General features: G+C 32.3%; 20 protein-coding genes, 2 long non-coding RNA genes, 5 other non-coding genes and 2 pseudogenes across 33 annotated transcripts in view; 12 read left to right on the top strand and 17 right to left on the bottom strand.

Moving 5' to 3' along the window:
- Positions 1 to 1874, bottom strand: part of LOC11423279 (putative FBD-associated F-box protein At5g56560) — a 3069-nt gene extending 1195 nt beyond the window's left edge. Inside the window, exons 1-2 of the mRNA XM_003597602.4 lie at positions 1722 to 1874; positions 1 to 1265 (exon numbers count right to left, since the gene is read on the bottom strand). The exon at positions 1 to 1265 is cut by the window's left edge and continues 194 nt beyond it. Of these exons, the coding sequence (XP_003597650.1) occupies positions 1 to 1189 (1189 nt within the window). The 5' untranslated portion in view covers positions 1190 to 1265; positions 1722 to 1874. The remainder of the gene's footprint in view (positions 1266 to 1721) is intronic.
- A 4048-nt stretch (positions 1875 to 5922) lies between these two features.
- Positions 5923 to 9191, top strand: LOC11427153 (IAA-amino acid hydrolase ILR1-like 4). Its single transcript, XM_003597601.4, has 5 exons — positions 5923 to 6444; positions 6824 to 6949; positions 7865 to 8179; positions 8367 to 8495; positions 8672 to 9191. The coding sequence occupies exons 1-5, from the start codon at positions 6064 to 6066 to the stop codon at positions 9077 to 9079; spliced, it is 1359 nt and encodes a 452-aa protein (XP_003597649.2). The 5' UTR covers positions 5923 to 6063; the 3' UTR covers positions 9080 to 9191.
- A 902-nt stretch (positions 9192 to 10093) lies between these two features.
- Positions 10094 to 14441, top strand: LOC112416102 (probable LRR receptor-like serine/threonine-protein kinase At1g05700). Of its 2 annotated transcripts, XM_039830893.1 has the most exons (11): positions 10094 to 10245; positions 10357 to 10479; positions 11084 to 11158; positions 11272 to 11343; positions 12062 to 12142; positions 12323 to 12477; positions 12730 to 12958; positions 13074 to 13083; positions 13124 to 13203; positions 13507 to 13569; positions 13685 to 14441. In XM_039830893.1, the coding sequence occupies exons 1-9, from the start codon at positions 10229 to 10231 to the stop codon at positions 13130 to 13132; spliced, it is 771 nt and encodes a 256-aa protein (XP_039686827.1). In that variant the 5' UTR covers positions 10094 to 10228; the 3' UTR covers positions 13133 to 13203; positions 13507 to 13569; positions 13685 to 14441. The 2 variants fall into 2 exon arrangements, with proteins under 2 accessions (XP_039686827.1, XP_024631465.2); XM_024775697.2 differs by having other exon boundaries at positions 13074 to 13203.
- A 923-nt stretch (positions 14442 to 15364) lies between these two features.
- On the bottom strand, positions 15365 to 16648 carry LOC11436347 (cell division cycle 20.1, cofactor of APC complex-like; annotated as a pseudogene).
- A 3856-nt stretch (positions 16649 to 20504) lies between these two features.
- Positions 20505 to 23967, top strand: LOC11441986 (IAA-amino acid hydrolase ILR1-like 4). The gene is made up of 5 exons (XM_003597597.3): positions 20505 to 20980; positions 21221 to 21346; positions 22550 to 22864; positions 23001 to 23129; positions 23302 to 23967. Exons 1-5 carry the CDS (start codon positions 20603 to 20605, stop codon positions 23707 to 23709), a joined length of 1356 nt encoding a protein of 451 aa, XP_003597645.2. The 5' UTR covers positions 20505 to 20602; the 3' UTR covers positions 23710 to 23967.
- A 3548-nt stretch (positions 23968 to 27515) lies between these two features.
- Positions 27516 to 32074, top strand: LOC11441985 (IAA-amino acid hydrolase ILR1-like 4). The gene is made up of 5 exons (XM_003597596.4): positions 27516 to 27954; positions 28156 to 28281; positions 29573 to 29887; positions 30296 to 30424; positions 31389 to 32074. Exons 1-5 carry the CDS (start codon positions 27589 to 27591, stop codon positions 31794 to 31796), a joined length of 1344 nt encoding a protein of 447 aa, XP_003597644.1. The 5' UTR covers positions 27516 to 27588; the 3' UTR covers positions 31797 to 32074.
- Positions 32075 to 33755: 1681 nt separating this feature from the next.
- On the top strand, positions 33756 to 40461 carry LOC11441984 (uncharacterized RNA methyltransferase PG_1095). The gene is made up of 12 exons (XM_003597595.4): positions 33756 to 34325; positions 35208 to 35318; positions 35425 to 35592; positions 35735 to 35844; positions 36501 to 36609; positions 37501 to 37656; positions 37773 to 37888; positions 37976 to 38142; positions 38821 to 38951; positions 39026 to 39164; positions 39731 to 39815; positions 39958 to 40461. The coding sequence occupies exons 1-10, from the start codon at positions 33819 to 33821 to the stop codon at positions 39131 to 39133; spliced, it is 1683 nt and encodes a 560-aa protein (XP_003597643.1). The 5' UTR covers positions 33756 to 33818; the 3' UTR covers positions 39134 to 39164; positions 39731 to 39815; positions 39958 to 40461.
- A 4796-nt stretch (positions 40462 to 45257) lies between these two features.
- On the top strand, positions 45258 to 47875 carry LOC11427152 (transcription factor bHLH87). Its single transcript, XM_003597594.4, has 3 exons — positions 45258 to 45630; positions 45838 to 45923; positions 46245 to 47875. Exon 3 carries the CDS (start codon positions 46322 to 46324, stop codon positions 47498 to 47500), a length of 1179 nt encoding a protein of 392 aa, XP_003597642.1. The 5' UTR covers positions 45258 to 45630; positions 45838 to 45923; positions 46245 to 46321; the 3' UTR covers positions 47501 to 47875.
- Positions 47876 to 52142: 4267 nt separating this feature from the next.
- Positions 52143 to 54573, bottom strand: LOC120578100 (uncharacterized). Its single transcript, XR_005644031.1, has 2 exons — positions 53959 to 54573; positions 52143 to 52406 (listed from the first exon to the last, which is right to left on the bottom strand). It is a non-coding gene; the product is annotated as an uncharacterized lncRNA (long non-coding RNA).
- A 2927-nt stretch (positions 54574 to 57500) lies between these two features.
- LOC11427151 (probable LRR receptor-like protein kinase At1g51890) lies at positions 57501 to 59428 on the bottom strand. Its single transcript, XM_039831137.1, has 6 exons — positions 59310 to 59428; positions 58758 to 58977; positions 58521 to 58647; positions 58241 to 58303; positions 57933 to 58122; positions 57501 to 57847 (listed from the first exon to the last, which is right to left on the bottom strand). Exons 1-6 carry the CDS (start codon positions 59426 to 59428, stop codon positions 57820 to 57822), a joined length of 747 nt encoding a protein of 248 aa, XP_039687071.1. The 3' UTR covers positions 57501 to 57819.
- On the bottom strand, positions 59404 to 62235 carry LOC112416101 (putative leucine-rich repeat receptor-like protein kinase At2g19210). 3 transcript variants are annotated; one of them, XM_024776075.2, is made up of 8 exons: positions 61953 to 62235; positions 61254 to 61791; positions 60504 to 60985; positions 60186 to 60324; positions 59980 to 60090; positions 59842 to 59881; positions 59618 to 59698; positions 59404 to 59464 (listed from the first exon to the last, which is right to left on the bottom strand). In XM_024776075.2, exons 1-5 carry the CDS (start codon positions 62032 to 62034, stop codon positions 60015 to 60017), a joined length of 1317 nt encoding a protein of 438 aa, XP_024631843.1. In that variant the 5' UTR covers positions 62035 to 62235; the 3' UTR covers positions 59404 to 59464; positions 59618 to 59698; positions 59842 to 59881; positions 59980 to 60014. The 3 variants fall into 3 exon arrangements, with proteins under 3 accessions (XP_024631843.1, XP_039686825.1, XP_039686826.1); XM_039830891.1 differs by having other exon boundaries at positions 59842 to 60090; XM_039830892.1 differs by having other exon boundaries at positions 59426 to 59455; positions 59842 to 60090.
- A 1435-nt stretch (positions 62236 to 63670) lies between these two features.
- Positions 63671 to 64869, top strand: LOC11432944 (cell division cycle 20.1, cofactor of APC complex-like; annotated as a pseudogene).
- Positions 64870 to 65943: 1074 nt separating this feature from the next.
- LOC11433438 (probable LRR receptor-like serine/threonine-protein kinase At1g05700) lies at positions 65944 to 71929 on the bottom strand. Of its 2 annotated transcripts, XM_003597590.4 has the most exons (13): positions 71714 to 71929; positions 70992 to 71532; positions 70182 to 70657; positions 69913 to 70051; positions 69724 to 69795; positions 69548 to 69619; positions 68762 to 68842; positions 68450 to 68604; positions 67743 to 67978; positions 67509 to 67635; positions 67157 to 67219; positions 66852 to 67041; positions 65944 to 66555 (listed from the first exon to the last, which is right to left on the bottom strand). In XM_003597590.4, exons 1-13 carry the CDS (start codon positions 71793 to 71795, stop codon positions 66138 to 66140), a joined length of 2652 nt encoding a protein of 883 aa, XP_003597638.2. In that variant the 5' UTR covers positions 71796 to 71929; the 3' UTR covers positions 65944 to 66137. The 2 variants fall into 2 exon arrangements, with proteins under 2 accessions (XP_003597638.2, XP_024633099.1); XM_024777331.2 differs by lacking the exon at positions 71714 to 71929 and having other exon boundaries at positions 70182 to 70649; positions 70992 to 71153.
- Positions 71930 to 72905: 976 nt separating this feature from the next.
- LOC11433437 (uncharacterized) lies at positions 72906 to 73550 on the top strand. Its single transcript, XR_003009195.2, has 2 exons — positions 72906 to 73049; positions 73185 to 73550. It is a non-coding gene; the product is annotated as an uncharacterized lncRNA (long non-coding RNA).
- Positions 73551 to 77254: 3704 nt separating this feature from the next.
- LOC112419203 (uncharacterized) lies at positions 77255 to 78058 on the bottom strand. Its single transcript, XM_039830175.1, has 2 exons — positions 77533 to 78058; positions 77255 to 77427 (listed from the first exon to the last, which is right to left on the bottom strand). The coding sequence occupies exons 1-2, from the start codon at positions 77842 to 77844 to the stop codon at positions 77317 to 77319; spliced, it is 423 nt and encodes a 140-aa protein (XP_039686109.1). The 5' UTR covers positions 77845 to 78058; the 3' UTR covers positions 77255 to 77316.
- Positions 78059 to 78063: 5 nt separating this feature from the next.
- Positions 78064 to 79613, bottom strand: LOC112419462 (protein FAR1-RELATED SEQUENCE 5-like). Its single transcript, XM_024777188.1, has 2 exons — positions 79521 to 79613; positions 78064 to 79437 (listed from the first exon to the last, which is right to left on the bottom strand). Exons 1-2 carry the CDS (start codon positions 79611 to 79613, stop codon positions 78064 to 78066), a joined length of 1467 nt encoding a protein of 488 aa, XP_024632956.1.
- Positions 79614 to 80816: 1203 nt separating this feature from the next.
- Positions 80817 to 81737, top strand: LOC11433436 (ESCRT-related protein CHMP1B). The gene has a single exon (XM_003597588.4). It carries the CDS (start codon positions 80911 to 80913, stop codon positions 81526 to 81528), a length of 618 nt encoding a protein of 205 aa, XP_003597636.1. The 5' UTR covers positions 80817 to 80910; the 3' UTR covers positions 81529 to 81737.
- Positions 81738 to 84171: 2434 nt separating this feature from the next.
- LOC11433435 (60S ribosomal protein L28-2) lies at positions 84172 to 87466 on the bottom strand. The gene is made up of 4 exons (XM_003597587.4): positions 87318 to 87466; positions 87072 to 87238; positions 86331 to 86494; positions 84172 to 84493 (listed from the first exon to the last, which is right to left on the bottom strand). Exons 2-4 carry the CDS (start codon positions 87217 to 87219, stop codon positions 84365 to 84367), a joined length of 441 nt encoding a protein of 146 aa, XP_003597635.1. The 5' UTR covers positions 87220 to 87238; positions 87318 to 87466; the 3' UTR covers positions 84172 to 84364.
- On the bottom strand, positions 84782 to 84871 carry LOC112419602 (small nucleolar RNA R24). Its single transcript, XR_003009727.1, has one exon. It is a non-coding gene; the product is annotated as a small nucleolar RNA R24 (small nucleolar RNA).
- Positions 85049 to 85138, bottom strand: LOC112419601 (small nucleolar RNA R24). The gene has a single exon (XR_003009726.1). It is a non-coding gene; the product is annotated as a small nucleolar RNA R24 (small nucleolar RNA).
- Positions 85345 to 85434, bottom strand: LOC112419600 (small nucleolar RNA R24). Its single transcript, XR_003009725.1, has one exon. It is a non-coding gene; the product is annotated as a small nucleolar RNA R24 (small nucleolar RNA).
- Positions 85651 to 85738, bottom strand: LOC112419598 (small nucleolar RNA R24). The gene has a single exon (XR_003009723.1). It is a non-coding gene; the product is annotated as a small nucleolar RNA R24 (small nucleolar RNA).
- LOC112419597 (small nucleolar RNA R24) lies at positions 85904 to 85994 on the bottom strand. The gene has a single exon (XR_003009722.1). It is a non-coding gene; the product is annotated as a small nucleolar RNA R24 (small nucleolar RNA).
- Positions 87467 to 90484: 3018 nt separating the features above from the next.
- Positions 90485 to 93612, bottom strand: LOC11429901 (protein NUCLEAR FUSION DEFECTIVE 4). The gene is made up of 2 exons (XM_003597586.4): positions 92903 to 93612; positions 90485 to 92002 (listed from the first exon to the last, which is right to left on the bottom strand). The coding sequence occupies exons 1-2, from the start codon at positions 93386 to 93388 to the stop codon at positions 90863 to 90865; spliced, it is 1626 nt and encodes a 541-aa protein (XP_003597634.2). The 5' UTR covers positions 93389 to 93612; the 3' UTR covers positions 90485 to 90862.
- Positions 93613 to 102469: 8857 nt separating this feature from the next.
- Positions 102470 to 103881, bottom strand: LOC11423278 (uncharacterized). 2 transcript variants are annotated; one of them, XM_024775636.2, is made up of 7 exons: positions 103806 to 103881; positions 103651 to 103707; positions 103493 to 103549; positions 103336 to 103392; positions 103169 to 103225; positions 102891 to 103079; positions 102470 to 102805 (listed from the first exon to the last, which is right to left on the bottom strand). In XM_024775636.2, exons 1-7 carry the CDS (start codon positions 103853 to 103855, stop codon positions 102619 to 102621), a joined length of 654 nt encoding a protein of 217 aa, XP_024631404.2. In that variant the 5' UTR covers positions 103856 to 103881; the 3' UTR covers positions 102470 to 102618. The 2 variants fall into 2 exon arrangements, with proteins under 2 accessions (XP_024631404.2, XP_024631405.1); XM_024775637.2 differs by lacking the exons at positions 103651 to 103707; positions 103806 to 103881 and having other exon boundaries at positions 102471 to 102805; positions 103169 to 103220.
- Positions 103882 to 106152: 2271 nt separating this feature from the next.
- Positions 106153 to 114196, bottom strand: LOC11425778 (serine/threonine protein phosphatase 2A 55 kDa regulatory subunit B beta isoform). Of its 2 annotated transcripts, none has more exons than XM_013610040.3 (14): positions 113879 to 114196; positions 112700 to 112803; positions 112493 to 112591; positions 112290 to 112409; positions 111430 to 111642; positions 110735 to 110826; positions 110436 to 110554; positions 109110 to 109233; positions 108726 to 108849; positions 107819 to 107887; positions 107639 to 107730; positions 107469 to 107546; positions 106977 to 107047; positions 106153 to 106889 (listed from the first exon to the last, which is right to left on the bottom strand). In XM_013610040.3, exons 1-14 carry the CDS (start codon positions 113991 to 113993, stop codon positions 106753 to 106755), a joined length of 1557 nt encoding a protein of 518 aa, XP_013465494.1. In that variant the 5' UTR covers positions 113994 to 114196; the 3' UTR covers positions 106153 to 106752. The 2 variants fall into 2 exon arrangements, with proteins under 2 accessions (XP_013465494.1, XP_003597631.2); XM_003597583.4 differs by having other exon boundaries at positions 111427 to 111642; positions 113879 to 114195.
- A 6410-nt stretch (positions 114197 to 120606) lies between these two features.
- Positions 120607 to 121954, top strand: LOC11432943 (uncharacterized). Its single transcript, XM_003597582.4, has 4 exons — positions 120607 to 120745; positions 120825 to 120922; positions 121007 to 121441; positions 121536 to 121954. Exons 1-4 carry the CDS (start codon positions 120625 to 120627, stop codon positions 121776 to 121778), a joined length of 897 nt encoding a protein of 298 aa, XP_003597630.3. The 5' UTR covers positions 120607 to 120624; the 3' UTR covers positions 121779 to 121954.
- Positions 121955 to 123227: 1273 nt separating this feature from the next.
- LOC11430663 (inorganic pyrophosphatase 1) lies at positions 123228 to 125420 on the top strand. The gene is made up of 4 exons (XM_003597581.3): positions 123228 to 123485; positions 123655 to 123776; positions 123899 to 124097; positions 124859 to 125420. Exons 1-4 carry the CDS (start codon positions 123348 to 123350, stop codon positions 125213 to 125215), a joined length of 816 nt encoding a protein of 271 aa, XP_003597629.1. The 5' UTR covers positions 123228 to 123347; the 3' UTR covers positions 125216 to 125420.
- Positions 125421 to 128711: 3291 nt separating this feature from the next.
- Positions 128712 to 130769, top strand: LOC11431439 (inorganic pyrophosphatase 2). Its single transcript, XM_003597580.3, has 4 exons — positions 128712 to 128950; positions 129071 to 129192; positions 129443 to 129644; positions 130189 to 130769. The coding sequence occupies exons 1-4, from the start codon at positions 128813 to 128815 to the stop codon at positions 130555 to 130557; spliced, it is 831 nt and encodes a 276-aa protein (XP_003597628.2). The 5' UTR covers positions 128712 to 128812; the 3' UTR covers positions 130558 to 130769.
- The last annotated feature ends 7715 nt before the right edge of the window (positions 130770 to 138484 follow it).

Raw genomic sequence — 138484 nt, 5'->3', positions numbered from 1 at the left:
ACTCAAATGAAACAAGTTTAGGAGCATGTATTTGAGCATAAGTCAATTTCTTGCCTCCTTTTAAAGCAATTCTCTGAAGACTTCGGTTAAAAATTGTAAAAGATTTCGTCTTATCAAAAATACATAGATCCAATTTTTCAAGTAAGGAAAATCTACTGAACTGATTTTTACAAAAGTCACGGCTCACTAGTGGATGCTCTATTGTTAAATTTTTCAGAGAGTCGTTGCATCCCTGTAAACCTACTTTGCAAGGTGTTGATTTCTTGCCACAGAACCAAAATGTGTCAAGATTAGGAGCAATGATATCAACCTTCTTCAGTTGATTGCAGTTGTGGATGTCAACCCTACTGAGACTAGGATGCAAAATACACAAGAATTTCAAACCTGAGCACTGTATAAGTCTTAAATCCTCAATTGAAGGGCAGCGTGAGATCAGACTTAGAAGAATTAGCTCACTAAGGTGAATTTTCCGTAGATAAAGTTTCTGCAGTCGAGGCAGCATTATATTACTGAAACTTTGCAGTATGCAACCACTTAACCTTAGTCCGGTTAAAGTTTCGGATGACAGGACAACTTCTGGTAGAGTGTAGAGCTTGCTATCCTTGAAGCCAACCTGGAGATCTATTTCTTTAATGTCCTGTGAGACGGCAGAAGTTAGCCAGCTATCCACAAGTGGAGCATCCGTTAAGTCAAAGGATGTCATATGCAGCAAAAATTTATGTATCTGTGCATTGTTTGCAAGGTATGTATGCAGAGAGTCAGCTACATGTTGCCTAAACAAATTTTCCTTATTGCTTCCATCTTCAGGTCCAATTCCTGCAACAAACTTTTGTTCATAAAACATCAACGCCGCAAACGAAAACCACATCGTTCTCCATCTCTTGGAAAGACTTCTGGTTCGAATTGCATCCTTCACATTTCGAAGGAAGGAAAGAATGTGATGGATGACATGATTAGGCAACTCTGAGATACGATCCACCGATTCAACACTCTGTACCATTTGCCCCGCATCCTCTGCCATTTGAATTTCTTTTGGCCCATCACCCTCTACAACGGAGTTAGTGTTATCTTTCATCTTAAGTTTCCTTTTCTTTCCCGTACCCTCCACAACGGAGTTAGTGTTATCTTTGATCTTAAGTTTCCTTTTCTTTCCCAGAGACACGTGTTGAGGTTCAACACTAGAGACCATTTGAAAGGGCAGATATCTGCCAATACTCGACACACCGGAAAACAAATGCTGCTACTTAATCCCCACAAGCTTCAAACTTTACAAACCAAACATAAACAGATTAAACAATATGATTGAGGGACATTCAGATTAATATAATAATCGTAACAAGTAATCAAAACATAATCCAAAACATGATTATATATCAGAAAAACAGAGCATATTCGTTACGATTAAGATTATACATTAATCTATTTCTCAGTAACTCAAATAATGTGAAAGCAGTAACTAGTTATCATCAGAATCATTTCACATGTTATGAATTCAACTAGAAAATCAAAAAATCGACAACTTCAAGAATTAGGGTTAACGAATTGTTCAATGCAAAATATAAAAATAATTGAAACTATAAATAAATTAACATAAACGGTGCATACAAATTCATGATCGTGTGAATTACATGAATTTAGGGTTTGTTGGAAAAACAAAGAAATCGATAAAACATAAACGATGTGATGAAATTGAAAGCATCGATCGTTGAAGAATAACATACCTATAATCAATTGTGATCAGTGATGATCAAAGGCTCAGGTTTCCAACGACTTTGAACATGTAAACCTAAAAAACCAAAATTGGGGTTATTAGGGTTTTTTTCGACAAGAAATGGCATTTCACTAAATAAAAATAAATAAATAGAAAAATAAATAGCATTAAAATAACGGTGGGCTTTCTCGACCAACAAAAAAAAAAAAACTGGATTGGTGATCAACTTATTAAAGGTACTAAGTCACGACTTGATCTATTGAATCATTGGTTGAATTGCATGACTGAATCAGATTGAATCAATAATCTCGGTCATATAAATCGATCTATAAATAAAAATTATGTGTGTTGATCGAATCAAATAACTTTCAACTGACAAAAATTATTTTTTTTTATTACACTTAAACGGTTGTAATCAAGTAAAAAATGTTTATAAAAATATATGTGATGATATTTTCATTTTATTTTAAAATGTGTTTATTATATATAAATTATTAGAAGTAATTAATTCACAAAACATGTCCATGGTGCAATGGTCAAGAGAAAACATTTAAGATTGTGTCACAAGTTCCGAGCATGAGAAAAATAATTAGAGTGATGGATGTGTGGAGATTCCCCTCCATCTAGCGCCAATAATTTGGTGTATACTGGATCGAGGTATATTTAATCAACTTAAAGTATACAAATGATTTTTTGATCCAGCAGAGCTACTTTAGTTCACGACAGAGGTAGTTCTCCACGAAAATTACAGTGAGGTTAAATAAATATTATAGAGATCTTGGTAGAAGAATTAGTCAAAGTGGTAAAAAAAATGTGTAACTTGTCCCCGTCGTGGCACGTAGCCACCTTTATATAGGGGAGTCGTTTGTAATTGTCTCCATGAACGGTAAAACTGAACGACGAATGCGGGAGTTCATTAGAGATCACATCAACGATCCTGATCGGTGGAGATTTGCTTCTGTGCGGTATGGGAGTTCCTCTGTGGTCTCATACATCTTCAATGATTCCTTCAAATTCATAGTCTTTGAAATGTTATAAATTCATAAGGTCATTTCAAATCCTTTAAAATTTCATGATATAAATCCCTGAAAATATCCAATTTTTAAATCTTAATAGTCTTTCAAAATCTTAAAAGTTAATAAAATCCTGCAAAATCTTATAAAACCCACAAAGATTTTTTTAACATAAAGTTTGTCTTTTAAATTCCTAAACTAATACAAAGTGTTTCTTTTCCCACCCTCCATGTCAGCTTCAGATTACTAAATCCTAAAAATGGGACAACGTTGGAGGTTACTTTTAACGCGTTTTTAAGTTTTTTGAATGTATGATTCAAGATTCCTAGGACACTCAAGAAACGAATAGAGTAAAAAAAAAAAAAGAGACCGTTGACGTTTTATTTGGCTGATGAGATTTTTCATCATTGATGGTTCTCTACATGATCAACTTTTTTATATCCTAATTTTACCTATATTTTGAGTCTATTTGACAAGACCTCATCACAAACTTATAACGGATAACGATAAACTTGAATCATCAAAATAGAGTCGTTTAGTAACAATTTTTTTTACCTAATTTGAATATTTATTTACTACTAATGTTTTTTGTTACAATATTTTCTTTTGTACAAATTTGTTACGCTATTTTAAGTAGCGTATAAGTTCATAGTGTATATCTTTTCTCTCTCAACTATGCTATCATTATCTTAATTGAAGAGACTACAAAGCGGATCGGGCCGGCCGGTTCGACCGATTGAACTGTAAACCGAAGTCCTGTCTAACTTTCTAGTCCTTACAAAACCTATGCCGTCGATGAAAGGCTGCAGTGTCGATTCCAATTGGATTGCAATGTTACTCTTTGAACATGGTGAACTTTCATGTTTAAAGCAACACAGGATTGAACCACCACTACAAGTTTTCATTTTGATTTATGAAAGAATAGTAAATGATTAATTCCTAATCTTCTCATTTTCTTTCAACACAATTCTTATTTCTTTTGGGAAGAAAATAACATACTATTGCGTCTCCATCATCCATTTTCAAGAGAAGAGGTAATTAATAAACATAAAAATGGGTTGAAATAGTTATTAGAGAGAGAAAAAATGTGTTTAAATGACTCTTAAACTGTGCAACATTGTACATGTTAGAAAAATCATTTTTATTAAAGTACGTATGAACTCTTTAATTTATAAAATGATCATCCATTTTTTGTTTGTGAAGTACACTCTAGTTGTTGAAAATTTATCTCCTGAAGATAAATAAGTGGAGTGTCTAGTATTTGAACTTCATCATTTCTATATTATAATGTATTATTCATAGCAATTAAATTAAATTCACATGGACAAAATGATTATCAATTTGTTAATTAAAAGTGACGGTATGAAAAACCTTCAATAAAGAGTAGTATATAATTTATAAAGAAAAATCCTATAAACAGTACTCTGTGCAAAAAAGGCTTTCTAACCAATCCAAATTAAAGTAGGGAATAACTTATTTTTCGATAAAAACCAATTCAAATTAAAGTAGGGAATAAGTTGTAACCAAAAAAAAAAAAGTAGGGAATAAGTTATTTTTTGATAAAAACCAAATTGCTCAATTTAAATTATTTCCTAACACAATAGTGAAAAACAACCGACCAATACTTTTTTCCTTCAAAAAAACCGACCAATATTTTTTAAGTGTATTCTATATGATAAGTCAAACGTGGAGAAAAGGAAATACTCACATGCTGGTAATGGGTTGCGACTCGGACATTTTGATTTGACATAACACAACCAGCCGCACTTTCAAATGCACATGTTTTTTTTTTTTTGACGGGATCAAATGCACATGTTTATCATGTCACAAATTGCTATTTTTATTTTAGTGTGTCTTTATGGTAAAATCAATTTTTTTTTTTTTGAAAGAAGGTAAAATCAATTTATAGTATGTTTGTATATACACATGAAACAATAAACTTGATTGTACGGCCCTACAACAATAAATTTGATTGTGAAAATTATGTTTGAGACAAATACCAAATACCATTTCAAATGCTCTAAATTAGATGTTTATAATAAGTTAATTCTTAATTATTTTTGTTACAAATTAATTATTTATGTAATATATATATATATATATATATATATATATATTATATGATTCTTCTTTTATCAAACTCAGTTAAAAATGTTTATGTAGACATTTAATTAATGTTAAGTTAGTTTGTTTACATTCACCGTTTTCAAAATTAGAGTTTATTATACATTCTTGATTTAAAACAAAACTGATCAAATACTTGATTTATACAAATATTGTTAATAAAATATTTATTTGTAAAATTAAGTTTAAATTCAAAAACAAGAAGAAAGTGCGCGTCAGTAATCGTATTATGGGACCACAATTTGTCTAAGTGGTAAAAGACTTATGACTCCTTTACTAAGTGGTTAGAGATTAGGTTCATGACTCATGTGTATGGAAACATTCGATTGAAATTGAATAATTCACTATATGTCCCACATTCTCCTACAAAGATTAATTATTGGTAAGCTCTGGTTGAAACTTGATACAAATATCATGATAACAAATTTTCTTTTACCTTTTTTTTGAGATTATTTAAATGAAAATATTAGTTAAATGATAATTATAGAACATACAAATCTGGTCCCGAAATCAACAAAGAATTTTGTTAATGAGTTCCCATGTGACACTTTTTAAGGATCTAAAATTTAGCAATTATTCCTTTAAAAAGTTAATTATTATAATTTTTAATTCATTAAATATACAATTTTTTATAAAAAAAAGACTTAATATTTAAAATGTTTAAATAGTACTCCCTAAAACCTCTGGTTAAATAGAACACTCGTTAACATTTTCATAAATAAATGTAACCTGTTATCTAGTTTTTTTTTTTTTTTTTCTTTCTTTCAATACCACTCCCTTATATGTGAAATCAATGGACGGTACTCCCTAGAGCCTCTGTCTTTATTTACAAATAATTTGTTTTATTACAAAAACATTTAACATTTTTTAGAAACATTTAATTTTTTATATATTTATACGCAAAGTAACGTACACATTAATCCTTAAAAAAAATAAAAAATACATACACATTAATTATATAACCCCACCTATTCACCTACTATGTGAATTTTATGCATTGATCTACTAAAAAACAATATCTAAACTTCTAAAAAAAACTAAAATTTCTATCGTTTTCCGTATATATGATATGATATTCCACCAATCCTACCAGGCTACTACCACTTGCTACTGTCCACTGCATATATAGTAACAATCTAGTAGCAATGAACATGTGTTGTTCCATTAGATTTAACTTCTTTTCTTTCTTTTCCATTTCTCAGTTCAACACTTTGAATGCATGTATTCATGGATTTCTTCAAATGTTTCAACATGTTCATCATCATTTTCATTTTCTTTTTATCTGCAACATCAATCTTCTCAGATTCCTCCTCCTCCACCACTTCAAATGACCACTTATCAATCCCAAACTTTCTAGATTTAGCTAAAGAGCCTAAAGTTTTTGACTGGATGGTTTCTATAAGGAGAAAAATTCATGAGAATCCTGAACTGAGTTATCAAGAATTTGAGACTAGTAAGCTTATAAGAACAAAATTGGATGAGTTGGGTGTTCAATATAAACATCCAGTTGCAGTTACAGGTGTTATTGGTTACATAGGAACTGGTCTTCCTCCTTTTGTTGCTCTTAGAGCTGACATGGATGCTCTTCTCATGCAGGTCTGCATTTTTTTTTTCCTTGAGTGTTTTAGTTTTCAGTTGTGGATTTTATCTTGGTTTTCTATATCACATGTTTTAAATGAAGTTTTCAAGAGAATTTTCTAACAATTTTATCGAGGTTTATATTTCTCAATCATCAGATCATATACCACTATCACATAATTTAAATATATCACGTCACCAATTTTTTAGTTGAAAAATAAGACGGAGAGACCAAAACTGACATATTTTAAAATAGAAGGACTAAATCCGGAAAATGGTGAGACCAAAATTGCAATTAAGTTTTTTCTTTTTTGTTGCAATTTTTTGGTTTGTGTTGTATTTCTATTTCTACGAGGATAATATTTAATCTATATTTTATTGATTTTTTTAACATTAGGAATTGTTGGAATGGGAGCATAAAAGCAAAGTACCTGGAAAGATGCATGCATGTGGTCATGATGCTCATGTTGCTATGCTTCTTGGTGCTGCAAAGATCCTCAAGCAGCACGAAAAAGAGTTACAAGTATGGTTTTTCGCTTCTTTTTATTTTTTTATTTTTCATTTTTTTATGTTCATTCTCTTCAATGTATGAGATTTCTTCATGCTCTGCAATTATTTTTATGCTTTGTTTAATGTACTCTTTGGTTTGAGTAAAAAGTTTTCTATAAGCATTTTTCAGTTTTTATTTTCAATTGCAAAAATGTTATCTTTTTTTACTTTATTTTCAATTGAAAAATTAGTGTTATGTATTCAAACCAAGCATCATTAAAGTGCTGAAACTACAAACATTATGATCCTTGTGAATTGTGTTCTAGAAAATTCTGAATCTCTCAAGCTGATGTGAAATTGGGTTGCCATAGTGAATTGGTGAGCGTTAGTCCGTGCCTTGATGACCGTTAGATTCAGATCAAATAGTTCACAAAATATGTGGATTTTGTTCTCTTTTTTTTTAATCCAAATTACCGAGCCTGAAATTCGGTCCGATCTTGATCCAACGCTCAACAATGTGTTAACTGTGTACCCCTACTGTAGGGACTCTTATCCTTTAAAACACAACACTCCTCTCTGACGGTTATGCACTTCAACTGTTTAAGATATTTTTGTGTTTTTAATTCAATCATGCCAAAATCAAACATGAATTCTATTTTTTTACATTTGCATATTGGCACACTAATGCCAAATTTTAAGTGCTCATTATGCCAATTTTTTATGTAAAAGTTATTCTGTCATATGGCATACCACTTAACTTAAGCCTTTGAAGCATAACTCAATGCATCAATTATTGTTGTAATTGTAACAAACACAATCAAGAAGACTTGGAAAAAAAACTGAAAAAAGTGACTCCTGCATATCTTATTTTTATTTCTTTCCGAGTTATCTTGTTCTATTGTTTTTCATCCTTTTATGGATCCATGATATCATTCCTTATTTTGTATAGGGAACTGTTGTTCTTGTTTTTCAACCAGCAGAAGAAGGAGGTGCTGGGGCTAAGCAAATTTTAGACACTGGAGCCTTAGAAAATGTCTCTGCCATATTTGGATTGCATGTCCTAAGTAACTTACCTTTAGGTGAAGTGGCATCGAGGTCTGGTCCTATGGCTGCAGGATGTGGTTTCTTTGAAGCAGTAATAAGCGGCATGGGGGGTCATGGAGCCATTCCTCACCATGCTATCGACCCCATTTTGGCTGCTTCCAATGTAGTTGTTAGCTTACAACAAATCGTTTCTCGCGAGGTTGATCCCGTAGACTCCCAGGTAAAAGCTTACAACTCATGATTGTTTGCACCATTGTTTGATTCTGTCATTGCCAAAGAGTATTGCGGCTGTTTGAGGAAAACATTGTAGGGGACCATACCGTCACATTATTTGTTTACAATGATTTTTGAATATGATGAAAACCTGAGGTCTAAATGCCTTTCTAACATAAATAATATACTCATAGGTTGTGACTGTAGGAAAGTTTCAAGGAGGTGGTGCATTCAATGTTATTCCAGACTCCGTCACAATTGGTGGCACCTTCCGAGCTTTTTCGAGAGAAAGCTTCACGCATCTGAGACACCGTATTGAGCAGGTCTGTTACGACTTACAAAGAATAAGTTCATAATGAGCTCTATTTTTTCCACATCATAAATAGTGTGTCTTATTCTTATTTGTTGATATACAAATTGTCAGGATAAAAATTATATCTATCTTGTTTTAGTTATCACTGAGATCCTGCTAGGCTCTAAGGAAATTTCGGTTATGCAGGTTATCACTGGACAAGCTGCTGTGCATAGATGCAATGCAACAGTCAATTTCCTTGAAGAAGAGACGCCTTTCATCCCTCCAACGGTAAACAATGGTGGCTTGCATGACTATTTTGAAAGTGTAGCTGGGAGGTTACTTGGTGTTGATAAAATTAAAGACCAGCAGCCGACGGTGGGATCAGAAGACTTTGCATTCTATCAAGAGGCTATTCCTGGATACATCTTCCTCCTCGGAATGGAGGATGTCTCAGTTGAACGTCTTCCGTCGGGACACTCACCCTATTTCAAAGTCAACGAAGATGCACTTCCTTATGGTGCTGCGCTTCACGCCTCGTTAGCTTCTAGATATCTTGTCAAGCTTCATCAGGAGGTACCAGTAGTAAAGGGGAAAATTCATGATGAATTATAAGCAAATATTATTTAGAAACAGCCATATAATTGATGCCACGAGGTTGTGGGTTGGACACATCTGTTGTAGATGAATTGTCATTTAAATTATAGTAATAAATTATAATTCCTTAGCCCTTTGTGTTAGAATCTTTAAATGCAGTGATCTTTGTGTGGTGAATCTTTAGCTATAAGTCACTCATGTTATAAAACATAATAAGATTAATACTGAGTAGAACATAATACCGAATAATTGTCAAAAAGAAGAACATGATACCGATGATAAGATGAATGTCATAGATGCATGTATTTAGAACATCATTATGTAAAGTAAGTTGAATATGATAAAGAGAGCTGCTATATGCAGCGAATTCTTTTTTCCCGAAATTTCCACAAGGCGTTGTGTTAGCGTTAAATAGGAGTGCCATGGCAAAACAGATTGATTTATTCTAATTCTGGATTCACGGAATACATAATAATGGCAGTGGTCTTATGTTACAAAAACAATTGTTCGTGATCCTTCTTGAAAAAGATTTTCGCTATAACTAGCATTATTGTATGATAAATATCTATTGACCACATGGTTGTCTCTCAAAAGTCAATTCAAACATCCTCCAAGAAAAAAAGTCAATTCAAGCTTGCATTTATTTTTGTTCTAAATTATTATTACTATAAAATAATACTACTATTAATTTACCAAAAAATATTCCAACAGTACTACTGCTACCTAGTATTGTCCCACTGGATGTATAACATCTAGCGATTTGTGAGTATTTGTTGTTCCAAAATTTAGTTTAGCTTCTTTTTCATTCCTCCAACACTTTGAAAGCATTCATGGATTTCTTCAAATGTGTTAAGTTGTTCATCATCATGTTCATTTCCTTTTTATCTGCTACACCAATCTTCTCAGATTCTTCCTCCAGTTCAAACGCAATCCCCAATTTCCTGGAATTAGCCAAGGAACCTCAAGTTTTTGATTGGATGGTTGATATAAGGAGGAAGATTCATGAGAATCCTGAACTTGGTTATGAGGAATTTGAGACCAGTAAGCTTATAAGAACAGAATTGGATGAATTAGGTGTTCAATATAAACATCCAGTTGCAGTGACAGGTGTTATTGGTTACATAGGAACTGGTCTTCCTCCTTTTGTCGCTCTTAGAGCTGACATGGATGCTCTTCTCATGCAGGTCTACATTTTTTCTGAGTGTTTTGGTTTTCAACCATATATTATCTTGGATTTTTTATTAGGATACTGTTTCATCTATATTTCATTGATGATTTTTTTTGGTTAACCTTAGGAATTGGTGGAGTGGGAGCATAAGAGTAAAGTGCCTGGAAAGATGCATGCATGTGGCCATGATGCTCATGTTGCTATGCTTCTTGGTGCTGCTAAGATCCTCAAGGAACATGAAAAACAGTTATATGGTTTTTAAATTGTGCGTTAAAACTTAAAAGTGCATTGTTAGTGTTATTATGCTTTGTTGATGTACTGCATTTGAAATAAATTTGGAATCTAAGGAGGTAACATGTATGACACTTGAAGGTTTTAAGTTTTGACCGAGGTTTTTATGGTTTGAGACAAAATATTCTATCTGCATTTTCAGTTTTCATTCTAAATTGCAAAAATATTATCTTGCTTTTGCTTTATTTTATTATTTTCAATTACTTACTTGTGTAGAGAAAATAAAAACAGATAATAAAGTTAAAAAGGTGTGTGGTCTTCAAACCAAGAATGCCATTGAATTGCAGAAACTACAAACATTGTGATCCTTGTGAATTGTGATTGTAAAAAATTGCGAATGAATCCGGCTTACGTGCAATTGAGCTGCTATAGTTGCAGAAATTTTTGAAACCTTAACACTGCAGTCACAATAGTAGCTGTTGATCACAATTTAAAACACAAAAATGGATTCCTTACAATATATACTTGTAAGTTATGTGGCATGAAATAAAATGCATACGGTGATGATAATCCTTTAGTATAGCCTGGTCTTAAATGATACTAATGATTTCATAATCATGCTTTAGGAACTTAACTTCCAGCGGTTTAATTGGAACTATAGCTTCTGGGATATCCAATCTGAAGTCAATAGAATATTTGTAAGTTCTTGAATCTATTATGTACACAAAAAACAAATAGCAAGCTAATAAGTTGATCCCAAAAATGAAGCATACTCTTAAAGTTGAGTAAAAACATTTTGTTCCAATTTTAGGGATTTGTCAAATAACAATTTGACTGGAGCTGTGCCTGATTTCCTATCTCAGCCGCGCTTCTTGAGAGTTCTGTAAGTCAACTTTCTTCAAATTCTATAGAGCGGCAAAGCTTTCAAAGTCCTAGGTTTTCCTAGGTGGTCTTGAATTTTAAATTTGCTTGAGTTGTTTAAAACAATATCATGGTAAGAATGCCAATGTGAACCTTATAGTATAAACCTGAACCTCTGTAGCACGCCAAGGGAAGCTCTGAGATTAGGCGTGTGCAACACGCATCGGTGTCTGACACCCGTACGGCATGTGTCTGACATCTCAGACAAGTGCCCCGAAAAAAAACTATTTTTCTTTGATTTGACCCACCTAAGACACTCTTTGGAGTTGGACACTTCTCAAACACATCCACCGGAGTCAAAGATGTGTCAAAGTTGTGCTGATCAATGAAGGGCTTAAAGACATTAAATTTGATTACATCATTTTTAGCTTATCGGTATAGTAGATGGATGAATGAAGATGAAAAACTATAATATTTTGTTTAAGATTTGTTTTTTTTATTTTTAATAAAACAACTTGCTCAATTTAGATGCCACACAATCTCTGTGTGTGTGTTCGGTGTTGGTGTCATATTTTTTAAATTATCAGTGTTAACATGTCTGTGTCGTCTCAAGTGTCTGTGTTAGAGTTCGTGCTTCATAGATCTAAACATCTGGATAGAACTTTGTTGTATTGTATGTTTTTTTTACATATTTTTATGCAAGCATGTATAAAGGGTAATCTTGTATTTGTTTATGGAAGAAACCTTGAAGGAAATCAGTTATCAGGAGCAATTCCAATACAACTCCTTGTGCGTTCAGAGAATAGTACACTCCAATTCAAGTGCGTTCGATTTCAAGTTTCTTTTTTGAAGAAGTTCAAGTTTCACATTTAGTAATATTTATTCTGCTTTCATTTGCCATGTCATGAGCAAGTGATTTATATCATAATTATATTACAAAAATGTAAGGTATCAGACAATATCAAATAAATAACACGGTTATTTGTTACTGTAAATGCAAGTTTTGGTGGAAATCAAGATCTTTGCTCCTCAGGTTCATGCAACAAAAGGAATGGGAATAAGGTTGTAGTTCCATTGGTAACATCAATTGGTGGAGCTTTCCTGATATTAGCAGTAGCAGCGATTTCTTTTCGCATTTACAACAAGAGGCACCATGGTACGTTTTGTTTTCTTATCGGCCTTATTGGGAGCTAAACAACATGTATAAAAATATAGGATTTAATTGGTATGCGATGTAAATTTAAAAATCTCTTACACTGTCAAACTAATTATATACCATCTTAAATATGACAATTTCACATGAATGTGAAGATTAATGATTGGTTGACTGACACTCTCTGTGTCAGAATTAGACTCAAACACATATAATACTAATTCAAGAATAAAAACTGTGTTTGCTTCTTCCCAGTTTCCCATAAGGTGATCAAGCTGGGTGCTAATTCAAGAATAAAGCAGGAACTAGAGTCGAAGAAACAAGAATTCACCTATGAAGAAGTATTAAGAATTACCAGAAACTTTGAGAAGGTTATAGGGAAAGGAGCATCTGGAACAGTCTACCATGGCTGGATTGATCATAATACACTGTCAAAATGCTATCTTCCTTATCTGCTCAAGGATTTCTGCAATTTCAAGCAGAGGTTGTATCATTAATTCACTTGCCAATTTTAGTTAATGTGAATCCTAATCTGTGTGCGTGTGTATAGTTAATGAATTTAATGTTAACTAAATATGGTTTTTCTTTGTGATTCATAGGCCAAATTTTTTGCTACAGTTCATCATAAATACTTGACCAGTCTTATAGGTTACTGTGATGATGGTACCAACATGGCTCTCATCTATTATGAGTATATGGCTAATGGAGACTTAGCCAACCATTTATCAGGTAGTGTTTATGATCACATATCAGTCCATTAATTTTATTTCTCTCTAACATGTTATAATTCTAGTGACAGTTATGTTATATTTATTCAAGTAACTCCTAATTTTTGTGAACATCTCTCATCTGCATAAAACTTCTAAATAGTCAAAAAAATATAAACCAGGTAAATTAAGTCAAAGATTTTTTTTACTTGTATGAATAGGAAAACAATACTTCTCTGTTATTCTAAACCAAATTCCAAGATACATATGTCTGTTTTCCTGGTTATGAATTTCTTGGTTAAGATTGTTTTATGAATGAATGCAGATAAAAACGAAAATATATTGAATTGGAATCAAAGACTTCAAATTGCAGTGGATACTACAGTAGGTGAGTATGAATCCTTTTTCCCATTTGTTTCATGATTTTCATCAATCAAAATATATCTCATAAAGAGTTATACTTTAGGCAACTAACTTAACTTACTTTGAACTTTCAAATTTAGGATTGGAGTATCTGCATCATGGTTGCAATCCGCCAATTGTTCATAGAGATGTTAAGTCTAAAAACATCTTACTAAATGATAAATTACAAGGTAAATTAGCTGATTTTGGATTGTCCAAGATCTTTCCTAATGAAGGTGAAACTCATCTCTCCATAGTTATTGCTGGCACGCCAGGATACCTCGACCCTGAGCAAGTTAATACTACTCCGTCCTTAAAGATATGTTTCTCTTTTTCACTTTCGGTTTGTATATAGATTAAGTTTGCAGGTACAATAGATTAAGCAGGTTGAGAGAAAAAAGTGATGTATTCAGTTTTGGAGTAGTTTTGCTGGAGATAATTACAGGACAACCTGCCATAACCAAAACCGAAAACAAAATCCATATTGTTCAATTGGTTGGTGACATGCAGCTGGAAAGAGAGGTAAAAGATACTTTGATACTAACTATGCAACTAAAACTTTGGATACTGCAATGGCTTGTGTAGCACAATCTTCCATCAATAGACCAACCATGAGGCATGTAGTTATGGAACTGAAACAATGTTTGGAAAACAAGATCACTTATCCGTCTGACTCTAGATACACTTACGAGAGTTTTCCTGGTACATTATATTCTGTCTCCTTTGATAGAATTAGTGGTGAAAGCTCTATAGCGAGGTAGTAATTTTATTAAAACTAGAATGAGATTCGCGCGTTGCATGGGTGAAAGAATTTTTGTATGTTATTATATATTCAAAAGCGGTCTAATATGCACTGTAAATATAAGTCGCATATAATTTAAATCTATAGAGCCATGTAAATATAACTACTTTTAACCACATTTAAAATTCGTATACGTCTGTATTTTGCACTAAATGGCGTTCAAATTAGAGCAATGTACTCAAATCTACATCCACAACAGCCACAATTATCGATGATCAATATGTCTTTGGTGAGTACAATCTCTCTCAACTTAGTTACAGAATATCCTCACAATGAACACTAGATAATTACAATAGTTTCTGGAATAATGAATTGAAGGCTATGCATCAGCAACTACTTAAAACCTTAACAACCAACTAACAAACTGCTCACTGTTAACAGAAAAAGGTTGACAAACACTCTTGTTGACTAAACCAATTAGCCAATAACATCAAATTAAAATTAGGATGCATTCTTGTTTTGATAAAAACATGATAGTGATACTTAATTCTAAACACTAAAACACATAACGTCTTAAGGAAGGCTCGAGATGAATTGTTTACGCATCAAGTTAGTTGTTCAAGCCAAGCATTCTAGTACTCTATTGAGCAGTAGTTTTGATCTTCTACCCGTATACTTTGACTTTGAGCAATAGAATGTCTTACTATACCAGAGGGTATGCATTAATCCTACAGTAATCGATTATGGTTGAATTACTAATGTTTTGTGTGCGGTGATGTCTTTGCATTTAAATTGTTTAAGCTTAGTTTATATGCTATCATGGATTATAACCACAAAAATAAGCTTAGTTCATAGCTTGATGAGTAAGACAACTCTAGAAACACCTTGTGGGCAGAATGCCATCATAAGAACCAACCAATGTGTAGGCAGATTTCCTTCACAACAAAACAAAATGTCATCGATTTCATTCTATCTTAATAACCAAAAATGAAAGGAATATGGGTAAGAACATAAAATTTAGATTTGTAACACAAACTAATAATAATACATCTTATCAACTTTTTTGTATGATACAATGTTTGCAATCTTTACATGCCAGTGCTCATAAATACATCATATATTTAATACAAAACTAAGGGCGGGACTTAAACCTAAGGGCAAGACTACCATTTAGATATCAGTTACACACACAAGGCTTCATCTTCAACGAATACTGCTATGGTTGAAATTAGCAAAGGGCTGATTGTTTGTCTTTGGTGCTGCTGCTGCTGGGTTTCCAAAGATATTCCAAATTTTCACAGTCCCGTCGTTAGCTGCAGATGCCACTTTACACCCATCTGGACTCTGTCATGTGCAGCACCTTTGAGGTGTGACCATTAAGGTCGGCCTTCTTCAACATTGAAGGATACTTCCAAAGAGTGAGTTGGTTCTGAGGGAAACCATGTGAGCTAAGAAGCTCACACTCATTTTCGTTACAGAGCAAAGCGCCAACTTCTGATCCCGTGTCAACAGAGTTCAATCGTGCACCCGTGTGGGTGTTCCACATCTTAATACATTGATCACCTTCACCTGAAGCTAATAAATTACACTGAAACGGACACCAAGCCAACGCCTTGACAGGAGCTGTGTGTTCCTCAAACTTGTGAAGCCAACGTGTGGGCCGTGAATTTGAAGAAGCAGCAGACCTATCCCATATATGAACGACATTATCGCCTCCCCCACTAGCCAATTATTGGCCATCGAGAGACCACTTGAGCCCGCACACTTGTGTGTGTCCACTGTAAGTTGAAACTATGTGAGTTCTGACTCTAACATCGTTGTTCACTATTTTACCATCCAATGCTCCTGTTGTTAGAATATGACTGTTGTTCCAAGCCAATGAACTCACTGCAAATCTGTGTCCGACACTCCATGTACTAATCTGCAGCAGTGACCAAAATAAAACCACACAAACATGAGAATAGAGAACAATTTCAAGTTTAAAAACAATACAAAGAACACAAGCAGTTTACCCGTGTCATAGTAGATGTATCCCAGAGCTGGACAATGGAATTCATCAAACCAATGGCTAAAATGTGTCCATCTGGCTGCCAGCTAACACTTGTGATAGGACCATCTTCCAGCGTTGTAGGGAGAGCAACAGAATCATAGAAACCATCGGAATCACTACAAAGAACAACAATATCATTGAGTGCTATGGAAAGGACACCAGTTCTACCCCAATCTAATAAATTCAAGGGGAAACATTCCAAGATATCTGTGGCATTCAAAGTTATCTCACAACTCTGCAAAATCATTTTCACAAACACATCAAAAAACATGCAAAATTGAAATTAAAATAAAAAATTTGTATGTAGTACTTCAAATACACAACTTTTTGTTTAAGTCTCTAAAAATATTTGTTTTACTTTTCGTCCTTACAAATTTACCATGTTTTATGTTTGATCATGTTTTGATTTAAGACTTGCAAAAAAAATAAAATAAAATTAGTCCTTATTGTATGTAGAATGGACAAAATAAATATTACAACTACGACATGGACCGATTTCAACACGAACAAATTTTGTAGCGACCGTAAAACAAAAAAAATATTTTTATAGGGACTTAAAGCAAAAGGTGTTTATTTTACCGGAGACTAAATACTTATTTAAACTAAAAATATTATTGAGCATATAAAAAAGAGTTACATGAGGAATGTGTCTAGATTTTGAGGGATTGGATTGAGGAGGAGGAGGAGGAGGAGAAAGAGTATTTTTAGGGTTTGAGGGTTTGTTGCGGAAAGCCAATATTCGCGTTGGGAGGTTGGCGGCTTCCAAGAGTATTTTCTGGTAGAGTTCACTCCATGCTGACGATGAATCATTCTGTTTTCCCAATGTAGCATTCTTCGTTGTTAGCATATATTGAGCATAACCGAAATACATGGCTGATCTATTTGGTATAAACCTGTCATAGTTATTATCTGAATAGTGTTTGAATCCCATTAGAAAATCTGGAGAATTCAACAAAAACAGAGATAGTTGAATGCAAGTGTTTTTTTGCCTATCTCAGAAACAAAGTAAGTAAAGATTTGCTGTCTAATAAAGGCTTTATATAGAGAATTGTTTCCTAAATCTTAATCAATACAGCTTCCATTCGCATATTTTGTGAACTATTTGATCTGAATCTAACGGTCATCAAGGCACGGAAGATGTCTCTGTTGAACGTCTTAGGTCATGGCACTCACCCTATTTCAAAGTCAACGAAGATGTATTTCCTTATGGCGCTGCACTTCACATCTCATTAGCGACTAGGTATCTTGCCAAGTTAAATCAGGAGGTACCAGCAGAAGATGGAAAATATCATGACGAATTATAGAAAAGATTAAAAAAAAGCCATACCAGTGCTGCAACCACAAGGTTGTTGGTTGGGACATTGGATTGGTGTCACAGATATAATTTCAATTATGATAATTCCATAGCTCTGTGTTAGATCTTTAGCTTTGTTATCAACGTTTATCAATTCCAATAACAATGTCATTCAAATGTTAAAGATGACATAATACAATGACAGTTGAGTATTTCCTTAGAACTAACTTAAGGGTTATAGACATGATTGAGCATGCGTTTTCTCGATCTTTCTTGCGTTACAATAAGTGTCACCACCAAAGTATCAAAGCTCTAAATTGGAGATTTGATTAAACACACAATTACATGACTATTCAATGCAGAAATGCGACGTTGAACCAAAGTTTCAAGTTAAAATTTATTTCAGGCTTAATTACACTTTTAGTCCTTGCGTTTTGACCAACTCACGAAATTGGTCCTACCTCTTTTAAATCGAACAAAATCGTCCCTAAACTATATATTTTTTGCAGTTTTAGTCCTATCTCTCTATTTCCAACTCCAGAAATGCACAGAAATGACAATTTTAGTCCAACCACCTATGCTCAACCATGAAATAAACAAGAAATAAATCATGTGGGTACAAGGAATCTACTTTGTTCAGCACACAAACCAAGAAAAACCCTAATTTCTAAGACATGTTTCAGGTATTTAACATGTCTCGGAAATTAAGTTAGTGTGCTGAATAAAGTAGATTCTTTGTACCCGCATGTTTTATTCTTTGTTTATTTCATGGTTGAACATAGGTGGTTGGACTAAAACTGTCATTTCTATTCGTTTTTGGAGTTGAAAATAGGGAGATATGACTAAAACTGCAAAATTTTACTTAGTCAGTCAATATACTTAGTTTTTACGTAATTTTTTCTTTTCTTTTTTGAGATGTAGTTTGTTACATAGTTTTTTCTTTCTTAGATAATAAAATAATGAAAATTTTATGAATCAAATATTTATTTTGTGAGTCTAATTTGTCCATCTTCAATCTTAACTTCTTGTGATTAATAAAAATAACTTGATCATGCTTTCAAATATTTCATAAGCATGTCATCGTTATCATTATCAAATGAAGACACTTCTTCATATTTTTTTATAGGAAACAAAATCTATAAATTGAATAACAAGACTGGAGTTGTTGTTTGACAAGGCATGACTACCGTCTGGTCAAGACAAAACATCCTACCATAACTTATAAGACATAAGACAATAAAAAACAAATGTTTAGATGTTTCATTTATGATATATCATTCCATACACAAAGGATATATTATATTGTTGATTGCTATAAGAATCATATTATCAACCGTTAGAAGACGGTCATTAAAAAATCTCCAAACAAAGAACGCCACATTTGATGGAACTAAACTATTCTAAGAATCTTATACAAAGGAGAATCCGATATTAAATCAAACTTAGCGACTATGAAGCCCAAATATATGAAACAATATGGATACAATACAACACTGATACGTTGATATGGGAAAATTTTAAAATTTAAGATACGATATGGTTGGAATATTTCAATAAAAAAAATTAAATTTAAACTACATATTGAAACTCAAAATACAAAATATGGACTAAAACTCAAAAGAAAAAAATTGGAGCAAAACCTAAACCAAAAAGACATAGAAAAACGATAAGGCACAACAGTTAAATTGCCTTCGCACAACAATCAACAATAGCATCATTCTCAAACAAACAAAGAGACACAAAATAGACGCGGCAACAATAGAAATAGAAATGTAAGTAATATTGATAATAAAGAAAGCGACAATTAGTCAATTACATATATGATATATCCTAAATAGAAATCATCATTACTTTAGTCAATTACAGATATACCAAATATAATAGAAACATCAGATAGCGCGCACATATCAGTTTTCCACCGCCTATCTCTCGTATCCCAAATGTATCTGAAAAGTATTGAATAATTGTTTTAAATAAATTAATCTTCGGATACTCTCCTGATATATGTATCGGGAAGTATCGGTCAGATATCGATGCAGGATACACATGGGATACGATACGTCATCCATTTTGAAGTATCTGGACTTCAGAGCTTAGCGATGAACCCAAAAGTTTTTTTTAATTGTGTATATATAATATTATCCATTAGTAGTACTAAATTATATATTTGTTCTTTTTTTTTTTGTCTAGTAGCCTAGTGGTTAGAGCTCACACAATTAAACGTGGAGAAGTGAGGTGTCTGGTTCGAACCTCAGCCCCTACATAAATTATGCAATATCCCTACCAACTGAGTTAAGCTCACGGGGACTATATTTGTTCTATATAATGGTTTCCATTCTCAATAAAAAATATGTTCAAGGAAAAAGATTTCTAACCAATCCAAGTTATTTTTGGACAAAAATCAAATAGCCAAACACTTAAATAATTTCCTTACTCGGTAAAACCCAACCGATTAATTTATTTCTTTATTTGTTAAAAATCCAACCGACTAATTTGTTAATTCTCAATAAAGTACAACACATTTCAAAGGCACATGTTTATCATTTGTTAAATTGCTATTTTAATTGTAGGTGTGTTTTAGGTAAAATTGTTTTATTTTTGAATTCATTCAATTAAATGCAAATTTGATTGTGAGACAAATCCGATTCAAATTTTGAATTAGATACATAATTTTGTTTAATTTTTTGACTAATTATTAAAAAAAAATCTTATTACTACTATGTTGCCAATTATAAAATCCCTTTTCATATTCCGAATTAGTTAAATAATTAATTAATTATCTTTTGGTGATATTATTCAACTAAAATTTTAATTAAATGGTATATATTTTTAGATTAAATACATTGAATAAAGAAATATAATGCATTCCTAAGTAACCAAAGTGTTTGATAGTCGAGTTCTAAAACAAAGTAGTTGAGTTCTTAATACTTTGAATGCTTTCATTCATGGCTTTCTTCAAATGTGTCAACATGTTGATCATCATTTTCATTTTCTTTTTATGTGCAACACCTATTTTCTCAGATTCCTCCTCCACTAATTCAAAAGACCACTTAGCAATTCCAAAGCTTCTGGAATTAGCCAAAGAGCCTCAAGTTTTTGATTGGATGGTTGATATAAGGAGGAAGATTCATGAGAATCCTGAAGTTGGTTATGAAGAATTTGAAACCAGTAAGCTTATAAGAACAAAATTAGATGAATTAGGTGTCCCATATAAACATCCAGTTGTAGTGACAGGTGTTATTGGTTACATAGGAACTGGTCTTCCTCCTTTTGTCGCTCTTAGAGCTGAGATGGATGCTCTTCTTATGCAGGTACGTAAGTCCACATTTTTACTTTCTGAATGTTTTGGTTTTCAATTATTATTACTTTCCACATGCATGCAATTTTTTTTTTTTATTTTGATGAAAAAGAAAAATGAAAAATTTCTCACTCCAAGTTCAATCTTCTTGTTTTTATTTTTGCAACTTTTTGTATTGTGTTGTATTTATTTTAAGGATATATATTGTTTCACTCTAAATTCGTTGATGATTTTTTGTTGTTGTTAACTTCAGGAATTGGTGGAGTGGGAGCATAAGAGTAAAGTACCTGGAAAGATGCATGGATGTGGTCATGATGCTCATGTTGCTATGCTTCTAGGTGCTGCTAAGATTCTCAAGGAGCATGAAAAAGAGTTACAGGTATGGTTTTTATGTTCAATTCATCTTAATACATGAGATAACTTTATCCTTTGATATTTTTTTTTATGTACTAGTGGAAGAAAAATTGGAATCTACGGAGGTAACATGCATGACATTTGATGGTTTTAAGTTTTAACCGAAGTTCCTTGGTTTGAGAAAAAAAGTATTCTATCTGCATTTTCAATTACAAATTTATTTTCTTGTTTTTACTTAATTTTAATATTTTTAATTATTTGTGTAGAGAAAATGAAAACAAAAAATAAGATTAAAACGGTATGTTGTCTTGAAATCGAGCATCTATTAAATTGCAGAAACTACAAACATTATGTATGATCCTTGTGATTGTGGAAAATTGTGAATGAATCTGGCTGTTGTTGAAAATGAATTCCTTGCGGTTAGTGCATTGGTGACCGTTAGTCGGTGCACTGGGCACAATTTGATTTAGATATAACAGTTCATAAAATATGCGGATTTTTTTTTTCTTTGGGTTTTTCCATTATTCCGTTAATGGATAATCCGGACATCCATCCGATTCAATCTCATATCGCTTAAATAATTAATTATTATTTTAACAGAAACCTAAGAAGCCTTTTTCATTATAAGATCACTAATCAATTAAGGCTCTAAAAGATAAATAACTAATATAATTAAAATAGATATATACGCCCACATAATAATTATTGGAATATTATAATTAAATAAATTATAACTAAATATTACAACATCCAGACCATCCAATCTTGATTCAACGGTCACCTGTGTGTTAATGGCATGAACTTAGGGTATCCCTGATTGTAGGGAATCTTGATCCCTTAAAACACATGTCTGACGTTTAATTGCATAATAGGCAAAATGCCAAATTTTGAGGCTTCTGTTTCTTACATTTGCATAAATGTAAACTAATGCCAAATTTCGAGTTTTCACTATTTCAACTTTGCGTGTTACAGTCATTCTATCATATGGCATGCCACGAAATTCATTGAAACATAACTCAATGCATCAATTATTATTATTAATTGTAACAAACACATAATCAAGAAAATTTGAGGGAAAAAAGAAAAAAAAAAAACCTGGCCATTGTATTATCTACTATTCCAAGATGTCTCCTGCTTCTGCATATTATATTTTCTTTCTTGCTGAGTTTCTTGTTCTAAAGTATTCGTCCTTTTATGGATCCGTGACCTCATTCCTTATTTTGCACAGGGAACGATTGTTCTTGTTTTTCAACCAGCAGAAGAAGGAGGTGCCGGGGCTAAGAAAATTTTAGATGCTGGAGCCTTAGAAAATGTCTCTGCCATATTTGGATTGCATGTCGGACCTAACATACCTTTAGGTGAAGTGGCATCTAGGTCAGGTCCTATGCTTGCAGGAGGTGGCTTCTTTAAAGCAGTAATAAGAGGCAAGGGAGGCCATGCAGCCAATCCTCAACATGCTATTGACCCCATTTTGGCGGCTTCGAATGTGATTGTTAGCTTACAACATATTGTTTCACGCGAGGCTGATCCCCTTGAAACCCAGGTAAAAATTTGCAACTCATCATTGTTTGAGGAAAAAAATGTTGGAAACCGTAGTGCAACATTGTTTATTTACAACGATTTTTGAATATGACGAAAACATAAGATCTGAATGTCTTCCTAACCTAATATCCTCACAGGTTGTGACTGTAGGAAATATTCAAGGAGGTGGTGCAGTCAATGTTATTCCAGACTCCGTCACAATTGGTGGCACCTTCCGAGCATTTTTGAGAGAAAGCCTCACGCAACTAAGACACCGTATTGAGCAGGTCTGTTACAAAGAAGACCAAATTCACAATGATATCTATATTTTCCACATCGTGAATTATGTGTCTTATTCTTATTTGTTGATATTCGGATTGTTACGATACAAATTATATTTATCCTGCTTTAGTTTTCACTAAGATCTTGTTACGCGCTAAGGTTGTTTTGGTCTTGTAGGTGATCATTGGACAAGCTGCTGTGCACAGATGCAACGCAACAGTGAGCTTCCTTGATGACAAGATACCGTCTGTCCCTCCAACTATAAACAATGATAGCTTGCACGACTATTTTCAAAGTGTTGCTGGGAGTTTGCTCGGCATTGATAAAGTTAAAGGCCATCATCTATTGATGGGATCAGAAGACTTTGCATTCTATCAAGAGGCTATGCCTGGATACGTCTTCATCGTCGGAATGGAAGATGTCTCTGTTGAACGTCTTAGGTCATGGCACTCACCCTATTTCAAAGTCAACGAAGATGTATTTCCTTATGGCGCTGCACTTCACATCTCATTAGCGACTAGGTATCTTGCCAAGTTAAATCAGGAGGTACCAGCAGAAGATGGAAAATATCATGACGAATTATAGAAAAGATTAAAAAAAAGCCATACCAGTGCTGCAACCACAAGGTTGTTGGTTGGGACATTGGATTGGTGTCACAGATATAATTTCAATTATGATAATTCCATAGCTCTGTGTTAGATCTTTAGCTTTGTTATCAACGTTTATCAATTCCAATAACAATGTCATTCAAATGTTAAAGATGACATAATACAAATGACAGTTGAGTATTTCCTTAGAACTAACTTAAGGGTTGTAGACATGATTGAGCATGCGTTTTCTCGATCTTTCTTGCGTTACAATAAGTGTCACCACCAAAGTATCAAAGCTCTAAATTGAAGATTTGATTAAACACACATCAATTTTATTCTAAAATGACTATTCAATGCGTTACATGACTATTCAATGCAGAAATGCGACGTTGAATCAAAGTTTCAAGTTAAAATTTATTCTAAAAACAATCAATTTTATTTTAGAGATGACAAAGAATAAATAGATACACAGTCCTATTACAAAATAAGTTCCACAATTATTAATTATTTTACTTTTTTCAAATTTCTTTGTATCTCTTCAAATGAAATAAATGGAGAGAATCATAATTGGAGAGGGTCCTAACTCTCGTCATAGACATCAAATACGATACAAACACAACACATAAGATTAAAAAGAAAAAGTCAGGATTCAATGTAATTATGGATGTGTGCGACAATATCAAACACATATGTCGAACATCGAAACACCTGCCGTGTCAATAATACTTCATCTGTCCCACATCTAGTATCCTCTTTTTGAATTTTCCTTATCTCAAATCATTTATTCTTTTTACGACACCAATACAAAAATTACTATTTTTCCTTTATTTCATTTCAATAAGGGTTAATTAAGTTTTTAGTCCCTATAATATTCACAATTTTGTTTTTACTCTCTTCAAAATAAAATCACTCTTTTTAGTCCCTATAAAATTTTCCATCAACATTTTAGTCCCTATAAATTTTTCCATCAACACTTTTAGTCGCTGTCAAAAATTTCTATCAATAGTTTTGATCCCTAAAATGCTTAAGGAAAATGTCAAAGGGGACTAAAAAGTGTGATTTTATTTTGTAAGGAGTAAAAACAAAACTGTGAATATTTGTAGGGACTAAAAACTTAATTAATCCTTTCAATAATAATCTATAAATATTTCATGGGTTAATAATGTTTTTCACCCCTGAAATATATGTCATTTTCGGTTTTCACCCCTATAAAATTTTCGGTTTGATTTGCACCCTCGTAAAATTTTTATTTTCCGGAAAACAACACCCTTAATAGGCAATTCAAAAACCAAAATTTCTTGAAAAAAATTCTGAAAATGGCATATTAGGGGTGTTTTTTGGAAAATAAAAATTTTACGAGGGTGCAAATCAAACTGAAAATTTTATAGGGGCGAAAACCGAAAATGACATATATTACAGGGTGAAATACACTATTCACCCATATTTCATTAAATGAGTAAATAGTCAATTTCCCCCATGAAATTGTAAGTTTCATCAATTACCCCCTGAAATTAACAAAACTTCAATTACCCCCCTGAAATTGCATATCGTTAATCAATTTACCCCTCCGTCAAATTTTTCTGTTAACTATTTACGATTATGATCAAATACCCCCCCCCCCCCCCCCTGAAATTTTGCACTTATGTGCAAAATGCCCCCTAAACTTAAAAATTTAGATTTTTTTCTTACCAAAAATCATACATTTAGTTCTTCAAGTAGTATATTGTACCTATTGTCATAAAAATTCTATTCACAAGAAAATGGATGAATATATGCCAAAGAAATCATGGCTTTGTTATGTGCAGCTGATGACAGTCAGTCATTCGCTATTTTTAGAGTCTTTTTATATGTATTTTGATCACAAATTGGAGTTCACATGGCAACTTATGCAACAAAAGAGTAGAAAATTGAAGAAAATACAAAGAAGAGAATCGTGTCACGATTTGGTAAAAACGTGACATGATTTTAGAAGACCAAAATCAAGCTTCGACATTGAAGAAATCGTGTCACGATGGCATAATCGTGGCACGATATGAGGAAACCCTAATTCAGTGATTTGCGATTCAAGGAGAATCGTGCCACGATTTACTTAAATCGTGGCATGATTTTAGGCGGAATTCTGTGCCTATTTAAGCTGAAGTCTATTCCAAAGACAATGGTTACGAATTGGAGAGAGCAAAGTGCGATTTTGAGACCTAAAGACGGCTAGGAGGGCGATTTCTTCAACCTTCTATCAGTTCATGTATGTTTTGATTCCACTATTGATTATGCTATTTGTAAACTCAAATATGAGTAGCTAAATCTCTTAGAGATTAGGTCTGAGATGATTCTTTGTAACCCTTATTGAACCATGTTGCTGTGAAACTCTATTTATTGTGAATGACAATCTAGTTTTTATTCAATTCAATTGTTCTTAATACTTTTTATATCCTGATCAAATATAAACATGATTTAGTGAGAATGAATGACTACTGACCATAGCTTTCTACTTAGACATAATTGAATTGTTCTAATAAACAGGGTTAGTCTAGGAATGAATAATCGTTTGTTAGTGATATTAGGTTAACGTTCTTACAACCTTCAAAGACTATTAGACCACCTAAGGAATTAGGGGCTGTAGTTTGAGAAGAGGGTCCTACTCAAGGGATTGATTAGGACTATTTTGTTAACTATCGTGGAACTAGAAAATCATTCATAAGAATAGATGCAGTATACCAATTAGGGGAACATAGATGATTCGAAAGACCTGATCTCATCTCTCTTCATATTTCCTAACCAAATCTATATTTTTTTTAAATCAATCTTTATTTTATGTTATTTAATTTTATGCAATCAAATAAAATCTAAACAAAATAATTTATACATCCTAAATATTTACTTTATTTCTAAATTGAGATTAACTTGTGGGAACGATATTTTTTATTACTTCGATACGTTTTTAGTACACTTGCTAAAATATCTATCAGTAGCCTTTTCATTCATATTTCATATTTATCAACAAGGAGCAAGATAAATTTTTTACAAAGAAGGTAAAACTAAAAACCAAACATTAAAAGGATATCAAGTTGTTGAAATAAACCAAGACAAGAATGTCATAGCAACAAAAAATTGATATCTATCACATAACTTTGTAGTACAATGTGATATATCGGCTTCATGCAGAAGGTCTATGACATAATCTATTTAACATGCTGCAACTAATAGATATAACATTTCCTGCATTATAAATATTATATCATTAATTAAGTTGCAAATTCACAAACCTAAGCCTTGTTTCTTCTTCCTTCTCAGATATTAACCTATGAATTTTCTTTATGGACACACAATCATCAAAGACTTGTGTACTTTATGACTGCATACTCTAACATAATTACCAACTTGTGTAAAAAAAGTCTTCTATATATGTATATATTTAAAACACATGAGAGTAACATACCTTCCATAAAGATTTATAGGACCAATAGCTGCATAAACATATATTTCATAAAGATTTATATGATCAATAATTGTTAATTGTTTGCCTTTAATATCTTTTGAGTTAAAGATAAAAAAATAAATATAAATTTTCAAGTTTAGGGGACATTTTGCACATAAATGCAAAATTTCAGGGGGGTATTTGATCATAACCGTAAACAGTTAACATAAAAATTTGACGAAGAGGGCATATTGATTAACGTTATGCAATTTCAAGAGGTAATTGAAATTTTGTTAATTATTAACGAAGTCTACAATGTCAGAGGAAATTGAGTATTTACTCTTCATTAAATATTTCAATAATAATTTTCTTAAAGTGGGACGGCTAATATGACTAAGGGAGTTCCGAGCGTTTGTGTTCTTTCTTTTCCATTATTCAATACCTTGAGAGCATCCATCCATGGGTCTCTTCAAATGGGTCAACTTCTTCACCATCATCATTTTCATTTTCTTTTTCTCTGCAACACCAGTCTTCTCAGACTTCTCTTCCACTTCAAATGACCACTTATCAATCCCAAACTTTCTAGATTTAGCTAAAGAGCCTAAAGTTTTTGACTGGATGGTTTCTATAAGGAGAAAAATTCATGAGAATCCTGAACTGAGTTATCAAGAATTTGAGACTAGTAAGCTTATAAGAACAAAATTGGATGAGTTGGGTGTTCAATATAAACATCCAGTTGCAGTTACAGGTGTTATTGGTTACATAGGAACTGGTCTTCCTCCTTTTGTTGCTCTTAGAGCTGATATGGATGCTCTTCTTATTCAGGTCTACTTTTTGTTCTTCTTAAGATTTTGGTTTTCAATTATGATCATGGATTTTATCTGGGTTTGATGAAAAGGAAAAACAAACTGAAAAATGATTTTTTTTTTTTTGGCAATTTTTTTGGGTTGTGTTGTATTTCTACGAGGATGAGGATAGTGTTTCATATATATTTCATTGATGTTTTTTTGTTGTTTTTGATGTTAGGAAATGGTGGAGTGGGAGCATAAAAGTAAAGTACCTGGAAAGATGCATGCATGTGGTCATGATGCTCATGTTGCTATGCTTCTTGGTGCTGCTAAGATTCTCAAGGACCGTGAAAAACATTTACATGTATGGTTCATTCTAATTAATACATGATATAACTTCATGCTCTGCTATTTTTTAAGCTTTGTTAATGTTTTTGATGTGTTTCTATCTGCATTCAAGCCTTTGGTTTGAGAAAAAAGGTTTCTATCTGCATTTTTAGTTTACATTCTCAATTACAAAAATGTTATCTTGTTTTTTTACTTTTTTATTTTTTATTTTGAGATACTTGTGTTGAGAAATTAAAAACCAATTAACTAAAAATGGTGTGTTGTATTGAAACCGAGCATACCGATAAATTGCCGATCTACAAACATAATGATCTTTTTGAGTTGTTATAGTGGTTTATAGTAGAATGAATCTGGCTGATGTGCAGTTGGGTTGCTATAGTTGCGGCAATTTTTGAAACCTTTAACATCTCAGTTACAATAACAGTCTAAGACCACAAGTCCACAATTTAAAACATTCCTGTCTGGATGATAATGCACTTTTGGTGTTTAAGTTGTTTCTGTGTTTTTAATTCAATTAGGCGAAAGTCAAACATGAATTCTGTTTCTGCTGTCTGTATATTGGCAAACTGATGCCAAATTTTGAGTATTCATTATGCCAACTTTGGGCCTGATTAGACTTACTTGTCTAAGCTTATCTACTAGTATAAACACTTGTAAGATTGAGAGTGCTTATGGAAACAACATATAACATGTCCGCAAACTGTTTTCAACTTATTTCCATAAGCTCTCCGTGATAGCTTATGAAAACAGATTATATCTTATATGAAAACAGTTTGGCTTTATTATTTGAGTAATGTTATTTGAACAACTTTTTTGCTACAACTTTTGGGACAACTTTGTTGTGCTCTCTTTTCATTGGTCAAAAACAATGAAGAGAGAAAAAGGAAGAGAGAGAATAAGAAGATAATGTGAGTATGAGAGAGAATGTTGTACAAAAGTTGTACAAATATCATTTCTCTTATTATTTTTATCATAGAAATACCTTGCACAGAAGCACTTACGTGATAAGCGTATAAATGCTTAGTTAAGCTGTTTACCGATCCAAAGAATGCCTCATATTTTTATTTTTTTTTTAAAAACCAGGTCTTATAAACATTCGTCAATTAATGGATTATCGTTGTAATTCTAACAAACGCATATCAAGAAGATTGAAAAAAAAATGAAAAAGAAAAAAACTTGGCCATTGTATTATCTACAATCCGAAAATGTCTCCTGCCTATTATTACTTTTTCCTTTTCTGAGTTATCCTGTTCTACTGTTTTTGTCCTTCTATGTATCTGTGATATCATTCCTTATTTTTATTATAGGGAACAATAGTTCTTGTTTTTCAACCAGCAGAAGAAGGAGGTGGTGGGGCTAAAAAAATTTTAGATGCTGGTGCCTTGGAAAAAGTCTCTGCCATATTTGGATTGCATGTCCTAAATAACTTACCTCTAGGTGAAGTGGCTTCTAGGTCCGGTCCTATATTTGCAGGAAATGGCTTCTTTAAAGCAGTAATAAGCGGCAGGGGAGGCCATGCAGCCATTCCTCAACATTCTATAGACCCTATATTGGCAACTTCCAATGTGATTGTTAGCTTACAACAAATTGTTTCTCGCGAGATTGATCCCCTCGACTCTCAGGTAAACATCTTATTTCATTTATTACTTCCCTTTCCAACCACCCATTAGAACTTAGTTTGCAATGTTCCTTGAATCCGTCATTTCCAAAGCAATCACTCTGATTCTTGACTTCCCCTGTTTTTAGTTACTCTTTTTTGTTATCTACTTTTAGTTTTAGAAGTTTCACCTGCACCTTTTTGTCACTTTAATTAACTCGAGAACGTGTGCTTTTTACCAATTCATCATTGTTTGAAGCATTAAAAGCTTTGTTCTTTTGGGACTTTTGCTTGGAGGTACACTGTCTTGCGGAATGTTCTGGCTGTTTGAGGAAAAAAAATGTTGAAAACCATACTGGCACCGCAAAATTATTTGAATACGATGAAAACCTGAGGCCTCTATAGTTTCCTAACATAAATAATATCCTCATAGGTTTTGACTGTAGCAATGATTCAAGGAGGTGGTGCATTCAATGTTATTCCAGACTCTGTCACAATTGGTGGCACTTTCCGAGCTTTTTCAAACGAAAGCTTCACACAACTGAGACACCGCATTGAGCAGGTCTGTTATGAAGAAGAATAGATTTATTTTGTGCTTTAAATAGAAATAATGAGCTCTATTTTTTTATCTTCATTACTAGTGTGTTTTATTATTCTTATTTGTTTCTATACAAATTGTTAGATAACATGCATCAAGTAGATGTTACGGATTTGGATCGGAAAATCAATATTATTTCACTTGATAGTATCAGGGAAGAGAGATAGCCACGTTCACTTTGCATGACCAAATTTTAGAATTTGGGTTGGGTCGGTCTAACTCAACCCTACGAAACAAGTTTGTAAGGTGGAGATTGCAAAATTTTTAAACACTACTTAGGTCATATCTCTAGACAACGTGGGACTAAATCCAACCCTTCGGACCCAACACAAATTAAGGTGCTGGAGAATGCAATGAAGACAACCCAACTGCCACAATTAGTCGGCTAGGGATTGACCGCAATTATGACGGGATTTCCATCAACAAAATTTGTTGGGCCTTTTGTGAAACCTTTTTGTTTATATGTTTTTGTGACTTAAAAACTTGCATTGATTACAGAAATTTCGGGAACTAAATTCTTTTGGGGTGCAAATAGACGCATAAACTTTGGCCAGGGAAATGGGGTCAAATTCTATGAGACCTCTTTTCTCATTTTCTAAATCTTATCTTATTTTTCTCTCTAAGAGTCTGGCTGGATTGATTTATATGAGCTCATCTCTTGACATAAGCAGTTACGAAACTGTTTGGGATGGAAATAACTTATGAAATGTCTACAAGCTCTTCAAAATAGTTTATGAAAACCGTTTATAGTTTATACAATTTTGACTATTTTATTTTTTGTTATAAAAATAGTTTATGCATAATTATCTATGTGACAAGCGTTTATGCTATAAACACTTAATTAAGATATTTATCCAACCAAGGTGTGCTCTTCTTACAATTATCACTGCGATCCTATTTAGGTGCTAAGGTTGTTTCATTGATGTAGATTATCACTGGACAAGCTGCTGTGCAGAGATGCCATGCAACAGTCAGCTTCCTTGAAGAAGAGAAGCCTTTCTTCCCTCCAACTGTAAACGATGGTGGCTTGCATGACTATTTTCAAAGTGTCGCCGGGAGTTTGCTCGGTGCTGATAAAGTTAAAGGCATGCAACCAATGATGGGATCAGAAGACTTTGCATTCTATCAAGAGGCTATTCCTGGATACATCTTCCTCCTCGGAATGGAAGATGTCTCAGTTGAACGTCTTCCGTCGGGACACTCACCCTATTTCAAAGTCAACGAAGATGTACTTCCTTACGGCGCTGCACTTCATGCATCCTTGGCTTCTAGGTATTTGCTCAAATTGCGTCAGGAGGTACCAATAGTAGAGGGGAAATATCATGATGAATTATAGCAATGATTGTTATTAAAATAGTGTGATATCATTGCTGCAACCTGAAGCTAGCGGGGCATTTGGGTTGGACACATCTATTGTAGGTGAATTTGCCATTTAAATTCTGATAATTCCCTAGCCCTTTGTGTTGTAGTAATATTTAACTGCAGTTATCTAGTGTTGTAAATCTTTAGCCATAAGTCACTCAGCTGTTATGAGCGTGTATGAATTTCCACAACATTATCACTCCACTGTTATAAGATGAAATAGAGTAAAATGACATAAATCCTTAGCACTAAGCCACTAACTTAAGGGAAAATGATTTGTTATTGTAAAGACATTAGGTGCACTTTTCCTAGCAAATAGGAAACAAAGGAAAGATGGTTTGTTATTGAAAGACATGTAAGATCTTCCAAAATTTACTCGTTCATGTCATCTTTTTCAGAAGTAACCAGATGAATGCACCCGAGGCTCATATTTGTATAAAAGAGCATGAGTAATGTATAATATGAGTAGAACATAATACCAAATAATATAAAAAATTGTTACTAAAATAAGTTGAATATCGTGTTTATATTCAGATGATAAGATGATTAAAATACCTTAGTATAAGTACTACTAGTATATTTTTTTTTAGAGAAGTACTACTAGTATATGTTATGCATTGTAATGGGGTTTCACTTAAAATATCAGAGATTCAAATTGTAGAATTGGTAGAATGCACAATCATACATACGATCTGAGAAACAAAATCTCATATCCAACTTAGAATTAATTCATTATGACATCATACGTTATGTTTTTCTCCAGCTTCTATTGAAAATGTTTTTGTTCGAAAGCTAATAAAACAATTTTTTCCCCCCTCTTTTGTACCAAAAAAAAAAAAAAAAACTTTTTCCTTTTCAGCATAAAAATTAAAAACTATCCGTTGAAAAAGTAACTAAAAATTAAGAACTTCAGAAAAAGACAAATTTTTTGTTGATATTTTTGGGTTGAAAAACATATGGTGGAGTGAAAATCGAGTAAATAGTCAATTACCCCCTGATATTGTAACTTTTTTCAAAAACCCCTATGAATTTTGCAAAACGTCAAAAAACCTCCTGAAATTGTCAAGCGTCTGTCAATTACTCCTCTCCGTTAATTTCCTCCATCCAACATGTTGATGTGGCCGTTAACTGCCACGTGGCACTGACACATGGTCAGAAAAGTCATGCCACGTCATAGGGGGTAATTGACTATATATATATTATTTTATTTTTTTGAAAAAAATCTTTTTTTTTTTCTTTTCATAATTAACATTTGTGTCACCCACTGAACATGCAAATACCCCCCTGAAATTAAACATTTATGTGCAAATACCACCTTCAAATTTAAAATTTATGTAGCAAATATCCTCTCAAATTTATAACTTATATGTAAACATCCTCTCCAAATGTAAAACTTATATGCAAATTACACCTTGAACATAAAACTTTGATAGTAAAGTAAAACTTATTCTTAATCTATAATTTACTATATCTCTAATAACAATAAAAAAAAATCACATCTTTAAAATAAAACAAAGGGGGAGAGGTTATTGGTGCATGAATGGATGGTTGTGTGTAGGCTCAGGTAGCCTAGTGTCTAGAATTCGTGAATAAGTGGGGTGTTCGGGGTTCGAACTCCGGCCCCTGCATATAATAATATATTGTTCTACCAACTGAGCTATGTTCACTGGACTTTTTTTGAACTCTATGTATCTATATAAAATAGTAAAGTGGATAAATCTTCCTCATTTAGACGTAGATTATTATTGGACTTAATTGAGTGAACAATCCTTGTGTTTGTTTCTCTACTCTATGTATCTTTTGTGAATTTTTCTTTACACATCTAATTTTATTGATGCGAGTTTTGGTTTTGAATTCACACCATTGTCTTTTAACAAAAAAAGATTTTTGAAAATTGTTTAGAGACAAATATAATTAAAACATCAATTTAGGATTCTTATCATCACATTTCACCTTGCCGCCAGGAAACACTCGACACAGAGCTTCTGATTCGAAAATGACAACAACAATTTCAAACCTAACAAACACTCTTCCATTCCACATCCGAAAATTCAAATTCCCTTCACCATCTTCATCTTCATCATCTTCACCGTATCGTTTTCCTCTCTCTACTCTCTCATGCTCCCTCCCTGAATCACAACCAGAACCAACCACCACAACCTCAATTCCCAAAACTCCAAACCCTAACACCTCCACTTCCTATTTCCCTAAACGCGGCCAAACCCTTGAACTACTCTGCGAATCCCTCGCTTTCAAAGGCAAAGGTCTTTGCAAAGTTACTGATACCGGTTTTGTAGTCATGTGTGACCGTGCTCTTCCCGGTGAACGCTTCATTGGGAGGATTACTCGTAAAAAGGGGAATTACGCTGAAGCTACCAAGGTTGAGACTTTAACTCCTCCTTTTCATGTTGTTGATGCGCCTTGTGTTTATGTTCCGCATTGTGGTGGTTGTAAGACACAGAATTTGGCTTATCTTGCTCAGGTTAATGCCAAAGAAGAACAGGTCAGTGAATTATGATGTGTTTGGATTCATTTATTTGAACTTATCTACTCATATAAGCACTTGTGAGACTGTTTGGGTTGGTTTATTTTGCAACTTTTTGCATAAATGATAAAATAAAGTTAAATTGTTTTTGTATAAGCTATAAGTTGTTTACAAACTTTACATAAGCTATCTTGGAGGGCTTATGAAATTAAGCTGAAAACAACTTATAAACATGTCACAAGTTGTATTCGTAACTTCTCCCAAACAGTCTCACAAGTGTTTTATGACAGTGGATAAGCTCAAAAAAGCCAATCCAAATAGACCATATAAGCTGTTGTTTTTAGCTTATGAGATTGTTTGGGTTGTTTTACTTGAGGTTAAGTACGGGCATAAGCACTTGTGAGGTTATATGAGAGAGTTTATAAAATTGCTTATGACATGTCTATAAGCTGCTGTTTTCAGCTTATGAGTATGATTGGATTGATTTATTTAACCTTATTTATTGGATAAGTATTTGTTAGACTGTTTGGAAGAACTTACGAAAACAAGTTATGATGCGTTCGTTAGTTCCTTAAGCTGTCCAGGATAGTTTATGAAAACAACTTATAGCTTATACGAAGATAATTTAACTTTATTTTATCTTTTGTTGTAGAAATAACTTATACAGAAGCGCTTAACATGATACATAGTTATGCTATATAGACTGCAAATTAAGTTGTTTATCCAAATAAAGCCTATTTCTATAAGTTCTCCATGATAGTTTATGATAACATTTTATAGTTTATACAAAACCACTTTGACTTTATTTTATCTTTTGTTATATAAATAATTTAAACGTTAGCACTTATATGATAACTGCTAATGTTATAAGCATTTTAATTAAACTGTTTATACAAACAGGTCCGTGACTTAGTCATACATGTTGGAAGGTTTTCTCAAAAAGAATTGGAATTGCATGGTATTATGAAACCTATTGTTCCTTGTGATATCCAGTTTCATTATAGAAACAAGGTTAGTTAGTTTGTTTTTGTCATTTTCAAAAGTTGTATATCTGACGCAGATGCATCTTTTGGTTAATGACTAAGTTGTACGGTGTTTTATTTTCTTTCTTGTGTAGATGGAATTCTCATTTGGTCCTTATAAATGGTTGCCTAAAGAGTCGCTGCACGAAAGAAATGTTGATGCTGGGAGTGAAAATTATTCACTTGGATTGCATGTTCCTGGTTTTTTTGATAAAATTATAAATGTTGAAAAGTGCTTACTGCAAACTGATCCTGCTAATAAGGTATGCGATGTTGTTATTTTTCTGTGATTCAACTGTTGCATGTTTCTGTGACAGCGACAATAACCTACTCTTATTTGATTTCATTTTCACAACTGGGAGTTTATTACATTCTCCTCATGTTTTGTCTTGAACATCTGAATAGGTTCTTGCGGCTATCCAAGAATGCTGGAGAGATCCACAACTTGGTTTCTCGCCCTACAATGTTCATTCACACAAAGGATTTCTTAAGCATTTGATGCTCAGAAGTGGAAGGTATTTAAGTTATATTTTTTGTTCCTTGTCTTACTCTTTTTGGGTAGACATGGACATTATAGTTCTTGTATCTATATTCGTGGACCATAGAATATGGGTTGGGCCTAAATAAACTTAAAAAACCACCTTATAAGGTGAGAAATGCCTATCACTTATAACCAGTATTTAGACCATATCACTATCCAATGTTCGACACTCAATACACACCTCAGACTCAGGCAGGAATAGACATCTTGAGCGTGACCTAGGTGACTCAATAACGGGTGACCCAGCATATATATGATAGACTCTCTAACTTAGAATTAGAATTTGTGTTGAGCCTAGTGCCTAACTCAAACCATATCACTATGCAATGTGGGGTTCCGTACACCGGATAAAGCTCAAACTTGATTTTAAATTGTTATGGAGTTTATTTGAACTTGGGCAAAGGTGGGGGAGGATATGTCATATAGAAATATAAACAATAAAGTCATCAAATCATAAGATAAATACGATTTCAACAATGTTCAATTCCAAATTTCAACAAAACTTCGTAAAATATGTAATGTGAGCAATAATACCTGAAAAAACATCAAATTTAAAGGGGTGAAATAACAAGATTTCATTTGAAGGGTACCTTGTTTTCTATCAATATTAATATTTAATTTTTGTTCTAGGGATGTAATGACTGGTCTGCCTGAAGTAATGGTCAACTTTGTGACCTCTTCCTACAAGCCCGATTTGCTGAAGGTCCTAGTAGATAAAGTTTCTGCATTTCCTGAAGTGGTTGGTACTTACGTTTTTCAATTTTTCACTACGATTATACATCCTGCTTTAGCTTCTCCACATGTGCTTCTTCCTTAACTTTTGAAACCCCTAAAACCTGTTATGCTTTGAACTAAGTTCTGTTTCTGTTGAAGGTATTAAACATTTAAGTGCTTCTTTCGATTCATCAACTTAAGCATATATAAGAGTTGATCTTACATGGTAGTGGAGTTTCATTGATCAAGTGGTCAGGAGTTTTGAGCCTTGTTACACCCATTCTTTATGATTAGATTTAATTTCTAGACAAGGTTAAATGGGCTTGTGCATTCTCCGTGCTTCAAGCCAAAAAGGCTATAGCCCTTAGGGATGTCTAAATGACATGAAGGTATGTGGTGCTTCCTCATAACCCCTAGATTTCAAAGTATATCCTAGCAATGGATCATGTAACACCCCGCATCTGTTAGTTTGATTGACCCCTAGATATCAAATTTTAAGGTATACCAAGGAGATGGATTCTGTAAGATCCCACTGCTAAATAGGGAGGGGGTGGAACTGATGCTGAGCGAAATATTGTTTAGGTTGTCTAGAAGACGCTTGGCACTGAACTATGATTACTAAACCTTGTTATGTAAGAGATCTCATCCATGTAACTATTAACATTTTAGTTTTATGGATGGGTGAACTTCAGGATTTCTATGATAAGTGTTGATATTTTGAAAAATTGATGGAATTTTATTGAGTAAAATTTTCATTTTTAAAGTGTATTTCCTTCATACGTTGTCACTTTATTCAATATTTAACCCCAACTGTCTCATTTTTAAGGTGTAAAATTTTATTGACCTTTTTAACTTGTTTCCAAACTTTATGTAATTATTTTAATACCATTAATTTCATTCTCTGCATGAATGATAGGTAAGCATCATGAATAATGTAAATACTTCTGTTGGCAACACATCTGTCGGGGAGGAGGAATACACTTTGCATGGGAAATCTAGCATTACAGAGACCTTAAGAGGGCTTACGTTCCAAATATCAGCAAACTCTTTCTTTCAAACAAATACTCATCAGGTTTACAATATACCACATTTTTTTTGGCTCTCTCTTTAGATCCTGTCCCATATTATATTTCTTAAATTGAATAAAGACCATCAGAAAATAAATGTAAGCAAGATTTTCCCTATTAGGCAGAAGTTTTGTATAAACTCATAGAAGAATGTGCTGGCATCAGAGGAGATGGCTCAGAAGTTGTCCTTGACCTGTTTTGTGGAACAGGCACCATAGGTCTGACACTTGCAAGAAGGTATGCTTTTATCTTCATTTGGTTTTAGTATTGTAGGACAAAATGTCAAACAATTAAAGTAACGTCTTCTCTTCCAATTTTGAACAGTGTAAAGCATGTTTATGGCTATGAAGTTGTTCCTCAAGCCATCGCAGATGCCCGACTTAATGCCAAGATAAATGGCATACAAAATGCAACATTTATTGAGGGGGATCTCAATAAAATTGATGCGAATTTCGGGAAGAATTTTCCTAAACCTGACATTGTTATTTCAGGTTCGTTGCCCTACATTTCCATATTCCTACTTATTCTATTGCTATGTTATTTTATTCAATTAGTTTGACTTGTGAAATTTATTTGATCAGAAGTATATATGGATCTATCCTAATTGTTGAAATTGCCATTGTTGTTCACTTCTCTCCCCCCACCCTCACCCACACCCAACCCATTTATTTGAATGTTAGTTGAAGCAAATATCTATTCTGCATTTGTATACGTTTGAGCGGTACTTGCTTCATTATTTATTTCTTTAATGGAGGGAGATTTTCTGGTTTATGCGAGTTGTTGAAATTTGGGGCCTAACTCATCCTTACAAAACCGGCTTGTAAGGTGAGGAGTGCCTCCTCTTTATAAACTCTTCTCAAGAGTACTATCTATCTGATGTGGGACTAAATCTACCCCCTCAAAGCCAACACAATGAAGGTGTTGGAGGCTGCAATTAAGGCTAACCGAAGGTCGCAATTTAGGCGACTAGGGGCGGACCGCAATTAAGGCGGAATTTCCAACACGAGTTTTAATAAGTAATTGCTTCAAGTCATCAACAGATAATTTCCATGTAAAGAAAACCATATTTGCTCTATTTTAATTATCAACATGCTGATCATATATATTCTTCACATTCAGTGAAGATCACAATTAAACATGTTTGTTGTCATTTGGTGTGACCAATACAGATCCCAACCGCCCAGGAATGCACATGAAGCTGATCAAGTTCCTGTTAAATCTTAGGGCGCCTCGCATAGTGTATGTGTCATGCAATCCTGCTACATGTGCACGTGACCTTGATTATCTCTGTCATGGTGTGGTATGTGTCATTTTATTGTGTTTTTCCTTTATATTTTTGAGATTCCTATTTGAGTTGTTGAAGGTTTTCTGCAGGCAGAGCTGAATATAGAAGGATGTTATAAGCTAATAAGCCTACAGCCAGTTGACATGTTCCCACACACACCTCATATCGAGTGTGTTTGCCTTTTGGAGCTTTGTTGATCTGTGATCATTTAAACCTTCACATTTCAAGGTTGGGCACCATCTCATTTCTTTTGCTACATCTGGGATTACTTTGCAGTTTGGACCTTGGATGTCTGATGAATTTTGGGTGACTTTCAGATTTAGATTATATTTGGGAAAAGACCAATCAATTATCATAGCATTTCTACTTGAATTCTTGTCTAATCTGTATTTACAGTTTTTTTGTTGTTGATGAAAATGAATGTGAAGTGCAATACTCAATGGATAATTGCACTCTGGATTTATTCTTTTCAACAGGGTTAGCTATGACTTGCATTTCATGCCTATAAGAAATTTCAATAAAAATTATATACCCTCTTGCCCTTTGTTTCTATTCAGCATCCAGCATGATTATACAATTCTTTAGACTTTGATAAAGGGCTTCATGCAGCTAATATATTAATTTAATGATAATGACAACAGGTCACCTTTTAAAAATTACATAATGTTCAATCAATATGATACATTAGTGTCTATTACTACTACTGATAGATGTTTCTCCACAGTTGTATTGTTTGTCTGCTTATTTACCCACTTTTCTTTTCTTTATTTCTCTGTTTCTGCTATGTCTTTCAGGAGATAACAAGCTTGGTACTAGATATAGGTCAAAATTGGGTCTTCAAGTTGCTAAATGGGAAAGCACATGCTTTCACGCTGCAAGGTTTGACTAATTTTTTGCCCACCCAAAACTATTGCATCAGTGTACAAAATCCTTTTGAATGGTAGTAGCATTGGCAAAGCATGCATGGATGACTGCATTGTTGCCAATTTTCTAAGATTTCTACGATAATCTATTTATGCAGAGCTCCCAAGGGTTTGGATTAGTTCTTAACTTCCAAATGCGGATTACTATTCACTTCATGTGACTTGTCCATCATGAAGTAGATCATATCCTACTCTTGTCAGATTCTTGCTTAATCGAATAAGGTTGAGGTGCAAGTGCATGAAACTTCAGATGTTTGGCCATATGAGTGAACATTATTCATTGTGAATATATTCAGTATGAAATATCAAATTCTGTTCTTTGTGCCTCTTTTTTTAAATGTTTTCAAGATTAAGTGCTGCTGTCATGCCGGGGTTAGAAAATAAACAATATTGACTGGGGTAAGCTTTCAATTCATTTTGAATGTTGTATTGATGTGTTATTCAGGGCCAATTTTCACTGATAATGAGATCAAAGGGGTACTAGCTCAAACCAGAAGCAGACACGAATCTTACTGACAGATCCCTTAACTTGTATGCTAAACAAGACATGTATGATTCACATTTCTCAATTTAATATAGAATTTTGCATGTTTTTTTCCTCCCGGATATGTACATATTAAGTCATTAAGGGGGTTGGGATTTGGGAAAGTTTCTCTCTGTATAGATGGATCCATGCTTGGTAGAAGAGTCTGGAATAAAAGCTGCATCTATATTTGGGCTAGACTATTGTCACCCCCACTTATTGTATCTACCCCATTTTAAAAATTTCCCCAAAATGTCTCTGAAACTTTATATCTGGACGGCATCAACGCCAAAGTTGGGATTCTGTTTAAATAATTGTACATATAATAGTTAATTTTCAAACTCAGCTCGTGACATTCACAATCAATATCTTTATTTGTATTTATATGATCATTCATCCCAGTTTGGATCTAGCTGGGTTGATGTTGATTGTTGAAGCTATGAATGAAAATGGGAAATAAAATGATCATTCAACACCGACATTGAAGGAAATGAGATGGTTGGTACGTACATTAGTACTTTGTAATGTAATGAACAAACATCAATAAATTCTTAACAAAAGAAAACGACATAGATGATCGGGAGGGTCTGGTTTGTGTGTACGTGGAAGTCAGCATCATAATCAACCCCATAGTAGGGTCTTATATATTTGGTTGTTGAATGAATGTGACAAATAATGTACATGTACATGCATGCATGCATAGTGAGATAAATACTTGCTGGTCACTACCATGTAAAAGAGATCGAATTATCTAGAGGAAAACTTTTTTCATGACCACGACAAGTCATGTATGGATCGATATTTTCTTTTCTTATCTGATATTTGGTCGACATATTGGTTTCATATATGGAAAGAGCTGGCAAATGGGGCTCAGTGTTTAATTCACATTGAGAATTCTTTGAATGAAGGGTTTGAGAATAATTAAGAGTACTTAGATATGTTATGGGTTTGCATGAATAGGTTGGAACAAAGTCTATTACCTAATGGTCCATACATATTACATAAACTACGTGAGTAATACATTCAGTGTACTTGTCGTCTTTGTTGTCTATCCATTTCTTACCCAATTTGTTCCCGTCTTTGTCTGCAAAGGTTGTAGCAATTCATGTAACAAACCTTGTTTACTTTCACTACTCTCGCAAAAAAAATTATCAAGTCAATATTGTAGAATGAAGATTGACATTTGTTACGAAGAAAGGAAACAAAACTTGTGCCATTAGACATAAACTAACATAAGAACTTTATCTAAATATCATGATCCTGAATTATAACTAACCAATTTATCTAAAAAGTAAATAGAATCCTATCATAATTCACTTGGCATAAACGTTGTTATACGTAGAATCGTTGGTGCCGGAGTTTGAATCCAAATTTCACATTTTATTTTGATCAAATAATATAGTGGTTAGAAATTCATCCCAACTCTTATATATATAATGCAATGTCACGAAAATATGTTCATTGAGATTAATTCTCACTTATTTATCTTAAAAATGATTTTTTAGACATTAAACCATTTTTAAAAAGAAAAAAATAAAACAAAACATCCACATCAAATAAAGTTGAGAAGATCGAAAATGTGAGATAATGAGAAAGGATGGATGGATGAGATGGACCGGACCCAGTTAAGAATACACATCCAATGGTTTTTACTCTTTTGATTCGATATATAGGGCAGGGCATACACCTATCTCATCAATACTTTAACCAATGAGAAGTTGCCATGTCTACATAAGAACGTTAAGTTCACGTGTGCCTTGTTATAATTGAAGGTCGTCGCTCGTGGGGCTCTTTATACGTCTATCTTTTGGTCCACTATAAATTTATATGCGACACAATTGTGCTAGAAACAAACAAACAAATTGTTTTTTTTAACAATTTAGGTAATAGTCATGGGGGAGTAAAAATAATCCTGGAACGTATCAAAATTTTAAAATAGTTTTTTATTGTACATTTTATTAATCAAAATAATTTATCAATACTAAAATAATCCTTCAATATTCACAATAACTTTTTTTATATAGGGATTAAAATAACAATAAGTAAATATATTGGAGGACTAATATAACAATATTAACGAAATATTTTAATATTAAAAACTTTTTTGACTAACAAAGTATATAATCAAAAACTATTTTAAAATTTTGATACATCAATGATTATTCTGACTGCTCGTTACATGACTCAAATGATTATTAACCTTTAACAACCAGACACAAACAAATCGTTATTTCAATTGAACATATACAATTAAATAGTTTATTTACAATCGTTACGGAACATGTTTATAACTAGTCCTTCTATATTTTGAATGTCATATGCACACAATAAAGAAATCACTATTAAAATTAAGAAACTTTTAGGATACACCTTATAAATTGATAAGGAAGTTATTAAAGGTACCTTCTTCATACATTTGGATGCGGTGTTGTCATCAGATAACTATATTCCATAAAGGGTTGTACTGTTGTACATGTACTTGATATTAAAAGGGACCAAACCATTATTTAGAGGGGAAGAGAATATATTGGGTGATATATATAAATTTGAGGGCGGGCTTCTAGTTAATAATGTTATGTTATGGGTGTTAAAAGAGCTTGGTAGAATTCAATTCAATACTACTCCTCAACAAAATTTCCAAGTTGAATGAAGTCTAGAACATGGTCAAATTTTTATTGTTTATATCCCCACAAGGAAAACGGATTCAGAGTATGTGATAAGAAAAAGTATTACAAGCAACTTGCTTTCTCTATGCACAAATCTCACAAGTTTCATGGTCCAAATTCTCCATTAATGTTGTTAATACCCACAAGAAATAATCATATTTATCAATCTGTTTGAAGAAGTCTCTCCCAATAACAATTGACACATGACAAAATTTCTCACAAATATTTATCTTAATTTTTCTCTCATGTACATACAGATACATGTAATCTTGCATGAAATATTTATTAGTCAAAACATGTTTGTAATTCTGACCATTTCAATACTGTGCATTAGATGAAATTGAAGACTTATCCTAAATGGATAAAAATGTTTACCACCCAACTCAATTCTCGAACTCTACCAATCCTGAAACAATACCGTGTACCACCCATATTCTGATGTAACTTTATTTTTCTCTTTGTTTCTCTCTATCATTTCTTGTGCGGCCAAAGTAAAATCGTTTGGTTATATATAATTCTATTTTAGTTTCTTAAGACTTTATTTGCGAGTTTGGAGGGAAAGGGAATGGAAAGTTTGGAAAAAAAAGGAATCAGAAGTGGAAGAAATAGAGGAAAATGGGAGGGGAGGGTTTGAGGGGTTAACTTTTCTTCATAATACAAAACTCTCATCATTTGGAGGAAATCAAAAATTGTATTGAAGGAGGGTTTGGGGGAGTTTGTATGAATTCTTCAAATTTAATCTATGTTGTTATAATATTCTTAAAATTAAAAATAGACATTAATTTATCATTCTCTAGAAAACTACTCTTTTAAATTTTTTAAAAGATTTCTCTATTTTTCCTCATATTTTTCCACCCCTAAAGCCTTTTCTTCCCTTCACTTCCAAACTCCCAAACAAAGCCTCCAAACTCCCAAACAAAACCTAAAGAAATAAGTCTCAAACTCTACTTCTTCTTATCCAAATATCCAATTGACAAAATTGATAATTATATAAAAAGTTAAATTATATTTTTTTCAACATAAATAAGGACATTATATTATGGTCTTGTTAGTACTCAATTAGCATCACATTTGCAAAAAGAAATTATCTCGATGAATGTCATTTTCAACTGTCGATGTAATATTAATTATTATTTCCAACTGTACTAACTAATTAATATTATGTGGATGACTTTAAATCAATATTTTCTGTTTTATGTTTTTAGTAATGGTAAATTCAAAACACTTTCTAATGTTAATTTGCTAAAATTAAGTTTTTTTATTTATATATTTATAGTTTTTTTTGTCAAGTAATCTAGTGATCATAATTTCACACATTAAGGTGAATAAGGGGGGAATCACGAGTTCGAACCCTGATCCATGTATATTGCAATGTCCCTATCAACTAAGTTATGCTCATGAAGATTATTTGTAATTTCTCTTTAATATGTGTCATATAATCAAATATGACCTAAATAATACTTTTTATGTCCCATATTTAGTGATCTCGTTTGACATGTGCACTATTCAGATGTCATATTTTGACAAAATTTTTCTACTAATATATAAAGACAAACGATCACATATAAAATGTTGAATAATCTCGATGAATAGTTTTAAAATATTAACTTTTTTTTATAATTTTGGCTACTACTAGATAGCTAGAGACATTAAATGCCAAAATTGTGCATTGACATAGACTAAACAATCAATTATGTCATTTAACATTAGAATGAAGGAGTAGTTGACACAGTCCACAGAGGGAGGATAACAGAAGATAAAATTGTGGTTCCCTAACCTTAATACAACTGATAAAGCATTTATAAAAAGCAGAGCAAAGATGCAGAGACACTCTTATGAATACTAAAAAACATATTCACAAATTTGAGTCATCATCCATTCCACTCCATTAAACTTTGAATTTGGAGCAGTTTAAGATGTAAAAAGTTTACTCCTACATCAATAATACTATACTTCACATATAATTAATCAGTAGATTCCTCCAAGAATTTACCACAAAAGACTTAAACAAGTATTTCATTAGAAAGTGAAACCATCACTAGGCTATGATTAAAACCATGATTAACAAAAAAATCTTTGTAAAGAGAGTAATGATGCTGTTGATTAAAAGATGCTCATACTTTCACTGCAGTTTTCACTGCAACTTTACAGTGCGCATGGAATATACATAACCAAAAAGAAGTCAGAACTTTCCACTTAAAAAGAATACCAAAAAAAAAGTAGAAAAAAGATAATAAAATATTCAATGAATTCAGTTGAGAATTTAGATTCAAAACTGTTCTCTGAATTCTCAAGCTGACCCAAAAGCCTTATCTTTTCCAAAAAAAACCATATTGTAATGCTTAAAACTGTTGAACCATATACTATAATAATAAATACCCTTTCCTCCTACCTTTTTTTCTTGAATAATAAATGATGAAATGCCTATATATATTATACAAATTCATCACATAATTGTTCAAGTACCAATATTTGTTTTATTGCAAAAGTTTGTACTTTTTATTCTTTCTATCTATATAAGTTTCTCTTCAACAAACACACACTACATCATCATCAGTACTAGTCTTCCATGGCATATTAAGGTACATACAAACTTTATTCTCTCACTTTCTATTTCCTCTTCAATTATTTTTCAATGTATCTGGTCAAAGTTATAAACCACACAATTTAAAAAGTTCTAACTTTACAGTTGTTTCCAATAAAACAGTACATAGAATTCAGTTTCACAATCTGACATATTTTTCTTTCTCTTTCTGATTTATCACAATTTTCATCCTACTGAATTGTAGAAAACAGTCAATGCTACTAAGTAAGTTGATTCAATCAAACAAGGATTTATGTGTTAAGGTTTTGGAAGCAGCTGGATCTAGAATTGGTAAGTCCTTCAAAACTAAATTTGTGCATGTTCCGACCTCAAGTCAGTTGCACTACTTTTATCCTCAGATGAAATCAGTGTAGCAGACTTGAGGTTGGAACCATACATACACTTTGTACCTAAACATAATACATTAATTGGATATATAACACTTTAGAATGAAGGCAGGACATGACACCAACACATGTACAGTTTACACTCAATAATTCAATTTTCTCAAGTTATTATTGGTGTTGACGTGTCAGTGTCGTGTTTGATGTTTGTGTTAATGATTCAAAATGTATATTGATTTTATCTGATATATTGTCTTCAACATGATAGGAAAAGAAGGATCATTTTGGATTAAAAATTTCAATTAGGTCTCTATTGGAGATTGTTGTCAAGTAGTCATTATACACATGGATTGTCTTAGTTGGGATGATGATTCACAATTTGTTGCCAACATACCAATCTTGTGGAACACTCAACCACAAGACTTTGCAAGAGACTATTCAATGTGCAACCCAAGTTCAAGTGTTTTTAACAATCAGATGCAAGAAATGCAGAAGGTTGAATCAGGAGCTGGAAATAGTTGGGAAGAAACTTTAATATTCCAATCATACCCTTCACTTTCAGTCAATATCCATCCACCTAACAATTATGTGCCACTGCCTGATTTCAACATGGCCCACCAACCAATCAGCAAGAGTACTACTACATGCTCACTTGAATCATCTCTTGATTGTTTGCTTTCAGCTACTACTAACAGTAACACTGACACTAATTCTGTTCAAGATGATGGAATTTCCATGATTTTTTCTGACTGCAAAAACAGAAACTTATGGAACTTTAGTGCAGTTTCCTCTGCTGAATCTGAGAGTACTAATGCTAGAAACAAAGACATGCAGTATGGATTCAAGGAACTAGATCAGGAAACAGTATCTCCAGCTTCCTCAGATCAAGGTAAAATCATTGATAATTCCAAGGTTCATTCCACAAAAAGGACTAATATTGATCAATATGATCCTTGCTTCAGCATTACTGCTCAGAATTCTTCTTCTTCTACTGAATTTGGTTTCAAGCTTATCTCAGAGAAACCACCAAAGTCAAAGAAACCAAGATGGGATAATAAGTGTCCTGGTTCATCAAATATCAATTTCCAGCAACCAAATTCATCCTTTGAAGAGCCTGATCCAGAGGCAATAGCACAAATGAAGGAAATGATATATAGAGCTGCAGCATTTAGGCCGGTGACGAATTTGGGTTTGGAAGTGATGGAAAAGCCTAAAAGGAAGAATGTTAAGATATCAAAGGATCCACAAACTGTGGCGGCTAGGCAAAGAAGGGAAAGAATAAGTGAAAGGATTAGAGTCTTGCAGAAGATTGTTCCTGGTGGAACCAAGATGGACACTGCATCAATGCTTGATGAAGCTGCTAATTACCTCAAGTTTCTTAGAGCACAAGTCAAAGAACTGGAGAATATAGGAAACAAGATTGATACAGTGAATAATTGTCCTCCTACAAACATAGCCTTCTCCTTCAACCCATCAATTTCCATGCAAAACCCTAATGTCAACATCCAATATTCCCATGATTGAAATCATTATTATCAGAAATACTAGAAAAAGTTGAAATAGCGACGGAAATTCAGAGACAGAAAAATGCAAAATTCGTCTCTATTTTCATCACTAAGTGTTACAGACGCCAAGTATCGTGACCAATTTTAATTTTTTGTCTCTAAATTCCGTCGTTATTTCAACTTTATCTGGTATATGGAAAGAAAGATGTAAAAAGGGTCAAAGAACCCAATAACCTCTGACATTTCATCCAAGGATAGTGATTAACATATCCTAATGTTCTCTAGTTAAGGTTTCAATTTGTTCATTGTCTATGATCATGTAACTTTTATCTTCAATGATATTTGTTTGAAACTCATCAATATGAGAATGTTAATTTTCTAGTTACTATCGTAATTAAATAATTGTGCATTATGCATGCATGAGATCATAGGGTGCTTTTGGTTACATTAATATGCTTTTGATGCAGTGAAGTATAAAGATGGTTACTACATTGAAAGTAATCAAAGTAAAGGAAGTGAGATACACAACCTTTTGGCTTACAGAAAGGTGTAGCAATTATAACAGCCATGATTAAGATCAAGGGCTAGAAAGGAACTGTCACTTTAAGTTTGTTTTAAAATAGTTTAATGCAATCTATGTACTTGGTGTATTTTTTAATTAGTGATAATTTGTAATATTGGTTAGCTAAACAATGCAAAATACATTCTCTTATGACTAGTGTCAGTGGTCCTGTCTCCTTGATTCAACCCAAAGCGTGCTCTTGAAAATCTCACTTAACTGATTATGCTTAGCACGTGTTATTCTTCTTTTTTGGCAGAACTGTTTGTCTTAAGCAACACATACACATATAGGAGTATAACACTTTTGTGCTAATGTGAGTAACTTGATGATTCAGTTGGTAAAGATTCAACTTAGATCTTATAAGAAATTGGATTTCAATCCCGCTTCTGATATGATAATTTCGTTGGTGGTAATATGTGAAAAAATTATGTAAGCTTAGTCATGGATCTTAACCATGGCCATCTTGAAACCCAAGAATTCAAATCGTATGCGGTCAACAATTTTATGTGCATTCACGCAGTCAGTACATTTGTGATTGTGAGGTGGAGGATACAAATTTCAATGCATATTTTGTTTTAATTTAAAATACAAATTTTAAAACAAAACTGTCCAATCTTGATGATAGGAAGACTGATGTGTTGACCGTGTGAATGCGTGAAATCATGCAATCCAAATTCAAAACCGAAATATGGTACTTGAAATTTAGACTAACCGATCTCAATGATACAACAACTGATGTGTTAATTGCGTAAATACATGAAATTGCTGATTGATCTAAATTGGAGACACAATTTTTCATAAACTTTTATTTCAATAAAAACCTCTCTGCCTTATTAATATAATTAATTTAAAATTAAGCTCCATAGTTCTTAACTAATGATATTGATAATGATGACGACTATGATAACGACGGCTACAAAGAAATGTGATGTGAGAATAATTGTGCTATGATCATATACAATAGAAGAAGATGTATATACTATATAAGCATTATTTTAATTTGGCAAGCTCGAATATCTTCACTAAGCACATGCATCTGTGTTACTGTATCTGCATGTGCCATATATTTCAAGTACAAAAAAGTGAAACCCTTTCGGCCTTTCCTCTGTCATGCTTGAGAATTATTCCTACTTTTTGTTCACCATAGATCATCATCATCTATATAAAAGACTATATCTAATGCTACCACTGATTATAATTATATATCTTTTCTTTTTGGTCTCAAGTCCAAGTCTATCAAACTGGTTAGTCTTTTTTGTAAACAACTAAATTTAATGAACCCTCTAGTTCCCCGAGGAAAGAGACCATGGTAATTAAGAGTTTAACATGGTGATAAATATATAAAACCTAATTAATAATTATTTTTATTAGGAATCGAACTCGTGTTCTTTTGAACAATTAGTGATAGGGGTAGCTCATTGATCACTTGAATCCAATCACTTGATTACATCTAAATTTAATAAAAAAAAACTAAAGAATTAATACATGCATAACTAAGGCGGTCTTATCTAAGCAATAAGCTGCAGATGAAACAAAATAAAGATAGTAATTTCCTCAATTCTCGAATAACCATCAATTTTGAATCTAATTCAAAATTCACATTATATAAGTTGAGTTTCTACGTCCACTAGATAACCACCATAAGGGTGTATGCTTCTCTAATTCAAACTTAAAGAATTGGTTCACACCAAAGAGTTTTGGCGCACATGAAAATACCAAATTCATATGGAGACATATTTTGTGAGGTTTACACTATCTGCTATATAATGTCTTTATCAACTTCCTTCCTAATTAACATTTTGTGTATGATAATTAAGTCCAATAAACTATGTCATTTTTTTGCTTAAATTTGGAAAGAGTATTTTAGTTTAACATTGCAATATGAGTAATTTTATATACATACTATTTCACAATTAGAAGATTTTTGTTTTTAAGGAACACAATTACAAGAATTGTTGACCTCAAAGATGTTTTTTAAATATGATCTTGCTCCTGAAATTGCAGCTGGAATTGAAGGTTGACGGCTGGGAAAAAGAGAGGAAGAACCTTGATTGGACACAATTAATTGAAGAGGATAAGGGTGGTTGAGTTCCTTGCTAAATATAGAAATTTTTTGTGTGAAAAGGACCATCCAATTGGCATGTTGATTTGGATTTTTCTCCGTTGAATTTTGATTTCTTGATCAACAAACTTTGTCTTGAAAAATGTTTTTGTTAACTCATTGTCTTGTAGGCTTTCACAAGTGGGATTAAGATTCAGGAGAATAGATATATTTGACTTTTTTTTGTTTATGATGCTACTCGTATTATTTTTATAGGTTAAATTGCATTTTTGGTCCCTTAATTATTTAGGTAGTATCGCTTTGGTCCCTTAATTAAAATTTGATTTATTTTGGTCCCTTAACTTCTCTCCGTTACACATTTTGGTCATTTCCGTTAGATTTAATTCAAAAACGTTAGGTTTTCTTTATTTTCTTCTCCTCTTTTTCATCTTCATATCATCTCCATCACCCTTCAACAACAAGAATCCCAGAAAAATTCCTGAAGAAAATGAAGAAAATATAACGTTTTTGAATTAAAACTAACAGAAAGGACCAAAATGTGTAACAGAGAGATGTTATGGGACCAAAATAAATCTAATTTTAATTAAGGGACCAAAGCGATACTACCTAAATAGTTAAGGGACTAAAAATGTAATTTAGTCATTTTTATACGTTGAATTTTATTTGTATTCAAAAAATAAAAATCCAAATTATTGAACAAAAATCTAATAAAATATATATATATATATATATATATATATATATATATATCAAATAATAACAGATTTGTTGAAAAGATATTTAATCGTTTTATTGTGCCTTTGCTTAACCTCCCTCAAGGATAATGAATTTTCTCTCTTTCTGTTTATTCAAAAAACAAAAAGGATTTTCTTCAAACTTCTTCAACTTTCTTCTCGTGTGAAGTACCAATTTTACATTTTTTTTTAGAGAGAAGTATCATTTTTACTTATTCTCATTAATCAATATGTGATTCTTTTGTTGTTTCAAAAAAATAAAATAAGCAACACATAGCAACGCAATTTCTCTTTAAAATAAACAGATATTGAGAAATAAATTTCATGAATTTATTTCTCCTCAGTCCTCACACAACTGATATGATACATCTAACTATTGTAGAAATAACTATGTAAACATAATTATTAAAATTAAAAAAAATAAATACTTTAAAAGAAAAACTTATTCTACATAGAATATTACACTAATAAATGTACTAAAGTAAGAATTTGATAACTATAAAATTGAACTAAACCGGAGATAATTTTTTGGTCAACAAATGTTTGACCTTTTATTCTAATTGGTTTTAAGCTCAATTTTTTTTAAACAAGGTAAAATAAATTATATTAACAAAACCGCAGCAATCTGTTCAACACAAGGTGTGTCAAAATAGACTACTAAATATACAAACAATCAAATGAAAAACAACAAAATAAGGCTAGCCAATACCCAAACACATTAGTGGATTCGACCACCACATATGGGTACCATAAACAAAAATAGTAGTATTTCACTTTTTCAAGTAGCTGATAACTATTGCATTCGTGGTTTTTAAACATCCAATTATTTATTTCATTCCGCAAGATCTAAGAGGACAAAAGCCATAAGAGATGTAGAAAATATTAATCATATTTGTCAATTTATTCATTCATTAGGTTTATAATCATTCTACCTATTACACTAACAAATATTAAAATTCTTGCGGTGGTTTTTCACGGAATACAAATGTTCTTTTCTTGTTATTCTTCGATAATGGTCTTCATAATACTTCCTCCGTCCCAGTTTAACTGAGTCAGTTTTCCATTTCACACAGATTAAGAAAAATGTATAAAGGAAAGAGAGAAAAAAATAATTTTGAGTGTCTTTGTCAAATATTGGTGCATTCTTCTTTATTATAAATGTAGTATAATATATTGAATTGGAAGTGGTGAAAATAGTATTAATTAAAGTTATAATTGAAAAAAAGTAATTAATGTTGTATTGAAAATTGAAATGGATCAAGATTTTTGGGTCAATATTTTTTTACGAATGATTCAGTTATTATGAGACGGAGGGAATAACAAGTTTCTCTTATTAAAAATAGAACAAATTAGGATCAGCAAAATATTCTCTTAGCATTAATAACAAAGTATACATGTATTGACATTATTTTGTTAGATGTTGTTTGTTTAGAATGTTTTCGAGTTGAAATGAATAGCAGCAAAATCTTGACCATTGCTTTGAATATTGGACCTCTTTTGTGGTGTTAGGAAGATGAAAGGAAATTTGTTACAGCAACAGCAACATCTTTGTATAAACCATTCCAACCTGTTGTTATTCAAAGGAAGGGGAGGACAAAGAAAAGGTGGTTAGTGTGTTCTTGTGATTAGCATTAAGCTCATATATAAATAATGTTATGTTAACAAGTGTCATGGAACATTCATCAAGACGTTAAAAAAAAAAAGGGACAAATTTTACATTGAAAATAACTCATTTTCAATTTTTAAAAAGTATAGAATACACAATTTTTTCAACATGATATTTTCTTTTTTAATTTCTTAACTAATGGTCAATTTTTTTTAGCGGAACAAACGCCCCGCTTGTTAGCATTTTTTTTATATAACTAGAAGATTTGATTTGTTATCCCATTTGACTTGACGATGGGTACCTTCAAGTAAGAATGTTTTTGGAATGACATGAGTTAGATGTGGCAAAATGAATTGAATTTTGTAAATTAGGTTGTTAATTGATGTATAAAAACAATATATTAATCAATTAACAATTCATTAAAAAATTTGGGGAAAAAAATCAGATATCATCCATCTACTAAATATAAAAATAATCTAGTTCATCAATTATCATACTTTTAATAGACGGATATTTGACCAATCCGTTTATAATAGCATACTACAATGGATGAATATAATTATTTTTTAATGGATGAATACCTTTTAATTAAATTACATTTACAATGGATGAATATTTTTAAAAAATACTATTAAAACAGAAAACCGTCAAAAAAACAAAATACAAGTTTTTATTTAAAAAATAATCCATTTATTAAGAAAATATTTACATATTGTTTTTTAAATAAAAATATATTTATATATTATAAAATTACCATGAGATGGCAGTCAACTCTACATCACAATTTTGTCAAAAAAAATAAATCTAGAGCACAAGAGTCACCATGGTTGTCCACGGAAGAGCTCCAACAACCCACATTGCGGCGCTTCGGTGGTCTACAATGGAGCTTCAACATTGCCCATTACTACTATTTTTAATTTCTAGTTTTTAACATATTTTAATCAAAAAAATATTATAAACTAGTTTAACAATTAAAATTAATTTAAAAATATAAAAAAAAGTTTTTTTAATATATTATTAGCGTTTTTTTTTTATAAATCTATTTTACTCATAATAAAAAAAAAATCAAACAAACTTATCTTTTTAAATAGTGAAAATGATCCATCGATATTAAAAAAAATATGTTGTAAGGATTGAATCAAATTCATTGACAACTTTATTGTATAATGAATAAATTAGGAAATTATAGTTAGATGGATGGTGGATTAGTGGATTAAATTACTACCTCTAAAACGACCTAAACTTTAACAACCAGTCAAGAAACTTATTGAACTACTAGTCTAGTCTAGAACACAACAAAACATAGGGAGTTGAATCATATAGACATAGATGATTTTAATTTTTAAATTTATATATGAAATGTTTCGATCAAACTCCTACATGCATGCAATATAATGATCCAGTAACTTGAATAATACGTTATGTGTCAATTAAGTGTAAACTTGTCACCTAAGACTTCCCATGCCATGAAATGGAAGTAATTAAAGAAAAGAGATTGAGATTTGAGACTTACAAGTCTTTGAGGCATGTACTCTTGGATTCATATTCTGAAGGATCTTTGCGATCAACTGAAAATACTGCTGAATTAAATGTCTTGTGTAGATGCAGAAGGGGGAGATTTTCAGCAGAAGTTGGAGTGGAGAAAGGTGAAGATGAAGTTGAAGAAGATGAGAAAGAGTATCTACTATTTCCAGCTCCATAACTAATGGGGAGTGGAGAGGGAGGTGTAGGAGGTGATGATGTTGGAGACTCCCACTCTAACTCTAAACTCATATTATTATTAGTATTAAACAACAACATTATATTATTATTAATATTCATTCATAAGCTCTAAAATCATTCACTTTTACTAATTCTCCTTAATTTGCTTATGTTTCAAAAGTGATTCCTTATTCTTACTTTGAAAATAAATTCAGAGTTGAGTATATGTATAATCCAACTAACCGTCAAGCCAAATTACAATGTAAAGTACCAAACATCTGCTTATTATCACTCAGTCAAACCTTAGTTAGTTTGAGTTTGACTTTCAGCTTGAGAACACTAGCTATTTCTTTCAAAACCATTTTAGAGGTTAGTTGCTTAACACTGCATTGAACAAATCATATCCTCAAGTATGCATATGATATGACAGACCTACGCATCCTATTATTAATTAAATTTTGTAATAAAAAACCACTTATCAATTATCATATTTGCTTTGATAAAAAAAAATTATCATATTTTCCGAGTTATAAGAACTTAGGTGCAAAAAACCACTAAATATTTGTTTTTCCTTTCCATTATTATTTTTTTTGTTATGTGAATTGAATATTTTACATGCAACTGTAGATATTAATCCTTCGAACCACGTAAGATCTTAAGATATTTATGTTTTTTGAGTTTTTGACCTTTTAATACTAATTTCATTCTTTTGGTTTGTCACTTTTTGGAAAATCTTCCAATTTTGCATTTCACCAAGGTGTCGACAAAGCAAGAAAAACTTGGAGTGTGTTTTCGACTTGAATTTTGAAAGGATGTTTTTTAAAGACATACTAATATTTGCTTATTATTTAACATACCAATAAACATAACAAATGAGCTACTCATAACAAAAGGAAAAACCTTGAGATAACATGATACATGAAAAAAATAAAAAAATAATAACAAATGTTAGTATGTTAATTGCTATATTGCTATTAACTCTTTAACTTTTTTAATCCTTGAATTCAACCAAGTGAGCTACTCATTCTAAAAAATATCTATAATATCATGTTGTTCTTTTAATTTTCTAAAATATTAAATATATATCAAAATATACCACAAATTTTACCTTAAAAAGCTACAATTTTCACCTTTCAATATATATCAAAATATTGGCTTGAGACACTTCAAAATTGACCTCTCCAAATGAAAAATACATATGTATAATGAAAAATACCAACAATTTGACTCTTATCATAGAGCAACTAAGGAAAGATATAATAAGTTGTTGTCAAACAAGACTTTCTTTTTTTAAGGATGAAACTAGACTTCAATTATTCATTTCTACTCATAATTATATTAGTGAAGATGAAAGATTCAATTCGGTCGTTTACAATTTTCTTTGAAAATTTCAATTTCGACAAAAAATACATCCACATTAATTAATCCTTGTATTTTTCAATCCACTTGGTTGATCCGGTGGCGTTGGTTTGAAAACTTGGAGTGGAGTGTGCTCATCTCAAGATCTTCAATTCTCCTCATACCAATTTTGTGGGTTAGTTTCACTTTAAAAAAAAAAATCTTCTATTATTTCATGTTTTGATAGACATTTTTTTTAAAATTTTGTTTATAGACATTAATCCTTTTTTTTTTTCCTATAAAAAAAATAATAAATTAATCTTTCTATTTTTATAAAGGACGACAAATTAAGCCCAATGATAGGGATACTAATTTGTAGGGGTGGGCAAAAATAACCAAAAACCAATTCGAACCGGTTAACCGAACCGAACCGTATCAGAATTAACTGAACCATTTAACCAATTCTTGAACCGAACCATTATTTTGATAACAATTCATTAACCGAACTGAACCGTTAGTAACCACAATTATCCGAACCGAACCAAACCGAACCATTAGCCTTATCTATTTTAAAAACAACTTATTCAAAACAACTTATTTTAAAACAGCTTATTTTATGCAAAACAACTTATTTTAAAAAACAGATTATTTTAAAAAAAGCTTATTCAAAACAACTTATTATAAAAACAGCTTATTTTAAGCAAAACAACTTATTATAAAAAACAGCTTATATTTAAAACAGCTTATTATATAATGTTTCAAAACTTAATGATTATTATGAAATGTGTCATTTTGTATGTCAATTTGATTAGCATTATAATGTGCAGTAATTGTAGAATTTAATGATTATGTACCATAAGTGTTGCAAATAGGTCATTTAACCGTAAAAATATATCGTTGAACTAAAAAAATTATTCTTAGTAAAGTTACAAATACAAATTTTTTGTAATGATCATCGAATTATAAAATTCTTTCCGTGCATTAAAGCATTGCTCACGCCCGTTAAATTTATTTTGCTGCTTCACAAGCTAAACTTTGAGTATAAGCTAATTAGCTTTGTCATGATCTGCATCTGTAGTTTCCACTTTTTAGATAAGAAGCTGCTGCAAACATCACTAGTTAAAACCGTCAAAATATTTGTTATGAGTTTAAATTGCACCACTGTGCTAGATTCAACTAAATATTGTTCCAAACTAAGTAGTTTTTAAAATAAGTTGTTTTTTAAAATAAGCTGTTTTCACAAAATAAGTTGTTTTGCATAAAATAAGCTGTTTTGAATAAGCTGTTTTTTAAAAAGAGATCGTAATAAACTGTTTTTCATAAAATAAACTTTTTTGAATAAGATGTTTTTTATAATAAGTTGTTTTGCAAAAATAAGCTGTTTTTAAAAATAAGTTTTTTTTGCATAAAATAAGTTGTTTTAAAATAAGCTGTTTTTTTAGAGAAGTTTTGCATAAAATAAGCCGTTTTTTTTTAAAAGAGATATTAATAAGTTGTTTTGCATAAGATAAGTTGTTTTGAAGAAATAAACTATTCTAGATTTTAATTTTAATTTGTTATTTTTTTTAATAAAAGTGGTTTTATTCATTGGATAAAAAATATTTATTTTGGTTCGGTTTGGTTCGGTTAATAGGTAAGCAAATGGTTAACCGAACCATAACTTAGGTTCAGTTTGATTACTTCCAAACTTTAAACGGTTCGGTTCAGTTTTCCCGAACCATTTTATCAATTTGGTTCAGTTCGGTTCGGTTTTGATGGTTAACCGAACCATGCCCACCCCTACTAATTTGTCACACCAGTGTAAAAAGATATCAATGATTGAGATTCTCAATTGAATCGGTCTTCACTGAAGAAAAAGGACAGGTACGGAGTATATCTTTGAAATCCGTAGAATGATCTCGGCTACAATACAACCATTAATGTTCAGACTTCCTTAAGTAGTTGCTAATGCATACCCAGAAACCATTGTGAGGATATTCTGTATAAGTATAACTAACTAAGTTGAGAGAGATTGCATTGCACTCACCAAAGATATATTATTATTGATCATCAATAATAAGAAGTAATAACATACCTAGCTAGGTCTCATTCTAGTTTTAATCGGTGTTGGTTGAAATCTCATGAGTAAAACTAAAATCAGAAGAATGAGGGATTTCAGTTCCACAACTACACAATTCATTGTTGGCCTATTGATGGAAGCCATATATAGCAGTTTCCAAAGCTTTCTTTGCAGAGTAAATATCAAATTCTCCTTGTAATCTTGGATCCACAATATCTTTATACATCTCTTTCTAGCACCATGGAACCAACCCATTGAACAATATGGATTTTCTCTTCACTTTTGGTTATGGCAGCAGGTTGTCCTGTAATTATCTCAAGCAAAACTACTCCAAAACTGAAAGTGAAAAGGAGAAACATATATTTAAGGACGGAGTAGTATTAACTTACTCAGGGTCGAGGTATCCTGGTGTGCCAGCAACAACCGTGAGGACATGCGTGTCATCTTCATTAGGAAACATCTTTGACAACCCGAAATCAGCTAGTTTACCCTGAAGTTTTTCATTTAGTAAGATGTTTTTAGATTTAACATCTCTGTGAACAATTGGTGGAATGCAGCCATGATGCAGATACTCCAATCCTACAGTTGAATCTTCAAATTTAGTTCAGTTTTGTTGCATAAAATGTAGCTCTATGAGCTATATTTCTATTGGTGAAAATCATGAAACTGGTGGCCACAAGGATTCATGTATACTCACCTTCTGCAGCATCCACGGCAATTTGAAGTCTTTGATTCCAACTCAATATATTTTCGTTTATATCTGCATTCATGAAAAAAACTTAACCAAGAAATTCATAACTAGGAAACATTAGTTTCAATGAATACTATCATCTAGCAAAAGTCGCATAATTGATTTCAATCCATACTATCGTCTAGCCTAAGTCGATACAAATTACTTGATTAAGATAAGTGCTCCTAGAATTGTAACATGTTAGTGAGAAATAAAATTGATCTGCCGGCACAATCATAAACAATACCTGATAAGTGCTTGGCTAAGTCTCCATTAGACATATACTCATAGATTAGAGCCATGTTGGTGCCATCATCACAAAACCCTATAAGACCTGTCAAGTATTTATGATGAACCACAGCAAAAAGTTTGGCCTGTGAATCAGAAAGGAAAACCATAATTCCTTCAGTTCACAAGAAAATTGTTGAAGCTATATATGTGTGAATAAGCCTGATGAAATTCGCAAGTTAATTAATGATACTACCTCTGCTTGAAATTGCAGATATCCTTGAGCTGATGAGGAAGATAGCATTTTGACAGCTACCTCGGTATTATGATCAATCCAGCCATGGTAGACTGTTCCAGATGCTCCTTTCCCCACAACCTTTTCAAAGTTTCTGGTAATGCTTAATACTTCTTCATAGCTGAATTCTTGTTTCTTTGACTCTAGTTCCTGCTTTATTCTTGAATAAGCACCCAGCTTGCTCAGTTATGTAAAACTGGGAAGAAAGCAAACAAAGTCATTATCAAAATTGAAGAAAAAATATCGTTTATTGTTGCAGTATTTACGTACGAGTCTAATTTTGATACACGTTGAGTGTAGTCAACCAATTTACCGATCATAAATTGTCAAATCATTAAAAATAATGTTAACTTTGATCCCGATTATCTTAAAAACCACACTTAAGATGATGATGTGTAATTAGTCGACTGTGTAAAATATTTTTACATTTAAATTGCATACCAATTAAATCATCTATTTTTATTCTATTGTTTGGATCCTATCAATGTCAATAGAATAGAAAGCCAAACCTACCTCGGTGTCTCTTGTAGTATATACGAAAAGAAATCATTGCTACTGCTAGTGTAATGAAAGCTCCACCGAGTGATGTTACTAATGGAACTAAAACCTTGTTCCTGTTCCTCTTGTTGCATGAACCTGAGGTGCAAAGATTTGGATTTCTACCAAAACTTGCACATACAGTAATACATAATCATGTTATTTATTTGACATTGTCAGACACCATAAATTTTTGAAATATAAATATAAGATAAATCACTAACTCATCACATGGAAAATGAAGTCATAAAATATGTAAAAGTAAAACTTGAAATAGAACATACTTGGATTCGAGCATACTATTTTCTGAACGCACAAGGAGTTGTACTGGAATTGATCCTGCTAGCTGATTTCCTTCCAAGTTTCTTCGGTAAATAAAAATAAATAAAAAATTTACTCTTTACATGCTTTCATTCTCACCAAGATGATATTTTGAACAACTCAAGCAATAAAATTAATTGAATAATCAAGTCCACCTACGATAACCAGATGAAGATAGTTGACTTACAGAACTCTCAAGAAGCGCAGCTGAGATAGGAAATCTGGCACTGCACCAGTCAAATTGTTATCTGACAAATCCCTAATATTGGAACAAAATGTTTTTACTCAACTTTAAGAGTATGCTTCATTTTAGTGATCAACTTACTAGCTTGCTATTTGTTTTTCGTGTACATAATAGATTCAAGAACTCTCTATTGACTTCAGATTGGATATCCCAGAAGCTATAGTTCCAATTAAACCGCTGGAAGTTAAGTTCCTGAAGCATGATTATGAAATTCATTCATGTCATTTAAGACCAGACTATACTAAAGAATTATCATCGGCGTATGCATTTCATGCCACATAACTTACAAGTATATGATCCTTGGTGAATCCGTACCAACATAGCTGCAGTTTAAACCATTCCACAAGTAAGACACTGGAGTACAAGGATCTCCTTGCCAGTTTCTCTTGATCCCATAAGTTGACTTCACATTTAGGATAGCATTAACTATATATTATCATAAATAGAACTAGGTCAGGAAAAATAATAATTGAACATATTCCTGTGAATAATAATAAGTTTATAAGAATAATAATGCATGTAAATAATGAAGTGTAGGGTCTTGAAATAATGGTTACAAGATATTTGAGAGTAAAATCAGTGTATCTAACTAAAATAGTACATACCATCGGTTTGATATGTTTCTGATTGTAAGAAGTCCTTTGCCGTATATATCTCGACGGCATTAAATAGTGGTGGAAGAGTTGATCTACTAGTCTTATTAAACCAATGTTCCAACTTCGTTTCACTAATAACTGATAAATAATACAGGTTTTGAAGATACACAGTATTGATTGGATCACTATTTAAAAGCTCCCCATTTACAAAAATGTTGAACTCTCTAATTTGATTTGCCTGGATCTTCTGGATTTCAGCAAAGTACATGTACACATAATATGTGGAGGCATTATACTTGGGAAGGAAGGAATATTCCATGTTGTCACTGGCATTTGCTGGAATTGCTGTTGTTCTCATGACAGTGGAGGGTGGTGCCATTAAAAAGTTGAATGGAGGTGCTCTTTGGTCCATGGTGAGTGAAGAGTCGATTTTTTCCCAATCAATTGAATTATAAGATGTCCATGTTCTGTCATAAATATCATCTGGATATCTTTGGAAAAGGAAAAAGTGTAAGTACTTGTGAACAGGAACAGTTTATGACATGTCCACATGCTGTTTTAAACTTATTTCCATAAGATCTCCAAGATAGCCTATAAAAACAAAATATAGCTTATATGAAAATAATTTGACTTTATTTTATCAATATTATAGAAATTGAAATAGATTATACATAAGCATTTATATGAACGCTTATGAAGCTGTTTATTTTTCCTTTTACGTGTAGTTGTTATAGTTATACTATATGTAAGATGGCTCACCTGATTTCTTTACCACCCTTTGTGCCTACATCAAACCTCGCCAAAAGCTCCAAAGAGTTAAAAAGATAGGCATCACTGTTAAGAACTCTAAGCTCTAAAACTGAAATAAAAGGTGTACCCTTGCCAGTATTAAACATACAAACATGAACATAATCTGAGGATGCAGCATAAATGATTTCCTTGGTTATTACACCGGATGAATCCTCAAACACTACAGATTCCCACCATTTGGTTCCAAGATAGATATCAAATTCAGGAAGAGAGTCTTTACCATCATAATTACCATACACAAAACTGGCCCGGAGTAAATATTTCTTGCTACTGCCTTGTGAAACAAAAAGGGTGTAGCAGTTCCTGGTTCCTTCTGGGAAGTTTCGAACATTCCAAAACTGTCTTTTAAGGGAAGCCTTGTGTTTAGATGATATGTTGTTACTTACACCAGTATCTGTGAAGTTAACATCCGAAGTATAATAGATGGAAGTAATTTCATCTGTGTAATTTGGTTCATCCACTAGTCCACAGTCAATACTAATGAATCCTGCTAAAGAGGAAAACGTAAGTTCTAAGCTACGAAGCATTCAAACAGACACTAACCACATGTTTTGATGTCGGACATGGATGTGCGTTCAATCTGAAATGTCGGTGCTAAACAATCCTATATTCAGAAAAATAATGTTATAAGAGATGAGACTACCAAACCTGATTGGTTGTTCTGGGCATGAACAATAAAAGGAAGAGCGAAAGAAAGTAGAAACACTATACGTAGCAAGTGTCCTGTCATATGTCTTGAAAACTTGTTACACACTCAATCTGATACAAGATGTTAAAACTTTGCTGGTTTAGTTTTTGAGCTTCACAAGATTTATGAACTAGACGAACCATTCAATGATGATATTCATTTTAATCTTCATGAGTTCTGTGAGTCAAGTTCTTCTACATATTAAATTCTTTCACCCTTTATTTTATTTTACAATGAGAAGCTTCCCAGCTGAATTTTCTGAATTGCGTTTGTACTTCTTCTTTGCCTTATTTTATTAGTGTGGACGTGTAGACTCAATTTGATATTTGCCATTGACTAATTTTTGCAGGAATTATTAATTAACTTGGAGAATTCAACCTTCAAAGTTCAAATTCAAACCTTACTACTAGTTCCTAGTCCTTGAATATATATATATATATATATTTTTTATGAATTGCAAAGCACTCTACATTTTGGTTTTACGAAACAAAGCCTGCCCGTGTTTTTTTCTACTAAGCAAAGCATTCTTTGTGTTCCTTAATATTTGTTTGTTTTTTTATGAAAAACGAAAAGTAAATGAGAGTAAGGAAACATTAACTATTAAAGGGATATGTAAATTACAATAGTACCCTCACAATAGTACCCTCACAATTAGGGTTTTGGTAGAAAGCAAGTGGGAGAGTAGGTTTGCTAACTTATTTCTTCGTTTTTAGGTGGCAGTGAGTTAACAGTCCCGTGTATATATATCTCGTTGTTCCAAATACCAGAAACCTATCACATCACATCCATATAATTTCTCAATAGTTTCCTCCTGTATTTAAGCAATGGCAACCAATTCTCTTACTTTGGTGACCATTTTCATCTTTGCCATGGCTCTTTGTACCACTTTACCTTTTGATGCTGTACGTGTTCCATTAGCAGGTAAGTAAAGCACCCGTTTTAATTACAAATAACAGAAACTATTCAACTAGAGAATTATATATAAATTAACTGATATATGATTTTCTATATATGATGTTTAATTAATGAACTCATCATGAAGTGTATTTTGTTATGCAGTTAGTAGATGTATTGATTGCGTGTATTGTACTCCACCACCCCCAGGCTCTTGCTGCAGCAAGTGTTGTGCTTCTCCAATTCAAACTAAGACCATTGCTCAATCTCCATAGTAGGGAAATTATAACACCATATATAAAGTTCTTAATTATATCTTTTAGGATTTATCTTTTTTAGAATAAGATGAGTCTCTTATGTTTCTGATGTAATTTCATATATGTATAAGAATGATTATCATAATGTTATCAAAGTAATTGCCACTTATATCATCAAGGACTGAACAATAAGATAATTGGTTCTAAAAAGTTATAAACTGGTGAATGAGGTGTTAATGATTCAATTTGGGTCGGTTTTAATTAAGGTTGAAAGTAAGGAGAGCATTCAGAACCCATGATAGAGTTTGGTTGGTAATGTAGTCATCATCCAATCATTTTCCTTTTGGGTTTTAATTTGGGTCGGTTTTATTTTATTTTTTTTGCAAGTCTTAAATCAAAACATGATCAAACATAAAACGTGGTAAATTTGTAGGGACGAAAAGTAAAACAAATATTTTTAGAGACTTAAACAAAATGTTGTATATTTGAAGTACTACATACAAATTTTTTATTTTAATTTCAATTTTGCATGTTTTTTGATGTGTTTGTGAAAATGATTTTGCAGAGTTGTGAGATAACTTTGAATGCCACAGATATCTTGGAATGTTTCCCCTTGAATTTATTAGATTGGGGTAGAACTGGTGTCCTTTCCATAGCACTCAATGATATAGTTGTTCTTTGTAGTGATTCCGATGGTTTCTATGATTCTGTTGCTCTCCCTACAACGCTGGAAGATGGTCCTATCACAAGTGTTAGCTGGCAGCCAGATGGACACATTTTAGCCATTGGTTTGATGAATTCCATTGTCCAGCTCTGGGATACATCTACTATGACACGGGTAAACTGCTTGTGTTCTTTGTATTGTTTTTAAACTTGAAATTTTTCTCTATTCTCATGTTTGTGTGGTTTTATTTTGGTCACTGCTGCAGATTAGTACATGGAGTGTCGGACACAGGTTTGCAGTGAGTTCATTGGCTTGGAACAACAGTCATATTCTAACAACAGGAGCATTGGATGGTAAAATAGTGAACAACGATGTTAGAGTCAGAACTCACATAGTTTCAACTTACAGTGGACACACACACAAGTGTGCGGGCTCAAGTGGTCTCTCGATGGCCAACAATTGGCTAGTGGGGGAGGCGATAATATCGTCACATATGGGATAGGTCTGCTGCTTCTTCAAATTCACGGCCCACGCGTTGGCTTCACAAGTTTGAGGAACACACAGCTCCTATCAAGGCATTGGCTTGGTGTCCGTTTCAGCGTAATTTATTAGCTTCAGGTGGAGGTGAAGGTGATCAATGTATTAAGATGTGGAACACGCACACGGGTGCACAATTGAATTCTGTTGACACGGGATCAGAAGTAGGTGCTTTGCTCTGGAACGAAAATGAGCGTGAGCTGCTTAGCTCACACGGTTTCTCTCAGAACCAACTTACTCTTTGGAAGTATCCTTCCATGTTGAAGATGGCTGACCTTAACGGTCACACCTCAAAGGTGCTGCACATGGCACAGAGTCCAGATGGGTGTAAAGTGGCATCTGCAGCTAACGACGGGACTGTGAAAATTTGGAATATCTTTGGAAACCCTGCAGCAGCACCAAAGACAAACAATGAGCCCTTTGCTAATTTCAACCGTAGCAGTATCCGTTGAAGATGAAGTCTTGTGTCTGTAACTGGTGCCGAACCCTTAGTTTTGTATAAAATATATGCTTAATTTATGAGCACCGGCATGTAAAGATTGCAAACATTGTATTATACAAAAAAGTTGATAAGATATATTATTATTAGTTTCTGTTACAAATCTAAATTTGATGTTCTTACCTGTTGAAATATGGGGCCTAACTCTTCCTTACAAAACTGGCTTGAAAGGTGAGGAGTGCCTCCTCTTTATAAACTCTTCTCAAGAGTACTATCTATCCGATGTGGGACTAAATCCACCCCCTCAAAGCCAACACAATGAAGGTGTTGGAGGCTGCAATTAAGGCTAACCGAAGGTCGCAATTTAGGCGACTAGGGGCGGACCGCAATTAAGGCGGAATTTCCAACATTACCTATATTCCATTAATTTTATTTTTTTCGTTTGGTTATTAAGATAGAATGAAATCGATGACATTTTGTTTTGTTGTGAAGGAAATCTGCCTACACATTGGTTGGTTCTTATGATGGCATTCTGCCCACAAGGTGTTTCTAGAGTTGTCTTACTCATCAAGCTATGAACTAAGCTTATTTTTGTGGTTATAATCCATGATAGCATATAAACTAAGCTTAAACAACTGAAATGCAAAGACATCACCGCACACAAAGTCGAAGTATACTGGTAGAAGATCAGAACTACTGCTCAATAGAGTACAAGAATGCTTGGCTTGAACAACTAACTTGATGCCTAAACAATTCATCTCCGAGCCTTCCTTAAAATGTTATGTGTTTTAGTATTTAGAATTAAGTATCACTATCATGTTTTTATCAAAACAAGAATGCATCCTAATTTTAATTTGATGTTATTGGCGAATTGGTTTAGTCAAAAAGAGTGTTAGTCAACCGTTTTCTGTTAACAGTGAGCAGTTTGTTAGTTGGTTGTTAAGGCTTTAAGTAGTTGCTGATGCATAGCCTTCAAATCATTATTCCAGAAACCATTGTAATTATCTAGTGTTCATTGTGAGGATATTCTGTAACAAAGTTCATTGTGAGGATATTCTGTAACAAAGAGAGAGATTGTACTCACCAAAGAGATATTGATCATCGATAATTGTGGCTGTTGTGGATGTAGATTTGAGTACATTGCTCTAATTCGAACGCCATTTAGTGATAAATACAGATGTATAAGAATTTTAAATGTGGTTAAAAGTAGTTATATTTACAGGGCTCTATAGTTTTAAATTATATGTGACTTATATTTACAGCGCATATTAGATCACTTTTGAATATATAATAACGTACAAAAATTCTTTCCCCAATGCAACGCGCGTATCTCATTCTAGTTTTAATAAAATTACTACCTCGCTAGAGAGCTTTCGCCACTAATTCTATCAAAGGAGACAGAATATAATGTACCAGGAAAACTCTCATAAGTGTATCTAGAGTCAGACAGATAAGTGATCTTGTTTTCCAAACATTGTTTCAGTTCCATAACTACATTCCTCATGGTTGGTCTATTCATGGAAGATTGTGCTACACAAGCCATTGCAGTATCCAAAGCTTTAGTTGCATAGTTAATATCGAAGTCACCCTGTAATCTGGGATCAACAATATCTTTTACCTCTCTTTCCAGCAGCATGTCACTGACCAGTTGAACAATATGGATTTTGTCCTCGGTTTTGGTTATGGCTGGTTGTCCTGTAATTATCTCAAGCAAAACTACCCCAAAACTGAATACATCACTTTTTTCTCTCAACCTGCTTAATCTATTGTACCTGAAAAATACAAATTTGCAATTTAATCTATATATAAACCAAAAGTGAAAAGGTAACACCCTTAAGTGGGCTTTGGCTCTTTCCATTTGGGTTTGAGTTAAAATAGTAGTACTTCTATCCATTCTTAGAAGTTACATTTAACAATTTCACATGTATTGAGTGGGCTAATTTAGCTTCTTCAAAAAAAAAAAAAACAATTTCACATGTATTAAGTATTAAGATATCTTAATACATGTGAAACTTATATTGATTTTTTTTTTTCTTTCAAAAGAAACTTGTATTTCAAGATATCTTACTCCGGGTCGAGGTATCCTGGCGTGCCAGCAATAACTGTGGAGAGATGAGTTTCACCTTCATTAGGATAGATCTTGGACAATCCAAAATCAGCTAATTTACCTTGTAATTTTTCATTTAGTAAGATGTTTTTAGACTTAACATCTCTATGAACAATTGGTGGATTGCAACCATGATGCAGATACTCCAATCCTAAATTTGAAAGTTCAAATTAAGTTAAGTTAGTTGCCTAAAGTATTTCTCATTATGAGATATATTTTGATTGATCAAAATCATGAAACTAATGGCCAAAAGGATTCATACTCACCTTCTGCAACATCCACTGCAATTTGAAGTCTTTGATTCCAACTCAATATATTACCGTTTTTATCTGCATTCATGAAACAGTCTTAACCAAGCAATTCATAACCAGGAAAACAGACATATCTATCTTGGCATTTGATTTAGAATAACAAAGAAGTAATGTTTTCCTATTCATACTAGTAGAATAAATCTTTGACTTAATTTACCTCGTTTGACTATTTAGAAGTTTTATGCAGATGAGAGATATTTAAAAAAAATAGGAATTACTTGAATAAATATAACATAACTGTAACTAGAATTATAACATGTTAGAGAGAAATAAAATTAATGGACTGAGATGTGATCGTAAACAATACCTGATAAATGGTTGGCTAAGTCACCATTAGCCATATACTCATAGATGAGAGCCATGTTGGTGCCATCATCACAGTAACCTATAAGACTGGTCAAGTATTTATGATGAACTGTAGCAAAAAATTTGGCCTATGAATCACAAAGAAAAACCATATTTAGTTAACATTAAATTCATTAACTATCTATACACACACACATAGGCATGATAAAATTTGAATGTGAATTAATCATATAACCTCTGCTTGAAATTGCAGATATCCTTGAGCTGATGAGGAAGACAGCATTTTGACAGCTACCTCAGTATCATGGTCAATCCAGCCGTGGTAGACTGTTCCAGATGCTCCTTTCCCCAAAACCGTCTTAAAGTTTCTGGTAATTCTGTATACTTCTTCGTAGCGGAATTCTTGTTTTTTTGACTCGAGTTCCTGCTTTATTCTTGAATTAGCACCCAGCATGATCACCTTATTGGAAACTGGGAAGAAGCAAACCAGATTTTATTCGAACAGCGAGTGTCAGTCAACCAATCATAAATCGTGTTAAATATCATGCTTAGGACTGCTGATGTGTGTGTTATCTGTTTTTATTTTAGTAACTGCTGTACAGTTTTTATTAATTAATTGTGTTGTATTGTGGTAGTTATTGGAAGTTTTAGTATTGTCAAACTATGTAAAAGAGGTGTGTATGTTCAGTTTTGTTTTTTTCAGACCAATTATATGAATGAAAGCAGTTATTTCTCCTTTGTCTTGTTCATTTTCTGCAACTGTTTTCTTGTTCAATTAACAACAAATCGTCACATTCATTAGAAATTGTCACACTTAAGATAATATATATCTAGTTGAAAGTGTAAAAGATTTTTAAATTTACATTACATAGCAATTAAATCCTATATTTTTATACATGTTTGGCTCCCAACAAAGACAATAGAATAGAAAACAAAATGTACCTCTGTGTCTCGTATTGTAAATGTGAAAAGAAATCACTGCTACTGCTAGTATCAAGAAAGCTCCACCAATTGATGTTACCAATGGAACTACAACCTTATTCCCATTACTTTTATTGCATGAACCTGAGGAGCAAAGATCTGGATTTCCACCAAAACTTGCATTTACAGTAATAAAAAATCATGTTATTTATTTTATATTGTCTGATATTTTACATTTTTGTAATATAATTATGATATAAATCACTAGCTCATGACATGGAAAATGAAAGCAGAATAAATATTACTTGAATGTGAAACTTGAAATTGACATACTTGAATTGGAGTGTACTATTCTCTGAACGCACAAGGAGTTGTATTGGAATTGCTCCTGATAACTGATTTCCTTCAAGGTTTCTTCCATAAACAAATACAAGATTACCCTTAATACATGCTTGCATAAAAATATAAAAAATAAAAAAAAAAAAAACATACAATACGTCAAAATTCTATCCAGATGTTCAGGTCTATGAAGCGTGAACTCTAACAGACATGTTAACACTGCTAATTTCAAAAATATAGGACCCAAACTCCAACACACATGTGTGGCATCTAAATTGAGCAAGTTGTTTTATTACAAAAAAGCATTCTTGGACAAAATATGACAGTTTTTCATCTTCATTCATCCATCTACTATACTGAGAAGCTTAAAATGATGTGATCAAATTTAACGTCTTAAACCCCTTCATTGATGATCACAATTTTTGCACGTCTTTTAGTCTCATAGAAGTGTGTTTGAGAAGTGTCCAAAGAGTGTTGTAGGGGTGTCGAATCAAAGAAAAATATATTTTTTTTTGAGGAACTTGTCTGAATGTCAGTCAAGTTCCTTACGGGTGTCACACGCCAAGTGTGTTGGGCACACCTAATCAGAGGTGTCTGTGGCGTGCTACAGAGGTTCAGGTTTATACAATAAGGTGCACATTGGTATTCTTGCCGTGATATCTTTTTGAAACAACTTAAGCAATAAAATTAGTTTAAAACTTAAGTCCAACTTGTTGAACCTAGAACTTAGAAAGCTTTGCCACTCTATAGAATTTAACCATATGAAGATAGTTGACTTACAGAACTCTCAAGAAGCGCAGCTGAGATAGGAAATCTGGCACAGCACCAGTCAAATTGTTATTTGACAAATCCCTAAAATTGGAACAAAATGTTTTTACTCAACTTTAGAACCAGGCTTCATTTTTGTGACCAACCATATAGCTAACTATTCATATGTAATAGATTAAAGGACTTACAAATATTCTATGGACTTCAGATTGGATATGCCAGCAGCTATAGTTCCAATTAAACCGCTGGAAGTTAAGTTCCTAAAGCATGGTTATGAAATTTATTAATATGATTGAAGACTATAAAAAGTTAAAGTGAAAACTACTAAACTAAAGGATGATCAACATATGTATTTCATTTCATGCCGCATAACTTACAAGTATATGATCCTTGGTGAATCAGTACCAGCATAGCTGCAGTTTAAACCATTCCACAAGTATGAAACTGAAGTACAAGGATCTCCTTGCCAGTTTCTCTTGATCCCATAAGTTGACTTCACAGTTAGGATAGCATCAACTGTTAGGATAGCATCGACATGATAAGATTGTAAGAATAATGCATGTGAATAATGAAGTGCATGGTCTTGAATTAACTGTAAATAGAAATTTGAGAGTAAAATCAGTGTATCTAACTAAATAGTACATACCATCGGTTTGGTATGTTTCTGATTGTAAGAAGTCCTTTGACATATATATCTCGACCGCATTGAATAGCGGTGGAAGAGTTGATCTACTAGTCTTATTAAGCCAAAGTTTTAACTTAGTTTCACTTATAGCTGTTGAATAATACAGGTTTTGAAGATACAAAGGATTGACTTCACTACTTAGAAGCTTCCCATTTACAAAAATATTGAACTCTCTGATTTGATTTTCCTGGAGCTTCTGGATTTCAGCAAAGTACATGTACACATAATATCTGGAGGAATTATACTTGGGAAGGAAGGAAAATTCCATGTTGTCACTGGCATTTGCTGGAATTGCTGTTGTTCGCATCACATTGGAGGGTGGTACCGGCGTAAAGCTGAATGAAGGTGCTTGGTCTATGGTGAGTGAAGTGTCTATTTTTTTCCAATCAATTGAGTTATAAGGTGTCCATGTTCTGTCATAAACATCATCTGGATATCTTTGGAAAAGGAAAAAGTGTAAGTACTTGTGAAACAGTTTGGAGAGTTTATAGAAACAGTTTATTACATTTCCACAAGATGTTTTTAACTTTTACCATAAGATCTTTATAGCTTAAAAAAAACTAACATATAACTAATAAGATCTTTATTATAGCTTTTGTTATAGAAATAGATTATACATAGCACTTATATGATAAGCGTTTATTGCTTATTAAGCATTTTATCCAAGAAGGCCTTATAAAAAATAACTTTTTTTTTCCTTTTAGGAGTGGTTCCAATTCTAACTTCCATGGAATGACTTGTTATAGTTATACTATAAGTGAGATGGCTCACCTGATTTTTTTACCATCCTTTGAGCCTATATCAAACCTCCCCAAAAGCTCCAAAGAGTTATCAAGATAGGCATCATCACTGCTAAGAACTCTAAGCTCTAAAACTGAAATAAAAGGTGTACCCTTGCCAGTATTAAACAAACAAACATGAACATAATCTGAGGATGCAGCATAAATGATTTCCTTGCTAATTACACTAGATGAATTCTCAAACACCATTGATTCCCACCATTTGGCTCCAAGATAGATATCAAATTCAGGAAGAGAATCTTTTCCATCATAATTACCATACACAAAACTGGCCCTGACTAAATATTTGTTGCTACTTCCTTGTGAAACAAAAAGGGTGTAGCAGTTCCTGGTTCCTTCGGGGAAGCTTCTTACATTCCAAAACTGTCTTTCAAGGGATGCCTTGTGTTTAGATGATATGTTGTGGCTTACACCGGTATCTGTGAAGTTAACATCCCAAGTGTAATAGATGGAAGTAGTTTCATCTGTGTAGCTTGGTTCATCCACTAGTCCACAGTCAATACTAATGAAGCCTGCAAAAGAGGAAAACACGAGTTCTAAACTATGAAGGACTGAATCAAATACAGACACAGACACCGAACACAACATTAACTTGTGCGTGGCTCAGTGCTACTTAAGTTCTAAGGACATGAAGCAACCCTATATATGTAGTCTTATAGCAGAATAATATGTTGCAAGATGAGACTAACAAACCTGATTGGTTGTTCTGAGCATGAACAATGAAAGGAAGAGTCAAATAGAGTAGAAAAACTACAGGTAGCAAGTGTCTTGCCATAGGAGAACTCAAAAACTTGTAACACACTCAATCTGATACCAGATGTTAAAACTTTGCTGGTTTAGTTTGTAAGATAGTATAAGCATCTCCACCAGATTGATATTTTAGACATAACAACTAACAAGCCTTTTACAATATTTGACTTAGCCTAACCATTCAATTATGATATTATGTTTAATCTTAATAAGTCAAATTCTTCTGCGCATTTTAATTTCTTTAATCCTTTATTTTTTACTATTAGAAGCTTTCCATTTGAATTTTTTTAAATGTCTTTGTACTTTTCTTTGCCTCATTTTATTACTGGATGTGTATTGATTTGATAATTGTCAACGACAATTTTTTGCAGGAAATTTTTTAAATGTGGTGAATAAAAAAGATTACACATTCATTAAGAAGACTTGCAGCCTGCTGGGCACTTGGCAGAAATTTTGAACCTTCAAATATAAATATCCATATACTATAGTATAATGCAAAACTAATTACCACCATTGGACTTTTTATTAACTTGGAATTCAATCTTCAAATTCAAACCTTATGGCACCTAAAATACCATGGCTATCTATTTTTATATTCACTAGTTCCTATCACATCCATATTTCTCAATAGTTTCCTCTTGAACTGTAGCAAATGCAATCAATTCTCTGAAGTTTACTGAACAATAAAAATTTACTAATAACAAAAAAAAAAAAAAAATACTCTATGTTGATGTTTGTTATTATCATTATGTGTGTGCGCTTAAGCACTATACATTTGATCTTATGATCATGCAAGACTAACTCATACTATTCAACTATAGATCAGCCCGACAACTCAAAAGAAACCCGCTATCGAAGTAATTACCAAATTCTAAAAACGATATATAATACAAAACTACCGTGACACTGTTTATTAATTTAATTGGATTCACCCTTCAAATTCAAACCTTACGGCTTACGGCACTAAAAAAAAATATGCCTATCTATTCTTACATCCACTAGTTCTTAGTTGACTTGACAAACTAATATATATATATATATATATATATATATATATATATATATATATATATATATATAAACACAAACTAGATTCATGATCTAATCATTCCAATAACCAAAACCTTTCACATCCATATTTCTCAATAGTTCTCTCTCTCTCTCTCTCTTATATCAATGGCCACCAATTCTTTGAAGTTTACTTTGGTGACTATTTTCATCTTTGCTATGACTCTTTCTCCCACTTTACCATGTGATGCTGTACGTGTTTCATTAGCAGGTAATTAAAGATAAGATAAACGATTTGATTTAGAGAATTATTATATATAAATTGAAACTTTCAAATTGATCATAGTAAAGTCATATATTTTTCTATGATAATTAACAAACTCATGAAGTGTATTTTGATGTGCAGTTAGTAGGCCCGTATGTCCTGCTTGTGTGTGTTGCAGTCCACCACCCCTAGGCTCTTGCTGCAAGTGTTGTGCTTCTCCAATTCAAACTCAGACCATAGGTCAATCTCCATAGTAGGGAAAGCACATTCCTTATTATATAGCACCATATATATAGGTCTTAATTAAATCTACTATAATTTACTTTTTGTTGAATAAGAAGAGCCTTGTAAGTTCTGATGTAATTTCATCTATGTGTAAGAATAATTATCATAATCTTACTATAGAGCAATTGCCACTTATCATCAAGGGCTTAAGATGGTATAAGAGATTGGATCTTAAAAGTTATAAATTGTTGAATGAGGCGTTTGCAAATGCATTTGGATTGATTTTGAGGTTTAAAATAAGTTAATTCAAATATTAAAATATCATGTAATCGATTTTGATTGACCTCTTGATAAAATCTAAAATCATAAATAATAATAATAATAATAATAATAATGTTAAAATATGGTTTTAGTCTATGCAATTAGAATATTTTTGTTTTAGTCATTGCGAGATATTTTTGTATTTCCTGCATAATAACATATTCGTTAGAAAAAAGGCTTAATTACACTTTAGGTCCTACCATTTTGACAAACTCACGAAAATGGTCCTATCTTTTTTAAATCGAACTAAATCGTCCTTAAACTATATGTTTTTTTGCAGTTTTAGTCCTATCTCCCTATTTCCAACTCCAGAAACGCACAGAAATGACAGTTTTAATCCAACCATCTATGATCAACCATGAAATAAACAAGGAATAAATCATGTGGGTACAATGAATCTACTTTATTCAGCACACTAACCTAATTTCTGAGACATGTTACATACCTGAAACATGTCTTAGAAATTAGGGTTTTTCTTGGTTTGTGTGCTGAACAAAGTAGATTCCTTGTACCCACATGATTTATTCCTTGTTTATTTCATGGTTGAACATAGGTGGTTAGACTAAAACTGTCATTTATGTGCGTTTCTGGAGTTGAAAATAGGGAGATAGGACTAAAACTGCAAAAAAATGTATAGTTTAGGGACGATTTTGTTCGATTTAAAAGAGGTATGACCAATTTCGTGAGTTGATCAAAATGCAAGGACCAAAAATGTAATTAATCCTAGAAAAAAAGTAAAATAGTAATAAAAATCATTAGTCACATATTCTATCCTAGATCTCATAAAATAAAGCTGAAAACTCCCCTGCCCCAGGTCTGCCCCTCCTCGATGACTTCCGAACTAGAACCTGCATTTTAGAGCCAACAAGTGGTGGTTTTCAACAAAATCCATTCTATATTGTTCTCTTTTCACCAGACTCATTCATTCTATGAGAAAAGAGAATGGATGACATGATAATATAATTCTATAAGTAAGTTGCGGCGATAATGAGATTAATTTTATTCTTATATATATATGAGGAATTAAGGTAGACATTGATTATTGGGCTAAAACTTTGTTTGGTCCATTAAAAGGGACAAGTTACTGAAAATATTAACTAACACTTAAAAAAAATTCTCTAAAACAGGTGATAATTGCTTTTCTCACATATTCAATTGCTCTCCCACGCTAATAAAAGACCATTATCCTTCTAATAGAAGTTAATTGCCACCAGAGATATAATCGTATTTTTCTTGTGTGGAAGAGCAATTTGGTAAGTAAGAAAAACAATTTTCAAAACATAATCATCACCCATCCAAATGAGGGGTTCCACTTGTGTAACATTGGGTATTTTAAGTTATATAACATTGTCCAATCAGGGTGTGCCACGTGGCACACCCTTTAAAAAAAAAAAAATCAATTAAAGGAGAATAAGAGAGAACACGTGACTGAGAGAAGAGTGAAAAATCAAAAACACATTCCTCTTCTCTTCTCCTCTTCTCTTCTCCAGTACGACGAACCCACCACCCACCCACCCACCATCAACTTTTCTCCCCCACCGCCGACGCTTCCCTCCGCCTCCGCCGCCGCCGTCCTCTCCACCAACGGCCACCGTTCCTCTTCACTTTCTCTTCTGCAACACTCTTTTTCAAATTTGATGAATTTGATTTGGAATTATTGATGAATTTGATTTGGAATTAATTTTGAGATTCATTAAGGGATTCATTGAGGGTTGTTATTGTAAAGATCAGTAGACTAATAACAACAAATATCCTTTCAATTGTCTCTTGAGAGGTGGGTTGATTTGTGATTTTTTGAATTGTGACAAAAATAGTGAAAAGAGGGTTAATTAAGTATATAAGATTTGAGGTTAAATAAGCCGTATAATACAATTGATAATACATTAAAGTACTTAGTAATAAATTATGAAAAGCTTTTTTATAGAACACATTTGAAATTCATCATCTTCACCGGTTATCAAAATTAAAAATAGCAGTTTGTGATATAATGACAAAAAAATGTTTTGTTGGAAGAACTTTGTCTGAGAATGATCCTGACTTTAGACACCTTAACTACAAATTTTTTATGGAAATTGGATACATAATGTTCATTTAAAGTTTATGCCACCGGTAATTTTTTTCTTTTTTATGCCACCGGTAAGATATTAACACTTGCTAGAAGCACTTGATAATTTCTTGAGGTTACATAAAATCCAAATCCAACGTTTTATCATCTTTACCTATATTATGTTTGTCTAATATAAGAATAGTTACTAATTATCATATGAAAATACATCAGAATTCAATGACACATCAACACTTCACAATTCTTTATGTCCAATTTTCATTCCCTATTCATTGTAACAAAACCATGTGTCTAATACATACAGTAATTACAAACTAATTTGTCCTGATACCCTTTATATCAAGAGCAAAATATAGAGATATAAAGAGATCCATAGAAGTGAAATCTGTGAAGAAAAAAAAAAGGAAATAAGTTTAGAAAGACAAACATAAGGAAACAATAGTAGTAATTAATATGTCATAAGGATTAAAAATGAAAGAGAGAGATGAGGAAAAAAGTATGGAAGAAAAATAAAATAGGTATTGCTCTCTAATGTATCTAACATAGCCAAAAGATCTACAAAAGTATCTCGTTATAGTTTTAATTCTATTCTATAAGTTACATTATGATGAATGCTAAAAATGAATAAAACTAAACCTTTTCTATATCAAAAGAGACCAATACATCCAGCTAAAACAGACAATAAAAATCTGTAAAATAAACCAAACACTTGAAGACCAAAGCAAAGAGAAGAAAACAAAACCAATATGTTGCAGCTGGAACACAATGATACTAATCAGAACCTAGGGGTGGAAGAAATGCCACAACGTAGCTGCAGCACCACAACAGTCCACAGGCGGAAAACCAGCTTTGAACTACGTAGAGAATTACCTCAAACTTGATCTGAGATATACAGAAAATTACCTTGAACCAGCATTGAAGTATGCATAGAACACCCAAAAAAAACACCAGATTCAGTAAAAGCTCAAACTCCTATGGGCAGACAGTCAAGTTCAACAGGCTACAATCCAGTAGAGTTAACACACAATCCAAAAACAAAAGAATCAAGATTTGTTACACACTCTAAAATTATGCTAGCAAAATAGAAACGAACAAATGACAGAGGCTGCTATAACACAATTAAGATTTGTTACACACTCTAAAATTATGCTAGCATAAATAGAAACGAACAAATGACAGAGGCTGCTATAACACAATTAAGCTAGCAAAATATTGTATATTCCATTCAAAATACAAAGTCAATGTATGGCAGAAGCTGCTATAAAAGTGCTGCTATAATTCAGCAGGAAAAAAATGGGACAAACCCCAAAAAATACCCAACATGGGGAACTAAAGTTGCTGCTATAACAACTTAGCAGAGGTGTGGCTGCACAATCCTAAGACAGCACACTAACAGGATCCAAAATAACATTACTAAGTGGTTTTAACAGCAAAAACACAGTTCCCATGCTCCAAAAAACCGCGCCTGAACAGCAAAAAACTACATGCAAACCGGAACCCCCCCAGGTATCAAACCAGAAAACTTAATAACAACAAAAATGCAGCAACGCCAGTGCCCCCTATGCATTCATTCCATTCAAATAGGTTGGCCCCCCTATTTCCTACATTAATAACAACTTAAAAATTAGCATCACGATACTTGTTGAATGTATGAATAGTTCATTATGAATTTGTTTTTGAAATTACCATTAGCATGGCTGTGTAATTGACTTGAGACTCATGTGCTTGTGGGGGCTCATAAGTTGTAGGCGCAGAACAAGATACTCCATCAACCTAAAATGATTATGTCAAATTATTAAGCTAAGATACATGTAAAATTATGGCAGTCACCAAAACAAGTAAAACTAAAACAAGTACTTTAAATAACAACTCATATACCTGTGAACTTTTTTCTTTAGGTGGAGCGCGCCTAGATGTAGCGCGACTATGCTGTTTTTCCAGACAACTTTTGTGTCGCTTAATTCGCTTTGAACCGGGTCGTACCCTGAACCCCTTTGCTTGCATAAAATCCAAACTCACAACTTCTGGACGAGCACCATTATCACCGTTATTGTCCATAGCTTGTGTCCGAAGTTCAATTATTTTCTTGAACATGTCATCTACACCATTATCAAGAAACTTGAGCCATTCTTCCTTGGGTGATGCTTCAGTTGCCGCTTTAATGAACTTAGAGACAACTTGTCTGAACATTCGATTTCTAGACAAGTTAGGATCTCCTTCAACCTCCTTTCCCCTAAAATCTTGCACAACGCCATAACGGGCTTCTCTTGTCCACCTTTTTAAAATATAGTTGTCAGGAATTACCTTAACATCATTCAATTCAAACACTTTTAAAGCATGTGAACAAAGTATGCCAAAAGTATCAAATTTCCTACAACTACAAGTGATGGAATTTGAAACACGGTTAAATTAAACTCTCCAAGATCCTTCATGTTTTGCCTTTGTGATGACATATTCACAAAGAGAGTCAGATTCATGTCTAATTGGTACAGATAAAGTTAAGAATAACTTAAACTCATCTTGAAACAATTCAAATACAGTGTGTGTGTATGTTTTTCCCATTTGAATTAGTATTGGTGCAGTTTCATATGCTAACCTTGCAAGCTTATGGGAGGATTCATACACACAACTCAATTCTTTTGCTCTCTTCTCCTCAACAACTATTTCAAAATGGTTGAAGAATTCTAGGATATTCACATTCGGTTTCATACAAGACTTGAAGTGAGCATTCAAACTTTCACTAACTTGTGTACTTCGCATACCAAGTGTTAACACTCCCTTCATATAACATGAAGCCCATTTTTTTTTAAGCTCATAAGTTGAAATGATCCAAGATTTGTCATGAATATTAAATTTGTGGATCATGTCAAACCAAAGTTTCTCAAAATTTGCTTCAATGTCAATATCATACATGCATTTTTTGATATCACTAAGCAAAGAAGATCCTCCCTTCATCATGTTCCCAAGATGTTTAACTCCATTTTGTAACAAATGCCATGTGCATAAACCATGATGAGTCTCGGGCATCACATCTGCAACTGCCCTTGCCATTGCTTGATCTTGGTCAGTGAAGATCGTCTTTGGTTTTTTGTTGTTGTGTGCCTGTAAGAATGTATCAAACAACCATCTAAATGACTCACTTGTCTCATCATACATTAGTGCCGCCCCAAATATGACTGAACCTCTATAATGGTTGAAACCAGAAAAAAAAGCAAGTGGTCTATTGGCATAGTTGGTACAGTATGTGGTGTCCAAAGAAACAACATCGCCAAAATACCCATAATCCAAAATCATCTGTGCATCACACCAAAACACATTTGTAATATGTTCTTCTACATCCATCTGATATGCATGAAAGAAGGATGGATTCTCCAACAATTGTCGTTGAAAATATTTTGAAAGACATCCAATCTCACCATATGCCATACTTCTTTTTCTTCTTGCAGTGATGTAGTTTCTTACATCCACCTCTGTAAATCCAACATTAGCTCTGTGCCCTGCTTGTGTGCTCAAAAGTTGAAATGTTGACTTCTGCCTTAATCCAGAGTCATTAGCCAAATCAATCTCATATGCTTGCACCTCAGTTATCTTTCTATGTGACCGAAGCATGTGTTTTGTCTCAGAATTTTGTAGATCATGGTTATGTTCTTCTTCAAAGTCATTGATGACCAACTTTCCATTCTTACGAGAAAGTGTAATTCTTACAGGGCAATTTGTTCTAACATCGGCTCTCGTATATTTTCCTTCATATGCGTATCTTTTCTCCTTCCTTTTTAGCCCTTCCTTACAACAAACCAATCGACATGACGATACGCTACCATCTTCTTTTTTGTTTGCGAAACGTACTCTAACTCCGAAGCCCACACGGAAACTATAAGCAAGCAAAACTTATTAGCCTCTTCCATAGAATCAAATCCCATTCCAATCTTTGGTTTCCAATCAACATCTGAAGATGTCATATTTGATCAAACTATCCAAAGAACCTAAAAAGTAAATAAAGAACATAAGGCATAAAAAACAATTCATACAAAACATTAAGAAAGAAAACATTGAAACAGAATGAATGATAAGAACAAAAAAATTCAAGGATCAATCAATCCCCTTTGCCTTTTTTCAAAACAACAACAACATGAGTCAAGCTTTTTTAAAAAAAGAAACAGAGTTTAGTAAACATTGCAATGGGTTATATACATCCTTAAATAAAACCCTAAATTTCCTAAAATCAAATCCTAATAAATTGAAACTAGTTCAAAAACAATTGTTTTATCTCTTGATCAACCGTTGTTATTCTCTATTTTCATAGAAATTTTGATTTTTATTATGGGTTAATCTCATTTCTATGAACATTTCAATCATTCTAAAGAAAAAGATAAAAGAAAAAGAAAACCTTATGATGCCACAGTCATGGCAGGTTGACGGCGGTGGCGGTGATCGACGGTGGACGGTAAACTGATGATGATGATGATGATGATGGTGGCGGTGAATTATTTTTTTTTAAAGGGTGTGCCACGTGGCACACCCTGATTGGACAATGTTATATAACTTAAAATCCACTATGTTACACAAGTGGAGCCCCCAAATGAGGTTAAATATTATTTTGGGTCAAAATAAATTGGTCCCTTTAAGACATACAACTTTCTTTATTGTTAATCCATATAAAAAATTTCTTCAAACAATAACCTCTCAAATATTTTCCATAAAAAAAATTGATCCTTATTATTAAAATAAGTTAAAGATGACATCGTACAGAATGACTACAAACGAAATATAGAGCAAAATGTTATTTTAACTTAAGATTTTAATCTCTATAAATATATCATCTTTCATTTTTAATTCATCTATATAATATCACATATATATATATATATAAAGGTCACATTTACTTCCTTCGTTTTTGAAAATGAGTATTGTTTAAGATTTTTCCCCTCACTTTTTGACAATTCTAGTATATCTATCGATTAAGAACAAATATATCTAGAAGTTTTTTTTTCTTCCGAAAAAGATGAAATTTCATTAAATTAAATAACCATCCTTCAAAAAAAAAAATTAAATTAAATAACCAAGTACAAATAATAGTTGATCGAAAAAGGCCAATAAGTGAGAAAGTAGGAAATTACGACGAAACCCCCAAATTCCTATAAAATTTACCAACGCTATTCAAAATTCTCATTCTTCTCTCTTTTAGTAGCTATTTCTATCTTTATCTCTGAAACAAAAAATTTCCCAAATCTCAAAACCCTAATTCGAAAATCAACCATGGGAAACACAGAGAAGCTTCTGAATCAGATCATGGAATTGAAATTCACCTCAAAATCTCTTCAACGCCAAGCAAGAAAATGCGAAAAAGAAGAGAAATCCGAAAAACTGAAGGTGAAAAAAGCAATCGAAAAAGGTAACATGGACGGTGCACGAATCTACGCTGAAAACGCGATCCGAAAACGTACGGAGCAGATGAACTACCTCCGATTGTCCTCCCGATTGGACGCCGTAAGTGCTCGTCTCGATACACAGGCGAAGATGTCTACGATCAGCAAATCGATGGGGAATATTGTGAAATCGTTGGAATCGTCCTTGGCAACGGGGAATTTGCAGAAGATGTCGGAGACGATGGATCAATTCGAGAAGCAGTTTGTGAATATGGAGGTTCAAGCTGAGTTTATGGAAAGTGCTATGGCGGGATCGACTTCCCTTTCAACTCCGGAAGGGGAGGTTAATAGTTTGATGCAACAGGTGGCGGATGATTATGGTTTGGAAGTTTCTGTCAATCTTCCGGTGGCGGCTGCTCATGCTGTTCCGGTTAAGGAGAAGGATGCTGAGAAGGTTGATGAGGATGATTTGTCAAGGCGTCTTGCTGAGCTTAAAGCTAGAGGTTAATGTAATGCTGTTCTTGCTTGAAGAATGAAGAAGAATCCACTCTTTGTTATTATATACTATTGGTATTATGTTATAATTTCGTACTTTTGAAGAGTGGTTTTGTGTATAATTAACTGAATTTCGCTGGTTCCGTTTAACATTTAAGATATAATGTTATGTTTGTGTGTAGACTTTGGTTATATGTTTATATTTGATTGCTTCTTTTGTTCCTTATGGTTTGTGATTGTTGTTGCTTTGGTTGTCGTAATGGATTGTTGAGTAGAATAGAGTGTTTGTAGTTGTCCTTTGGTATAGCTTGGGATATAAGTAGTAACTTTTATTGAAGTTGGGTATGTAGCTATGAAATGCGAATGTGTATATTTGGTAGGTTATGCAGTTGTGAAACTTATGCTAGTGACAAGCTTGATGCCGTGATTTTAATTGAAAACAAACCTTAATTTAAGTGAATTTAATTAGAAGTGGATGAATTTCACCTGAGAGCCTGTTCCCGAATAATTTGCTGCTAAGATGGTGAGGATTCTCAGAAATTGGGGCCTAAATGATGCAGCTCTAGTGCTAATTGATCCACTTTAGGCTAGGGGCATCCGCATGCACTTCTGTTATTACAATTTACAATGGTTGGTAATTTGAATTTCAGTTAAGAGGATTGACAGTGAATTGTGAGACGTGAGGTATATCTGTTGTCATTGTTGTTAATATCATTCCATGAGCACTTTAGCAGTGCTCAGGGAGCTCTTTGGCATGATTTTCCCAACAACAAAAGTTAATGTGATTTGATGTCTGAAATAGCTTTTAAACTTCAATGATGATAAACACAGAAGTTGAATCCCGTTGATTTACGAAGATACTTGGTTTGAGTTTAAAATCCATGAAAATGCTTAGATATCCAATAGTTTAGGAAGTTATGACTACTGATAGGCTTCACTGTCCCTTCAATTGTTGAGCTTATGTGAAAACATGTACATAGAGCTAGGCTAAGGGTCCAGAGTTGGTTTTATAACTGGAAGGACTTACAGTTATATAACTGAAACTTACAGTTATATAACTGAAAACATCCATATAAAGCTTCACTATGCCACACCTCCAATGTAGATATATAAGGCTGTATCAATGGCATGTATAAGATCCCCTAGATTACCACATGAGTGGCGTTTACAGTTCTGATCTAGTAAATAGTATCTTCCTTTTGAATTTCGTAGTGTGTAGCAATTCCTTTTGCTTTGAGAAAAACTTCTCTTGGAACATTATTTGCGGAGTTTGAGAAATGAACTTTATGGTTATCTTTTTTCTTGTGTCCACTGTCAAATAATTCTACCTAAAGTAAATTTATGAGTTGTCATTAGTATACACAACCTCTTGAGGTAGTACTAATGGGGCCTAGAGTTATTGAAACAAATCTGGTATCAGGCAATTTGTTGCTAACTTGGCAGCAAGGAAATATTTGCCAGATACATCATCTAGTTTTCTTCTTACTGGTTTGTTATGCATAAGAGTTTATGTGGTCACAATTAAGGACTTTCCAGTAAATTCTTAAACTGCTTACTGTTTTCTATAATAAGATAGAATACAATACACGCATATATATATTTTGCGGTAAGAGAAGATATATCTATTGTATCTCCTTTGTTACAGTATAATGCTTGCTTTATGTGGGTGTTTGGGTTCGAACCAAGGTTTTCACCCTTCTCCCTATGCCTGTGGTCAGTCATCAGGAAGAAGAAAAAAAAAAGATAAGTCTAACGCATTGAATGAAGAGAAGTCACTATGCTGATGTATACCATGTTGGTTACAGTTTGCATAGATAAGTAAGCATAAATTACTCGTTGATAAATCTCTGGAAGATTACATGTTGGTCAATAATGCGATATATCTAGTGTATAGTTGCCGTGGACATCCTTTAATTCGTTTCGGTAGTGGTGACTATATGCTGTAGCCACAATTATACTAGTAGCTATTGGAAATAAAAAAAATACCAAGCCTTCCCCCTTCCTGTACACGCAAAGTTAGCAACACTTAACACGTTCTCTATTTGAAGGAAACTCACGTAAATCTTCTCTCCGCTTTCGAGGCTTATTCCAAAAATCATGAGACCCAATCTAATATGTGGAATATGAGTGGATTGCAGTTATTAACCCTTCGATTTTTTAATATTTACAAAGATGAGATAAGAATTGGACAACCATTGAACCATTCAAGACAGAAGATCAAGAAACATGTCCCAAGTCATATTCTATACCCTATAAATCTGAAATTTGCTTAACAAAACATCCCACTTGTTTTTATTGTCCTGAATGGTTGATCTTCAATGTTCAAAATTGACAGTTGCAAAAAGGGGGAAACTTGGGGGGCTGGAATGTGGTTTTTTTTAATAGGGGCTAAAATCGCAACTAGTGCAAAGTTAGGGGGCCAAAAGTTGGCATGTTTAAGCCATTAAACAACGCATCTGGACCAGAAAAGCATCTGATTCCCCATCAAACCTTTCAAATTGGCCTGTTCAACATTGATTACATGGAGCATCTGTGAAGTTGAGTGTCAACTAGTTAAGTTTTCTATGTTAATCTAGTTGGGAATTAGGTCCAATTAATTAAAGGAGAGGAAACTATAGTCTTTGCCATTTGGAAAATTTAAATTTAGATAGCCAAATGAAAAACAAAACACCAGACCCAGTTTAAAGTATAATAAAGATGGCATTCCAGTCTTGTATTGAAAACGCAATAAATAATTTACCAAACTGAACTCCAGTATTCTAGAATATGGTTCTAGAATACATAAACTACAAAAAGGGGGAAAACATGATTCATGAAAATGTAGCATGCAATCTAATTCTCTTCTCAATTCACTTCTTTCCTGCATGCCTGTTTCTCTTCTTAGCGCCAGACTTTGCAACTCTGAGGCTCCTATTAACAGCACTCAACCTTGCAAGAGCCGCCTTCTTAAGATCAGGTCTGTAGTAGTTGTCTGCCACCTGTGGGACATCACACAACCAATAAATCAAATTAGCTCATAGATCAAGACAATGAAGCTTTTTTATGAAATCCAATAATTCATTAGAAGTACAAAAAGTTGTAGCCTAGACAACTAAGCTTAAACAAGATGCAAATTGAGATAACAAATTTGAACAGATATTAGATTAAAACCAATTATTCTAAAACAATTTGTTGGGCAGCATTTGGGAGAGTCGTTTGCTGCAAAATAAAGGAGCTTCTCTAAATAACAATAAATTAAAAGATCAACGAAGAACATTTGAATGATCAAATCTCAGAAGCCAAGCGTAACAAGTAAATTTCATTGAAGCAACCCACCTAGGGAACCTTCTTACATGTTAAGAGCTCATCACCGATGGGAAACATTCAATCATATTAGCAGTGGTGGTTTAAAATGAATTTCGCTATATACAGAAAAAATGCAAAATAGCATATGAGGAAAATAGTTTACTAAGACAGATCTGCTCCGCTCGGACTAATAACATAAATTATGAAGAGATCAAAAGGGCAAGTTCACAAAATACTTATTTATGATTAAAGCTCAGAAGCCAAGCGTAACAAGTAAATTTCATTGAAGAAACCCACATAGGGATTCTTCTTATATGTTAACGGCTCATCCTTGCTGGGGAAAACCTAGTCTATAGAGGTTCAAAATAATTTTATTTTACACAGATAAATCGCATGGCAGCAATTAGGAAAACTAGATCACCAGATAAAAGAGAGACCAGGTTCACACAATAAACAAGAGATAAAAAGGTTAGATTCATTAAGAAAACTATTTTCAATTATAAGAGGTCAGTAGGCTATATTCACAAAACAAGTTCTGAATGATCAAGCTCAGAAGCCAAGCGTAACAAGTAAATTTCATTGAAGAAACCCACATAGGGATTCATCTTATATGTTAGAGGCTCATCACTGCTGGGGAACACCAAATCTTGCTGGCAGAGGTGCAAAATGTTTCTAATTTACACAGATAAATCACATGGCAATTCGGAAAATCAGATCACCAGAAAAAAGGGATGCCAGGTTCACACAATAAACAAAATGACTAAGATAAAAAGGTTAGATTCGTTACGAAAAATATTTTGAATTATCAGATGTCAAAAGGCTATATTCACAAAACAACTTCTGAATGATCAAAGCTCAGAAGCCAAGCGTAACAAGTAAATTTCATTGAAGAAACCCGCAGGGATTCTTCTTACGTGTTAATAGCTCATCACCGCTGGGGAACACTCGTTGCACAGGTTTAAAATGATTTCAATTAAACAAACAGATAATTTGATTGGAAGCGGGGAAAAATAGTTTAAGTGACAAAAGAGGGGCAGGCTATTAACAGTGCAGGCAAAGAAGATATCAAAAGGTGATATTTATAAAATAGCTATTAAACAATCAAAGCTCAGAAGCCAAGCGTAACAAATCAATTTCACTGAATAAACCCAACAAATGGATCCTTCTTACATGTTAGAGGCTCATCACAGCTAGGAAAAATTTGAAGAAATAAAGATGGGTTCAAATGGTTTCAATTTAAAGCTTTTATGTAAATAAACCATGCGTTTCCAACAGTCTTATTTTTGAACTAAGCCGCTCAGCAGTATTTCCATTACAATGCACTGAAACCAAAATAATTTAGCACCAACCAATTCACAACAATTTTCAACTATTCAAGATTTGACTAGATATTTAGCGCCTAGAATGAGAGCGATATGAATACAACTACTAAATCAATATTGTGAAACATGAAAACAACCAACTTAGCTGAATTTTCCAACCACTAATTCCACACAAAGAACATTTACTAATTGTTTCTATAAAAATTACCTGATTTTGCACGGCTTTAGCCATCCTCCTGAACTCTTTCTTCATCACAGATTTGTGAAGCAAAGCTGCAGGCTTGTTTTGCTTCCTTGGCTTGGTGGTTGCCAACAACACAGACTGATCTTTACCAGCAGACTGAATAGTTACAGTTTTCTTGTTGGCCAAACCTATTATACCATAATGAAAACATAAACTAAGCTTCACTCACCAAAAAAATAATTAAAATTGCAACTATGAAACCATCACACACATGGCATTAGCATTATTGAAATCTAAATCTCAACACCAACTTCACTAATTTCAACAAGTATGTCAGTTGATTAAAACTTAGGCTTTTTAGAGTTTATCTACTTGCATAAGCATTTGTTATACTGTTTGGAAGAACTTATTAACACAGTTTATGGCTTGTTCATGAGCATTTTTCAGCTTACTTGAATAAGCTCTTCGTGATGACTTATCAAAACAGCTTATAGATTATACAAAAACAGCTTGACTTTATTTTAGCTTATCATATAGAAATCACTTAATCATAAGCAGTTATATGATATAACCCATTATACTTTAAGATGCAAAATAAGCTGTTTATCCAAAGAGAACCCTTTAACAACAAAAACAACATTCAAAGAACAAAAAAAAAATTCATTTTTATTACTACCCATTAATCATAACAATATTAAATTTACAAAATGGATTTATAATAGTTGAATCAAATCAAATAAAGGTATGATTTTGATACTAACTTACCAGAGTATTTGTAGGAGTTAAGGTTGTAAAGATTATTGGGTTCTCTGCTGAATTGAACACTCTGAGTGTTATTTCCAAACTCTTTAACCAAAAAAGAGTTGTTCCTCTTCACGACCTCCCAAACAAGTGGTCCAGGTACTGTTGCCATCTTCTTCTTCTTCTTCAACCTATAATACAGATCTACATTAATACCAAGTCGAAAAATTGAAGAGAACCCTAAAAAGCACAATAACAAAACGAAAATACCTTGGATTTGTTGTAGAGGAGAGTGAGATTTGAGAAGAAGAGGTTTTCTTGTGTTAAGATTTATAGCAAAATGGAATTGGAAACCCTAATTTGGTTTGGATTTGGACTTCTTGGTTTGGGCTTCAAACACATATAGCCCACTAAGGTGACCCGACATGTAAGATTCAGAATTTTTTTTAAATTTTTTATCTTTTTTTTGGTTACAGAAGAAAAGAAAAAAGAAATTTAAATTTTTTATCTTACAAAACACTTTATTTTAATAAATATTAAATTGTTTTATTATATAAGGTAAGATATTGAGAACATATATATATTTAAATATTATTGATTTGAACGAAGATTGAATTGTGTTTTTTTCTTTTTTTATGGGAAGATTGAATTGTGTTAGACCTGTATTTTAATGTGATTGTTTTTGTTTGAAGAATTGAAATCATATCTGCATTGTCAATTAAATATTTAAGTTAGACTTTATAGACATCAAAGAGTCTTTTTGAAAGTACACACAATAAAACACAGTTTTTTTTAGTTTGTTAGTTTAGTGATTAGAACTCACACAATTAAATGTGGAGAAGTGGGGTGTTCGGGGTTAGAACCCGGGTCAGTCCCTGCATAAATTATGCAATATCCCTACCAACTGAGTTAAACTCACGGGGATAATAAAACACAGTTTTTAAAGTAATAATATTTGTAAAACTATTTTGTTACAACTTTTTAAAGAACATTTGTTTTCCTCTCTTTTAATTTGTCAAAAACAAAGGAGAGAAGAAAATTGTAACAAAATAGTTGTACAAATTTTATTTCTTTAGTTTTCATGGCATCTGAAAAGTATACTTTGACATAAAAAAAAATAGAAAAAACACTTTTCTTTTCGTATGAAAGTGTATATTCATAATCATGTATGATTTTTCAGAAATGTGGGGATAAAGTTGAGCCTATAAGTTTATAACTATTATTTTTTAGGGAAGTTTATAACTATATTTTGTAGTCATATTTTCGTATTTATGAAGAAAAAAATTAATTAACTGCGACGATTTATTTCATGATGAAATCCAACAAAACGAGGGAATATTTATTGAAAGTTCTATCAAATGAAAGCCAACAAAATCAGAGAACTATTAAACAGTTAAAAACTATTCTCAGAGTTTGGGCAAGCATTGAAAAAAAGGATCATTACAAAGTTCCTCAAACAAGGAACCAGACTCCTTAAACGTATATTCCATCTCCTTACATATTTCTCAGTAGTCAAATTAATCTATGAAGCTTATATAGAACTAAATATACTTCTAAGTTTTCTTAAAATAACTTAGAAGTTTCAGATTGACTAAGCATAACTGCGTCAAAATATAATAGTTATCATAGTTTTAAATTCCTTCATAGCACTGTGACAAATTAAGTGTGTGTTTGGAAACACGTTTAACACTTTTTTCTCGCGTTCCAACACAAATCTAGTGTGATCTTCTAAAGCTAAAAATCCAAGCTTCCTAGTAAACGTACGTTTGGAGTTGTTTTGATGTGGAAGCAAACGAACACTAAGGTGGTTAGGTATACAGCATCAAACAAGCACTGTTTTTGCAGAGATCAGGATATGTATCTATAAATTGGATGAAATTACACAAAACGCCATATCACTCTAGCATTGGTCTTTGAACAATCTCTACATATGCCAAATTTATGAACAAGGACCACTAGAATAGATAAAACCACTCCCCTGAAAAAAATACAAGATAACATAGTCATACAAAACTTCATACTTCTTTGTTGCGCTTGGATATCTCTTAAAAATGATACTTTCATGTAGTATTGTAGTCAAATCCATCTTCATCAACCAAAAATCATGAATCTGAGAAAATCTTATGTTAAAAGATTGCATATATGCCTTCAAAAGGCGAAGCTAGATCAAGGATTTCAATCCCAACATGTATGCTATATGATAATGGCAATTCTAATTGCTACCACTCTTACTAATGATGAATATTGAATATGTCATGATAACTGAAATGTTGTAATGGAGAGTGGAGACAAGTTTCCATTTTGGTTTGAGTAAAGAAAATATATACAGAAACCATAGGAGTCGCAGTAGGTTAAGTACGTTCTCTTCGCACAGATCCAAAATTACCTGATACTGAAATGGGAAATGCCGAGAGAGTCATAAGCAATAAGCTTCTCTTAAACATGCATTGTGATCTTTCCAGAACCACTTAAAACACATCTAAAGAAGAATATAGATTTGAGGAATTCCTGAATCATGGATCTATATACACAAGAAAAGAAATCTAATAAGCAGCAGATTTACACAGGATAATTGGTTCAAAAAAAGCAGCCAAAAGAATAAACAAAAAAAATTATTGAAGAACAATACACAGAAATGGAAGAAATTTCTAATTTGAATGGAGTTTTTAACTCTAGAAAACACTGTTAACTAAAATGAAAAAAAACCTACAGATGCATGATAAACTTGTCAAGTGTAAGAACATGTGTAATAAGAACTTGAATCAAGAAATGCATGGAAAATATTTATGATATTCTTGGTCAATTATGAACAAGCATGCTATTTGTCTTAAACAATAAGTTGGCAGATGTGAGATCTAGGCAACAGTCTAAGAGGTTGCTAAAAAGAGAAAAAATCACACACGAGGAACTGAAAGAACCTGTCACAAAAAGGGCATCTTATTGAGAAATTCCAAATAAATAAATAAATAGTAAGGTTATCAGAGGGGGAATTTTATACATAAGCGCATCAGACCGCCATGCATCCAGCAAGTGTAAGAATAAAGCTGATTACCAGGCTATAACCAGCAGGCATAGATTTGAAAAGTAAATAAGTTTTTCAGCACCCCTTTCTACTTTGAATGTCCATATGATCAGTACCCCAAAATTTTGTGTTCCTGAACTGATTAGATATGCGCAAATAGCTCCTCTAATTTGTTTGTAAAGTGCATAAGTAAAGGTGTATCCATGCTTGAATTTTAGTATGTCAGGATCACAGAGTGAGTACTTCAGATTAAATCAGTGCTATATACCTTGTGCATTTTATGAACAGGCTCGCTTTAGAGAAGCCTTGTTGTAGATATGTTAAATACTGCACTGTATTACTGTATATGATGTTTATGCCATTTATTTGTACAAAATAAAGGAGTCATCCAAATAATTAAACACTAAAACACGGGTAAAAAAATGATTCGAATATACATTGACCAAACCAAATACAAAAGAAATTACTTACAAAGAATGCCAAAATTACAAAACATGAGACACAAATAATGCATCGACAGTGGTTCTATATTTCTTGTAACAATAACTAAAGGTTCAGCGAGTCCACAGAACAATGACACGCTCTGAGAAGTGAAAATCTATGCTCATAATCATAGACTATGTTGACAAATGATAATTTTTTTTTTGAACAATTGTTGACAAATGATAATTGAAAGAATAATGCAATACAACTTTATTTTTTTTCAATTTCAACATACAAACCAGGTAAAATTCATAACTCATCATCTTTTATAGACAATCTTGTGCCAAAAATCTGGCAAACACACTCTCTATCATCGCACATAATGTTTCAATCTTTTAAGGACAACTAGTTTATAGAACCTTCGGGTCCGGAAATACAATGCCAGACTGACCAAAAACGCTACAAAAGTCACACCGGCCAGGATCAGAAATGACAATCTGAAACAGTGGATGCCGAAGCAGGAGTTATCTTCTTCACTGGCTTCCTTGTCATATATATTTCCAACAACTTTCACAGAAAGTATATAAGACCCAAGTGGACTCGCTGCAGCAATAGCATTGAAAATGGTACCCATGTGTTTCACACCAAATATCTCAGAAGTGACTGTTGGCATTAAGGACCAATTTGTACCATAGCATATTCCCACCAGGACAGGACCCAAATAAAAATTTCCAGGGAAACCAGAAGCTATGATTAAATGACCAAGAATTGTAACCCCCAGAGTTACGGTCAATAGCAGGGGCCGTGGCCAACCTCTTTTGTGCATGATATAATCGGATACATGGCCGCCACCAAAACGGCCGAGAAAATTCCACATACTCCACAATGACACCATATTGCCAATCTGAATAGTGCTATACCCAAGAGATTCTCCTATTTGGCTCATATTATTTATCATTGAAAGCCCAGAACCCAAACCGGCAATCATGGTCACAAACAACATCCAAAACTCAACTGTACACATAGCTTGTAATAAATTCATTTCTTCTTCAACGAGCAATGTATTATCTGAAGTATCCTGTACTTGCACCTCCTCGCTAGGTAGCTCTTGGTATTCTATCGTGGGGGCAGTAGTCTCAATGGAGTGAGCTTGTGAAAACATCCTCGAGTCCTCCCAATGAGCTTTCACAGCAATGCCAAAAGGTGATGCTAGTAAAACCATAAGGACTGTGAATGTAAAAACCCGTGCCCAATACGGTAAGCTCACGAAGTTTTGCAAAACTATTGTGAACATGAGATACACAACAATAATGACAGTGACCACAGAAAAACCATCTAAATGCTTCTTGTAATCACAGTCTTGCACTTGATAGATCCTCAACAGAAACATAAACAACACAGAGATGAATGCAGGTAAGCAAGCTAGCATCAGAAGGAAGGTGGCTGGGTCACCATCGAAAAATGTGTGGTACAGTTGAATCAGGATAGCTCCACTAAGCCCAAGAAAACCCTGAAAAATAATGAATATGAAATTTACTTCAATTTTTCAGTGTTGTTAGTGCAAGTAAAAACTAAAGCGAATCACCAATTTGAAAAATCGACAAACTATATTTGGGGTCTGTTTGGATTGCCTTATTGAACCTTATATACAGCCATAAGCATGTTAATAACATATGATTTCCATAAGCTTTTCAGTTTATTTACAAAAGCTCTCAATAATAACTTAGGAAAACAACTTATAGCTAATATAAACAACTAAAAGTTAATCACCTGTTTCTAAAATCGACTAACTATATTTGGTTTCAGGTTTGTGTTCACTTATTTGAGCTTATCTACTAACATAAGCAATTGTGAAACAGTTTGACAGCGCTTATGGGAAACAACTTATGACATGCCCATAAGTTGTTTTCATTTTATTTCCATAAACTCTTCAGGATAGCTTATGAAAACATCTTATAGCTTATATGGAAACAATTTGACTTTACTTTATCTTTTATAATAATAGAACTATCCATAAGCACTTGTATTATGATCATCTGTATTGGAAAGGCAAAAGCATTCTCATTGATCAATTGCTTAGAGTTAAATTACATAGGCTAGTGTTTATATATAGATAAACACAGTTGACAAAATAACTCTGTAATAAAACTATTAATGACAGAATTAACTCTAATAAAAAACTTATTAACTTGCTAGTAAAAACCAGTTGACTTCTAACTCTATAGCTGTGAGTTAATCTCCTAACAATCTGTGTTATAAACATCATATAGCTGATACAAAAAAAGATTTTAACTTTATTTTATCTATTGCTCTAGAAATAGCTTATACATAAACAATTAATTACTAGTGCATGATATGATAATTTATTATGCTATAAGTGCTTAATTAAGTTGATTAATGAACAAGTTACCTTCATAATCCCAATGATAGTCCCACTATACTCCGGAAAATTCCTCAAGCCAGTAACAACATTAGTAGTATTCAAAAAAGTTTGTCCATTAGCAGAAAGCCAAGCAAAAAAACACATAACAGGAACAGGAACATCCTCAATCAACCCAACAACACAACCCCACATAAACAAAAACCCAACAAAACACTGAACAGCACCAGCAGCCACAACAATCCATGGCCCACCAAGAGAATTCCATCTAGACTTCTTAGACGATGATGGGCCATCACCGTAAGGCGTAACGGCGGAGTAAAGGAGGCCGGAAAGAACGCCAAAGTTGGCGCCGATGTCTTTGAAAACGGAAACGGTGTCGAGTGTGGATTGGGAGTAGTGTTGGGTTGATTTGAGGAGAGGAGAGTAGATGCTGAAGGTGTAGGAGGCGCCGCAGCTTGATTGGATCCATATTGCGGCGGCGACGCCGGTCCAACGGTTTGTTAACCAATTCATTGTGGTTGTTAATTAACCACCTCGGTTGAAATAAGAATGTTTTTGGGTTGATTAAGATTAAGAAAATGGATATGCATATTTCAGGTGATTGAATTTGATTAGTTGGAATTAGTTAAATTAATGAGATTGGAAACAAGTGGGTTAATTTTGGGTAATTAATTAATTATGATGAATGGATGGATGGATTAGCAAAGACTAGTTGTCATGATCATGATGACAAAGACATATGATTGGAATGGATATGTTTTAGCTTAATTAGGAGGAAGATGACTTACTTTGTTTGAAGATCAAATTTATGATTCTTACTTTGTTTGTTTGAAATAATATTAAATTTTATAAAATCTTAATTTAACATATTAGGTTGGTTTGGTGATACAAGGAAAGACACATCCAGGATGGAAAGTTTACAAGAATATTCAACCTATCCTTCTTTTTTTATTCTTCTCGTAATCCTCAATGACATACAAGATGTGACGGATATAAAATAAAGCCAATCCTTCTTTGGATTGCCTTGTTTCAATAATATTTTTAATTTTAAAAAGTTAAATTTATCATTTTTCGTCATTTTTCAATGTTATATTTTTATTTTTATCCTCTTATCCAATATCTCAAGGACAATAGTTAATATTCTTCTAAAATAAAATATGAATATATTTTATTTTTTTTGACAAGAAAATATGAATACATTTATTAGTCAAAAAATTGAAAAGTATAAATAAGAATACATTTAAAAGTCTTTTAAAAAAAAAAGTCGGTATTTAAACTTTTCCTAATTTTCTTTTTTTTTAAAGCTTAACATCTAATTCAAAAACCGACTATTCTAAATTATCAATTGTTGTATTTTTTTATTATTTATTTATTTAAATAAATGGTAATTACACACTAAGATTTTGTTTGCGAATTTGGAGGAAAAAAGAGGGGAGAGGTTTAAAAAAAACAAGTGGAATAAATAGATGACATTAAGAGGAGAAGGTTTTGAGGTTTCATTTTTCTTCAAAATACAAAACCCTTCTTATTTAATGAAACTCAAAAATTGTATTGGAAGAGGGTCTCCGGTCCAATTTTTTTGCAATTTCTTATGTAAGTTCCTCTTAATTTCTTATATAAACCCCTATAAATTGAGCAATTTCTTTAGATTTTTTTTATTATTTGCTTGCAATTTCTTATATAAACACCTACAAATGCGTTGCAATTTTTTTTTGCTCCACCACTGAATGTGGGTAACAATTATAAACACAAGCAAAAGTAGAAAACAGCAAGATATATATATATATATATAGAGAGAGAGAGAGAGAGAGAGATTTGTTTACCAGTTCGGTCTAATACTGACCTAGTATAGGGAAAAGAACAGTCCTCTGTACCACTATAATGATGAGTAACTTTACAAAGAGAAATCAAAAGGTTACAATAATTAGTCTTTAGACCTAATTCTACCTAAAGTCTCAATATCTTCCCGTGACCAAGAGACTCAATCCTAATAATGTTTCCCAAGATGAATCAATCTCAACCCTAGTGTTTGTTGCCAAGAGCAAACTCTACAAACCCAAGTTTTTGTGTTGGCTTCTAAACCCTTGTTTTCAGCTCTCTACTCTCCTCTTTCATCTGATACAAGTTTAAAAAAAGGAACAAAATCAGGCGCAAAATCGGGCGTCGTTTTTAGAAAATCATGCGCCATTTTTTTACAAGACTGAAGTCTCAAAACAGCAGCCACAATCGGGCGCCATTTTTTCAAAATCGGCAACAAACCTTAATTTCGGCACTCCAAAATTTCAATTTTGAGTCATACTATAACACAAAGCGTAGTTCATTGTTTTGGTTTCCTAAGCCAAAAATCTCTATTGAGTAACTTTCACCATCAATGTGAGACTCTTGGAAGAGCCTTAACATCTTCAAAAAAGAACAATGAACGAATGTATGTCTTAATTCTTTAATTTTTGTTTTTGTTGTTCTTGGTAGAATTTTGTATCTGGTTTTATAGAATTCTAACATCAATGTCATTGTTCACTAGTAGATTCGAACTGAAGTTAGAGTAAAATGTCGTATCAACTATAAACCGACCCAACACATGAATTATTGGCTTTTAGAGAAAATGAACCTAAGATCTTTAAAATACTAAAGTCTCAATCTGCATCACCAGATCAACCCCGATAAAGCTCCCTCGTTTTTTATGGTGAAAATATGGTCAATGAAGCAGCGTTAGATGCCTTGCAAATCTGGCTCATGCATGATCGCATTTTGAGTGTTTGCAGCTTATGGTTGTGCTGCCTCCTGTAACACCTGTTTTGATTTATTTAATTATTTAATTGAGTCTAGAATTTATTAAAAAGAGTTTAGAATATATTTATATGATTATGTGATTTATTAAGTGGCTTATTATATTATTTAATAGAATAAGATTAGAAAATAAAATAATATTGAGTTTAGGGGTTGTTATGAGATTTTAGAAAGTTTGGGGGAAGAAAGAGAAATATGATAAGATAGATAGTGGAGTTATAAGTAAGAAAGACCTAGTTTAGAAAAACAGAACGTACTACCAATTTTGGAGAAACGGGAGAAAAAGCCAAGAGAAGAGATAAGCACATAGAGGCTGCGATTTTCTTATTCTAAGGTAAGGGTGAGACTAACATTCAATCTTATTAGGTCTGTAATTCTGATGATTAAATTTAACAAGGGTGGGATTAGTTTTGAAGGATTTGATAATTAGGGTTAAAGTGAGGAATTGATGAAAAATTGTTAGATTGATGTAGAAAGAGTAGATAATCAGATGAATTAAAGTAATAGGTGGTGTTCATGTTGATGGAATAATATGGTACTGTATTTACTCCAATTATATAATTTTAAATCGTAATCTGAAACTTTCGTAATATTTGTTGTCGTTGACCTATTTATTTTTGGGTTACATGTTCTTTGTTTGTCATGTTTTAGTTCTCTGACCTTTCATTATTTCTACCTAAATGCCGAACTAAACCCCATGTATGTTTATCGATTTAAGAATAGGATACAATTGATGTTCTTTTTGTTTTATTGAATATGATCTGATTGATAAACATGCTACATGTTTGATTTGTTTTTGTTTTCGGTTTGTTTTATTTTAAGTTAGCATATGCATATATTTGGCTTGAATTTAGGGATCACTTGCTGCATAACTAAAGGGACATGATATCAAGAATTGTTAACTATCCATTAGCTGTAAATGATCGATTTGGTTGTGGCTTATGAATTTTAATTTTATTTCGGAAAGCAGTACTGGTGCATATCTCAAAGATGTCAATATAGTGATTTTTTTTAGGAATGTCAATATAGTGATATTTTAAACTTCTCAATTTCATATATGAACCTTAAAAATGCAAATTACAGAGTATAATTGATTTCTTTTGAGATTCGAATGTTTGAATTATTTTAAAATAATTTTGGTAACTAATGATGTGTAGCGGTAAATTAAATTGATGATATGTTTTGATGATGTTATATTGTGATATAATTGTATATGCATTACTTGAATTATATGTGAACAATTGAGACGTTGTTGACTTGCATTTGATATTATTATGTCATGTTGTTTTTGTATATTACTGTGTTGCTGTTGTTATTTAACTAAGCTGCATGAGTCGGTCTAAGTTGATTAAGATGATTAAGTTCCAAAGTATTGGATTATATAAGAGGTTGTCGAATTAAGATGTTTAAGAAGTCGAGTCCATGCATTAGCATTCTTTGTTGGGGGCTTGATGCTCTAGAGTATATTAATACTTAAATAAGCGATAGGGTCTTGATGCTCTGGAGTATATTAATACTTAAATAGCGATAGGGGCTTGATGCTCTGGAGTATATTAATACTTAAATAGCGATAGGGGCTTGATGCTCCGTATTGGTACCACATGCATATAAGAGGTCTAAGTTGCATAGTCGAGTTGGAGTCGCATTGTCGAGTCAAGGATGTTTATGTTGATAAGTTGTGAAGTTGTAATTGTTTATTCAAACTATGATTGAAGTGCTAAATGATATATTACTATTTATAATGAATATTAAGATGATTTGATGTTGATTAAATATAATTGCTGAATTATATGCTTAATATTATTGTTTTGTGAAATCTCACCCCTTCTGCTTGGAAATGTTGCTCTTCGTATGAGTAACTTGCAGGTGATCGTTAGTAAGTTGCTGGTGTTGCTGTCGTGAGTGACTTATTCCTCACTGAGTCTTAGGATGCTCTGATACGTAACGGGATGAGATCTTTTGTGGCTATTTTCTATTCCTTTACGTATTGCTTATGTTTTAATAAGGCCTGCGTGCCAAAGACTTGCTTATGTTAATGAATTAAATCCGCTGCTAAGTTTGAATTAATATGTTTATGATTTTTGGAAAGATAATTAGTTAATTATCTCATTTATGATTTTTAAGAAGTGTAGCATTCCGTTATGTGTTGAATACTCTGATATTTGTTATGAAATTTTTAAGTTGGGAAAACGGGGTGTTACACCTCCTCTAAGGCTCTGTTTGGTAAAAATAGCGGATAGCTGATAAGGTAGCTGATAGCTTATAGCTGATAAGCTAGCTGATAGCTTTTAGCTGATAAGCTAGCTAATAGCTTTTAGCTGATAAGCTAACTGAAGTGTTTGGTTAAAATAGCGGTTCAACTAGCTGATAAATGTAAAATGACATAAAGGGTATTCTTAATTCATAATAAAAATTATATCATTAATTTAAGTATTTGTAATTTTGTAAACTAATTTTTCTTTAAAAAAATACTTTAAATTTATTAATTTAATATATGCTATGTATTATAAATTAAATTAAATTTTATTCGCTAAAATTTTATTTTATATTTATTATCATTTAAGTGTTTCCACTTTATAAAAAAAAATAACATTTACTCAAAAACAAAAAAAAAAGTAGCACTAATAGAGTAATACTAATAACAGAGAATAAAGAAAATAACACTTACCTCAAAAAAAAAAAAAGTAACACTAATAGAATAATAATATTTTGTTTCGTAAAAAAAGAAAAACGAAAGTATATAATTTTTCAAAAAAAAAAAAAAAGGCCAGCTGATATATATACAAAAATTGGAATAAAGGGATAGTAGTCTTTATTACGTAGCTTATTATAAAAATTATAATGGATAAAAATACAATTTAAATGAAATAATAAGGGTAAAATTCAAAGAAAAAGTGAGAAGCTATAAGCTCAAACGCTACTTGGAATAGCTTCTGAAAAATAGCTTATAAGCTCGTGAAATAAGCTATAAGCTCATGATGAAAAAGTGTTATCAAACAGAGCTTTTTTTATCAAACGAACTTATAAGCTATAAGCTAAAAGCTAAAAGCTCTTTTTTGGGTAAGCAAACAGACCCTAAATCACATCTAAGATGAGAATTTCAAACGAGTTTTATTTTCTCTCTCGTCTTGTTAGTTGTTATGCCTTGAGACAAATTGCAATGATGACAGACACGATGCATTGATTAATTCGTAAATGAATACCAAAACCAGTTGTCATGACCATAGGATGATTGTGACATTTGTTGAAATAGACATATTTTTGCGTAAGCAAGAGGAACATGATTTCTTTCAAATCAAAACTTCACAAATCTTACATTACTATATTGTTCGGTACTTTGGTTTGGTTACGAAAACCTTTTAGGATGATTGTATATCCCTAAATATAAGATTATTTGTAAATTTATAAATATGTATGTTACTTTTCTTTTAAATATATTTCGTATTAATATTATCAATTTGTCTTGAAATATAATAAGTTAATATACACTCCATTCGATTCTATTTATAAGAAACAATTCACTTTTTTGATTTATTAAATAATTGATGTATTTGATCTATCTATATACGTCAATTATTTAATGAATCTAAAAAATTAATTTTTCTTATAAATAGGATCAGAGCAAATATATGCAAAAGATAATTTAATAATATTTATATACAAATTTGACACATTAATTACACCATGATTTTTTTTAATATGAGTAAAAAGTCATAAAGGCTCTCATTTTATTGGCAAAATTAAAGAAATATGTCAACTACGATCAATTTTCTGTTATAGAATTGACGGTTACTTTTGTTTTGTTTGGGAGTTTGGAGGTGAAAGGAAATGAGCACTTTGGATAAGGGAAATGCTATACAGCACGACATATAAACCACACGAAATTCGACGACATGCATATTAAAGTGATGGCAGAAATAAGCGGAAGTTTTACAATAAGTAAAAAAAGGAAGAAAAAAAAAGCTTATATGAGTCATCTAACGGCTTCAAACAGTCGTGTGGTTGTTGTGCATCGTGCCAGCAAGCATTTTCCTTATTATTAATATATTTTTTAATTTAAAGATAAATTTGAATGATTCATAAAAGCCGTTCAAGACCTCACTAAACACTCTTCTAATATAATTTTTGAGTTCCCAAAATGAAGAGATTTTGTATTATGACGAAAAATAAAACTCTAAAGTCTTCCTTTTCCAATGTCTTACTTCTACCGTTTTTTTTTTCTTTCAAAACTAGTTCTCACTAGAGAACAGAAGACCCAATACTTGATTTTTTGAAGTCTATTCCTAAATCAGAGACAAAATCAAAATTTTCAGAACATTAACACTAAACTTGGATGTCGAAAGAAATAAAGCAAGGAGAAATAGAAAAGAGAGGAATGGAAAAGATTGAAATAACAAAGAAATAGAGTAGAAATTGTATGTTGTTTGGATAAATAGAAATATAAAAGAGGGTTGAATAGCTCAACTATTTTGTATAAGAATTTGAAGGTCAAAATAGCAAATGATAAATTGATCCTCGAATGTTTTGATTTGTTTAAATTATTACTCTGATTGAAACGTTATAATTACTTATTATTATTATTTTATTTGATTTAAGCTACAATGCAGTAGGAGTTTTGTCCACTTTAATATTGTTTACTTTATAGACGCTTAATTAAATTATTTATCGAAATAGAGCGTATGAAAACAGTATTACTCATATGAAAATAATTTAATTTAATTTTATATTTTGTTTTAGAAATAATTTATACATAAATACTTATGTGATAACCACTTAATTAAACTATTTGTCCAACCATGGCCTTGAATATTTGAAAATGAAAGTGAAATTGAAAATTTCTGAAGAAGTTACCTTCATGATACCAACTATACTGTGGAAAGTTACGCAAGCCAGTAACAACATCAGTAGTATTCATAAAATTCTGACCGTTAGCAGCAAGCCATGCAAAAAATCACATAACCGGAACAGGAACATGATCAATCAACCCTATTGTTCGTACTTCTTAGACGAACAATCCAGGGCCCACCAATGGAAGCATGTCCTTACTTCTTAGACGTTAGTAGGCCGTCATCATAAGGCGTGACGGCCGTATAAAGGAAGCCTGAGAGAATACCGAAGTTAGCACCCATGTCTTTGAAGACGGAGATTGTGTCTAGTGTGGATTATGAGTATGATTGGGTGAATTTGAGGAGCGGAGAGTAGATACTGAAGGTGTATGATACGCCGCAGCTCGATTGGATCAAGATTGATGCGGCAACGGCGGTCCAACGATTTGTTAGCCACTCCATGGTTATGGTTGTGGTTGTTAATTAACCACCTTCCTTCAAGCTATGTGTTTATGGATTAGTATTAGAATAATGGACATGCATGTCATGCGATTGGATTTGTTTATTAGTTAGTTAGTTGACGTTAATTAAACTAACGCAATCTGACACACATGGATTAATTTAGATTAGTTAACAAATGAATTGGAATCAAATCCACTTGTCATCAACAAAATGTTTTCGAGAACTCAAGTTCTAATCTTAGATGAAATAATTTTTATATCAAACTTTACTTATTTTTTAGTTGAACTACAAATTACTAAATCATTTTTCTTAAAAATCGAAGGGTTAACACAAACAACAACAAAAAACTAGTTGTCATAACCACGATTAGACGCAATTGGGAGAGACACCTTGAACAAGAGGATGAAGACAATTTTTTTAATATTAAATTCACAATCCTTACTTTTTATCAAAATATAAATTTTACATAAAGTTTGCTATAGTTTGCAATGAACTGAACCAACTCGAATATATTTCAAAACTCTGCTTGATAATTAATAAGTCGAACTTAGTTCATAAATCAAAATAAGTTGACTTTAAGCTGAAAATTATGTTTGCTAATTAAATGATATATATATATATATATATATATATATATATATATATATATATATATAATTCAACTTGTTTGATTCATAAATTTAATCGATTATATTCTTTTTAGTAAATGGCTAACTTGAGTGAATGAATACTTTTATTGATTAACCAATTTCTTCCGAGCTATGTGTTTATGGAATGTAACGATGTAATTGGGTTGATTAATGAATACCTTCCACAACTAATATTTGAACCTTATTTTGATAAGTTGTGGCAGGTTAGTTGTAACTCTTTTCAATAGACTCAACTCATATTTTGTGAACCTTTCCTCATTTGTTTATCGTGCATATGTGAAGAATAATTTTCTGTATTTAATTTTATGTGTAAAACTTTTTTATAGATGCACCTGATCAAACCACGTCATGTGGATATTGTAGAACTAACTTGTAAGATTGATATTTTAATATTATTTGATTGGATGCATGTGTAAAATATTTTCCACTTATTTAATTATTGATGAAGGAATATCGTTTTCCACTAACTTAGAAAAGAAAAAATTGTAAAAAGCTAGCTCAATGTCCAATTGAATTTTAAAAGCATCTCTGCTTGAAGCTTTCAAATGCTTCATAGAGTCCACCATAGTCCTTTTAAGATTAGAGATAGTTCCCTAAAATTCCTCTAGTAGCTAGAAAACACAAGAAGCAAAGGGAAATAATTCATGATTTAAAATAAAATGGCCTAGCCTTAAAGCAATATGAACCTTCACAAATGTTAGACATAATTATAATTATGCTCATCATATCGAATTGATTGTCATTTCAAGACATGAAATTGAGGTGGATCAAATACGTTGTGATTCTAAATATTCTAATTTTCAACAGTTAAACTAAGGAGAATATTAACCAATGTCGTTGAGGCATTGATTAAACAACCAAAACAAGTAAGTTTTTATAAAAAGGTAGTGTAATTATTACTTGATCAAAAGTATAAACTTACATTTTTAAGACAAAATTTTTATTCAAGGATTCTTTAACTAGTAGCAAGACCCTTAAACTAGCAGCAGTAATGTCTTATTGGATAGTTCCACTCCACTTAAACATAGTAGCCAGTAAATGTAAATCCTCTGCCAACTATCTCACCCCCACAATACCAAAGATAACACTCAAGTCCGAATAAAGCAGCTGTGCCAATTTTCTCCATGTTTAACTCATTCATGTTATTCATTATGTTCTTAGCAGAGTCCAATTCCTTCCAGAATGAATCGTAACGATGAGGAATACTGTAAAACAAAATAACAAGTTCAATATATATTTCCTCCGTCTCATTTTAGTTGTACGTAATTCATTCATATATATGCAACAAACCTGGCAAGTCGAGTATAGAACAATTGTTTGGCCAGTGATTGACACTTTTCAATAGTAGGTGGTTCTTGGACATGGTGTTTGTTCCTCTCCATCAACAGCTTGAAATGTGAATTTATATGGTTTGCCACTTCTGCTGATGCTTGAGTCGCCTTTGATTGCAGCTCAGGAATCTTTGATGTCATGGATTTACTATACAAAATTATATTAAGATATATATGGGTCAAAAATTTATTCAAATCTCATCATTCTGTTTTTCTTTTAAATTTCCACACACAAACCTTGTTGTATGAGTCACCTTTGATTGTTGCTGATGAATCTCTGATTTCTTGACTTCACTATGCAAAAGTATCAAGATTCAAGATATATAAGGGTGAAAAATTTTACTATCGAATAAGTTTTATTCAAATTTTATAATTGTGTTTATCTAAAATTTTCACATGCAAACCTCATTGCTTCAGCCATCTTCGATTGCTGCTGAGGAATCTCTGATGTCATGAATTCACTATACAAAAGTATCAAGATATAGTTAAGGGTGAAAAATTATTGAATAAGTTTTATTCCAATCTCATGATTGTGTTTATCTAAAATTTTCACATACAAACCTCATTGTTTGAGTCATCTTTGATTGATGTTGAGGAATCTTGGATGTCATGGGTTCACTATACAAAATTATCAAGATATAAGCAAAGGTCAAACATTTATTGAATAAGTTTTATTCAAATCTTATAATTGTATTTTTCCAAAATTTTCAAACACAAACCTCGTTGCTTGAGTCACCTTTGAATGTTGATGAGGAATATTTGATGTCATAGATTTCCTATACAAAAGTATCAAGAGATATAAGCAAAGGTGAGACATTTATTGAATAAGTTTTAATCCCATAATAATGTTTTCCCAAAATTTTCACACACAAACCTCATTGCTTGAGTCACCTTTAATTGCAGCTGAGGAATCTTTGAAGTCATTAGTTCACTATACAAAAATGTCAAGATATATAAGAAAAGGTGAAATATTTATTGAATAAATTTTAGGGTTAAATAAGTAAATGGTCTCCCTAAATATACCACATTTGATTTCAGTCCCTCCAAAATTTTCCTTAGGCTTTTGGTCCCTCCAAAATTTTCCATTCATGAAATTAGTCCCCTAATTTTTAATCAATTCATGTCTAACCTTCATATTATTTTAATGAAATTTTTCAGAAATGGGTAGAAAATTATGACAATATTTTCAAAAAAAAAAAAAATTAATTTTTTTTAACATAAGATGAATTTAATATGGAGTAAATAGTCAATTTCCCCCCTGAAATTGTAGGTTTCGTCAATTACCCCCTGAAATTAACAAAACTTCAATTATCCCCCTAAAACCTAAATAATATTTAGAGGGACTATATTTAGGGGGACCATTAACTTATTTAACCCTAAATTTTATTCAAACCCCATAACTGTGTTTTCTTAAAATTTCCACACACAAACATCCTTGCCTCCATCCATTGGCATTGTACACTAAAGAAAACTCCATATACAAAACACATTTTATTATATACACAAATTTGGATGAAACATGTGGATTTTTGTTGGAGAAATCATGAGTTACATGTTATAAATTTAAAAAACTCAAATTACTCGAAATTCAAGCAAATAATAGGCACAATGTACCTTACGGGTGTAACGTGCAATGATGTCAAGGTTCTATGAATCCTCATCATCTAAACACAATGTAAAAATGAAAATAAATTTAGATGAAACAATTACTTAACTAGTAAGTTACGTGATAAAAAAAGTATGCACATTAAGAATGTAACAAGAGATTTCATTTCAGTACCTTTTTTTGTGACAGAATTTGATATCAGTAAAGTTGATGATCAAAGCAATTTGCAAGAAATGGGTGAATTTAGTCTTGGATTACCGTTTGTAACGTTGGTTTGTTATGTCCACTAAATATGGTATTGGTATACTTAGGTACACGTTTCATGGATCTGTTAAGAAAAAGTCATATGAATTTAAATGAAAAATGACTAAGTATTTGTCACCTCTTCTAAATCACATCCAAGATAAGTATTTCAGAGGAGTTTTATTTTCTAGGCTTGTTGGCTAATCTTTCTTTCGTTATCTTTGTTTATTAAAAAAAAAGTGTAACAAGCTAAGTTCAATGTCCAATTGAATTTGAAAAAATATTAGTATTTTTGGAGCACTAATTAAGGAAACAAACATAAAGGATGAGCACACTCTTAAATAGAACATAAATTGACAATAGGGATATTCCAACCTGAAATCTTAAATTTTAAGTCTGAGCACACTCTTAGATTTCAAGTTAATACCACCATGCAAACTTAAGCGGGTTTTATATTACAATTAGATGAATTTCCTTGATGTCCCTACACCCTAAGGAACTCAATTGTGACAGCACATTTTATTTTATAACACAAACTTTAGTAGTAAACAGTGTGCCTTTGGTGTGCAACGTACGATGACATTACGGTTATGGTCTGTTTGATCACCTTTGCTTTCCTCTAGATGTTCGTCAAGACACAAATAGGAAAAGAATGAAATTTAAATTAGATGAAACAATTAGTTAACTAATAAATAAATTACATGACAAAAAGAGTATGAACTTATGACATTGTCTATATATGGCTAGGTTAGACACCACCAGAGTTCGAACTCGAGACCTCACAATTGTGTGTAAATTTTTTTGTTGTGAAACAAATGTCAATGCCTCAAACAAAAAAGAGTCACAACTTATGTCACGTTTTTTGAGGTTGGCACATGAATCATTCAAACAAAACATTAGATTTTGAAATTAGTATTTATAATAACAAAAATAATCGTTGTCCTTTCTGTTAAAATTACCTTTAATAATTGAGATTTTCACAAGAATGTAAAAATATACTGTTCGTAAATTATTGACAAAAAACTAAATACTTTGAATAATTGCCATGCTGTTGTACATTTTGACTCTCTATTTTGTACATTAAAACTTGAGAATCATTTATTGTCATATTACAAAATGTTGGGAGTTTAGCATTTGCAAATAATTCATTCAACTATTGCCTGAATCAAATTATTAAACACAGTTTGAGCTAAAGGTGGCTAAAATATGAGTCATGTTTGGGTTGGTTGGTTTTGGAGAAAAATGTTATCTGATCGGATTTGGATCTCCAACACCGGCTGTGAGCACCATTAGATCTAACGGTGTCCACAACTGCTGCACCGTGCAACTTCTCCAGGATGAGGAAGTTGATTCAGGTCATATCATAGAGACATACAACAAAAAATGTTTTTACATGCCAAACTTATTACCTTTTACACAGAAGATTAACAGGTACAGCAAAACAAGACTATTGAAACATGTCAGATAGAATTCCAACACAAAAATAATCAATGAAAAAATGACGTACTAGAGGTTTTAACTGCTCCATCTCACAGAGATATCTGTGCTAAAATCAACAAAAATAAAAGCTACATTTTTTTAATAAACTTCCCTAGTGGCAGATATTGAACATCCTTTAGTATCTGTTGTAGGAGAGCTACAATCACATTTTTCATCTTCACTTGCAAGCCAAAACACAATTTGAAACATGGACTGCACCTCCTTCTCTTTCAGAAGAAGATGCAGAAATAGGAGAAAGAATATTAGGGTCGAAAAGGAGAACCGCGAAACAAAAAGAAGAAAGAAAAAAAAAGGTCTTCTTCTCCTACCCCAGAATTGGGAAACAGCCACTTCTGGATCTTGTCTAAAAGCTCTGAAGGGCACCTGTAGTGTGAGAGTTAATGTAGCTTCCAACTTAGTGGTTGGCATGAAGGGAAAAGAGGCCTTCTCCGCAACCAAAATGCATGTAAGTCATCTTCAATCATCTCTCTCTTTATGCATAGTACATGTACAAGCTATTTGCAGCAGCACAGGCGATTGAATTTTCAGATGGATGCCATGCTAAGTGCAATAACTTTGTCGTGAAATCAAACGAATTCCCGTTTGCATCAACCCCAGGGTTTTCTGCTCCTGTTTGTGATATTTTATATAGTAAGACACAAAATATATGATGAGATTTTTCTTAAATCAGACAAGGGAAAATGAAAGAAAACTGACCCCGTCGTACAACTCGTGTTATACTATTTCCCAGTGATCGAGACGGCCTTGAGGGGGTCGGAACTTGTCGTCTGAAAGATTGCACAAGTTTCAACAGTTTTGTAATGAGAACAACAAAACGGCAACAAACTAGGTGGTTAACGCAGTTCAAATAGGTAGTTAATTACATTCAATAGATGGTTAGTAGATATTCTAGGTGTTAAAACTCATTAACCATTAAAGTGATTTTTTTAACCATGAATTTGAACGTGGTTATGTTACCCACAATTTTCAGGTATTCTAATCTAAATGAAGTTGAGCACCTTAAAATTATGATTATTAACGTTCAAATTCATGATTAATTAAGTTATGTTGGTGGTTAATGGATTTCGACATTTGTAATATCCATTAACCATCTGCTAAACGTAATCAACCGCCTACTTTGATCTGCATGCCACAATGCCTAACTTATAGTGAAAACTATGCTTGAAGTCAGTGCTCCAATAAAATTACCTCATTGGGTTTTTACTGGCTTCCAAAGTTGTAGCTTCAGTACTTCCAGGAGCACAGCCAAATACTCGAAATAAATTGCTGGTATCAAATGAAACAAAATAGAATAGTAACATGCAGGATAAACAAATTTCAGTGACAAATGAACTACAGATTAAGTTTGTATCACACACCTGTAAGAACCAGTTGCTACTCGCAATCCATCACCACTCAGACAACACTCGAACTTATCAAATATTGAATCGTTTTCATATAAATCACAAAGCTGGCATGTTCAAACAAGCATAGCAAGTTAAAACACAATAGAGCAGCAGAAAGAAATATAATGTTCATCGTCACAACAAGAACCTAACCTTAGGTCTTAGATACTCATGAACCTGATAAGTTGCAACTGGACCTGAATCCATATTGATGTCCCACAACTGACAAACAAGGAAAGATGAGTGTGAAATGAGATGAAACTTAAGCCAGCGATTCTACACAACAATTGAATTTTTAAGGAACAAAAAACTTAAATCAATAATGATAATTTGAATAGAAGAACTACAAAGTATCCCCACCCAAAATAAGCAAAAGCACAAATCAACTTTAAGTTTTGGCATTTTACCCCCTTAAAGCTTGAAAAATGTTGTAATAGCCACATAGCCCATTTATAAATCTGCCTGAATAGACGTAAAAGAAAATATTTGCAAATTTAGCAAGAGACAAATCCTAGCTTGGAGGTGAAAATTGAAGCGCAGACAATACCACTGTCTAAGTACCTTAAGTCCCTCACACAAATGACAAGTAGGTAGAAAGAGATATCAAATATAGTGTCCAAACAGAATGGGCAAAAAGGAGTGCTTTGGGTGTAATATGTGATAGAAAAGTACTGCTAAAGCTTCGAAGGAAATTTAGAGATAGTAGAGTCTCGTCTCAAGTGTCTATCTTTGAACATAATACACAATAAGAAATTCTGGCATAGATTGATCCATTCGGCCGATTTCATCTAATGGGAAAGTTAGTCAATCACTTTTTCACTTAAGTCAATCCATATTTACACCAGTTTAACTAAATATTTTCAACTGTCAATTCTTTCGTTTCTGGATTGAAAAATATAATAGTATTAATCTTTTAGCAAAAATTAACTATTGGGGGGCTTTTTTAAAGTTAGAGGATTTTGATAGACAAAATTAAGGGGCCTGTTTCCGAAGTCCAAGATATTGTGAAAGCTTTAACAGAAATGTGGATTTCGAAATCGTAAAACTTCAAAGTTCAAACCTTTAAAGTCATGTAATCGCGGCTCAGTATGTATCTTCCATCTTTCCCAAATTTTATGTCAGATATAGAAGCAATTATCTCTGTGAAAAATGATCTGGATCCTGGGGCCTCTTGTTCCTCAAATCTGCACCAAAGGGCATTGCCTATTAGGGTCTAGAAAGTATATGAAAGTGCATGAATCCATACAACAATAGGCTACAAAATCATCTCTTTTAACACAAGAAATAATTTAATGATCCACATCAAAATCATCTTTAAAGTACTTTTTCTATCATCTCGACATGGTAAAAATGTAAGCTGTATGGGAGAAGAGGGACTTATTTGTTAGGAATCAACAAGATTAACACAAAAGAACATAAATAGAACTACAGAAGATGTGCTTACAGTTTGGCATGAGAATCACATAATGCTGATTGCCGCAAATCAATTAGACGGATTGAACCCTTTGAACTGCTATACGCCAACGTATTACAATGTGTAGGGTGGAACTCTGCTGATGTTATAACCTCTACAATAATAATATAAAGGGTCATGGCTCAATCAATACTATAAAAACAAGAACAAGTTGGCAACAAATGAAAGCGGGTGACTCCTTCTTCACTCTGCCCTAAAGGACCAGGTTTGACTTGACCTGATACTTTGACTGGATGAATTTTAGGAGCCTGGTCCCAACCCAAGACCCTAGTCTAAATTGTCAACTAGTTTCTAGGCTAGCTGGACTAGTGCGAGACTGGCCCTAAGTTAAGACAATACATAATCTAAACTGCAATTTTAAAGAGAAAAAGTAGAGTGAACTAGTGCAAAATTGCATCCTATGAAAGTAGCACAGATTACGCAATTAAACTCACTAAGATTATATCGCGTAGCATAGTCAGGCATACCACACAACAATTATCTATCTTGTTGGGATATTGACGACCAAATAATTGAAAGGAAGCATGATGTGAACCTGATTCACGTGATAGCAATTAACAGAAGGTTATACCCGTAATGAAAAAATAAGGAGTATGTTATTTCTTACTAAATAATAAAGTAACACAATGCCCACAGAGCAAAGCTCCTGCAGAGGCATGGTGCCAACTGTCCATAACAAACTCATACTCTCCGAGATACCCTCTCACTCTCTCTCATGTTCCAATATAATAGAATTCATCACACAACTCACATGCGCACTCACTCCTAGCCAGGGCAGCAGTCTCAATATGATCCCTCCTTGGATAGACTAGTCACATGATGGACAGACTTGGGCAGTTGATATGTTAATTCCCTATTTGGGCCCATACTCACATTTGAGGTCCTAACACAGCATGTAGTTCTTTCAATCACCCTAACATGACCAATTTCTACTGATACTGAAAAATTGGGTGCGATAATCTAGAAAAGTTATGAATATATGACATCGACTTGAGTTGGTTCTACTCGATACGTAATACAGTGTGAGCAAAATATTTTCTTTGGCCCGTAAATTTGAGCCTGGACCCAGCTCAACTTATAAGATCAACCGAGGTCCAACCAAAATTAAATGGATTGGTTCAGGTTGAATCATCAGGCTATCAGTCTAGGTCAGGGTCGTGAGCATTTGAGCAGCCGTTAGTCGGTCAACTAAAACTTGTAATATATTTAACAATATGAAGTTGAACTAAATAGTTTTAGTGTTCTACAACCAGAGAAATGTTTACGCCACGGGTACAAATTTATAATCAAGCTTACCTGTCAGATCCTCCATGTTTGCAGGCTTTACATCAACAATATTAAAACTTTGACTGCTTATTTCCAGGTTCCAGAGATTTATTCGCAAATCATCGGCTGATATGAAAGTTTCGCCATCGCTATAAGGTAAGAGCAACATGACACCATCCAAATTTGATCAGTATCTATAAAACTATGGAAAAATAAGTAAAAAATAAGGTACAAAAACTCATAGTCATCATGTAAAGCACCAGATTCCAAAAAGACAAAACTTACTAGACTATAGCATAATACAATGTGCACTAAGAAAGCTAAATCACCTGTTATTTGAAATTGAATTGATATGATAATCGTGAGCATGCGCATAAACTCTACGACATCGAGCCACCAAGCTGGTTTCATGGCTACTTACCTGCAAATTTTACATGAGTTAGTACTGCTAGAATCATAAATATGCACTCATTTAGTTTGGAAATGAAAGTAATTGAACTACTATACATAGTTTCTTCTCTTCTAAAGAACCAGAGTCAGACAATATGTTAAACTTAATAAAAACTACAGGGAATGGAATAATCAAAATATGAAATCAAACTGTAATATTTCTCTTTTTACTTCTTATTCAACTTTCTTTTTTTTCATGTTCATGCAGGGCTGGTTGAATTTCTACTAAAATAAATATACTGAAATACTCCTGTTTAAAGCACTTAAGCACAGGGAGCATGTCTTAAGGTTTTAATAGTTATTGCTCCGTGCGATGTTTTGCTTCTTGTGCCAGGCCCTTTGAGTTCAACCTTTATCTTCCAGGTTATTTGAACTTTTAGTAAGTAATAAGAAACAAAACAACATAACTGTATTCAGTTTAAAGAAAAAAAAATACGCATTGTTGAGCACTAAATCTTTCATTTTTATACAAAAATGCATTGGTTGTTTATAGTATGTCATGCCATAGGAAATTTATCCCCAATGAACAAATATCGTAAAAAGAATTACAGGTTGAAGGGATAAATACAACTACCACTGGTAATCTTAGTGACGGTATGCCTCCTGGTGGAAATGAGAAGTCAGGGCTGAGATAATTGTATGATCTATCTGAATCTGGATATCCTCCATTTTCAAGGTTTGGCCTAGGATTACTTGAATTACTTGAACTAGCAATACTGCCATTTCCCATTGTTTTTGAAGGGTCAACATTCATCTCAGCAACTTTCTTGACCTTCTTTTCTTGAACCTGTTCAACACTCAGATAAGGAAGGATAAGAAAAAGTGATCTAGAAGACCAACTGATATGAAAAATATACAAATTGATATTATTCAATATATGCTAACAATGTAACGTTTATTCAAGATAGTTTTCCCTTTGGTATTATTTCATAGCATGGCCTTCTTTCATATTTGTTTCTCAATTCCCCCCACATATCTCAGTGTGTTTAACTATTAAGGTGCCGCCTAACATGATAAACATTTAGCAGTTAAAGGTAAACAGTAACAAATCTGTCGCCTAAGGTCCGTGAAAGGTTTTCATAAAGGAAGTCGTCATATTATGGATTTGAAAACAAACAGCCTGAGCAAGAGCTCACCCTCAAAAGGCGCTCTCTACACGCAAAGTTATTTGGTTAACTGAACAGTAGTTCAATTAATACCAGCAATTCAAAATATGATAGGTAATCTGTGAAGGTCGGGTACGACAAGTAGAATACAATTAGAAAGCAGATATATGAGCCTCATAAGCAATTATACTTCTCTAAGAACAGATAAACTGTCGGAATATATGTGAAACACAGGATCAAACTTAATTCCACAGAAGTACAACCTTGTGAACAATGAATTGATAAGACACAACACTAAGCATGCTATGAATGAGCATATATTTCATACCTTCCAAAATTTGATGGTTTTATCATTTGTCGAGAGAAGGAAAAGGGCACCATTAGCTATTTGGCACCATCTGATTTTGTTGATTTTCTCTTCTATCTCCAAACTCTTAAGGTAGTCAAACTGAAACAATTACCACACATTATATGTTGCATATTCTAAGGCATGGTATGTTCGTGAAACATTGCCAAGAAAATGATGATTACCTCAGGCTCGTGACTCTGAAACTCTGTTTTGTAACGGAATTCAGGATGCCTGCTGATAGAATAGTCCATCCTCTCTGAATCCCTTCTAGATTCGCCATGCTGCATGTTTCAACATACATACACATATATATTACAATACTATGTTCAAAACATAAGTTTACTTCCTTTTACTAAAACAAATCTTGCCTAAACAAAAATCAGGCTTACATCTTTTGTATCTGTCCTCTCAAAGAGTACCACTCGACCACCACGATCACCGGTAGCAAGATGATCACCAGACTTGTCAAATTCGATAGCAGAAATTATGTCCACTGTAGAAAGATATTTGGTCAAATAATTAGGAAAGTTTCACATTATTCTACAACAAAACTACTTCAGATCTGTCAGTGACTATATTGCAACTATCAGGTCGCTCACTCTCACTACTTCCCCTTTAAAGCACCTCATAAATGGTACCTTCACATGACGCACGGCATATCAGTCTATCACTTAATCTAATGATATTTCCACTTTTATTTACCTTTTTGATAACCATGTTTTAGGTACGAACGATTCACCGCTATTAAGCAGTAACTAATCTCCGTCAGGAACTTAGTGGGCACGCAAGGTGGGTTCTCCCTTCCCAAACCAGGTTTTTCTCCATACTCAAGAACCAGGATCGAACCTCTGGCACTTACTTAAGGTACCACTCGGACCCACCTGGTTTGTTTTGACAGAAAATGATGTTTCCTTTTCAACAAAGAGAATTGCCACGCGCCCATTCTATAACGACAAACTGAGTATTTTCTATTCAAGTAATACCACCACCGTTATTACCGGAACTCCAATCCAGCAAACTCCACCAAAATCTTACCCTTTTGCATTGTCAAAGACATAAATTCCAACAAACCCAACAATCAAACTTCAACACTACTCACCAATCGAACTACGCAACACGACATTAAGATTTAAGATCCAATATATCTTACTCAAATTGATTAACAAACTAAAGAATTCTATTGTGAACGACATAAATGACTACAACACAAGCAAAAGCTAGAAAACAACACACCAAACCAAAAACACAAACTAAGTCAAAAAATCTCACTTTCACAGTCCCAAAATCCAATCTACTAATTCAACAATGCAAAAACAAAAAAACATCACTCGGTCAAACAAACAAACCCACTACTTTCCCCCAAACAAAAACCAAACACCGATAATAGCAATGACCCAAAATCAAAAACAAACATTACTCAACAAAACAACATAGTACCAACCAAACACGATCCACAACAGATCGAATCAAACCCTAACCCCACCACAAAAATTGGATCCAATCCAACAAACTCAACATAAAAAACATGTCTTTTTCAAACCAAATACAACGTTGTACAAACAAATTACCTTCCTGAACCTCTTCACCAGCCGTACGTTCACCAAAGACCTGAGAGAATTTCCACTCCAACGGAACCGGTGGACCCGCCGGAGCTGCTGCAACAACATCATCACCACCGTTCATTTTTTCAACCAAATCAACGGTCACAAAAGATTCAAGTGAATCTACCAATTATGTTACTGCATCAAAGATTGGTTTCTGGGTTTTCACAAGATCATAGGCTTAAAGCGACTCGTCGTAAAAAGACACAAAATTTCTTTTTTTCTTCTCTTTGTGTTGTTCCCAGTTGAACCATTGGAGCACAAAAAAGAACAAAAAATTATTCTCTCTCTCTTACAATGTTGTTTATTTTCTCTCTCTAGAAGGGTAAAATTGGGATTTTAAGGATGAAAAAAAACAATAAATAAAACAAGAGATACGTAAACACACTTCTGTTTTGAGTTCTCTCCACATAACAATTGGTCTCTGTCTGGTTTTTTATTTTATGTTTGGTAAAAATAAAAAAGTTTAATTTAATAATATAAAGTTATTTTACACATGCGTTTAATAATGTATTATCACATCAATTAATGATAGGTTGGCATTTCAAAATAATTTTTCACGCACAATCGATCAAAACATTCTGAATTTGCATATAAATTAAAAACATTAGTTAATATAATGATTTTAAATATTTTAATTGGTTGTATATGCAAAATTGTTTTAGACCATCAAATCATCATTAAACTCATATTTAAAACCTATTGTGTAACTCATATACATATATGATGCATAAAAATTAAAATTACAATTATCTTGGTTTTTTTATATTCTCATTTATTTGTCACACAATAAGGTGAAGTATGATGTTTGATTGGATTATGATTAGGAATGGACGGTAATGTGTGTGGTACAGCTAGGTGAGGTTAAGAATAATGTTTAAGATGGTTAAAGTTTATCAATTAGTCCCTCCGTCCGTATACGTAAATTATCTTTGCTTTTTTCATATTTGTTCAGAAAAGTTGTTTGAATAATTACTCTGTCTTGTTAATATTACTAAATTGTCATTTGTTTGTATGTGTATTAAATTTGATTTTTCATATTTCAAGATTATATATTAGTATTAATTAAGGATGTGTTTAGGAAATAAAAAATAATAAATACATCTAGTAATTTGAAAAGAGATTTATATTTAGGGACAAATTTTTAGTCAAATAGATGCTTACATATAGGGACGGAGGGTGTAATAAAGTATGTCTCCGGATGGATTAGATTAGATGTTTTTCCTGAAAGAAAAAATATGTCTTTGTACAAAATGACTTGGATGTCCTTATGTTTTTTATTCTTTATAATAAAGGAATATTGGAAATTAGAGAAATAAATAATATAAATACTCGTTATAAAAATATTATAAATAGACATTTTTCAAACCAAGGTTTAAAAAGGAAGAGTTTATTTGGTAGTAAATGAGATGTTTTATTACTAAAACCACCAGCATGACACGAGCCTAAAGAGAAGATTGATATAAGGAACTCAATATTCATGACATTATTTTGAGAGAATGAAATTGTATGCACAAAAGATAATGTTGTCATCCACAAAAAGATAGATGAGTGATTTCAATGACTTATATGATAACTTTGATATGGTGAAATTAATTATTCTCTTGACAATCAAATCTGCCAAAATATTTGCACATAATAAAATGAGGTAAGGTGATAAAGGGTCTCGTTGTTTAAGACCTAGACAAGAGTTAAAAGGAGAAGAATATTAGCAGTTAAAAAGAACGTAAAAAGATACTAAGGTAATACATTTACATATAAGATTTATCCAATTATTAGAAAATCTTGTAAAAAACGTAATTTGTTTAACAAATTTTCAATTAATGCGATCATAAATTTTGACACATCTAACTTGATATCAAAATGACCAAATTTACCTTTCTTTTTGTACCAAACGGAAAATGTTATACGTTATATAAGTATTATGAGTGATGAGCTTATCTAAAATGAAAGCACTTCGAAACTAACACATGTATAAAGGATCAGTTTTAGTCTATTTGCAATTGTTTTATTAATAAGTTTATACATAATATGACATGATGAAATGAGTTTAAAATCATCTAGATTATAAGAAGTTTTAGTCCACAAATTCTAACTCAACTAACAAAAATATCAAAATTGTTAGGTCGGAAACTATGACTGGGGGTTGAACTTCGACTCCTCTACTTATGCATATGAGTTCTCAAATGACTATTGTTATTTTATCTATCTATTAAAAAATGATTTTTATTTTACCCTTTGAATTGCTATATCCCAAGTATTAGAATGTGTATGATGAAATTTTGATGATGTTTATACCCTCTGTTATAACAATATATAAGGTTGTGGCTCGGCCAATATTATAAATAAAATAAAATAAAAAATGAGTTAACAACAAATGGAAACATAATTCTTCATTCACTTAGTCCTAAAACCCATGTATAATTTATATTATACTCAATTCATTCACCCGAACATCTCCATTGAAAAATATTCACCTTTGAAAACATGAGAAATCATTGCATCAAATTTTTCGACCCGTGATATATAATGCAATGTTAATACCAACTTTTTAACCATTTTCTTCTAATTTCTCGTATGGGTTAACAATGACATTTTATTATCGTAGTTTTGTTACATGAGATTTTCTCTGAAGAGTGTATTTTCTTCACATGCCTCACACTTAAAATGGTTGATGATTCATGACCATTGGTGCAAGAGATATTAGAGTTAATCTTGATTTGCGGAGATGATGGACAACATTTTCCAACAATTTAAGTAAAACATTGCAGTTGGTTAATATGTTCATAAAATGATAAAAACCGGTGAATGAAAAACAAAATAACAGAGTGATAGAGCTGCAAGGATTAAACTTCTTTAACCATTTTTCAATGTATCCCCTTGATCAATTATATAGTTTCATAGTTTTAATTATATCTTCACTTATCGTTGATCGTATATTTTTCTGCCGGACAAGCAACAAGGAATCTATCATACCAGTTAACTTAAGATTTTTCACCTAACGGTTAAAAAAAACATTAAGAACAATAATAAACGATTGACATAATGGAACAATATTACCTATAACAAAAATAGCACATCCAAGTGTGGTTAATTTGTCTTCCTTCAAAAAAAAAAAAAAAAGGTGTAGTTAATTTGCATTTAATTAGTCCTCTCGTGAGTTTAGCTCAGTTGGTAAGGACAATGCATAATATATGCAAGGTCTGAGGTTCAAACCCCAGTCACGACCATTTTTTTTTTTTTTTGCATTTAATTATTAAAAAAAAAAAAAAAAGGAATTAGCTACCCATGACATGACATATAATCTTAGAATGCATAACGAAAAGATAAAAGATTGATTGTTGAAGTTGATTCCTCAAACTCCTCCAATCTTGCCATATCTCCTTTGGCATCCCTCTATCCCCTCCACACACGCACGTATAGTTTGAAAAATATGGAATGAATGCTAAAAATAATGGAATTTTGCTTAGTGGATATCTGGTTTAGCTTAGAGAATCAAAATTCTTCACCCTCAAACAATTGTCAGTGATTTTAGGTCGCCATAATTAGCTAAGCGAAGTATATATATCTGATTTGATTTCCTAAGCCATTTGTTGGCTCACTTAGTGAATGCATGGATACCATTAATGGTAGCTAGATACCTCCAGTAGTTTTATTTTACGTTTTTTTTTAAGAAAACAAACTAATCCATCAATTTTGGTACAAGGAACTGAAGGAATAATTGAACGTGAGATTTTGAGAGAATCGCACTCCAAAATCTCAAACTAATTAATTGGGAGGTATAATTACTTGAATAAAATAAAAATGGTATAACTTATATATTGATTGTTGCTTAGGTGTTTGTTCTTTGGGCTTAGACCCTCTTTGTTTCTAAGAAAAAAGTGTGGGGAAACCACATGTTTTCAATCAATTCAGTTTAACAAATGCCATAAAATATATATTAAAAATTATATAAATTTAGCACTTATAAACAACCACCAAAACTCACTCATATAAAGGGAGGATCACAAGTTCAAACCCGAATAAGATATATGTATTATAAAAAATTTACCTTTCTTTTTATTGTGTGTGAAATATAACGTCATAAGTTGTAAGAGTGTTATATGTGACGAGCCTACCAAAAATTGCTAATCTAGGCACGATCAATTGATCTAGGTCCTAATTGTGGAATTGGACTCCCTTAACACAATTAAAGCAATTGCAGACCAATGGCAAAATCACTCCTCTTTAGATCTCATAGTAGAGGATTGTGTCAATTTAATTTACAATTTTCTTATATTAGACGTGTTGCTAATCAAGTCGCACAATGGGGTGAAAGCACATGTTTTCAATCAATTTAAGTTAACATGTGCTAGGAAATATGTATTAAAAATTATACTTACTCTGTCTCATAATTATTGTTTATTTAACTTTTTTTTTTCTTCTTAAAATAATTAGTATCACTTTACAATATCAATGTAGCATTTATTATTTTTTTCCATTATTATACCATTATTCGTTGAATTTCATTCAACTTAACTACTCCACTAACTACAATAAATAAGAGTATTTTAGTAAATGCTACTAACTTTATCATTGAAATCAACACAATTAATCATTTCTTTAATAATCGCGCACAAACTTTAAACGACTATTGCAAGACGAAGAGAGTATAAACTTGGCATTTATTAACAATCACCATCTGAAAACTCTCTCACACACACACAAAAGGATCACGAGTTCATTTCTCACTCTGGTTTTGTTTGGATTGAGGAGACTCCTATTTATATTTTTTATGTATGTGTCTTTGATTTGATGCTAGACTTTACTTAATGAAATACGTTTCCGCGTCTAGTTTTTTTTGTTGTTGGAAAGTACAACACATCTTACATATTTTCTTACACGAGTGTCAAATACACAAATAATACTATGAGTTAGTAATTTAATTGAAGTGATTCTTTTGACAAGTTAATTGAAGTGACTATGAACCATATTTCATAATTAACATTTTTTTTTACATATTATGGCTTAAAAATTAAAAGAAGTGATGAAATAGTTGACACTATCTTTCTATAAAATTTGTAACCAAAGTTGTACCAAAAAAAAAAAAAATTGTAACCAAAAAAAGATCTTTCTATAAAATTTGCATTGAAAGGAAAAAAATATCGGTTACAAGCTTTATTTTTGACAATTTCGTGTTAAATTTCAAATGCAGAATTGAGGTGGGGTCAAACGTCACATGTTTTTTTTTTTAGCAACGTCAAGATTAATTCATATCATTCAATAATAAAGTGTTCAAATTAGACGGTACATCAGAGAAAATATGGGGGCTAGGGTGGGATAAGGAAGCTCTAGCTATGTTATGAGCTACCTTATTTGTTTGCCTCCTTACAAAACGCACAGAAAAGTTAGCGTGCAAAGACAAAAATTGTTTACAATAAAAAAAATGTCACCAAGTTCATTGTGGGGGTTGACACTAAAGTTCACAGCATCCACCACAATTTTGCAATCAGATTCGAAGATAAGAGATTGCATGCCTCGAGCAATAGCCAGTAATAAAATGTTAATCTCCCTAGAAAATCTACCGAAGGGTTAACATAAGTTATAAAATGAAAATATTTCAAAAAAAGAAGAAGATATAAAATGAAAAAAATAGCTTAAAGTTATAGTTTAAAAATGAGTGGTGATACATGTACACCCTCATGTGGCAATACACCTCTTACACCCACACAAAATCCTGACAAGTGGCAAGGAAAAGGGAGAGGAGATGAAAGAGAAAGTATGGTTGTGAGATGAAATTACCAAAATGTCCCTAATGCATGGGGTGTACAATAGGGTGTATGATTAAAGGGTGTTCATGTAACATTTTCCTTTAAAAATACACGCTAATGGAAAAATAAAATTAATACTTGTGTAGATTGTAATACTTGGAATTTAATCCCCTTATATATATATATATATAATATCTTGCAATTCAAAAAAAATACTTGTGTAGATTATAGCTTAAAGTTTTTAGCTTAATATTTTTTCTCTCAATTTTATCATTGTAATCTACTCAAATTAAACTAATAAAAAAATAAGTTAAAAACTTTAAGCTATGATCTACTCAAATTAGTTAATCTTACTTACTAAAGCTTGTCAGGTCAAGCTAACCCTAACCCTAAAATTACCCTAGTATTTTCCCGCTCATTCTGAAACATTTATGTCCAGGTTTGACATCCTCACCCTTAATACACGCCATAAAGTCATTTTATTACAGGCTATTTTAACTGTCGTTTATAACACGATTGCATATTGTTTTAATTTTTGAAATGGAATAACACATGATTGCATATTAATTGTCATCCCAAATTTGAAATGTTAATTAGATACATTGGAAATAGAATAACACACGATCCCATTAAAAAAAACACGGCTGGAAAATTTGACCCGTGAATTACGTACAAAATTGTATAATGGAAATAAAATAACACACAATCAATTGTATATTTATTAACATTAAAAACACACGAGAAAGAGACCACACAGTTGCATATTAAAAAAAAACAGCACCTTTTGCATATTAAAAGAAAACCACACGGTTTGCATAATGGAAATAAAATAACACACAATCAATTGTACATTAAATAGAATTAAAACCACACGGTTGAAAATTTCTTTAAAAAAAAAAGGTCACACGATTGCATATAAAAAAAAACAGCACCGTTTGCAAATTTAAAAAAAAAAACACACACATGGTTTGCATATTAAATTCAGTCTATAAAATCAGCCTCCTTTCTCCTTCTATTATTCTATCGTTGATTCAAATGGAGGGCCGTGGTATTGAAGCTCTACTGTCCTATCACTGCTTGACAGGTAATACAATTATTTTTCTCACAATTACAACGTTTTTTAATATCGTTTCCTATTTTTTTAAAGCTTTGTGATGTTGCAGGTCCTTTGCTCAAAAATCCAGCTTCATCCTTTGGAAATGTTGTCAACAAGTATTGTGTGAAATTTAAGACATACATAGCCGAGTCTGATGTTGAAGAGGTGAAGATGATTTTGTCTAACATGTTTCACTTTTTTTAATGTTGTTGTCTGTAATGGTTCTAATCGTTTTTGTTGTTGTATTAGGGGGCTGTTATGCTACCGAACATGTTCACGAACGACTTTGGGGACCAAGTTCAACGATTTGCAACTTTGATTGATGCAAAGAGCAATCAGTTCGAGGTGTTGGTTGAAAGAATTGATGGGTCTGTATTTTTCTCCAAGGGATGGAAATCCTTGCGTGATTTTTATGGGATCAGCTTGGGTGCTTGGGTTTCTTTCATATTTGTGGATCATATGAAGTTTGTGATTAAACTGAAAGATAGGTTTGGCAAAGTGATTAAACCTCCTGTATTTGAACCTCCTATGCATTTTATGATTGACAAAACAAATGTCCAGACAACTTTTGATCCTAATCTCCCCCCTTTCACTCCTTTGATTTCTTATCATCACGATGTCAACAACTTTCAGATAGAGTTTGTGAAGAAGTTAACTGAATTTGATCTAGCCAAGGGTTTTTTGGTATGGAAAATGTTTGTTGTGAGAATATTTATATTTACCAACGCCTGTCTTTATTTATTAGGTTGTTGACATGTTAATTTATTTTCCGTGTTAGGTACTGATTTATGAAGGAGAAGTTATGAAGATGATAGATATCAGAACTACTTCTATCAAGTTGGTGGATGATTGCGGAGATGGTTGGGATTGCGTGTTGATTTTTGGATCTACTCCATACCAACACACCATGATTGGTGGGCGGTGGAAGCGTTTTGTGGATGCTCACAAGGTTTGTCAAGGGTTTGTACGTGGCTTTGTCAAGGGTTACTTTAAGAGAAGGTTTGAAGATATTAATATCTGATGATGATGGTGAAGACACTGATTTAACGTCTAATGTAGCTATCACGAGGTTTTTCGCAATGTGTCCTAAATTGTGTACTTGGAAGGATTGACCGAAATTAAACTTCTTCATTGTTAATTATTTATGACTGACAATTTTCCCTAGGTTGTGTGCTTTCTATTATTTAACAAAATTAAAGTTCTACTATTCCTATGATTCATAGCTTGGAATGTATCATAAATTTTGTGCTCTCTATGTTTTACGGCTTATTGTTATATTTATTATGACTTATTCTACATGAAAATAAGACCCGTGCGCACGGGTCATGTTTCTAGTGAAAAAGTAGATATAAACTAATAAAAACAAATCTTAAGACTCCTAAGTTTGACACTTGACAAACGTGTATTTTTTAGTCACACAAGCTTATTCTTGGGCTTTGGTTAGTTTTTATGGTATATTAAAAAAAATTACAACATCTAATCATAATTCATTAAATGTATTTATAGTATTATAAGAATTATTTACTCTTTTCAAAAAATAGTTTTTTCTATGACTTGATATAGTATATTGGTACGTTTGAAGGAGTTGTGTGAAACGACTCAGGTTTATTCCTTGTGGACTTCTCTAGTTTTATTCCAGGCTCATATGACATCTTGCTGGCCGAACCTTCTGCTATCTATCACGGTATAACCATGGGAAATGATTAGGGTAATGCAGAGTTTGCTTGCTATTGTGATTCTCTTGTTTGCATTAATCTTATTAATGACTCCATTGAGAGGTACCATATATATGCCATCCTTATCCAAAACATAAAACAATTGCCCCATCAACCCAACATGATGGTTACTCACACTCTTAGAGAGTGGAACCAATGTGCAAATTTTATGGCAAAATTTAAAGCTTCTTCTAATACTGATCTTCTTCTCAGAGTTACCCCAATGACACACCCTTGTAGGTCACCCCACCCTTATATAAACACTTGCTAGTTGGTGTGGCTCACTAATATGGGACATTTTTAAGTCACACGGTAATTCTTACCTTGCATTTTTCTATCCAACTTCCACTAGAATTAACCAGTGTTCCAACATATCATTCTAACCAAAACAAAAATATAGTATATTAGTATTAATTGAACTTTTTTTTTTGGTCAATAGTATTAATTGAACTTAAATACGAATTAGAACGTAGGTGGAATATTCCTCTAGACAACGGAAGTGGATTTCATATATGGCCAACTACTCTAAATAAATTCCCCTCGAATATTCTTTTTTTACACAATCTTTGCCCTCTATTACTTGACCAAACTAAAGTTCATAAAATCCAACGGTTGTAATTCAATTTAATTAAGAATCAAAACCACAATTTGTAATATCCCATTGGAATTGGAATCAAAACCTTTGTTATTTTTGAGTTAGGCTTCACGGTCACACCTTGTATTGTTCACTATAAATACCCTTTCATTTCTCAAGAGTTAGCACAAGCCAAAAAAATACAATTTTGAGAGCAGTTTCAAATACCCAGTTGGAATCAAATTCTTGGGAATTTGTTCTTTCTTAAAAAAAAAAAAAAAACCATTCTCTTTGCACTATTATGGCTAATATTGTTGTGGTTTTTGACTTTGACAAAACCATAGTTGAATGTGACAGTGATAACTGGGTTGTTGATGAATTGGGTTTCACTGATTTGTTCAATGAACTTGTTCCCACCATGCCATGGAACAATCTCATGGTAAGATTTTTATATGTTCGAAGATTTGTGTTTTTTGACGATAAATAGTTTAGTTTTATGTTCTTGTTTTTTCAATGATATATCATTTTGTCCCTCTAACGTGCATTGTGTTTATGTGACATAAATAAATGACTCTTTTTTATTTATTTATTATTTTGTTAATTTATAGGATAGGATGATGATGGAGCTTAATTCTAATGGAAAAACCATTGAAGACATTGTGCAAGTTTTGAAGAGGATTCCTATACACCCTAGAATAATCCCTTCCATTAAAGCAGCCTATACTTTAGGGTATGTATACACCATTTTGTCCCTCTACCTTTTTTCATTTATTTTTGTTTTATAGTATTTACAAGAAAAACTAGAGGAGAGATAAATTATATTGTTGCATTTTATAATCTTTTTATTTTCAGGTGTGATTTGAGGATTGTAAGTGATGCAAACACGTTTTTCATTGAGACAATTCTGAAGCATTTTGGTATTAGGGAATGTTTCTCAGAGATTAACACTAATCCAGGTTATGTTGATGAAGGAAGGTTGAGAATTTTGCCTTACCATGATCTCAATAAGCCTCCTCACAAATGTAATCTGTGTCCTCCAAACATGTGCAAGGTGTGTATATCTATCTAATCTAATGTGAGGAGAGAAATTAATTGAATACATAATTTCCCTATAAAGATAATTTTGAAATTAATTGTATTTTTCCCATTTGATGAATGAAACGATATAACTTTATTGTGAAAAAAATGTTCAAATACTTTTCAATTTTATTTTGATTTCAATTTTAACAAAAAAAGGGGAAGTTGTCTAGTGCATAGCTTTTTATTCTGTGTTGTCCTTTATTAATTGCTTTTTCAAATCAAACATTGGACAAATATTTTTGTCCCGTCCAATACTTCATTTTCTTACAAATCAAACACACACATGACATGCATTAAATATTTATACGCTTTTATAGGCACAAAACTATAGTGATAAAATATTGTAAAAAATCTCCAAATAAAAAGTTCCTGTAAAAAATGCACCAAAAAAAAATATTGTAAAAACAAACTATAGTCAAATCATTCATTTCGTTGTACCAAAAAACAAAAATATGTCATATCTGTTTAAAATTTGAGAAGATATCAAGTATTAATTTGGTGATGAAAATGGTACAAAGATTTTCATCCATCCACTGAGGACCAACCTCTTAAAAAAGGAGTAATTCATTTTTGTACACGATAGTAAAATAGCAATTCATTTGGTATCATTGTTATACAAGATTGTTCATCAATCAAACTTAAAAAGGACTTATTTTGTAGAGTAATTGTGAAGATTCCTAAATATAATTAATATTCTATGCCAAGTTCTTATTCCATATCATATCATTACAGGGTCTAATCATAAATAGAATCCAAGAGTCTATATCATGTGAAGAGAATAAAAGGTTTATCTATCTTGGGGATGGTAGTGGAGATTATTGTCCAAGCTTGAGGCTTAAAGAAAAAGACTTTGTGATGCCAAGGAAGAATTTTCCTGTGTGGGATTTAATTTGCAAAGATCCTTCACTTGTTAAAGCTAAAATTTATGAATGGAGTGATGGTGAAGATCAAGAAAGGGTTTTGCATCAATTAATCAACAAAATATCAATGGAAGAAACTGCTGAATTCATTTCAACTGAATTCAAGCTTCAGACTCCATCTTTCTCTACTCATGAAGCTATGCCTAAAGCTCTACGTGTTCTGCATTAATAAGCTAGTTTAATTTAATGTATTTACAATAAATCAGTATTTTTATTTTATTATTACTTGCTTTACTTTCAAATTGACCTTTCCTATAATTTGGAGGTGGTCTATGACAAATTTTACTTTATAAAGAACTTAATGTATATTGTGTGTGGACATATCCATGTTTAAAATAAAAACGGTAATATAAAAAAAATCGACTTCAATGTGACATATCCATTCTACTCTTCAATGTGACCTGTTTAATATATTTTTTTTTGAAGGGAAATGTGACCTGTTTAATATATTGAAGTGTGAACTTAATTTCCTTAAGATGTGTTCATCATATAAAGCATTTTTAAGGATGATGCAAAGAACAAAGGTAAGGAGGAGTTATAGATGCAAATGATGACAAAGAAGCTGATTTTACGACACAACAACTTTTTAAGAATGAGTAGTGATACATTAATCATCCATGCGGTAAACTCTTCATTCTACACTTCAATGTGACATTAAAAAAAATATATTTGGTGGATAAGAGAGAAATAGAATGATAAAATGGAAGATAAATAAAAAATAAAAAATGTTTCGTGATATATGAAATATGATTATGAGAAAAAAATGATGTCAGTCTATAATTATCCTTTAAAAATCAACAAAGAAAATTGAAGATTAGTTTGTTATAAAACTGACAAAGGGTTACATCACTTGTTTTAAGGGTGTTTCTACATTTCACTCTCTTTAATTGTTTTTTCCCCTTTCATTGGGTTTTCAAATAGTCCCTCAATCTTAAAAGCTTATTTAAGCAATAAAACTATTTGGACTTACCCATTTATCAATATCAGTTAAAAAGGGTATAATTTATTCCAGGAAAAAAAGGGTTTAATTTAATAAAAAAAGTATAAATTTAAAAGGACAAAGTTAATCGGTTAATTAATATGCGTATAAAGAAGAATTGATTAGTAAGGGACTCGAGCCAAGTGGTAAGGAATTTAGGTCCTTTAAACATGTGATCATGAGTTCGATCTTTAACTTTTACGTATGAAGAAAATCTGGTTGGAAGAGGAGAACTTACATTGTATATCCACAAATTTTTAAATGAATATTAATCACTACTAAATAATGGGGAAAATTTCATATCAATACCATGGTAAAAAAAAATTAGAATTGATTGGAAGCACTTGGAGTTGACCTAAGCTTTGAATAATTTATATACTTGAATAATCTCAACAAGTTCACAATTGCAAGTGGAGGTCTACTTAGTCATCATATAAGCAAGTTTTTTTGCGATGCTCCATTCACATCTTAGCACATCACATAGTTCACATAATCAAAACACATGAACATAATTCACCGATTCACGTTCCATTTTCACAATTTTTCTACTTCCTCCAATTGACGTCCTATGTAAACAACACCTAAAAACACAACCTATAAAATTGAAAATTAATATCGATATGCAAAAATCATCAGTGACAATACAAAGAGCAAACGTAAAATTTCACATATTGATGGTTGATTCGAGCTATGTTAGATCTTGACAATAATTTCTCAAAGGAAAAATTCACGTTTCATGATAAGTAGAGCTACTATAGTTTCTTTTTTAAGTAAATAATTTTTTCACCTTTTTTACACAATAAATTTAACTTTTTCACAAAAAAATTACTATAATTGAATTGTATCAATATTTATTAATTACAAAAAAGTTTATCATATTGAATTTTTTTTTCTTCTTCTAGTGACACGTATTTCTCCCCTTGAATGACATACATGGATTGGTGATAGAGGGGTTTTCCAAAATTCACTTGATGATGAAGGAAAGAAGAAATTCATCTACCTAGAAGATGGAAATAATGACTTTTGTCCTAGTTTAAACCTCAAAGAGAGTGATTGATTATCTCATGCCTAGATGAACTTTCAATTGTTTGATTTTGTCTCTAAAAATTCTAAAGACATAAAGGCACATGTACATGGTTGGAGAGATGGGGAAGAGTTTGAGAATGTTATGCTTCATATCATCAAAAAACCTAATATTGGTAAAGGGAACACTGTTGATCCAAAAATTATCTCTGTTGATTGCAAGTTGGGGACAATTTCAATTGATGCTAATAAATCTTTCATTGAAGCCATCCCAGCTCCTCTTTAACTATTGGTCCAAAACTAATATTGTATTTCTTGTGGCTTGTCAACTTCTTAAACTTTCTTGTTGATCTAGCAGAAAATCTGAAAATTAATGTACGAATTTTACTAACAAATGTCACTTGTTAAGTAAATCAAAAATAGTAGTTTTACATTGATAACTACAATTTTTCAAACTTTTAAAAAGTTAAATTGATCACTTTTTAATCACATACAATCAATCAGACTTATAATTTTCTTGCAATTTATATTTTATCTTTTTGCTTTACATTTTACTTACGTTTCCTAAGCAAAAAAAGCTGTTTAAGACTATATATTTTCCTCTCAAAAGAAAAAAAAGTACTATGTATATTTCAAATTTTGTTCGTGGCCGAAACTGTCCAAGACAAACACGTCATTAGTATGTTATCAGTTTGCTTTTAGTGGTTTTGCTTTTTGATCAATAATCAAACAGAGATATCAACGATGGTTTGGTCTAATTGTGATAAAAAAAAAGGTGGGGTCCTTAAGCATTTGATTAGAGTTTGATTTTTGTTTGATGCATATGAAAAAATCTAATTGAAAAGGGAAACACATTGCATGTGTTTCTCAATAGAAATTAATCAATGTTAAGCATTAATAGAAACTTCGTATCATGGTAACCTAAAAAGAAACAAAAATGTTTAATTTTTACAAAAGTTTAAATAGAACAAATTTAAAAGTAAAAATAGGTTATATTTTTTTGTGGTGGTTGGAGTTCGAACTCAAACTTTATATATATTATGCATTGTCTATATAGCTAAGCTCACGAAGACTATATATATAATGAAACCGGAAAAACGTAGAATTTGAAGGAAAAAAAAACCAACCGCTAGGTTACTATCAATTAACATTTCTACATAAAATTATAATTATAATTTTGTATTAAATAATTTTTCATATGAACTATCTTGGTACGTTTTTTAATCAAAATAGTTTAAGTGATTAGGTTCTCCAAGGTTCATAAGGACTAGCAAAAGCTTAAGTTTCAGGATTACGGTAACAAGTGTCATTTTCTTTTTATATATTTTTTACAAGAAAAATAAAAATTGAATTTACCATTTTCAAACTTTGTATATTTATTTCCTTAACGAATAGTCCTATCATAAAAACACTCTTTAACATTTTTCTTGTTCATATTAGTACTTATACATTTTTCTTGTTTCACAAATACAATTGTACTTTTAATTTATGCTAAAGGCCTTTGGAAATCATATATCATAAATAAAATAAAAATACAATACTTGACCAAAAAAATAAAAATATAATACCCATCCAATCAACACTGGTATATTCCATGGAATCCAAAGGTCCTATATTAATTTAAATATATAAATAAATCCTAAATATCTTGCTTATGTGCAAACCTTGCACTCTATTTGCCTATAAATACCCTTTGTTTGTCCTTGATCATCTTCACAGAGTTATATAGTTATCTCATCAAAATTAGCTTTTTGTTCATTTATAATGGCTGGAGTTGTAGTGATTTTTGACTTTGACTCAACAATCATTGAATGTGATAGTGATAATTGGGTTCTTGATGAGTTTGGTTTAACTGAGAAATTCTATCAGCTTCTTCCTAGCATGCTTTGGAATCCTCTCATGGTCTTCTTTACTTTCCTTAATTTTCATGCTTCTAATATAATATAATATAATGTTGTTCTATCTCATTTAATTTTTTTCCTAGTTAAAGAAATAATTTTTATTTGTCCTTAAATTTTATAGGACAAAATAATGAATGAACTTCATGCACAAGGAAAAACAATGGAAGAAATTGTAGAAGTTCTTAATAGGACTCCAATTCATCCTCGCATTATCCCTGCCATTGAGGCTGCTTATTCTCTTGGGTATAACTCACTTTCATTTTTTCTATCAAGTAGCGTATCGGCTAGAGAAATCCATGCACCTTAAATGTGAATGAATAAGAAAAGAACTTTCACTTTTTCTATATTGCATATACAATGTACTTAGTATGAGAGAAATTAAGGTGAATAAAATGGAAGAGAATATTTTCTTCCATTTTCACTCACTTTATAATATATGCTTTTGTTTCATTGATGAAGATGCTAATGTCTAAGATGAAATATTTGTGTTCAGGTGTGAGCTAAGGATTGTGAGTGATGCAAATATTTTCTTTATTGAAACAATTTTGAAGCATCATGGGGTGCTGAATTGTTTCTCAAAGATCACTGCAAACCCAAGTTATGTTAATGGAGAAGGGAGGCTCATAATTTGTCCCTACCATGATTATCTAAAATCTTCTCATGGATGTAACCTTTGTCCACCAAATATGTGCAAGGCAATTGCACTATCTCTAAATCTATTTATGACCATATAATACTATTATATTCATATTTATCTATTAAATCACTTTCCTTAAAGAAAACCTATTTTAAATCACCTTGTAGATAATTATGCTTTATATTATGAATTATAGATCTATATTTTACTCACCGTTTCTATATATTGTTGATGACTAATGAACGTGGCATGCCTTTGGAGGAAGATCTGGTCAATTTTTCTTTAATATTTTAATTTTGATGATATTGAAATTTTTTGCATTGTCTCTGTTTATATTATTATATTGCATACTGTCTATGTTCTATGTCATAATCAAAGGAATTCTGCTTACACAAAAAGGCAAAATCATACTTCATGCTATGTAGAGCTAGAGCAGCTTCTATATTGAGTTAATATACTTTGTTTTAACTTTATAAAATAAAAATATACTATAGTTGAAGTATACATTTTATCTATACATAAAATCACATCTTATCATATAGATATTTGTAATTTTTTTTTTCTTTCTATTGACACATTTCTCCCCCTCGAATGACAAACAGGGAAAGGTGATGGAAATGTTTCAAAATTCACTTGATGATGAAGGAAAGAAGAAAATCATCTACTTAGGAGATGGAAGTGGAGACTTTTGCCCTAGTCTAAAGCTCAAAGAGAGTGATTATTTGATGCCTAGAATGAACTTTGCATTGAGTGATTTAGTATCTAAAAATTCAAATGACATTAAGGCACATGTACATGGTTGGAGAGATGGAGAGGAGCTTGAGAATGTTCTGCTTCATATTATCAACAAAGCTAATATTGGTAAAGGGAACATTGTTGGTCCAAAAATTATCTCAGTTGATTGCAAGATGGGGAATATCTCAATTGATGCTCATAAACATTTCCCTGAAGCTCTATCAGTTCCTAATTAATTAGTAACTGAAAATTGCTTATGATGAAGAATGATATATTTAAATCAAAGCCATGTATTTCTTGAGGCTTGTCAACTTCAGAAAATTAATGTACGAATAAAGTATATTGCGTTGAATAACTTTCTTCGTTACAATTGTCATATATATTTGTATGTGTGTGATGTGTTTAAATTTTGAAAGTTTATCGAGCATATTATTAGAGTTTTGTTTAATTTTATTGAAGCAACAATAGAAATGGATACCAATATGCAATTATGTTCTTATGGTCGAGATTTGGGATGTTGACAACTCAAACCGATCCAAATAAAAATATGAATTCGATCCAAAGAAATTGAAAATCGAGTAAATATAGTTTTACTTGATGTACTTGCATTTTTTGTTTTGTTGTTGTTGTTGTAAAGATGGCACATCACTAAATCATAATTCATATTGTGTTTTTAAAAATCAATCTTAACCGAATAAAACCACATGTATAAATGACCATGATTTTGACATATTGCAAAGCTCACGAGGAGACACAAATTTCAAACCCAACCACCCATTTATATAGTACAACAAAGGAAAGATAGTTCCACAAGAAGAAAAAAAATGGTGATCCGTTCTCTCCAACGGATTACCACTGAGGCTAATGAGGTTCTCTCGAGTTAGCGCACCTTATCTTGCGTAAGTTTTTTTTATCTTGCACAAGTTGCCAATAGAAAAAGAACCCCTTTAGACGGAGCCCAAGACATCAACCTAACCAAGGAAATCAGAGACCTCAGTCGTCAGGACCACACCATACCCCCACCCCCTAGCAAGGAATGAGTAAGTCGACTTCACTAAGAACAATCCAAAATGATCATGTTTTCAAAACCAGGCATTCTCCTTATCAAGAGCGGCTATCATACAACGTTTGCATCCACGAGAGCTCCCATACACACTCATCTTCCTCCCAGTGTCCAATCTCCCATAATACCCTACCATTTTGCTGCTATGAAACCTTAAATAGTCTTTGATAGCCAACCTATCCTCAGTGGCACACAACCAAGTGGAAGATATGTATGGATGATAACCAAATTTAGGAGGACCGCCCTACCTCCCAAGTTGATATATTTATTTCCTCAAGACCCCATAGTCCTTTATATAATATCAATAAGAGGCTGCCAAGTCTTGTCTCTGCGGGGGCTAGCCCCTACTGGTACGCCAAGGTAAGTGAAAGGTAGGAAACCCTTTCTGCAATAAAGAAAACGCTTAGCGATACCCAGGAAATCATCATTAAAATAAACACACATAACATTAATCTTAAAAGTGTATCCTCAATTTCTTTCTTCTTTCACTTCTTTTAATTTAAATTCCTAAATTCAAAAGTGTTAAAATTAGAGTACCTAATTTTTAACAACAATGTCACCGTTTAAGAGCAATATAGTTTGAATTTACGAACAAAAAATAATGAGTCATTCATGTCCAATGTAACGCGTTATGAATGAACACACGTGATTGTTGTTCATTTTTAGTTGCGGTTCACGGTCACAAAACATAACATAAATGATAACAATACAATATAAACGTAACTTAAAAACAAACTGTAAGGATTTTGGTCTCCAACTCCAAACATCGATGAACTTGGACAAAACTCAAATATTAGCAAACATACTTTTGGGGATGATCACGATGTTGGTCAATGTTTAACTAAAAAACACATTCAATTATTTCACTTTTCCCTCATCATGCCCCGTCCATTATATTTAATTTGTCATCTTCTATGCTTTCACGGAAAAAATATTGAATTTGATTGAGTTGGTTTGAAAAAGTAGTTATGCTTACTGAATCATGAAAAATTATGTCTGCATCCATGCAAATGCACAAGTTTGCCTAATTATTTGCGTTGTGTTGTGACATGCACTAAAACCACTTTTTTGTTACCTTTCTACATAATGCGAATATGGTTGGATCTAACCTAAGAAAAAGAGAGAATTAAAGCAAGAAAAGAAAAATAATACAATATCATTATAGATTAGAAATATGAAGTAAATCAATTACTTGAGCATTATTATTTCGAGTGCTCGTCTTTTTGTTGTCCCAATTTTTCTGACATGTGCTAATGCTTTTTTAAAAATGAATTGGACTAATTTGTTTGAGTACTGTGTTTGTGTAAGATGATGCCTTTATATAAAGCAAGTGATGCAAGAGAACCAAAGTTTGCTGAAATATTTTCGTTTTATTCAAGTAATTATACCATGCCAATTAATATTGTAATATGATATCCCTAAAAAAAATGTATGATAAAAGGCTATAGTTATCCGAATCTATGAATTATTGTGTAAAATATTTTTAATATGATATGTTTCTTATATTGTTAACTTTAGCGAGCGTGTTCGGATAATCAAGTTTTTATACCATTTCGTTATATAGTTTTGGCTTCTTAGTATTAGAGGTTATTGATCTTCTACAACAAGTTCAAATAGTCATGCATATCAATGTTTTGTCTCTTAAATTTATTTATGTTATGTTTATCAGAATTGATTTTATCATGTAAAAAAGGTTAGCGACGCAACCTGTTATACTCTTATCTTTCATTCATACATTCATTTTCATTCAATGACACAAAATAATACTAGACAAAAAATGCATACATACTCGATGCAAATCAAATAATTTGTTCAAATAAAAAAAAATACACAACAATCCTATCATATATTTCAACAATTTCACTTTGTTCATTAATGCATCAATTTTGTCTTCCACACTTCTTCGGTCTAAACAATGCAATTTCTCCATCACGCTTGCTTTCCGAATACAATCCCCACCAATTTCTATATTTTGATCTAATGATGCAATTTATAGATTGGATAACTATAGCCTTTTATCATATAAGGTATAGCCTTTCATCAGATATCCCCTCCAGTTACTATTATAAGCAAAAATTTCACTTTTTAAATACATTGAATGATAATATATCTAGTCTTTATTATAGTATATTAATTATTCAATGTATCTAAAAAATGAATTTTTGCTTATAATAGTGACCGAAGGGAGTAAGGCGAAAGAAAAAAATTGCATCATTAGATCAATGTCTTAAATTTGAGGAGGGTAATTACAAGAATTTACAATTTTGTGTTTCTTTGTTTTTGCTATTTACTCAATACAAATTCTCCTAGAAACTTAAAAATTGGGTTGGATGTGGGGTTTTGAGGGTTTATGTGAACTATTCAAATTCAATATCTATGTTGTTATACTATTTTTAAAATTTAAAATATAGTAATCACATGTATTAATTTATCATTCTCTAATAAAATACTCTTTCAAAAAATATGAAAGATATTTCCATTTTCCTCCCTATATTTTCACCCCTAATTAAAACCCTCCCTCCAAACTCTCAAACAAAGTCTTATGTTTTGTTTGCGAGTTTTGAAAGGAAAGGAGTTGAGAACTTTGAAAAAAAAATAAAAAATAGAGGACTTCGAGAGGGGAGAGCTTTAGGGGTCATTTTTCTTCGTAAGACAAAATCCTTCTCATTTGGTGGAACTCAAAAATTTTATTAGATGAAAGTTTTGGAGTGTTTATTTGATTTATGCAAAGTCAATATATGTTGTTATAATATTCTTAAAAGTAAAAATATATTAATCACAAAACTAATTTATCATTCTTTACAAAAATATACTCTTTTAAAAATGTGAAAAATTTCATAATTTTTTCCTATATTTCTCACCCTTTAAAACCTCCCCTTCAAACTCCCAAAAAAAACAAAGCTTAATAATTATGATATATGGATGGATGGCTAACATTTATTTAGAATAGTATATTAATCGTATTGTTCTCTTTGCGAAAAAGAATCCAGGAAGAAAAATGTTTTCAATTTTAGTAGTTTGTTTCTTGTTTTTCCCTTTCTTAGTTTAAAATTCTTAATTTTCATAGTCTTTAGCAGCAGAAAACTTTTTAACAGTGTTTCATAATAATTGAAATAAAATCTCAAAATAATTTCTACTTCCAATTTTTAACAGTCACATTAATTATATTTTTCCAATCATACTATCTAACTTTTTTTTTTGAAGGAATCATACTATCTAACTGTTACTACATATTCCTTAAAAAAAAAAAAAAAAAAACTATTACCACATAGGCTTATGTTAATTTGACGCTTTCTGCTTTTTTTTTTTGTTTGGAGGGATTCTGCTTTGCTTTCTGATAATGATAATTATACAATTTATTGATAACGATAATATAGTAAGAGTATCATTCTCTATCTTTTATTTACTTTCAATATTTTTCTTAATCGGTGCAAAATGGTTAAACATATCATATATTATGGGAGGGTGGACTACTCACTTCTAAGAAAAAGATATAAATTTAGGGAGTGAGATTAAGATAATAAAAATGTGAAATTCGTCCATAGTTTTTTTGGTTGTTAATAAGGTTCTCTTCAATAAAGGTAATTATAATCTAACCGTTATTGAACATTAAATAAGAACACGTTTTTTTGATTGTTAATAAGGTTCTCTTCAATAAAGGTAATTATAATCTAACCATTATCGAACACTAAATAAGAACACAAATGAGATTCAAACCGTAATCCATCATATTGTAAAAGTTTAACATCTTTCGCTAAACCCGACCCCATCAACGTATGGTTTGTCAATGGAGGTAGATTTCCATGTAGGTGGGTTATCTCTAATCCTTGTTTTGTTTAGGTTATTGAAGATCCTCTCCCTACGATCGAAAGAGAAAAAATGAGCTACATCGTTAGAAGGGACAAGTCTAAGTCATACATGAGTGGCATAAATGCAGGTCACATAACACATGTACGATTGTCTCATTCTCTCTAACACAACACGAACACATAGGGGAAATATCAATCCCCACTTGCTTATACTAAAGTTGGTAAGAAACCGTCAATGCGTAGCCAACCAAATACATGTTTGAATATAATGGGGGCCAATCCAATTCCAAAGTGCCTTCAATCACCTTTCGCATCAGGATATGTCTTTTAATGTAAATTAAAAACATTTTTTTAATAAACAAACGTAATTGCAGAGTCATCACAAATTCACAAAAATTGAAGAGTGGTTATATTTTTTTTACTTTTAAGAAAAGAGACTTATTTTTTTTCTTTTTGTTCTCCTTTTGAGTATACATGAGTTATATATAAAACCGTCATTCCTAACTTTTAAGGATAATTCATGCATACACGTAGTTTGCAGAAAGATGGCAGACATATCCCCAAATTTGTTGGTTACAAGACATATCCCCAATTGGATTCAATGTTGGAATCTCATTCTTCGATTTTTTTATGTTTATAAATCACTTAGTTAATAATTTATTTTGCAACCTTTCTATATGCTTTTTCATTTGCTCATTATGTATTTCCACGTGACATTGCATTGGGTAGATCGATCCACATCTCAAAAGAATAATTAAGTAAAATTGGGCAAAACAAAGAATCTTTTACAGATAACAATTTTAATATATTTCCACACGAGATAGCAACAACCAATAATGACCCAATTGACAATTTTCAATTAAAAATAAACCTTTAATTTTGTAATTAAAATAACACTGTTATCTTAATATTAGTCGTTATTCTATGCGTAGGGAAAAATAGTATTAGAAGAGATCAACATCTTAAATAAATCTCAATTACTTCAAGAGAATTAATCTTCAAAATTGTGTACCAATAATACATTTTTTATGATAATCTCAATTACAATGGATTTTGATTTTAACATACATATGAAAAAATAATCTAACATCTATGTTAGAGACTAAAATGATGAATTTTATAAAGTTTACAATTTATTATTTTTATATATTTTATAAAATAAGTTATAGAGAATAATAGTTATGACACTAAATTGAGTATTTATTCAATAATTTTTTAATCAAAAGATCATGCATGACCTTGCACTAGAGATAGATCTTCGTCGGCCTTTTTTGATATGTAGCATAGAATATGTCAAAAGGTGAAATATATATGTCACCATCAAATTAAGGGTTTTACTCACAGTTACTCACAAAACTATTGGTCCAATTTTCTTCCCATTTTAAAAAGGGTGACATTTGGGAGGAAAAGTATAGTTATTTTTTGGGATAACTTGTGAGACACTTAATTACAATATACAAAAAAAATGTAAATATTGACAAAAAAATTAAAATAATGGAGAAAGAGTAGAAACACATCATGAATATGAAAAAGAAAGTTGTCACAAAATAGTTGTACAATATCATTTCTCTTTTGTAAATATGAAATAACAATCATCTGTCTTGTACATAATTAAAAAAATATAATTAAGGATTCAATGGAATTTTTGGAACTACCTATCTCATATGTACTATTTTTGTTGTTGCAAAAATCCTCATATATACTTTTTTTGTTTCTTCATAACCATGTTATAGGAGCTTCACATTGTCAAAAACAAATGTCTTAGGATCTTCATGCATACTCTTTTTTTTTTTTTTTTTTTTTTTTTTTTTTTTTTTTTTACAAAAGGATCTTCATGCATACTCTTATAATTGCATCGTCGCGCGAAACACATAAAATCGTCAATAGTGTTAGGAGCTGTTTGGTTTCTCAAAAGTTTGCTTTTATTTATTTATTTTATTTTACAAAAATGTGAGTCTATTTTATTTGTTCCTTGTTTTATATAGTAAAAAGACTTTTCTTTCCTTTAGAATTGCTTGTACATAGAACTAAAAAAGGGAAAAAATTGTTTCTATGGTTAAAATAAGAAAATAAAAAAACCTCAATTTTCTTTCTTTGACAAAAACAAAAGTTTGTTTCTTCTTTTCTGTTTTTGGTCGAAAGTTCTCTGTTTCTTAATTTGACCATCTTTTTTCCAGTGGTAGTAAGATATTTGAAGAGCCTGAACACTGAGCACTCAAGCTCAAATAAATCAAACAGACATCGGACAAAACTTAGTTGAAGTAAATTGTTCTATGTGTCCGGTAGATTAATTGCTCAACCTAGAAAATAAGCCGATCAAAAGTTACGTTACAAAAAATGTCCATTGATTCGTAATTCTCAATAGGATTTATGCGAATGGAAGTTAGGATTGATAAATTCAATAAGCTTTTGAGCAATCCACAAGACATGTATAGTAATCTTTCATTCAATAAGCTTTTGAGCAATCCAGAAGACATTTATAATAATCTTCAAGTTGAATGTCACTTTTACTATACAAATTTAACTCTTGTCTGGGCTGGTCTAGTATATATGATTGAAGTTTACTCTTCTGACTAACAAAAATGCTCTTCCACACCTCAAAATGAACTCTAATACCCCCAACGGCAGTCGCTCCTTAACATTCAGCTTAAGAGAGAACATCATTTAACCATCGTTGGAGGTATTTTAACCATTTTGAGGTGTGGGAGAGAATTTCATGAAGTGTAAAGAGCAATTGTCTATATGATTTCAGGGTATTAACTGGCCCAAAGTGAAGGATATCATCGACAACTCAATTTTGAAGATATTAGTTTGAGCACTACCACCAAACAGGGATACTATTCAAACCCTCAGTTTTGCTAATACACCCTCTTCTCCCTTTTTTTTCCCACCAATCTACCCTTCCCATAACCAAGCTTGTAGAGTGAATATATTTTTTCCAAATATCCAAACAACCACTAGTAGCTAGGGAAGCAGACCTATTAAATTTAATAATGATAAGAATTAGGAAAATGTATTGATTTTAAATGCTAATGCTGAGTTAACAAGCTGATATGTACTGTATGTTGAACCGATATCAGAGAGTAGAAAATATAATTCATGTTAATGCTACATTAAATAATTTACTATTTACATTTAAAAAATAAAGTAGTTTACTATAACAATTTTGTATGAACAAACTCCAGCTCAAATTAGTCATTTACTTTTTGCCGATTATGTGGAGATTACATATCCGAGAGTTGTAGGACATGTGTAGCTTGTTTTTGGACTCAACCGTCTTTGTTTGCACAA

The sequence above is a fragment of the Medicago truncatula genome, chromosome 2 (genome assembly GCF_003473485.1).
Source record: "Medicago truncatula cultivar Jemalong A17 chromosome 2, MtrunA17r5.0-ANR, whole genome shotgun sequence".
Lineage (NCBI taxonomy): Eukaryota > Viridiplantae > Streptophyta > Magnoliopsida > Fabales > Fabaceae > Medicago > Medicago truncatula.
Note: the sequence above shows the minus strand (reverse complement) of the source record. Positions and strands in the feature narration are given on the sequence as shown.

Excerpts from the sequence above, each read along its gene's own strand:
- LOC11427153 (XM_003597601.4), top strand. The coding sequence starts at position 6,064 with ATGCATGTATTCATGGATTTCTTCAAATGTTTCAACATGTTCATCATC. Across the intron at positions 6,445-6,823 it reads TGGATGCTCTTCTCATGCAG|GAATTGTTGGAATGGGAGCA; the intron begins GTCTGCATTTTT and ends TTTTAACATTAG. Across the intron at positions 8,180-8,366 it reads TTGATCCCGTAGACTCCCAG|GTTGTGACTGTAGGAAAGTT; the intron begins GTAAAAGCTTAC and ends ATATACTCATAG.
- LOC112416102 (XM_024775697.2), top strand. Across the intron at positions 11,159-11,271 it reads CTGAAGTCAATAGAATATTT|GGATTTGTCAAATAACAATT; the intron begins GTAAGTTCTTGA and ends TTCCAATTTTAG. Across the intron at positions 12,959-13,073 it reads TTCTGCAATTTCAAGCAGAG|GCCAAATTTTTTGCTACAGT; the intron begins GTTGTATCATTA and ends TGTGATTCATAG.
- LOC11441986 (XM_003597597.3), top strand. The coding sequence starts at position 20,603 with ATGCTTTCATTCATGGCTTTCTTCAAATGTGTCAACATGTTGATCATC. Across the intron at positions 21,347-22,549 it reads AGCATGAAAAAGAGTTACAG|GGAACGATTGTTCTTGTTTT; the intron begins GTATGGTTTTTA and ends TATTTTGCACAG. Across the intron at positions 22,865-23,000 it reads CTGATCCCCTTGAAACCCAG|GTTGTGACTGTAGGAAATAT; the intron begins GTAAAAATTTGC and ends ATATCCTCACAG.
- LOC11441985 (XM_003597596.4), top strand. The coding sequence starts at position 27,589 with ATGGGTCTCTTCAAATGGGTCAACTTCTTCACCATCATCATTTTCATT. Across the intron at positions 27,955-28,155 it reads TGGATGCTCTTCTTATTCAG|GAAATGGTGGAGTGGGAGCA; the intron begins GTCTACTTTTTG and ends TTTTGATGTTAG. Across the intron at positions 28,282-29,572 it reads ACCGTGAAAAACATTTACAT|GGAACAATAGTTCTTGTTTT; the intron begins GTATGGTTCATT and ends TTTTTATTATAG.
- LOC11441984 (XM_003597595.4), top strand. The coding sequence starts at position 33,819 with ATGACAACAACAATTTCAAACCTAACAAACACTCTTCCATTCCACATC. Across the intron at positions 34,326-35,207 it reads TTAATGCCAAAGAAGAACAG|GTCCGTGACTTAGTCATACA; the intron begins GTCAGTGAATTA and ends TTATACAAACAG. Across the intron at positions 38,143-38,820 it reads ACCTGACATTGTTATTTCAG|ATCCCAACCGCCCAGGAATG; the intron begins GTTCGTTGCCCT and ends TGACCAATACAG.
- LOC11427152 (XM_003597594.4), top strand. The coding sequence starts at position 46,322 with ATGGATTGTCTTAGTTGGGATGATGATTCACAATTTGTTGCCAACATA.
- LOC11427151 (XM_039831137.1), bottom strand. The coding sequence starts at position 59,428 with ATGCAACAAGAGGAACAGGAACAAGGTTTTAGTTCCATTAGTAACATC. Across the intron at positions 58,648-58,757 it reads ATCTGCAATTTCAAGCAGAG|GCCAAACTTTTTGCTGTGGT; the intron begins GTAGTATCATTA and ends TCTGATTCACAG. Across the intron at positions 58,123-58,240 it reads TGCCGTGGATGCTGCAGAAG|GATTGGAGTATCTGCATCAT; the intron begins GTGAGTATACAT and ends ATTCAACTGTAG.
- LOC112416101 (XM_039830891.1), bottom strand. The coding sequence starts at position 62,034 with ATGACAGGACACTTGCTACGTATAGTGTTTCTACTTTCTTTCGCTCTT. Across the intron at positions 61,792-61,952 it reads TGCCCAGAACAACCAATCAG|GATTCATTAGTATTGACTGT; the intron begins GTTTGGTAGTCT and ends CCTCTTTAGCAG. Across the intron at positions 60,091-60,185 it reads TCACCAAGGATCATATACTT|GAACTTAACTTCCAGCGGTT; the intron begins GTAAGTTATGTG and ends ATCATGCTTCAG.
- LOC11433438 (XM_003597590.4), bottom strand. The coding sequence starts at position 71,795 with ATGGCAAGACACTTGCTACCTGTAGTTTTTCTACTCTATTTGACTCTT. Across the intron at positions 70,052-70,181 it reads AGAAACATACCAAACCGATG|TTGATGCTATCCTAACTGTG; the intron begins GTATGTACTATT and ends CTATCCTAACAG. Across the intron at positions 67,042-67,156 it reads TGCAGTGGATGTTGCAGAAG|GATTGGAGTATCTGCATCAT; the intron begins GTGAGTATGAAT and ends TTTCAAATTTAG.
- LOC112419203 (XM_039830175.1), bottom strand. The coding sequence starts at position 77,844 with ATGTTCAGACAAGTTGTCTCTAAGTTCATTAAAGCGGCAACTGAAGCA. Across the intron at positions 77,428-77,532 it reads CTAAAGAAAAAAGTTCACAG|GTTGATGGAGTATCTTGTTC; the intron begins GTATATGAGTTG and ends TAATCATTTTAG.
- LOC112419462 (XM_024777188.1), bottom strand. The coding sequence starts at position 79,613 with ATGACATCTTCAGATGTTGATTGGAAACCAAAGATTGGAATGGGATTT. Across the intron at positions 79,438-79,520 it reads TTTGCTTGCTTATAGTTTCC|GAAGGGCTAAAAAGGAAGGA; the intron begins GTGTGGGCTTCG and ends GTTTGTTGTAAG.
- LOC11433436 (XM_003597588.4), top strand. The coding sequence starts at position 80,911 with ATGGGAAACACAGAGAAGCTTCTGAATCAGATCATGGAATTGAAATTC.
- LOC11433435 (XM_003597587.4), bottom strand. The coding sequence starts at position 87,219 with ATGGCAACAGTACCTGGACCACTTGTTTGGGAGGTCGTGAAGAGGAAC. Across the intron at positions 86,495-87,071 it reads TAACTCCTACAAATACTCTG|GTTTGGCCAACAAGAAAACT; the intron begins GTAAGTTAGTAT and ends ATGGTATAATAG. Across the intron at positions 84,494-86,330 it reads CTAAAGCCGTGCAAAATCAG|GTGGCAGACAACTACTACAG; the intron begins GTAATTTTTATA and ends GATGTCCCACAG.
- LOC11429901 (XM_003597586.4), bottom strand. The coding sequence starts at position 93,388 with ATGAATTGGTTAACAAACCGTTGGACCGGCGTCGCCGCCGCAATATGG. Across the intron at positions 92,003-92,902 it reads CTATCATTGGGATTATGAAG|GGTTTTCTTGGGCTTAGTGG; the intron begins GTAACTTGTTCA and ends ATTATTTTTCAG.
- LOC11423278 (XM_024775636.2), bottom strand. The coding sequence starts at position 103,855 with ATGACTTCAAAGATTCCTCAGCTGCAATTAAAGGTGACTCAAGCAATG. Across the intron at positions 103,226-103,335 it reads AAGATGGCTGAAGCAATGAG|TGAAGTCAAGAAATCAGAGA; the intron begins GTTTGCATGTGA and ends ACTTTTGCATAG. Across the intron at positions 102,806-102,890 it reads TTCTATACTCGACTTGCCAG|TATTCCTCATCGTTACGATT; the intron begins GTTTGTTGCATA and ends TTTGTTTTACAG.
- LOC11425778 (XM_003597583.4), bottom strand. The coding sequence starts at position 113,993 with ATGAACGGTGGTGATGATGTTGTTGCAGCAGCTCCGGCGGGTCCACCG. Across the intron at positions 110,555-110,734 it reads AATTCAATTTCAAATAACAG|CGATGGCGAAACTTTCATAT; the intron begins GTGATTTAGCTT and ends CTTACCTTATAG. Across the intron at positions 109,234-110,435 it reads AAACATGGAGGATCTGACAG|AGGTTATAACATCAGCAGAG; the intron begins GTAAGCTTGATT and ends TTATTATTGTAG.
- LOC11432943 (XM_003597582.4), top strand. The coding sequence starts at position 120,625 with ATGGTTTGCATATTAAATTCAGTCTATAAAATCAGCCTCCTTTCTCCT. Across the intron at positions 120,746-120,824 it reads GTCCTATCACTGCTTGACAG|GTCCTTTGCTCAAAAATCCA; the intron begins GTAATACAATTA and ends GTGATGTTGCAG. Across the intron at positions 120,923-121,006 it reads CCGAGTCTGATGTTGAAGAG|GGGGCTGTTATGCTACCGAA; the intron begins GTGAAGATGATT and ends TTGTTGTATTAG.
- LOC11430663 (XM_003597581.3), top strand. The coding sequence starts at position 123,348 with ATGGCTAATATTGTTGTGGTTTTTGACTTTGACAAAACCATAGTTGAA. Across the intron at positions 123,777-123,898 it reads AAAGCAGCCTATACTTTAGG|GTGTGATTTGAGGATTGTAA; the intron begins GTATGTATACAC and ends TTTTATTTTCAG. Across the intron at positions 124,098-124,858 it reads GTCCTCCAAACATGTGCAAG|GGTCTAATCATAAATAGAAT; the intron begins GTGTGTATATCT and ends ATATCATTACAG.
- LOC11431439 (XM_003597580.3), top strand. The coding sequence starts at position 128,813 with ATGGCTGGAGTTGTAGTGATTTTTGACTTTGACTCAACAATCATTGAA. Across the intron at positions 128,951-129,070 it reads TGCTTTGGAATCCTCTCATG|GACAAAATAATGAATGAACT; the intron begins GTCTTCTTTACT and ends TAAATTTTATAG. Across the intron at positions 129,193-129,442 it reads GAGGCTGCTTATTCTCTTGG|GTGTGAGCTAAGGATTGTGA; the intron begins GTATAACTCACT and ends ATTTGTGTTCAG.